General features: G+C 43.2%; 2 protein-coding genes across 4 annotated transcripts in view; one reads left to right on the plus strand and one right to left on the minus strand.

Moving 5' to 3' along the window:
- Nucleotides 1-25798: 25798 nt before the first annotated feature.
- plppr5b (phospholipid phosphatase related 5b) lies at nucleotides 25799-119895 on the minus strand. 3 transcript variants are annotated; one of them, XM_068709601.1, is made up of 8 exons: nucleotides 119796-119895; nucleotides 116635-116725; nucleotides 99586-99774; nucleotides 76842-76974; nucleotides 62312-62562; nucleotides 38418-38594; nucleotides 34668-34799; nucleotides 25799-26228 (listed from the first exon to the last, which is right to left on the minus strand). In XM_068709601.1, exons 2-8 carry the CDS (start codon nucleotides 116695-116697, stop codon nucleotides 26199-26201), a joined length of 975 nt encoding a protein of 324 aa, XP_068565702.1. In that variant the 5' UTR covers nucleotides 116698-116725; nucleotides 119796-119895; the 3' UTR covers nucleotides 25799-26198. The 3 variants fall into 3 exon arrangements, with proteins under 3 accessions (XP_068565702.1, XP_068565704.1, XP_068565703.1); XM_068709603.1 differs by lacking the exons at nucleotides 116635-116725; nucleotides 119796-119895 and adding an exon at nucleotides 99887-100240; XM_068709602.1 differs by lacking the exons at nucleotides 116635-116725; nucleotides 119796-119895 and having other exon boundaries at nucleotides 99586-100240.
- Nucleotides 119896-122025: 2130 nt separating this feature from the next.
- LOC137871702 (phospholipid phosphatase-related protein type 4) overlaps nucleotides 122026-136146 on the plus strand; it is a 31571-nt gene continuing 17450 nt past the window's right edge. Inside the window, exons 1-2 of the mRNA XM_068709604.1 lie at nucleotides 122026-122323; nucleotides 135102-135287. Coding sequence (XP_068565705.1) covers nucleotides 122252-122323; nucleotides 135102-135287 — 258 coding nt within the window. The 5' untranslated portion in view covers nucleotides 122026-122251. The remainder of the gene's footprint in view (nucleotides 122324-135101; nucleotides 135288-136146) is intronic.

Below are 136146 nucleotides of genomic sequence, written 5' to 3' on the forward strand. Positions count from 1 at the left end.
TCTAAGAGCATGAAGCAGAGCATAACCCAGAGCCCAGAACTCACATTGATTTTTGCGAGGACAACAATTGCAAATATGAAAGAGAAATCCAGTCTGTACTGGGGGGGGGGGGGGGGGGGTCCTCCACACCAGAGTTCTTTACCACTATCTCACTGGGTAGAAGACATGATCCAGTGGCTATACGGGATCATCTTGACCCTATCCTGGAGATGGTAAAGGGGCAAACATGATGTCCAACACCTTCATTTCTTCTCCGATGGACCTGCAACACAATTTAAGCAGAAAGGCCACTTCTATATGACTGACTCTGAACCTCACCAAAAGTGTTCCAAACAACAACAACCTGGAACATTTTTTAATTAAACAAGCCATGGCAAGGGTGCTCCGGATGGGGATGAGTCCGCCATGAAAGGGACATCCCTGATGCTAAGACGTGTTGAGCATCGCACCTTGAATCCTCAAACACAAAGGCATCAGTCGTTTCTGCCAGGCAGCAGAGGATGTGTGGGACTGCTCATACTACGATCTGTAAGATGTCGTTGTTGGAGCTGTTCCCTCCACAGAGGGAGACCTGACGTAGCCCCAATCACAGCGACACCGACCAGACGTGATCGAGATCCATCGTTGTGGGCAGTGGTGTATTGTTCCCTATGAGGACCGGCGTTACCCTGGCATTATCCTGGAAGTGGAGGAACATTATGTCAAAATCAAGCGCATGTATCGAACCAGCAGGTGTGACTTGAACACGTTTAGAAGTTAGTAAATGTTATTAAATAAGCTTTGGGTATGTCAGGAGGAATACCCAGATTCTACCCTTTCTGTAGAATGATCCTTTACTTTGTATTCGTTTGAAGAAGATTTTTGGAAAAGTGACAGCCTTATTACACACGGCACACCAGGGGCATTAACCTGTGGTATTCTAAATTGCTCTTCTCTTGTCTGGTTGATGGACCAGAAGTAGCTATACTGGACTTGGATGAAGTAGCAGATGCCGAATCCATTTATTTTTGTGTTGAAAATGGCTTTATTGGCTCAAAACCCACTGTACATTTTTATTACATCTTAGCACAGTTGCGAAAAGTCATGTATTATCATTATATCATTAGGCTGTTATTGTTCTTTACGCCTGATTGTATTTGGCGATCAACTCGTGCTCTACTGCTTATGTATTGGCTACCTCGGCCACATTGTAGATGTAATGTTTTCAATGATTTCATTACTTAATGCATGTGGTTTGTCTTTTATTTGTCCGTCTGTACTTGTATTTCTATTTTTTTATTGAATCTGTCACTGTTGTTTTATATCAATTGTGATGTACGTATGGTGGGACCCCCTCAAAAACGTGCATCGAAGTCAAGTCAATGGCCAGCAAACAGACTCAGTGGCACAAACCATGAAGCAAGCCCACATTTTGTGGGATTTTCTCTAATAAGGAATCACTTACAGTGATTTTGGAGAGGATACAAAACTACCCACTAACACATCCATTTGAGGAGAGTAATAGAGAGTTGGATCAGCTTCAGTCCCAGTGTAATCAAGCGTACCTGCCGAACAAATGCTCTATTCCAGTCAGTGTTGATGCTAAATGTAGCCCATTGAAGCGATAAATTCCTCAGTGCCTTCTTTATTTACAGTTCCCCTGCCTATTGGAGCTGTGCTGGCAGTGCCTACACATACCAGGATGCATAGCGTGCAAGCTACTGACCCCTAGCCAAAACATAGTGTGGTCTTGGTGTGTTTATTCTTATGAAGATAATACAATAAGAACACTGAGGCTCCGTAGTCTGAACCAGCGTGAACCAAGACGGCAACAAGTCTTTACAATGTCAACGGCATCGAGAGTTTTACAGCTTCACTCCTTTCGTTTAGACATCCATCCATCCATTTCCCTCCACTTATCCGGGGTCGGGTCGAGGTGGCAGCAGGCCAAGCAGGCTGACCCAGACTTCCCTCTCCCCGGCAACATTTTCCAACTCATTCTCGGGGATCCCGAGGCGTTTCCAGGCCAGCTGGGAGTGTGTCCTGGGTCTTCCCCGGGGTCTCCTACCAGTTGGGGGTGCCCAGAAAACCTCCAGTGGGGGGGAGCCCAGGATGCATCCTGATTAGATGCCCGAACCACCTCAGTTTATACCTTTCCCCATAAAAGCCCAACACTCTCAGCATTTCACTAAGAGGCAACTCAACAGTTAGGTGTCAGAAATACTCAACGGTCATTGGCAGATTTCTTTTCTAAGATTCATAAGGATCATCTAAACGAGAGGAGATCCTGACCTTCTCAACAGGAGCCGGTGTGGTCCCACCGATGGGCTCTTCTCCTCAGCCCCAATCGACTTCCTTCATGAGGACAGCTCCACCACTGCAGACATATCTGCCAACACGTTCATCAATTACCTCAAGATCGACTGCGCGGATCTTATCAAGCGTTCAAGGGAAAATTAATTTTCCTTTCGGCAACACATATAGTTTTGGGATGGAATAAACGCACCACTCGTTTTTACATCAGGATCCATTTCCACCATGTGCCCCAATCAAATAGATAAATTCCATTGATCACTTGGATAATAACAACCAAAGTATGTCATTTATTTCGGTGTTGAATTACTTGTGGCAGTTGCCTATCGTATTCCAACATTAAGGCCTCGGTACATCTCATGGTCTTAATGGACATGAAGAGAACTATCAAGAGTCCTGAAAGCAGCCGGAACCATCGCTAGAAGTGACAATAGGTGACAATCCTGGCTGCCTCAGAAAAAAACATAGAGGCCAGAAAGCTTTTAGCATTGAGCAATAACTGCACATGCTACCGCTAAGTAGGTTATCCTACACACTTAATCACATTAAATATTAAAGAGCGTTCTCTAAATAAAGCAGTGCCTTGAAAATTAGACCCTCCACAAGCGCTTGTTCCTAATGTAGCGGGGAATACAAGCAACAAAGAAAGAGATGGAGGGGGGGGGGCGACAACGACACGTGTTTCTACATGTACATACAGCATAGCTTTACACTGATGTTAAGTGTGTTGATGACTGCTGGGTTCTCTATTCACTGTGTTCTGCATTCTCTGTAGGGAGAGAGAGAATCATTGTCCTCGTATGAAGTTGAGTTGTTTTCATGCGTACTGGCTGTTGAGGCTTGTGCTTGTGATTAGTTGAAATGTAAAAGGCACAAGCGGTCTTGTGATTTCTATATGATTTGTAACATCATCAATGAACGTATGAAGACGCTTTGTGTCACTCAGCCTGGTGGGGCAAAAGCATCGACGGGGAAGAACACAGAGCTTTCAGCTCTATTCTCTGGTTTTATTGCAGTGTTCACGAGGAGGCCCCTGTAGCCAAAAACCTGTTGGATGATCTGTTGGATGCGGTGGTGTTTGCTAAATTCCAGGCTGTTCACACTGTTACATACTGGAACACACACTGTTTCCTTTGGCTCCACAGTCTTAGCTAAACATGTTAATAATTGAGAACCTCAACTAACTCACAGGATCAACTCAGCATCTACAGAAGTACTTCCTACATGTGGACACATGGATTCGAAACCCATTTGACGCTCCACACACGCTAATGTTGCAAGATAGTCGAATACATAGAAGACATTTGGATAAAGCACATCCAATAACAACAATAATGACAATAATAAATCTTAATTAAAAGAATAATGTAGTAACAATAATACTGATTTCTCTTAGGATGGTGGGCCCTAGGACCTAATAATAGCATTTAATGCTCCAGTGAAACATTGCAATGTTACTATTAATACAAAATGTTATTTTGTAATTTCCACTGGTCTGAAATTGTGCACATAAAACAACAGAAGTGAAGAAGATACACATTACCAGAACCATGAACATTTTGAACTGCACTCTAGGAAACTCCCTCACTGTACAATCAGCTGCATGATGCTCCTTCTCCATTAAAAAGCAGGTTGCTCCACAAACAACACGATGTCCCTCTCTTGCCTCATTTCTTGGAGCCTTCGGGCTTCACATATGGACTAATGGAGTGTGCCTCAGGTGGAGCCTCCATTTACTTTGTTAAAAAAACAAACTTCATGGCTACAGCGTGGACCTGGCAGAGAATAAATGTTCTATTAGCCTCGATGAAGACAGGCATGCTGGTACCGTACGACATGCTGAGCGCGATGGAGTCAATCCAAGTATGGCAGCACTGAGGGGCCTCCTGAGGCCCCGTCAGCGTGGTTCTCCGTCAACACGTCTGCATGTGTCCCTGACACCCACACACATTATTAATGCATTTAACCATGCATGCCCTACTTCTTCTCTGTACGCCGCCAATTCGAGCAAGGCATGTAGAGTGTGACAATATGGTTCTTATGTTTCAGTCCAATCTTGTCGCCTACAAATGATGGTAATGTACTTCTAACATGCAAGAGCAATGTGTTGTTGGGGAAGAAATGTATGCTGTCCACAGTACGTTTTTATCAACATGAGAACAAAAAAGATGTTTAGTGATGTTTTTGGTTCATAGACCGTCATCGGGTTGCTTAGTAAGGCAATAGGAGAGCATGTCTTCAATAGGTTGATAGACCCACATGGACCAATCAGGTCACGCTACAAAGTGACATCACTGAATCATCAGGAATCCTAATCGTCACATCATGATTTATTTATGCAGATTATTTAGTATTCCTCAATACTTACGTTTCCCTAATACATCTCAGAGTTGCTTTCATCCTCGAAATATTACAATAACCTTATAGAGATTTTTCAACTAATAATGCTAATTATCAGGTATTTCTATGCGAGCTGTCAGTGAGCAGTAATGTGACCGGACACCTGAACTCAGAGTGCCCACTTTCAGTTCCACTGACTCACCAGACTGTCACGATGTCTCCATCATGTAATGTCACGACTGATGACAAAACAGTTATTAAATGAAATGGAAAAGACCAACGCTGTGAGAAACTGTTCTTCATTTTCATATTTTCATCATATTGTCTTGTAAACCATTGTTTCAATACATATTTTATAATTCATTGAAATTCTATTTCTATAGTTCCATATCACAAATCAATTCATTTGCCTCAAAAGGTTTTACAATCTCTGTAACATACGACGTCCTCACATTGGATAAAGGAAAAACTCTATCTTTAGCTATTCAAAGTTGTTTTTTTAGTGATAAATCAAATTAGATATGATTATTATAATATGATATGATATTAGGCACTGAGACAGTGAGACAACACAGCTGCCCCCAGGCCATCTGAAATGAATGGAGGGAACATTGTGTAATCCGTGTGCAGCCATCTTGTCCTCCTCTGAACCACACGACGTGTTCTTAAAAATGAATCACCGCATATTTCTGCAATATCTCATCCTCCGGACGCTGACGGCCCAGCTTGCTTTTTCTATTTCTGCCATCATGCGAGCCCTGCGTCCCACGCAGTGAGCCCCGAGGCTGACGGGGATCCAGACCCACAGTCAGCGTGACATAATACGACTTAATGGCCGCCGCCCACTGCCGATGCTGCGCAGGCTTCGCTGTGTTGTCTTTCTGATTTTGTTTCGTCGGCCTGCCCTGACCCTAACCCTGACCCTGAGATGAATGCAGTTCATGTGTTAGTGTGATTGGCGTGCGGAGTCTGTCCCCTTCAGCAGCCGTCCTCGGCCGGGACTGTAAGGGACACTGAGAGGAAACCCTGCCTCCATTTTGTAGTTTTGTGTCTTTCTTTCGACAGTGTTCTGCAGACTGGACGTGGATGATTGCAATAGCTGCTCATTGAGATCGATATACAGCCGTCGTGTTAATGTGCAGCGACTCATCAACCACACAGCTCAGGGGGCCAAAGGGCCTCGTTAAGGATCTGGATGAGCGGACAGAAAAGAGATCAATCCGCCTCATAATTATATTGCACAACCTATGGCCCTGTAGCAGCGGTTATAGTCAAACAGAATTAGCTCTTATCCTTAATGGTTCAGAAGATGACTCAAATAAACAACGCTCTAGTAAAACCATAAAGAAAAGCTGGGTTATTTTAATAAAAAGTGTAAAATATATTGTGTTTTTAGGTTTCTTTCAACATAGATGCAAACTATGTTTGTGACATATATAGTTTGAGACATAGGCCTTTCTGTGACGGAGATGAGTTCGGTTCCATGTCCTGAACAGCACTGGGCTGTGAGACACGGGTCCCTCGCTCACAACGAACACAGTCTTTAACTAAGTGCTGTTTTAAAGCACAGAAAAGACCAGCGCACACCTCAGGCTGGTCTCAACGCTACGAGTATAAACCAAGATTCATCAGTGCAGGATCAAGTGACCGCCCCAGACCAGGACTGTGGCTCAGCGGTAGAGCAGGTCCTCCTTCAGTCAGAGGGTCGGCGGTTCCATCCCAGGCTCTGCTAGTGTCAGTCTAAACCCGCAATTGATCCCGTAAGGCTGTACCTCCATTTACTTTTCCCCATACACAATCATTGGAAAAAAAATGAGTCCCTGGAAAAGAGCGAAAACCACGATTCTTCAGTTGGTTTATGTGTTTTTGTGACAGCAGCATCTCATGGTGACGCCCTGCTACTGAATGAATGTGTTCACAGTGGATTCTAGACACGCCTGTCAGGCTACTAAGAGGGGAGGGGCGGAGGGACCAGTGGTTGGAAGTCAACTAGAAAAACTCATTTCAGCCACCTCCCTTTAGGCCAACCTAAAAAATCAATATCAGTTTAAGTGTATCCTACATTTAGCTTTGTTTCACAGCTTTATCTTGCCGTCAGAGGACCTGAACTTGAGTGAAACTCATCGACTGTACGCTCTCTTCAAAGCGCTGAAAACAACCCATTATAGATACATATAGTCATGTATCGCTACGCTCTCGTGTCCGTACTCCTGCCAGTGTCTCCAAACTGAAGGGGTTCCCAACAACCCGACTTCAAAACACCCAAACTAACCATCTTCTATCCAAGTAGTTCTCAAACTGTTGAAGTATTCCTTTATTTATTGGGTTAGGCGATGACTAAACCATAATCATAGAGAAAGGGGCTGGGTACATTCTTTTTGAAACAAAAAGGGCCGTGTACTGTCACTGTGTCGTTAGCCCACCTAAACCACGATCATCTGCAACCACGGCTGAATCCTTACAAAGAAAATCTTATTTTTAGAAAATTCCCCTTGCACGCAAATTGTGTTTCTTAGACTTGCATTCATTTAAGTCAACAAGTGAACAATGACAGACATAAAATGGATTTAGCCAGCTGTGTCAGTCTTCAGATAATGCCACTGTTGTCAACACTCGTCCTCTGAGAAGAGGGGCTTTTGATAAGAGTCCTTGATTCTCTATGTATCGCATCACAATTCTCGCCGTCATAATCTGACAGGAGAAACACATTTGCCTCATTAAAAGTGTTCCCTCAGGCCTGATTGTCAGTCATCTCCACCTGTTACATTCAGCCCAAACCCCTGCAGACGCTGCTTTCAGTGTAATTGACAGTGCAGGGGATTTAGCCTATGGTAATGTGGAACGCACACTTCTAAACCCCAATTCCCTACAAAAAAGGGATGAAAGTAGCGAACCTGGTGGGAGCCGGGAAGTCTCAGGAGGTAGATTACTGACACGGCAGTAAGTAATCAACATCTCATTCAGCCCGGCAGCCGACGCATTCGTATGCACTGTGACACGAATGTGAGACAAGCTGCCTCGGCTTTGTCGGAGGGGAAGAACACAGCGCTGCTGATGTCTGCTGGATGAAAGAATGGTGGAAAAAAACACTATAGAAAAGGAAAGAATGTAAATATGATTACACCCCGTACCTTGACATGGGATGCCTAAAAGTCAAATGCTAATTATTGTGAAGAAAATATTGTAATACACACTGAAAGTCTTGTTCCATTGCAAGTCTTTCCAATGCTCTTTAATGATGCAGCTTCATTATGCATGCTATACATTCACTTTAATATGGGTTCATATTTAAAACAACAGTTCATCATCTGGATTATTTAGTTTAACCAGTGACATCAATTGTAATAACAAGTACTTGCACACTGGAACCCAAAAGCATGAGACAGAGACAGATTTACAAGGATGTGCTTAGTCTTTGAGGCTAGTCAGGAAGTGGGGGCAAAATAAAGGCACTACAGGTATCAGCATCACCACATTTGACTCAAGTAAAAAGTAAATTACAAAACAATGGTGACTTTTAATTTAACACAACACAAACAGTGGTCTCCTGGGTTAAAGTCCTGTGTTTGTTGGACCCATGCACCTCCCCTAAGTGGACTATTGCACACTTTATGCTTTCGGCGTCTAATAATGACACAGGTGGGTTTACATTGCAGTCAGTTGAAAGCCCAGTGGGTCTCATATAGGCTGCCTGTGTATCAGACACTGAGGGGCTCTGACCATGCTGCTGTATTTGACGAGTTGGGAGTGAGACCGGGCTGACCACAACCACATCTGTAGGTTTGTAAGACGTTTTTAGCCATGAAGTCAATTTACGGGGTAAAACCCTATAAATTGTTACCAGTTCAGTGATCGGGGAGACGGACAGGACCTTGACAGTTGTATCTGTTGTATGCAAGAAGCAATCTGTGTGAAAGTCTTTTCAAACTAAGCACAGATTTTCATCCAAATAATTTGCACGGAAATTTATATAAAACCCCCTGTGGAACTGGTGCATGTTTGAGTAATGAATTCCTTTGTTCCAAAATATTGCCTTCATTTTGCATAATAATTAGCCATGGGCTCCTGTTTATTGCACCGTAGGAACAATGGCAGTTTGTTTTGATGGATTGTCGGAAAAATGGGCTTTGTTTTCGGTCCAGTGAGACATTTTTCAACAAATGTGCAGTCGCCTCTTCATCACCCACTGATGAACAACAAACACTGTGAAGACCACTACGACTACTGATTACTTTATGTATTGTGTTGGTAAAAGTGGCCCCTCAGACATTCTTTGTTTGGGTAGGTTTTTCTCGTGTGAAGTGGCACATATTAGGAGGAAACTTATTGGGCCTCATTGATTAAAATGGAGGTGGATTTTTGTATCACACTGGTGAGAAACGGCTTAAATCATGGTATCAAGTCATCGTGTGAAGCTGTCCCTACAAACAATTCATATCTTTAACAATTGTTTACTTTAAATAGCTTTTCAAATGCACAGTAATCCATATAATGTTTACTTATAGTGTGTGTGTGTGTGTGTGTGTGTGTGTGTGTGTGTGTGTGTGTGTGTGTGTGTGTCCACTAGTCTTGGTCCATATCCAGCCTGGGTAGGACAGGGAGTAATTGTACAGTGCGTGTGAGAGCTGCCACACGGTAAATGGTGGTAATGGATGCAGAGACCTTCCATTATGTGAGCTGGCAGGACAGGCGGGACGCTGAGCAGCATGTTGTTTGACAGAAACAGCTGCTGCTATCTCTATAGGCTTATATTGTTGACAATGGAAAAAGCCAAAGTATAAGAGCTACTCAATGTATTCCATCCTTATGGTCGTATCTCTAACAACTGCTGGCTAGATTGCAAAGAAATTCCTTGTTGTGATTTTAGAACTTCTGCCTTTTCCTCGAGTGCTCCTGATCCACGGAAAGACCTTCAACACAACGTAAAGATCGATACTTTTCCAATAAATATGAATTACCTGAATTAGTGAATTGACTGTTGTGAAGAAAAAACATGTATTGCCCTTTGAGGAAATCACACAAAGTGAAGCTGAACGTGCTGTGGGCAATTCATTTTGTTCATTCAAAGCAAATTAAAAACATATCATTTGTTTTAACTAATCAGGTCATTTGTGTTTGCCAGGATGTTTGCACATTAGAAGCACACAGATGGTTTGCGGTTGCAGTGGGTTTTCATCTGGTGCCAGCGTTCGTCTTTGTGTTTGGCACTCAAGCTGTTTCATAGAAACATGGCACTTAGAATCAGGCTGTATCTTCGGGGCATTTACAGCAGGTACAGTGACAGTCCGCCGGCTTCATTCATTGTTCCAACAGAGCGCTGCTGTTCTGACAAATGCTGCATTCCTACTGCTGCCTATTTAACAGACTTTTGACAGCTGGTTGTTTGTGTTTCATCATTCGATCAAACAATTCAAAATATATACTTTTTATTTAACATTAAATGCCAAACCTCATTAGTATTTTGATTTCAGTAATGTTGCTTCCTTTTCTACAACCAGGGCAGTAATGGCGCAAAAAATACCAAGTACATTAATATTATCATGACTTTGTTAGAGCTGTTTTCACTGTAACAGGGAAGACTAGAACATTTTACAAGAAATTTTGACAGTGTGGCTTCTACTGCCCGAAGACGTCGCAATATATATATATATATAGATATATATATATATATATATATATATATATATATATATATATATAGATATATATATATATACACTCTTCAATATTACCGGAAGTATCGTTGAGGTTCAATTGAGATATCGCTTCTCTTTTCTGCATTTTAGATTCATACTCTTAGATTGGATCTTGTATTCATGATGGACAGTCCACAAATCACTTCTGTCATTTCTCTGTTGGAAATATATAACTTTGTTTGAAGTACATACCTTTGAAAATTACATTTCTGTATTTGTGATGGAAAGACTTGAACTTAACATTTCTTAAGATACAGTTAGTCCATGGGGCATTTATTTTGAAAGGGTGAGACTGGGTGGGTGATAGAAGGGGAGAGGAGACAGAATCCTAATGTTTGACACACACACACACACACACACACACACACACACACACACACACACACACACACACACACACACACACATACACACAAAGGTTTTAAATGACAGGCTTCATCACAAGCGTTCCAGTTAGAATTCACTCTGTGGGGCTTTTATTTTGAAATGGGGGGAGTCCTCTAAAAATCTCTAAGACCTGAATGACTCTATGAGAGAGACACACAGACAGAGAGACAGCCTGTGTGTGTGTGTGTGTGTGTGTGTGTGTGTGTGTGTGTGTGTGTGTGTGTGTGTGTGTGTGTGTGTGTGTGTGTGTGTGTGTGTTTATCAACTTCACTAATTAGCTCAATCAAAAACACCTGTGTGCCTGCAGGCTTTACATGGAGATAAAACTGTGAAAAAGCTTTCAAATAAATCCTCAAAACCCTCATAACCGTAGCTCCGATTGCCATGATATTAGAACTGGAGAGGAAGGATGACTTGATGAACAGATAATGTGAGAATTGTGTCTGTAATGTAAAAAATGTGGCTTTCGTGGTGATCTAGAAATGGGGTACCGTGTTCTGTGGAAGATGTTAACGTTGGTCTCTATTGAGCAGATAGTCGGACTTCCTGTCAATTAGAGGCTGGTGGGCCAAATGTACAGATCTGTTGGATTCCACAGTCATATGTCTACGACTAGGACGCAATTAGCTACTTTTTTTTTTTTTTACCCCAAGATGATGAATTGTGGAAATAATGACAAAATACAAATATTTTTTTTCACAAGAATGTGAAACTCCTCTTCACTCTGGCGATGACATCACGCACTCTGAGCTGCGCAACACACACCCATTATAAAATCACAAAGATCCATTTAAGGACTACCAATTGACAAGCAGTCCACTAGACATTCAAACATATTCAAACTGCTACATTTTTCATTTTCATTTTTTGCTTTATTCAGAACAACTAGCTGGAAGGTAAACTGACTGACGTTCAGAACAGAACAGGGCTCTCAAGGTAGAGCCTAGTTATCCCAACATCTGCCCAGTAAGAGGCGGGACCTCAGACCTAATTATTTTAATTTTGTTGGTACATTGTGAGTGTATTTTTGAATTTTCCTTTGGTATGAAGCCAACAATTGGAGGTACAATTTTATTTTAATGACCTGTAAATGTATATATGGAAGCCTTATATGAGGTTTGTATATGGCTTGTTTGTATAATCTGTTTTGTGATTTGCTGTGTATTTATCTCTTGAATTCAATGAATGAATTGACTTTGAACACAGAGATCTAAGGAACTGTTAGATAGTGGAATTATGGTAATTCAAGTGAGTAGTATGAGTAATGGAGACAGAAAGGGTAAACAGATAATAATCCAACGTGTGTGTGTGTGTGTGTGTGTGTGTGTGTGTGTGTGTGTGTGCGTGTGTGTGTGTGTGTGTGTGTGTGTGCGTGCACTTACTTCCTGCATAACCTCCATTCAAAAGGTCTGGATGCGATACTAGTTGAGTATATCAGTCCACTTCAAGTCCGTTGTCTTACTTCTTACAGGGACACACCTCAGAGAGCTCGTCTGAAGCCCCCCTGTGTGGGACCAGAGGCTGAGCGCAGTCATCCATCAGGGTCTGGGTCAATAGACTGCGCTGATGCTCATACACCTGCCTCTGGTGGAGGGCCCTGGCTCTCAGGAGCCCCGGCTCATAGACCAGCTTATCTAACTGGAGGAACATGGTGAGACATCTCCCTGTGCTCTGAGAGGAGGAGGAGAGGAAGAGAGACGCAGAGCAGCTTCCAGGTGGAGCCCCCAGTGAGTCAATGTGTAGGCAGATGATGTAGGCGCTGGATTATAAATATATATAGAGATATATATGTATATGTATTTCACACTACAGTGACATGTGGAGTCATTTTTTTAAGGAAACTTTTGCGTCAAAAAAACACCAATCGCACATGATGTAGACAGGGTGAGAGTGTGAATCACGCTGCTAGTTTTGTAGATGTGGATGAAGATGTATATTCATATTTATATGTCGGTAAACACAACCTAAACATCACCCAGGATCAGCTCAACATTGTAAAGTTTGCTACCATAGAACTAGAACTAAACTGATCCATTACAAGAAAACTCTAAGTGCAAGTATCCAGATGTGCCAGATGTGGCTCCACAATACGTCTCTGCAGGGCTTCACCACAAGAGAAAACATTTAGATTGATAGGTGCTTGTGTGGGAAAAGCCAGAGCCATGGCCTCAGCTGTGGAGAGAGTGTGCTGCAGGGACGTGGAGGCCTTCTGGGCCCTGGTGCCCTGACTCTGTGCCCAGGCTGTGAGCCCTTTGTGCTGCAGACAGACGGAGTGGACTCCCAGCAGGAGGAGCGTGGCCCTTTTCCAGGCCAGCACACATGCGTATATTTAGGGCAGGAACAATCTATTTCTCTGTTGAGTTTGTTCAGTTATCCAGTTTTCGATTAAATTAAATAAATAAGACATTCCTAAAATGACCTTGCAAAGGTTTTGAAAAGCATCAGCTGCCGTCTCTAACTGGAGAGATGTCGAGCCACAATTATGCGCGGCAGAACTGCTGCTTTCATTTTGTGCAGCCAGCGTCAGACCCTTCGGTGCCAATGTGCAAATCAAACGTGTCGTTTGGATGAACTATTCCGCGCAGCTTATTCTGTGCATCGACGGCTGTGTTGGAGACGGACACCTTTAAAAGAGTTCACACAGCTCCCTTTGAAACTGTGAAAACTTCTCGCTCCACTTAGAACTCCCTCAGGTGACCCGTGTCTCCAGCCAAACACAGAGTAAGCTGGCCACATACAGCTGGACAGACCGTGGTGAGCAACAGGATGTGAGAGAGCTGCTTTGGGTTCAAAAATAAAGTTCAACAATAATTTCTGTAGCGAGTCCCAGACAGTCGGGGCCATGGCTTTATGTAGGTTTTATTCCTTTACATTTATTGTTCTGAAAAAGTATTATTGTAAAGTATGCCATACAAGTATCATAAAAATGTTATAGTGTAGTATTTCACATTAAATAATGTGTCAGAAAATATGTCATAATAAAGTATACCATCAATATATCATACAACATGTCATGGTATAGAATGCCATAAAAACATGAAATAGTAAATCAGAGAAAACATAAAAAATTATTATATCATGGCCATGATACTGAAAGTCTATAGTGTATTGTTAAAAAAGTCTACAAAATCTCATTGTCTAGTAAATCATGAATGTGTAATATGACATATAAATGTCATAAAGACGTCACAGTATGGCTTATAAAGTTGCGATAAAGTATATCATAAAAATATCATTAAATATCTTCGTAAAGCGTACCGTGAAAAAAAGCAATCAAAAAATGTCATAGTCGTAAAAAAGATGCACAATGCATGAAAGTCATTGAAAAGGTTGTGGTATAATATGGCATGGCATGTGACATGTGTTCATCAGGGACGCACTGGTGCAGCTCTCCCCGCTGTCAGCTCCCCCCACACGGATCACCGGTGATCCGAACTACAAGAATCTGAACTACAAACCCCAACCAGCAGAACACGTGGAGGAAGCTCACTCAGGAATCACACTGTGATCACTAATGAAGAACAGGGTGTCATGTGGAGAAGACATGGACCATGACTCTGAGTCAGACACAGTATCTGTTCGAAGAAATAAACTCATTTCTGGGTGAAACATCTAAAAAGTCTGTGATTATTCAGATATATGATTCAGAGACACCACTAGGTTCATCAGATCCGTTGACCTACTGAAACAAACCTGGTAGGTTTCGACCTTTTGGATGAGAGGAAGCGTTTCCGTCTTAAAAAGCACGTCGCTAGTCTGAGAAAAGCACAAAAAGGTCAAACTGTTAAAAAGATGAAAAAGTATCTCCGGGTGTTTTCTTCTCTGCTTGTTACATTTGGTCTGTTTCTCTTCTCTGAGCCCTCCATGATAAGGTCTCGGTGGGAGAGATCGTAACAAAGGGCTTTAATATCTGAAGTCTCCGCCCCAAAACAAGTTGGATGCGTCGTTTCTGCAGGAGACACACCGCTCCATCAACAGCGGTTGTGTTTGCCGAGGATGTGTCAACACGGTCCGTTTGTAAAGCCTGGAGGGCTGCCAGTGTCTCCTTCTAGCTGCTAGAACCACTTCAAAAGCAGACTGTAGTGTCACAGATGGGTTCAGGACAACCAGAGTAACCACAGTCACTATGCTTCATCTGACTGACTGACTCTCCCACTGCACCATACAGTGTGGTAGAAAACAGATGAATACCTAAACTCAAGTACTGCACTTCAGTACAATTGTACTTGTATTTTACTTGAGTATTGTTCAACTTCTGTTGACTATATTGCAGATGGAAATAACACGTTTTACTCCACAACATACATGTGACGGCTGTTACTAGTTGCTCTTCAGATAAAGCTCATGAAACTCATCACAGTGGACACAGAGCGAGGTCTAAGTGTGTCCAACGGATGTGGAGATGCCAAAGGGACGAAGATTTCAGAGCTCAACCCTGAAATGAATAGATATTTACACACTTCACATTGCCCCCCCGCCTCCTCCTCTCCTTCTTGTGAGTGTTACCAAACACTTTGTTCGACTCCTTGGCGCCGCTTTCTACCACACAGGTTGAACGGTCAAACAAAACCACTTGGTTAGGTTGAAGAAAGACAACCCTAACTTAAACAACGTCACATAAGTAGGGAAAACACGTCACAAACATCACTAACGCAACTTCTAAATAACTCAACAGCACCAGACACCGGTCTACATCCAAAGTTCATTTACAGCTAGTAAGTTGTTAGAGAACGAGCTCCGTAGGAACAGGGATGTAAGGATCCCATATGTGCGGCCTTTGAGGCGGCAGGTGTTCATGTTCTTAGACACGCCCACACAAACACTGGAGGTGTCCTTCAGAGTAAAGCGCGCCGATGTTTGCCAGCTCAGGACTGTTGAAATGTTCCGAGTGTGGAGGTGTGGGACACAAGCGCTTTGCACGTCCGCGTGCCGGCGGCGGCTCACTGTCTGTGAAGCCCCTTTCAAAGAGGACTCGGTTCACACTGCGTTCTCATCGTGGCTCACACTTCGGGCCGGAGTGTGGTGGCAGAATGCGGTGTTGTAGAAGCCTCCATCAGGAACTCAGATCTCTACTCTCTAGAGGATAGAAAACCAGTTTCTGGATGAAACATTCAAAAATTCTATCAAAGGGAGTGATTACTTCATCGACACTGGCAAGCTCATCAGATCTCTTGACGTACTGAAAAACATGGTACGTTTGGGTGAAAGGAAACGCCTCAAACAGCACATCGCAACTCTGGGAAAGCATCAAAGGGTGAAACTGCTGAACGACAAAGAGTCTTTAACCTCAGCTCTCTCTTCTGATTGTTTTTGAAACAGACACAGAGCCGTCATTGAGCCGTCATTGAGCCGCAAGTGACTGGATTATCTTGAGGAACAATTTGTGGATTAACCCGTGGACTTTTTGAGCGCGTCGAGATAAACGCCGATACCTTAAGGAAGAAAGGAAGTTGTTTTCACCAACTTGTTTGAGGGAAATTGGATCAATATAAAACTGTTTTGCTTTCACCTGTGAGCTATGTGCAAAAGACCAGAAACAGGTATCTACTTTTAAACTCGACTGACTGCCAAAGAACCCACGAAGAACGAATCCAATGATGCTATAGTTCTGGAAAAACCTCAGCGACCTGAGAACAACATGAACTAAGCCACTTCTACATGAGACAAACACATCTCCCATAAGCCAAGTTTCCAAATAACAAAATATCATAAATCATAACTCAATAACTCAAGAACTGACCAGAGAAAACAGCTGCTACTGATCGTTAGCTACGTGCTAGCTCCGGAAGAGCAGCATCAAAAAGCATGTCCGTGTGACACAGATTATAATATATATTATACAATATATTCCATTTCTCTCCCTGGTAAACCATCGCAGAGCTGTTCAGCATCAAACACAGAAAAGTCACACAGCTTTATGGAATATTGTACTCACTTTTGGTCGAATCTCAGCAAAAAAATGAAATATTTTCGTACTGATCTGACATCAGATGGGACGTTTTTCATTCCCATTGGCTAATAGTGCTGTCAATCATCTAACTTCTACGGTTCGAAGGAGGGCTCAATGGCGAAAATCGGAGAAAGGGGGGGCTGAGATACAGCCCTGAACAGAGACACAGAGCTGGATCTGAAATGAACTCAGAGACTAGAAAGGATCCTGGCCTTCAAATGAAGCCCAAACTGCTCTGTTTAGATGTGTTGAACACCATTAGTGATGTATACAAGTTAAATATATAGTTTGGTAAATGATAAAGTTAAAATAACACACATTGTGCAACATGTGTAACAGTGTAAACATTGGAATCCTCACCTGAAATCTCTGTACTGGATCCTCTCTAGCTTATGAATGCTTCACTTGATCTAAGTAAAAATATGTATAGAGACCCTCAACATATAGATCTATGATCTGGGAGAGTTTGAAAGCTTGGATCTACATGATTTCTAAAAGAAAATACCCTGAATTTTTTTTTTTTTCAGGCGAAAATTAGAATTTTCAATTTGTGCAGTGTGCCATCTTAATCTGCTCTTAACTAGTAACATATATACTGATATTTACACATATCAACACATCTCACAAGTGTTAGGCTTATTTTAATCCCAAAAGTATTAAAATAGCCCTTACAGTTGCAACGCTACACTCATTCTAGTATGGGTATGCTTTTTTCGAGCGGAGGCCTGAAAATAGGCTCAGGGTTTACACTCTGCTACAGGTTTTGGACGCTACAGGGGGTGTTTGGGGATGACTTCGACTAAAACCAGTCGAGAGAGATGTGTGAGTGGCTGAACACCAATAAAACCCAAACCACCACTTAGAACCCTCAATCTGATGGACTCAATGGTTCAGTTGCACCTTGCTCTCCATGATGATTCTGGTCACAACAGATGGTCAGACACACTGGGACGTACTCTTGCCATAATGTCACTTTGGGTTGCTGTAGCTGTGTTCAGGCAACGACAGGATTCAGTCCGTACAAGGAGCTTCAAAATCAGCATGTTGAACCCAAGCTTCATGCTCATAATGTGTTGTTAACATTCAATATTTCATTGTAGAATCTCTACTATTGCACTTCGCTCTCTGAGTGCATAAGCAGGCCTTGATGGAATGCAGAGCAGCATCCTGGGATATTGGGGCAGCGGCCTGGTCGTAATTGGTTAATTGGCTTAGATTCATCCCCAGTTTACACTCAACAAACCGTTGTGTCATCTCTTTGAGCCCTGCAGGCTAAGTGATTACTCAATAATAATGATTCTATGGCCAAACTGACATATGTGGGCCGGTGTGTGCGCATACACTGACAGAGCTTCCACTACAACTGCTGGCACACATAAACAGTGCTTACACTGTGGTTATGAGCGCCACGATGTACGCTCCAACTCATTAACTCCATAATGACAGCATTTTCTCTGCGTAAATGATCCACTTCTTCTTCTGTGCCTGTTGGATATGCAGTGAAGCGATTTCATCTGCAGCGATCCAACGCTCACAAGCCACAGATAAGTAGCAGGACCAGATTAAAGTCATTCATTTCACACTCTATATGAATGCATTATTTTCCTTTCTCCCCGGCTCTCTCTACCCCTCTCTGATCTCCTCACACATGACGATAATGAATTTCACACACGCCACATGCTGAGACGGGATCTTGAATCTAAAACGTGGATGTTTGGAATTAAGGATTATGGTAGTGTGGTTGCCACGCATCCGCTGCTATACGGGGAGAGATGTGGGGGCTGGGCTGCATCGCTGCCTGCCAGTCCTCTCCTGAAGACGCAGCCTCTGCCAGGCCTCCGTCAAACCCCTACTGGGGAGCGTCCCCTTAGCTGAGGCGAGGCACGTCCCCAAAGCACGCCCCGCCATTCCTCTGCTTCAGAGCTTCTGAGCTCAGGCCCCGCTGCCACTGCCAGCAAGCAGCATCCAGTCACTCACACTAAGAAGTCTCTCTTAGTATCAACCTGCATGCAAATGAGGATGATGACGAGCAGGCAGCACTCTACAACAGTGAAAGGCTCTTTTCCAGTTTGACAGATCACGCAATCAGGGAGCCTCAGGAAAAGGGCCTTGTCACCACTTGACCGCAATAGATCCAGAACTCTGTCATTCTACCAGCTGTGAATCAGATCTACCAGTTGTAAATCTATTCCAGCAATATTTACCTGGTTAAGAACATCAGCAGGCCGTGAGATTGGGTTAATTTCACTATCACAAAATATTTACAGCAACAATAAAGGTCAAGATTTACAAAACCACCATCAATAGCCAAGGACATATTTTCCAGTTTTCCAGTAGTAGGTGTAACTTGGATGTTTACACGGCCACTATGAACAAGTCAGAAACTGTTCATTATCATAGCTATAATATGGCATGACATGAAAATAGCACTTCTCTTGTTTCCCAGTAATTGTATCATCCGCAGAGTTGGACCTTAATAATCCTATTGATCTTGAACACCATCTGGAGCAGATATTTCTACACATTTAAAAGTCCTCCCGACACCTGGTGCTCTCCCCCCCGAGAGGTCTGAGGGTTTATCAGGGTCAGGGTCTGTCATCTGGAGACGATCTCGTTAGCCACGAAGGCCCTGCTTCATTTCACTTCCAATGACTCAGTAGAAAAGGTCACACACGAATGCGTCTTCAGCGGTGTTCTCGTTGAGTCGTCGCCCCCTCCTGGGGACATTTAGGACGTTTGAAGGCCCTACACTATTTTGTACTTATAATGATTGCACCTCTTTTCAGAGGATGAACATGAACGCACTGCAGTAGATTCAAATTTCTCTCACTGTCCATGAAATGAGAAACTTTCTGCCATATGGGTGGATCAAACACTTTCTGCCATGGGGGAAAAGGACATTTGTTTGAAATTTCGCCCCATTCAAAATGGCAGATTCCATTTTTAATGGTTTCCAGAATGGCGACTTCTCAGAGGATGGTGGGTCCTTGAACAAGTTTATAGTTCTTAGATATGCAGTTCTGGATGGTGTGTCACTCTGTGAATCTTTTATAGTTAGAAGATGTCTTTTTTTTTTTTACTTCCTCAGGATTTTACCCTTGGGTGTGCGTTTGCCTCAGATGGCAGGGAAATGGCCCAATGCAGACTACAATAAATGACCACCACATTGTCATACATCTCCATGTATTTTGACTGCCAGTCGGGAAAATTCCCCCAGCCTTAACAAAGAAGTAATTTTAGTCCAAACCACGATACCAACAGTTTTGGAAGGAACAGACAAATGATGTCATCAAACAATATGTGTCTTTAGGCAGACCACACATCGTGGCCACACGACGACTTGTTGTCCATAACCCCAAATGCTGGTGAAATCGTTCCATTATACACCCTCACAACATGCGCCTCTAAGGGGCTCATTTAGGCCACTGACTGCTTAGTGCCCAAAATTGTCCACTGGCAAAACGAAGCGCACCCCAAACTGAACAGTCAGACGATCACTCAAGAAAGAGTGCTAAGCTTGAAATGTGTTGAAATCCATTGTGGCAATGAGCCTTGAGGTATGTCTGCTGCAGACGAACGTGCCTGAAGCCCCGCCCCGGCTGCTGCACAGAGAGCCCTGCGATTGTTTATTCAGAGTTCATTAACATTGATGTTGCATCAAGCGTCCAAATTGCGCCACAGTCGACGCAGCGCTCCCTTGGGACCCCAACAACACACCCACCAAGAGCACTTCAGATGAACAGATTCACAGGCAGAGATTCCTCGCTTCATAAGATTCATAAGATATTGAGCAGATTTAATGCTTAAACACGTTTGCACTTGAAGGCAACCAGAGAGTTCCCATTGGACTGCTGGGAAAAACATTTTTCCACCGTCTTTCATGGACTCTTGATAAACAGCTTATGGAAGATCCACACTGATACTTATTATTCATATATATATATATATCAAACATGTTTTGTATTTTTTGCTCAAGCATTAGCATCATGGCCTCTCAGCAAAAAGGACCAGTCTGAACGGCCCTTCTGTGTGGAATTTGCATGTTCTTCCCTTTGTCAGCGTGGTTCTCTGCAGGTTATTCCCTCAGTCCAGAGACATGCAGCGTAGGTTAATGGATGACTTCTAAATCGCCTGTGGGTGTGATTGTGAGCGTGAATGGTTGTCCGTCTCTCTGTGCCAGCCTTGTGATAGTCTGAAGGCCTCCCTAGGGTGAACCTCGCCTTCGCCCATTGTCGGCTGATCGGCTCCAGCCACACGCGGCCCCGAGTAGGGTCAGGGTTCAGAGGTGATGGACGGATGTTGGAACAAAATAGAGCTTAAAAGGTTGAAAAACTGCAATTGAAACAAGGCGTTAATAAGAATGGCTGCGTTATTAATGTCATTGTTTCTTAAATGATAATGACAAAAAGAGTCTTATTGTGTCTGAATGCAGCATTGGATTGAATGATTGCTTTGGTTGTACCCACATGGTTGAATGCACTTAAAGGCTAAATGAATGTAATGTAGTGAAGTGCAGGTCCCACATCATACATATGGTACATTGCTTTTAATCAAAAGAATGAGACACTTTCTCCAGGACAATGTTAAATCCCTTTCATTGTATTTTATTATTCAAAGGCTGTAAATTGATTTTTTCTACAGTGTAAAAGGTCACAATTTGAACTCAAGTTGAAAAGAAGGGAATTTTCAAAAAAAGAAATGCGAATAATATAAAAAAAGAATTGTCATAGAAGAAGAGCAACGACATCCATACAGTATGTTCCACTAAGCAAAGAAATCACACGACTGTGTGGGGAGGAAAAGATCAAAAGTACAAGTTCAGAAAATGTGAAACGTCTGTCGCAAAACAAGCTCAGTTGAGGAAGGATGTGGAATACGAAGCAGGCTCAGGAACAGAAACATCAACATTCACCAAACAAAGTATCAAAACTGTAATTCTGAACAATAACATGAAATATACCTCATTTGAGTAAAATGACATTAAGAAGCAATAACGGCTATCGGAGGAATAAAGGGGACATTTATCGAGAACACTCACACAGTGCACAGTCATAAGAAAATAGACAGAAGTAAATTAGAATATAGAATATGACCAAAAGGATATATATAGTTCATTATTTATTTTTATATATATATATATATATATATATATATAGGTAATTATAACTGTTCTCTTTTTAATTGTAGTAGCTCTTGCGGTGCACATATGAGCAGATTTAATTCTTTTAGAGTCCTGAATATTCTGTTTGTTTTCAAGCAGCAGCGAGATGAGAGGCCATTTCATTAGCAATGAGATAGAGCTCGATTTAAAGAGCTGCTTTTTGCATGTTCCTGTCTGGAGTCCGTATTCATAAGTGCTTCAGTGATTCTTACAAAAATAGACATTTGAAGGGGCAACAGAATTAAACCTTCAATGCGTTCCTATCCTGCCTCCTGATGGGAAAGAAAGCCTGACATGTTATTGCTACAAAGAAGAATGACCGACGGGACTCTGATACAATGCAAATATACAATATACAGTACAGTCACTAGCATATATATATATATATATATATATATATATATATATAGTGTTAGTTACTGCTTAAAACTGCTTAAAACAGTCAGTCAGTTAATGGACAGTAAATCTATCAATTGATGAACAAGTTAAAGCTGCGTTCATCCATTTTTTGGCCACTAGGGGGCAGAAAAGAAAAACAATATTCAAACACTATCTCTCCTTTAAGCTCCACCAATATATAAATGATACATATATATAAAAATTATATATATATATATATATATATATATATATATATATATATATATATATATATATATATATATATATATATATATATATATATATATATATATATATATAAACTGTGTAAAGTTAACTGTGACATTGTGAACGTAGAACACCATTTTCACAAACTGGGATTTCTGGCCAAAAATAGGAATTCATGCAGGTTTAAGTCATTTGTCAAATGTTAAGTGTTTCAGCGAGTCCAATGTGAATAGTCATAGCTTCTCATTTTTCCTATTATTGCAATGTGTTCGTTGCATTACCCAGAACATGAGAATATTGATGGCATCGCTGTGTGTCCAGTCCAGAGACAGCTACATCATGAGAGGGGACAAGTACTGATATCCTTACATCTTGTACTGAACATATGTGGGCGATGAGACTATGGACACTATTTCAAAAAGAGAAATCATAATTCTGATCCCTCTGCTTTAAGCCGTTGTACTAAGCTAGGCTAATTTCATCCTGTGCTGTACACACAGAGATCAAACTGAAATAAAACGTCTCATGTGAAACTGAGGAAGACCATAAACACGAAGATTTACTCAAATATTAACACGCTCCATTAAATGTGACTGTTTCATGCCCAGGTGTTTTTGTGTGAAGTTGTAAAAGTCACTCCAGACAGTAATAGGTTCAGGCCTTCAAAAAGACAACTAATAGAATAACAATATGACTCAATAATACAAAACATGTATACATTAAAACAATAGCCATTATATCTGTATCAGGGATAGTAATTGATGATTAAATGTAACCAAAAGAGCGGAACAGATTGCTGTCAAATTCTCCGCTCATCTTTAATGAAGTACGCTACAAATTTTAGAGGAAAAAAATAGTGCAACAACAAGACTTGTAGCCAAGTCGATGATCAAAGACTTTCATGTCCTGATTGGCTGTGAGATGGAACCACAGAGACCGCCTCGCCGGCCCAGCGGGTCTCCGCATCTGTTTGATACCGAAGACACGGGGCCATGAAGAAATCTTTTCTCCGAGGCGAGACGAGTCGATTTTCTTACATCACTCCAACCATCAGAAGTGAGACCAGAGGAGAACTGTGGACGACTCATAAATGCACACCATAAAAAAAAATCTCAGTTTTGGCCTGTGAGTCAGGCTGACCTTTGTATATTTTAGCTTTCACATGAATCAAAGACAGCAAACTGCATTGGTTTGACAGTGGGCTTTGCAGAGACTGCATGCTCTTTTTCGCCAAGTCCATTCCTCATATGCACTGCTGGATTACTAGAGCTGCAACCAGTCACCCACGACCTGTTCTCACCGACGAGGAAGAGGAGATCAGAAGGAAAGAGAGAGGGAGGTGGTGATTGTCTGATGCGGCTTGACGTTTTCGTTAGAATAAAGAGTGTACAGGAGTTGACTGCATACACTGTATACTGCACACGCACACACACACACACACACACACACACATACACTCTCGTGCACACACCCATTCATGTGTCACAAATGACACATGAATACAAAGACATAACGTTTTGCAGTTTTCCTAATTTGCTACTTTGACCTGAGCCCATATTTATCAAAGTTCCAAGAATCATACTTTAAGTTGTATGCATTTGACCTTTCCTAAGTCCCGCCCCATTCGCTCAGTGCTCCAATAGCAATCGAGCAAGCTCGGAACCCGGTGGAACCATGGGTCGGCGCTCCCCTTTCCTGTCATGCTGACACGCTCCGCCTGTGTGAAGCCGCTATGTGGGTCACATTACATAGATGTCGCATGCATACATCGTGAACATAATGCATACTGTAGTCCTCGCCGTCAGCTTCTTGAAGCTATCTAGAAACTGTCTAATACACACGTTTCTTTTTGTCAAGCTCGTCCGACCTAGCAGCAGTAACAACAGGGGGCGGGACTTAGGATCTGGCACCTCCAGACTGGCAAGAGACACATTGCAAGAGATCCTCGTCGTCCAAGTCTTTCTTTACAACCCGACTTTGCAAAGCAAGTTCTTAAGAGTTGTTTTCTCACACTTGACAAAGCTCCTCTCCTGGACTGAGATTCTGTATCGGTGAAGTCATTTCATCGGTCGGCCTCCTGTGACATCATCCACCGCATGGGTCAGAGGTCATCACCCTTAAACCCTCGAGAATGTTGATGTAAAAGTTAAGCAGCCAAATTCACAATTGGAAAGCATTAATAGATGAAAAGCAACGTCAATGATGAATCAGTATGGCTGATCTATTTGCCAACCTCCAGGCATCATAGCCTAAATGATGCTTCTGAATTAGCCTGAGTGCACTTAAAAGATTGAAACAGGCCAAATATGAAAACAACCAATTTCTGTTTGATGAAATGGATTCCTGAGATGACACACGCTGTTAAGGCTGCACGCACAGAAAAGTGAATTAGTTTGGTCGTATGTGTAATTAAGTCAGCAATGACTTTATTCTATTCGTTGCTTGCAGTCTCTAACTGCAGTGAACGACACACTGCAGATACACTGCTTACATTTTGTGCAACCAGCATCAGACTCAAAATAACCACACAACCCCGACCGCGCTATCTGCAAATCAAACATGTGGTTTTGAACAATCATTCGACAGTTCCTCGACTGAAGAACGTCCACGCGGAGCGTTGTGAATCACTCAAACCGTCTCGCTCCGTGTGAAACTCCATCAGGACAGGCGGCGGCTCGTTACGGGTTCAAAGATCCTCGATGTCGGTTTTTTGATCCTGCTGTCATATCATTTCCAGTTTTTCCACGTTTTATATTTGTAAGCGTGAAATAACGCATGCAGGTTCAAGTTATCAGTAATACATTTGTTCTCTGCTTCAGAAATAGAATGTTTCGTGACACGTGACAGCGTGGGACAAAGTGTCAAATGCATCTCATGGTCAATGCGGGCAAAACTCACCTCATCAGCCTCGACATTTGCACTTCTTAGGAATGCAAAAGACGGGGCTTATAATACCATCAGAAACATTTCACATTTCACAATCACAGCTACTGCTTCAGTCTGGAGCGCTCTTAAATTGAAGGGTATTTGTGGTCAAACGACATTTAATAGATGGCTTTAATTGTTATGCGTGTAAGTAAGTAAAAGTTCCCATTAATCGGTTTGATAAATACGGGCCCAGATGTCATATTCTGATATTCACAGCGGTCCTCTGAATGCCATGACGGTGATGTGAAAACAGTAGAAACTCAACTTTAGCAACACTGAAACTCTTAAACTTAAAGACTTACAGCCATCTTAACGGAACATTGCTTTTTTTCCATAATCAAACCATGACAACATATTTGACCTGGGCAGAGTTGAGATGGTGCCATCCAGTTCTTGTTCTTCTAGTGACCCACAATGTTTGACCGGTCTGCTCCGGTTTTGCCTCACAACACGCTTCATTTGAGAGGCGCAAATCAAAATTCAGAAGAAGTGCATAGATGGAGAAAGCAGAAGCAACCTGTTCTCCTCCGGGTCACCGACTCTTCTTTCTTTTTTTCTTTTTGTTTTGCCTTGAATACGAGAAGCTGTAAATGACAACAGAGGCCTGATAAAGACAACATAGAACAACATACCAGCAGACCAGACACACACACACACACACACACACACACACACACACACACACACACACACACACACACACACACACACACACACACACACACACACACACACACACACACACTGAACGGGTTTAGCGCTGCGCTCTGGTTAATTGGATTGGACAGTGAAGAGCGTGGACGTCCAATGGGTCTGCCAGACGGCCGACTCCACGTCATGTGACCTCAGCGAAGGCGATGTGATTCTGCAGGGAGGAAGGAAAAAAAAATAAGAGTAAAGTCAGGACGAAGGAGACAAGGTTGGTCTATTCAGGACACGTTTATTTGGACGGATTCCTCAAAAGTAATTTCAGGCTGCTCTTGGTCAGAGTTTTTTATGGAAATTCCAGCCACAATAAGTTTAGCCATAAATCAATCTATGAGGTGAAAGCTCCAAATAACAGAATCATTTATGATTGTTTTCACAAAAAATCAGAAAACCAGAAAGAAAGTTTTGAATCTGAGATGGTTTAAAGGAAAAGTCTGGTATATTTCCACCTGACTGCTTATTTTGAAAGCTGTAGGAGACTCAAACAGCTTGCCCCAATATCTGTTGCTACACAATTCTTTGTTTCCCTAATCTCTACAACCGGGCTGAAAAGTGCAAAGTTGGCACAACCCAAAGAGTCACAAAGACCTGTAAGAACATGAGGGAACTGAGGATGCATTGGCACCACAAGGAGACGCAAGGAGGCAACCCACCAAGCAGGAGAGGAGACATCAAAAACTACGTGGAGGAGGCAGAGAAAGCATCTCCATGGCTCTGGCTGAAAGGGGTTTGCCCACTGGGGCCAGTAGAAAGCCACTTGGTCAGGTCGCCTGGATGAGGGTGTCAGTTCTCTCAACACCCAACAACTCCAGGATACAAACCTGGTCATGTGTCCAAGTATGTGCATTAGAAGGTATACTTAAGAATGGAAATACACCAGGTTGGAATATACCAAATTGCCCTTTAAACCAAGAACCTCAATATGTCCAAAACACAGCATCAGAGCAAGTTGTAAACATATCTCAGAGAAAGTTCAAACAGAAGTAGACTCAGCCCCGAGGAGCGACCGTCACAACATGCACAACTGGCAGAACAATGCCAGTGAGACGCAGCAGCGGCAGGGGATGGTTGTTCATGGAGACTAGAGGCTTTGATTTTCTAATCCAACCTCAGAGTGCGTTTGGCTGCAGAGCGAGAAGACGAGGAGGGAGGGGGGTGAAGATGCAAGCCTGGAGACGTGCTTTCCTCACTACCTCCTCAAGGAGCTATACTGCTGAGCTCACTGCTGAGAGAGGAGGTCCCATTGAGACTGTTCTTTTCATGAAACATGACAGCACTCATTGTTTATTCTAACAAACTCTGTTTATGGCTTCACTAGTGGTGGAGTACAGATCAGTCAATGTTTCTTTTTAGCTTGGGGATGTATTTGTACAGTAGCTTTTTTTAAAATTCTACAGTATAATGAGTATTCTGCCAAGCTGTACAAATATGCCAGCTGATAATAGGCCCTTTGGTACCACATGGTATAGGAGAACTCTAAAGGTGCAGTATTTGACAGATGATATGCCACTTTGATTGGTGGTACGTCACTATGTATCCATTGGTGTCTGCATGCCACATTAAAGGGTATCTCGCTGGTGCTCATGATATACTGTTGGGAATTGGTGTGTGCCTGTGGGGGCATGCTGGTTTCATGTGTAAAGTAACACCATCAGTGTTGTCTTCAACGACATTGTGCATTTTTTTTTTCTGGCCATCTGTGGAGTTGCAATCTGAAATGTTTGATTTTCAATTTTCACCAATGAATCAATAGATGAAAGCAGCAATAACATACCACTAGTCAAACTGGCGTACCACTTTGAGTCGGCGTATAAAACGATACTAAGCATGCTAACCAAAACGATTGGCCATAGATACGACAGTAGACCATGAGTGACAGAAGAAGTAGGACACAAGTAATCAACAGTGACGTACCGCTCAGACTCAGCTCCTGACGCGTCACCCTTCCCTACGTCTTTATCTGTACATCTGATCAACGCTGGAGATGTCCCACTGACCTCCCCTCCTTTTTAGAAAACACACACACCCTCTGATGGGGTTATCCTCACGGTTGCTGCATCCAGCAGTCTGTTGAGGCTGCAAGTTCTAGCCAATGATTTGTCTTGCTTCTTTTATCATTTTGTTTTCATTTGAATAAGGAGAGATATTAGCATTTATATTGGCGCAAACGTCTCTCACATGGCAGTTTTCTCCTGTTGTGTTTCTGGTAAAAAGCAATAACTCACCCTCCAAACCACAAAGTGCCCTGGGTGTTTTAATCTGCTTTCTACAAAGCAGATTTGGTGCAAAATCTGATCAAGTCATTAGCCCGTTTCATTTATCTTTCAGGGAAACTTTACTTATAAATGTACAGCTATGGCATCTTCCAGCTGGATTCTGCATTCCATTCTACAAAAGAAGAAAGAAATAGAATAAAAGCGTGGGATTAATTTTTTTTTTCCTGCCCTGACATTTTGTTCACTGTGGCTTGTTTAGCTTTCAGGCATCTTTACGCTGAGCTATTTTTAGAGCAGTCAATTTTCCACCGAGCCTGTCGTGGCCGAGGTGAGATTTTCTGTTCTTTACAAGCAACTGACAGGCTCTCTCAGCAGGAAGCTGTGAATTGAATCATCAGATAGGAGTCGTGTATTTTCTATGTTCAGATGCTAAATGTGTATCGCGTTAGAGGAAGCGAGAAGAACACACAGCAGAGTAAATAGAAGCACGCTTCTGTTACATCTGGCATCAGGAATTCTGAAGATGTAAAAAAAAAAGGGATTTCACTCAGACAAAGAGAAAGACAGAAAAGCACGTCAACCTCACATGCCAAATACTCTGGACAGTGCTGAGTGTGGCTGCATTTTGCCTCATTCTCTCTTTCATTTCATTGGATACAAACTGGTTTGATCACTATGGACCAAGATGGCCACCAGCCCAACAGATGGGTAGTCAGTAGGCCAAAGGACCATGTTTGGACCAATTTGAACAAACATTGATTTGTTCAAAGGAAATTCCACGCTGGCTCTTATTTTTGTAGTTTTGTCCATCACTTCTATCAGAGATAAAAAGCAAAGCAATAGCTGAGATCTGGGAACATGGTGACATCACTATAAGTAGGTCAGACAAGGCCAACAACAACCAGTTTAACCCAGATTACCAGATTACCTAAACCACTTTATTTGGAGCTCAAACTGAAAGTTTGAACACCTGTTTCAGACGATATCTTAACCTTCTGGACAGATTCAAAAACCATAAAGAAACAGTTAGCTCTGTCTATATTCTTGTCTGTACTGGACTGGGGTGATACTATTTTTGCATCAAAGAGTTGTGAGATTCATACTAGGTGACTGTAAACTGAGACCTGCACTATACTCTATATTTCTAACACCTATCGAGGGAAGCAGCCCATTTATCTTGTACCTCTTCTGCAGTAATCTCAGTGCCTTAGATCTCAGCATTGTCTTGTTTTGGAGGTTCCCAAATTCAAAGCTAACTATTCCTATACCTGCAATGGTTAGATCTGAGAGCAGATCTTTTACCAGATCTTTATCACATATATCTTTTGAAAAGTAGTCACTTACACGCTAAGTCTCCCCCAGTTTTGGACGTGTCAGGGATGGCGTGTCCTTTTCACTCGTCTTTTCAAAATAAACTTCTAGGTTCACAGGAAACGTTACAGTTTCTGCTTGCTATAAATGGCCATTTGTTCACAACCTGTCTGATCTTCTGACTGCTCGTGTTGAGCGTTCACCGTGTTGTCAGATCTCGCCAATTAACTTGATGAATATTATGGTATTGGAACTACTAGAAATGATGGGCAAAACTGCAAAATATTGCTATTAGAAAAGATTTTTTTTTTCTGGTACAGCGTCTATCTCAGCTGTTAAATGGATGAATACAATCTGAAACATAAGACCCAAGTTGTAATAAACCAGAGTTCCCCTTGGATGTGAAACCACTGGAGAATATTGTGTGCTGTTATAAGTCAGTCACTGAAAGCAAGACCGCAGCATTAATAACTACATGTTACAAACTTACCAAGTAAAAACAGGAAACTTGTCTGATAGCAGACAGAATCGTCAGTCTGACACTGCCTCCAGTGGGCTAACGTCGGGGCCTCAATCTAATGGCACTTTAAGTCGTTACTGATTTGCCAGAGTTTTAAGAGTGGAGCGGAGCGTACAAAACACACCGTCTTCAACACACAGGTTGAAAACGCCTCACAATAGCTTGATATTAGCGTCTGTCCCGCACATAATGCCGATTGGCTAATTGGTCAACCCGCCATTGGTCAATGAATTTTTAACCGAGAAGCTGCTGTTTCGTGTCCCCATGCCAGACGAATCAGTCTGGAAATCGTTGGAGTGGGCGGATTGATCAAAAGGTCTCAACCATAGACTGTATATAAGAAGTGGATTTAGTCATCGTGACATAACCCATTGGTTTGTGAACTGCCGTTATGAAGCGTTGAGTTTGGCAATTTGGCCTTCGCCATCTTGCCTTTTTGCAACCGGCGAACCGAAGTGACCACATTTGGACATTGGAGGAGTGGCGTAGACGCGTCGTATACTGCTTTAGTGGCGGCAGTAACCTGTCAATCACAGTAAACCCGCCCTAAAGCATACCCTGCTTCATTTTTGGTCAGACTTCTATACAATCAGACATCCATACAACTGGACGAGTCGCCCCCTGCTGGTCAGTAGATAGAATGCAAGTTTTAAGACACTTCTACATGAGCTTCACACGGCAGAACCGGAGGATGCCTACCGCCTGGTCTGGACCTGAAAAAGGAAATCACCTCTTTACAGACAGCCAATGGGCATGTGAGTATAGCATTAGGACAGTCTTTAAAACAAATGAACACTATCCTTTAAGCATGACCAGCCAATTTACATTTACAACTTTATCTTACACCCAAAACCAACACATTCTCACTCCCAACTAGTCAAATGCCGCTTGGTCAGTGGCCCTACACTTTAAACTTTGACACGCTAAGTCTCCCCCAGTTTTGGACGTGTCAAGGATGGCATGTCCTTTCCACTCGTCTTTTCAAAATAAACTTCTATGTTCTAAGAGTTTCTGCTTGTTAAATGCATACAGTATGTTTTTTAAAATAAACTTCCAATGTAGGTTTACTTGGTTTTCAGGTTTAGTTGGTTAAGTTTAGTAAAGAAAAGCACTGGGCCAGGCTTAAGAAAGGATTGCTGTAGAAATAAAAATGCTTGTAACATTACTTATGTATGTTAGCTATTGAAGTACATAAGTGAACCGAAGTTACATAACAAAAGTAATGAAAAATAAGTCAATGTTTCACACGAGACATGAGCAGCAGTCTCCTGGGTGAAAGTCCTGTGTCCCATCCAAAACTCGTTCTCACTCTTTATACAACATCAGTTGCTCTGAGTGTCTAATACTCACATGGTTTGGTTTATATTAGTGTTAAAGAGTCCAGTGCGTCTCATACAGACACTAAAGGGGGCCTCTATGCCTCGGTATTAGACGGCGAGGGGCGCTGATCAAGCGTCTTCATTTGACGAGTTCAGAGTGAACAAGTTGCCAAAACACACCCAGCACTCATGGGTTCAGTTTGGCATTAACCAGCGTGAGTTAACCAGCCAGATCAGAGTTCCAGTGCCTGCTCTGTTTCTTCATAATAAACCTCAAAGAAATACACAACAAACACATTTGGCTATTTCTGAATCCCATCACCTTAGAGACACATACATATTCAATACTACAACTACCAGTGTTCTCACTGTTGATGTTGTCGTTCACTAATTCATGTCCACTGTTGCTGTCATTTTTAAAATTGACACACTTTGGTAGGGATGATTATGAAAAGTTGGAAAAGGGTGTAATCCTGATATTATTTCTTGAAGAATAAAGCTTTTGAAGGCACTTAGAGTGAACACTTCTTCTATGTGTGTATTATCCTCAACCATGTGCTACCTAATCCTGCATGTCTGTGGCCTCATGCTGTTCTAGCACTCTAAGACAAATCACCATAAGTCCCTCTAATGACGGCATATGTAGGGAGCAGTCCAGGACGAAGAAAACATACATCTTCTCGTTCAATCCTGCTTTTTTACAATGTGAGCCCACAAACAAATCCAGCACAGCCCTAAGTCAGACACAACGCAGCTTGTTTGTTCTGAGTGAGCGGTGAGCATTTGGAGTGGAGCGGCACGAAGTCTGAGTTGAGCGCAGAGCGGGAGAGAGCGGAGGAAGTGAGCCGCTCCGTGAGCGTTGAGCGGAAATTACACTCCGCTCACCTGTCCTGGTCCAACTGCCCTAGGCACTGTGGGTGTTTGATGCTCTCTGTGACTTTTCTTTCCTCCCCCTCTCCAAATCACCCGCCAGGAACTCATGTGCCTCACAAACACACTCAATAAAATATAGGTATTCTAAGGCATTAAAAATGTAAGATTATGAATAAACCACTGAAAGTTCTTGGGGGTGCTATGGCTATCCCAGTGGAAACTACAGCAACTGCAAGCCCTTGATGCACTGAACATATCTCATCTATTCAAACTCTGATTAAACTGTAACCAACTAATATAGTGCAAAAGCAAAAAATGCCAAAATTGGTCATTTTGGAAGGCAATGTGGAATTAGATATTTTCTTATTGAAGGGGATTTGTTGGCCTAGCTAAGTGGTTCCAAAACTGGGGCTGCCCTGAGGGCCCCACCTGAGGGCCCCACCTGAGGGTTCCTCCTGTGCTTTCCCTATTATGACAGGTCAAAACGTCTGCTGTGAAAACGGTAAGTGAATCTGATTCAGATGGGAGCACGAAGATCGGTCTGATGCAAGAAATCAAGATTCAAAAGTCAGAGCAGTCGTTGCCTAATCAGAAGGTCGGTGGTTCGATCCCTGTTCACAGTGTCCTGGGGCAAAATACTGAAACTAAAGTTGCTGTGAGTGTGTGTGTGTGTGTGTGTGTGTGTGTGTGTGTGTGTGTGTGTGTGTGTGTGTGTGTGAATGCTGGCTCGGGTTGAAAAGCACGTTGAGTGGTCGCTAAGAATAGAGAAGTGCTACTTAAAGGCAGTCCATTAATTGACACAAACATCATGTAAAGTACAGGCGAACAGATTTCTTAAGAGGGAAAAAAAAAGATGATTCTCACCTCAACTCTAATTTGCAATTTGATTTCTGGAAATGAGGGGCACATTTGAGAGAAGCAGAACTGTTGAGATCATGTGTATTTGATTTAGATTCCCCGTCCTGGCAGGGCAGCACATATACTGAATACAAGGTTTGACAACGGATGATTGTGTCCCCTCGTTACCTCGGTGTAGTAGCTCTTAGACCAGACAGGACAGAGGCTGGACCTGGTCTACAGAACAATATCAGCCAGTCTAATTCATAAGTGAAATAAAAAGAGAGGTATCGATATGTCCAGAGATTTGAGAGAGCTGGAGTTTGAAACCACGTCACGGTTTGTTGCCTTTTGTTCCTGAGACACTGGAACCATTCGAGACCCTGCAGCCAGTGCAGGAAGTCCAGGAGGCGCTCCTTAATGTAGCAAGAGTCTTCATCTTCATCATCCGTCTCCTACAGCAGTGTGTGTGTAGGTGTGTCGTTAAAAGTCAGACACTGCTCCCTGAACCCTTTATTAGGGCTAATGGTTGGTATTAAGCCCCAAAAGAACAAGAACTGTATCGATGAACAAATGCTAACATCAGGAAACATTCTAACTAGCAGTTTATGCACACATAATAAACCAGGGTTAGGGTATATTATCAACATACTGTATATCTAAGCAATACAATAATTGTCCTATTAGTTAGTCATTGGCACTCGTTTATGAAAAGATGGGAACAAAGTTACAGCTTTCATTTTCCGAGAAGAGCAGCAAATTCCCACATTTGTGAAGCTAGAAGTAACATATGTTAACACTATTAATGAATTAAAAATGAATTCCAATCCAACAAGGAAGCTAATATTTTCACTAATTCATTGCACTTGCTGATACATATTTATTATTAAGACTGCCATGAGTAAATCAACCAATTCTTTGAAGACTAAAAGGAAGTATATAAAAACAGTGGTATGATCTTACTTGGCGGGTGAAACCAATACAATATATTGGGCTGAGAACACTGACACCAGCTCATGTGTAATATACTGCTGAGTGATTGTAGCTGACGCCTGTCACTTTACGTTTACCTTGATGGAACCTCTCCAGGTGTGCTGCCAAATCAACTGTCCGGACTTTTGGTGTCTGTGGATTATTTATTATGTAACTAAAAGGTTGCCAAATATAGTTTGTCCTTCATCCCACCCGCGAACGATTGACCGTCATCGAGTCATCGTGTCATCATGTGTGACATGATGACCAAGGAGTTATTTTGCCCTAACCAAACAATAGTCAACGTATACTCATACAACGGTTCGTATGATATCTAACAATGAAAAGTCATTTCATCCAGAGGTCTGGTATTCGGCTAAAAAATAAACACAATAGTGTTCAAAGAGCCATATTGGTCTAAAGCTGATGTTCACTATGCGTTTGCTTCATACAGACATGTATTACTCCAGCATGAAAACGTGATGGGACTGTAGTCAGGGCTAAAGAAGGTGTGTATTCTGCGTGCAGGTGTGTGGTGCTGTACTGACCTGTGAGGCGATGTACTTCTCCAGAGGACTCTCCATCCGGCCCATGTTCAGCATGGCTGTGTTGGACTGCTCCTCTGGTGAGTCCTCGCTCAGCAGTAACTTGCCTTTGAAGTTATGGACCACACACACCACCTATAACACACACACACACACACACACACACACACACACACACACACACACACACACACACACACACAGCAGAGGACAGAGATGGGTGTGTAACTGAATTCCAAGGACTGATAGAGACTCCTGATAACGAGAGTAACCCAAGAAAGTAGGTCACATATGTGTGGATGGACTTTTTCCTGGGGGCATTGCTGTAGCTGTATGATGGATGTGGGTGCTCCTCTAATAAGGAGCAAAATGTGGCTTTGAGGTTCAAAATGAAATAACCAATTTCAAGTTGGCTGAGCAGAGAAGAGATACAGAAACTCTTCAGGGCTGCAGTCCATTATATCCTAAAGAGCAGTGCGACCTGGGAACTTTGTACGGAGGGTCATGAAGCTCGCCAGCAAAACTTGAGAAACGTCTTTCACAACAAACAACCGATCAGGTGTCGTTTGTGGTGCTTATCAGGCTCTGCCCTCCTGGACCGGAGCTGATCAGATGAAACTCTTTGTGCCTTCTGCTTCACTCACAGTTACCGTGGCGGTATCCTATTGGCCAACCCTGTATCCAACAAAAGTTTGTTACCAGGCAACTAAACTCAATTACGTTTCGAAGGAAACAATTTTCTACCTGAAAACGGTCGCAGTTTTAAACGTGTGGTTAAGATTGTAGACTTAAACAAAACAAAACTCTCATCTCATCTCATCTTCAACCTCTTATCCGGGATCGGGTCGCGGGGCAACAGCTCCAGCAGGGGACCCCAAACTTCCCTTTCCCGGTGCCACATCAGCCAGCTCTGACTGGGGGATCCCGAGGCGCTCCCAGGCCAGTTCGGAGATATAGTCCCTCCACCTGGTCCTGGGCCTCCCTCGGGGTCTCCTCCCAGCCGGTCGTGCCTGGAACACCTCCCTAGGGAGGCGCCCAGGTGGCATCCTCACCAGATGCTGAACCACCTCGACTGGCTTCTTTCCACGCAAAGAAGCAGCGGCTCTACTCCGAGTCCCTCACGGATGACCCAACTTCTCACCCTATCTCTAAGGGAGACGCCAGCCACCCTCCTGAGGAAACCCATTTTGGCCGCTTGTACCCTCGATCTAATTCTTTGGGTCATGACCCGGTCCACATGACCATAGGTGAGGGTAGGAACCAAGATCGCCCGGTAGATGGAGAGCTTTGCCTCGCGGCTCGGCTCTCTTTTCGTCACAACGGTGCAGAAGAGCGACTGCAACACCGCTCCAGCTGCTCCGATTCTCCGGCCAATCTCACGTTCCATTGTTCCCTCACTCGCAAACAAGACCCCGAGGTACTTGAACTCCTTCACTTGGGGTAAGGACTCATTCCCTACCCGGAGTTTCCTGCTGAGAACCACGGCCTCAGATTTAGAGGTGCTGATCCTCATCCCAACCGCTTCACACTCGGCTGCGAACCGATCCAGTGAGTGCTGGAGGTCACAGCCCGATGAAGACATCAGGACCATATCATCTGCAAACTGTAAACACTCCTCCCCACGACTACACCTCGATATCCTGTCCATGAATACCACAAACAGGACAAAGTGAAAACATGCCGTGAACACAACGTTGACATATTAACACGTATTAAGTTTATATGGTCATTTGGTTATTGACACAAATTAAAGTCCAGTATTGTCTCTTTCAGCTGCTGTTTGGTCTGAGCAGCTAACGTACAAATTGTTCTAAGAGCTTTTTCTCTGTTACGAGCCGACTGCTGCTGCAATGAAAAGACACAAAAAGATAAAAGGTAGTAACATCTAATGGAGCTTTTCCAGACTTAATTGTAGAAGTAAATGAAGACCCAGGTAACACCAACTTGTATATTGACATATTTGGTATGCACCACAACCCATCTGGAGGCCCTATAAAAGCTTTATTGCTCCCAATATATCAGCAGTCTTGTGGAGATAATTTGCACATATAAAATAGCATCCCTGCCAAACCAGGAGTGGGCCAGCCTGCTCTTTGCGTTACTGTTCTCTGTGATAATGAGAGCTATTTGTTTGAGGCAGCCATGTTAGAATGAGAGCAGGAGGAGGAGGAGGAGAGGGGAGAGGTGGAGGAAAAGAGAGCAGAGGGTGGAAGAGATGAAGGATGAGGAGGAGTCTCTTTCTCTCTCTCTCTCTCTCTCTCTCTCTCTCTCTCTCTCTCTCTCTCTCTCTCTCTCTCTCTCTCTCTCTCTCTCTCTCTCTCTCTCCAAGCCCTTGAGCCACAGCAAAGAATGTGCCGGCCTCTCTCTGTCCCATGTGAGAGCAAGAAAGAGGATGAGAGGGGGGGGAGGATTATCTTCTGCTGCTGCTAGGAAACATGCTGTATCTAGGGCCCACTCATCATCACTGTGTGTGCGTTTCATGATAGTGTGCAGCACAGCTGTGAGGGGAGGACAAGCCGTGCTACAGTATTTCATAAAGAACCTTCTTTCACCCCGATAGATGTTGTACATGTGAACTCCTTCTTCATCTTTGGCTAATGGCTAACTTTTTTTTAATAGTTAGCCATTACAATGAATTGCTGTTCTGGTACTGAAACCGGTATCAGCCTAAAATGCTGGATCAGGTACCTGCGCGTACACAGGAACAACAAACGACACAAGTCACTCGCCACCCAATCCTGTACATCCTGCCCCTCCTCCCACCGATCGCTACTGCACATGTGCAAATCTCAACGGCGAGAGAGAGTCAAACAAACACAGGACTTTCAACCAGGAGACCGATGTTTGTGTCCCAATGTGTTGTTGAGTTATTGTGAAGTTAAGTTTGTGTTTATATATTTTACTTAGTTTGCATCATTATTTTAAGGCCAACCAACTAAACCTAATGTGGTTTTGTTTAATTACGCTAGTTATTTATCGAATAGTTGTTACGTCAAATTGTGACGTCATTATTTGAACACAAACCATGACCTTTATTCTAATCTTAAAGTTTTTGTGAAGAACTTTAAATGTCATGTAGTCCTGATCCTCTGTATGACCTTCATCAGTAAACGAGACCTTTAGAGAGAAGATCATCTATTTCTCTGTAGATGTTCTTAACGCTCGTCATCGGTGCCACCGGGTCAGATTCTGGTGAAATCAGAGAAAATCATGCAGGTTCACCAGAAACTCCTTCAGCTCAGACCAGAGACCAGTCCACCATGGACAGACCCAGATCCTCCAGCAGAGACCAGTCCACCGTGGACAGACCCAGATCCTCCAGCAGAGACCGGTCCACCGTGGACAGACCCAGATCCTCCAGCAGAGACCAGTCCACCGTGGACAGACCCAGATCCTCCAGCAGAGACCGGTCCACCGTGGACAGACCCAGATCCTCCAGCAGAGACCAGTCCACCGTGGACAGACCCAGATCCTCCAGCAGAGACCGGTCCACCGTGGACAGACCCAGATCCTCCAGCAGAGACCGGTCCACCGTGGACAGACCCAGATCCTCCAGCAGAGACCGGTCCACCGTGGACAGACCCAGATCTGGCTTTTATACCCGTGTCTGGATGTGTGCGTAGTACATGTTCTAGATGTTGGTGAGATAACATCATCCAACAGCTGGACAGATGTCACACACTCCACATCCCTCCATACCTCTGTCCTACGCAAACATAGAGCACATATGACCTCTGTTGGGTTGAGTCTCACCAGGAAAGCGGCGATGGCGGTGCCGATGATGAAGCCGGCGATGACGTCCGACCAGTGGTTGCGGTATTCAGCCACGCGGTTCAGACCGGTGAGGAAGGCCAGACACATGAGCCCGAGAGACAGCACCGGCTTGGCCAGACGGGTGCCTTTCGCCTGCACCGTGCACGTCACGTACATCTGCCAGGGAGGAGAGATGACAGGGTTACTGGAGATCATCTGAATGTTTAAACATCTTGTAAAATCACTGGTTCCATCACATGACTTATTCAGTTAGGAGACATTGTAAAACTCCTCCTTTGGTGCAAAACGACTCTGAGAAAGTCGTCCACGCTCAAATAATACGCCACTACTGTAACAGCTTACTCAGCTGCTTCAGACAGTCTGCACGCAACTAAAACTAGCTCAGAACCATATCGACTCTATTAACAGCAATTAATACAAAGCAAGGCATTAAGCCGTCATTTGACCTGTATTAATGTCACTATTAGAACTCATTTTAATCAACATGAATTCACACTCACAAAACCTGCAAACATTAATGAGGTACCTCATACTTTTTACAGGTACCTCTTAATGTCATGAAAGTCATTGTATAGTATTTCATAAAAAAGGAAATTTTATAGTAAAATATGTCATAAAAGTGTCATAAAAATACAGTATAGTATGTCATAAAAAAATTAAATAATCGAGTATGATATTTAAAAAGTCTTTAAAATGTATATGTAATTTTAAAAATGCTAAAAAGTTATAGAATTGTATGTCATAAAAAGTCATACAAAATCTTTAAAAGTTAATGTATAGTATGCCATAAAGAGTTATAGTGTATACCATTAAATAAACTTTTTCTGACCACTAACTGTGGCAAATGATACATGGTGTTCATCAAGCTGCAGCAGGGAAGCAGACCATAAGAGACAAATAGAAGAACCTGCTTTGATTCTGTGTCTGCTGGATACTGGCATTTTGAATTGTTTTATCACCGTGTCATTAAAGTAATGGGAAATATGTCAGGTGTTATGTGTGTGTTAGTGTGTGTGTGTGTGGTGGTGGTGGGGGGGGGGGGGGTGTAACGTAACCTTTCATGACGTAGATTAGTCCACAATGTCATTGACCTTGCAAGGTTCAGGGCTGATTAAAGACAGCAGATGGTGTTTTGAAATGCCCATTTTTATAGATTTGGTAAGAGACGTCCATATTAACAGCAGCATTGATGTATTTCATATACTTTAAATTTACAGCTTCAAAAACAGGATTTAGTGTGCAGGTACTACTCAAATGATTGCTGCAGAGGTAGCACTTTGTTACCTAGTTCAACTAGTTTGATTTCTGTTTGCTAAAATAAATGAACAGCAGATCCACAAAAGGTTCCCTGTGCTGTGTGGAGAGACTGGTCTGTCAGTTGTGTTATGCACATAACGGTTTAATTGTGTGTTTAAACGTGTGATGAAACAGGTGAAAAGTGTGTGTTGGTTTGACGGCTGATGTAAGAATCTGGGATGTTTGGCTCATGAGCAGTGATGTCAGAAGACAGCACACAACTCACACTGCATGTTTATGAGGATGACATCTGTTTTATCACTCAATATGCTGTCTCAATAGGAAAATGCTGAAAATCCACATTATTTTAGTTTGACTTTCAAAACTATTGTGAAAGTTGCTGTGCTCCTAATGTTTTATTAAAAGGTCTGTGGTGAAATGCCACCAGACAGCTGTGACTGTGTGTAAATAGGAGCCGATATGTTAAGTCTCTCCTCGGGGCATCTTTCTATTTTTCCACCGCTGTGTTTAGACAAGTGCTGGCAGTTGTGCCGCTGCAACTGCAGGATGAAAAAAAAAAATATATATATATATATATATATATATCAGGTTGGAGAAAAGAAGTGAAAGAAGCAGATGGAGAATAATGGAAAGAAGAGGAGAGGAATGACAGGACAGAAGGAAAGAAAGTGGAGGGGGAGGATGATACCCAGAGGGAGAGAGACGTAGGGAATACGTGAGGTGAAGAGAGAAGGAGAGGAGGTGAGGAGAAGGACAGCGGTGAGGAGATACAAACTGGTGAGTAAATGAGAGAGCGGGAGAGGAGAGGAGCAGAGTATAGGAGAGGAGGAAAGAGGAGATGAAGAGAGAGGAAAGAGGAGAGGAGAAGAGGAGCATAGGAGATGAGATGAGAGGAGATGAAGAGAGAGGAAAGAGGAGAGGAGAGGAGAGGAGAAGAGGAGCATAGAAGATGAGATGAAAGGAGGAAAGAGGAGATGAAGGGAGAGTAGAGGAGATGAGAGGAGATGAGAGGAGAGAATGGAGAGGAGAGAAAGGCAAGGAGAGGAGCTAAATGACATTACGCTGTACTCCATGACGATATGCTGTCTTTCAACAGGAAATGCATTTTGTGTAAAAAGCATGCTCGTAACTGAGCGAAGTGGAGCGATAGAGCCTCCAGCATCGTCCTCCTCTCCTCCTCTCCTCCTCTCCATCTGGGCCTCAGATGAGCTGCTGTAAATAATGCATCATTATCATAAGTTCTGTCACATTGTAGTCCAGTCGGCTCAACGCTTATTACAGACGAAGCATTTCTCAAATGAAATGAACTGAATCCAGTTTCTTAAGAAAAGTGAACAGATAATACTTAGATGTTGTCCTTCTTTGAGTAGTCGTTCATGTCTCTGATACGGTATGTTGGAGGATAAAAACGGACCTCAACACTTAGTCAGTACAAATGAAAATGCTGTTCTAGACATGGCTCCTGACATGACAGCAACCGTTGCAATGATTAGAGGGAACATGCAGCCTGTTCGGATAGCTCGGTCAGCGGCCGCCAAAACCACGACGCTCTACGTCGCTAAGGCGGGACTAAAAGAGGAAGTCAGGTGACGCAGTAAAAAGAGCGAGTAAGTCCACGTAGGGAGAAGATCAGGGTGGGTGAGTCAAAAAAAGTTGAGCCTCTTTAAGGTACATTTGTTAGTCACGGACTCACGGTATGAAGGTTGCATAATTTACTTAACTCAGCCTACTTTACTATGTAACAAAACTGCAATCCTTTCCTCAAATACTCACACCAAATGTGGATCAATCCACCGCTAGAAATAGTCCCTCAACAAACATACTTTTTCCTCCAATTTGAGAAATCTCTGACAAAAAAACTACAGTGACCAGAGTATATGTGTGAGCCATGTTTAAGACTTACGTCTCCGGTAGGACTCGGAGCCACAGACTGAGAAGGGAAGTCAGAGGGTATCGAGAGATAGAGACTTCTATACAAGCAGAGGAGTCAGCAACAACCAGAGGCTTCACTTTTCAGAAGCAGAGGTTAGCGCTTGCCTTTGACCAATCACGTGGCATTTGTGGCGAGAGGAGGAGCCTCTGTTACTGTACTTCCTGCTGAAATGCTACTAAACAGCCCTTTGCTCTGCAGGTGGAACAGATGCAGCACAACATATTTACATACACTAGAGTGAAGGTCATCTTTTAAGTATTTTTTTTTTTGTCAAACAGATGTAGACCTACGAATCAGCATGACTGCACTGATTTCTCAGCAGATACAAAGCACTCTCACACACGTTTCACACCTCTAGTAAGACGGCAAACACAAATAGAAAATGTGTTTTCATGTTAATATCCAATGTGGCCTTGATTTGGTGCCATGATATCAGTCTTGGACAAGTTGGAGGGAGGAGGGGCAGAGAGAGAGAGAGAGAGACAGAAACAGACGAATATAGACCCGAGGAAACATGTCTATGTTTGGCTCTAATCACTAATCTGTTGTGTCGAGGCAGCAGACAAAGAGATTAAGACTAATTGTATTTTTCATTAGAGTGCGCAATCTCTTCCAAGGCCAGATCAAGTGTTTCCACGTCTCTACATGGACATTACTCTGCATCTGTTAATAATTCAGGACTTAAATATATGTCGCTTTCAGGGAGCATCCGGTAATGTTCTACAGAGTTCTTCACCGTTAACAGGTTGATCCTCCATTTACATGTTCAAGTCTTCAGGGATCATCCACACATCCTGCTCAACGGACACAGTTGCTGTGGTAATGGTTCACATTTCCTAAAGCGGTCCCCTGACACACTTAGCTCTCTGTCCTTGGACTTCTGTTGTTCTGTAAACATGCTGTTCAACTGATAGACCGATAGACATTCTCATTGGAGACACAAAGAGCTCTACTTCCATGGATCAAGGGATGGAGTGTTTATCACACTTTAGTGCCTAGTGTTTCGTGGGCGTGCAAAATACACTTTTGTGCCGTGTTCACAGCAGACACAAAGCAAATTTTCTCATCAGTGGATTTCACAGAGCCATATTCACTAATTCTAGCAAGCCATTAAACTGCTGGTTTACCACAGCTGTATGAACCCAAAATAAACAGATTTTGTTGTAATTTAATCGCAACAAACGTGTAAAAAAAGGAAGCCAAAATAATGGCTTCATAAAGCAATCTTTTTATGTAATCGCACCATGCAAAAATATGTTTGCTTCTCGTTTGGTGTGAACACGCCATTAGTAAATTGGTGGCCAGAGTCGCCTGATGCGCCTGTGGGACACTTGGATCAGAAAGAATTCTTACTCATACAACATGTGTACAGGAAGCTGTGACAATCATAGCTGATCCACATTTGTTGCTTCATCCCCGTTGAACACAGTACTCTCCCCGTCATGATGCACTGACAATTTGCCATACATGCAATGAGAGTAGAATGTTCTTCTTTGGATTTGTATCTAATTATTGTGAACGTTCAGTTTCACATGAACAGTAGTGATGGTGACAGACTGGTGGCAGGTAAACAGAACGTTGATGAGCTGAAGTGCAGCGAGCATTTCTGTTATCCTGGAATCAGGAGTTTTAGTCGGTTGGCGTTAGAGCAGTCATTCCCAGAGACTTGGTTGGGACGCAGGAGATTTTGATCAGGGTCGCCAAATAAATTGGCCTTTTATTTAACATTTACATCTGCAGTTCACCTTTTGAGTGACATGAGGGAGCCTGGATGTTGGTATTCTTCCAATAATTGTATTCTACTTTTAACATTCAATCTAATGTGAAACGCTAATGTACAATTTGTTTGCTTTACTGGTGAGAGGAAATTAATAGAATCAAACAGTCCGTTGACACAGCCTAAATGCATTTACTAGGTCCCATTTATTAAGCATGTAAATTAATTCTATAACACGTGCATGAAACAAAGTCATAATTTATCAAACATACATCTTTTCTAAATGGCTGGTTTACCTGTTCAAGGCCGTAATAGGTGTTGAGGAAACAGCAGTAAAAATAGTTCATTTAAACATTTGGGGGATTTTATCTTACAGATAAGGCCTGTTGGAAATTGGTTCGCAGTGGTTGGTCATTTTTTTTTAAAAGTTTGTGGAACAGTGCGGTAGAGGATGTAAGTGAAACCCCAACTATGTATTGCACAGTTTGGGAGCAATGCGGACAAAACCGGTTTGTCTTAAAAAGGCACGTAAAGTTTCCAAAGAACGTCACTAGAGCTCCCTGACACGAGCGCGCTGACACGAGCGCCCTGACACGAGCGCGCTGTCACGAGCGCGCTGACACGAGCGCCCTGACACGAGCGCGCTGTCACGAGCGCCCTGACACGAGCGCCCTGACACGAGCGCGCTGACACGAGCGCCCTGTCACGAGCGCCCTGACACGAGCGCGCTGACACGAGCGCCCTGACACGAGCGCGCTTGCATGGCAGCTAAGAAGGCTGCCGACTCCCTGCGTTTGGACGAAACATGATCACTTGGGCAAGACAGGTCGCACAACTTAAGTCTTTATTGTTACTCTATAACCTCTAATAAATAAAACGATTTGAATAGGGAGAAGTCAAAATTGACTTTGGTCATTTAAAAAACACATTAACGGTATGTGGGTTGAAGAAGAGCTCTGTACTCTGTTGCACTATATTTTTCTGTCTTTGTGTGTGTGTGTGTGTGTGTGTGTGTGTGTGTGTGTGTGTGTGTGTGTGTGTGTTTGTGCTTGTGATGTGAGTTGACCTTAGTCACTCTGTAAGTGATTCTCTCAGCAGTTGTTGGGTAAACTGCTCACAACAAGCTTTGTTTTCTTTTATTCTCGATTGGGTTACTTCATCTGTTAATCGGAGCAGAGTGGACTACCGGAGGTGATGTTGCTGTTTGTTTGTGTGTGGCCTGCAGTCAGCGTCCCTAAACTAATTTGTGCAGTCATTATTCACGTTACACTGACAACTGTTATCAGGTTGGATCGGTCTTGTATATGATGTGTGTGTGTGTGTGTGTGTGTGTGTGTAATATTGTATCACAGAGAAATCTTTAAATATTGATAACATTTAAGTTAAATTATCAATTTATTCAAGAAACAAAGAACGTCTTTGTGGGAAACACATTTGGTGAAAGAATGGGAACATACATCTCCACTGCTGTGTATGGAGGTAGAAAACATTCGAAGATGAAGTCCCCTCTTGGCAATTAATTTATTTTTTTTTAATTAAAAAGCACATTTGTAGTAATATTCTGGGAGAAGACTTTTAAAGTAAATTTACTATTCCAGTTTTTTTTTTTTTTTTTTTTAAATGACCAGAAACAGAAGTCCACACTTGGTTAGAGTAGCATGACAGTCCACTGTTGGTAGTGTAGGAATATATGTGTGTGTGTGTGTGTGTGTGTGTGTGTGTGTGTGTGTGCGTGCGTGTGTCCGTCCTTCACCGGGTCAAGGATCTTTCTCCCTGTGAGCCTCGTGTGAGTTGTCACATGCTATCAGTTTTATACTATACAGGAAAAAAACAACTTCTAGTTGAGCTCCATAAAACATACATGTTGTATTTTAATGTGTCCCTGCTGGACCTCATTTGACTCTTCAGGTCAACTTGATTTGTCTTTACAGGCTTTTTCGAGCGTTTCATAGCCGTGCGAGCGCTCTATCCTATCTCCCATTTGACGTCGGGCATTACCAGCTGTCGACTCGCTCACTATATCACAGGCTTGTCGGCCGAACCAAGAGGGGAACATGACAAATTCAACCTCCGCTCGATGCTGCTTCAGACATCAATCTCTCCGTCTTGCCAAGTTCAAATGGTATCCTGCTGGTGTGGCTGAGGGGGACGCATAGATGTGTGATGGAGCCAGCCTGTGTTCATATATCAGGCCGATTTAAAGGGCGATATCACAGAGGTATGTCACCTCTTATTTCAAATGGTATCAGGTCCAGTCAGAGAGGTCCGATACTGATAAGATGGACACAATGTATTTTTCCTGAAAACACATTTATTGTTGTTGTGTAGCTGTTATTAGGGAATATTTAACTAGAAGCGTCATTGTATTTTGCAATAGTGACGGCAAAAGAAATATCGAAAGAGTGAACAAATCTTTTGCTTTGCTTCCATTTTTCACTCTGCAGTCTACTTTAAACAAATGTAAAGGGAATGTAACTATATTTCTACATTTGGAGCTAAATTTGAAATTATTTCTATGCAAAATTTGCAAATTAGGTGAGAATTTTTTTGTTTGACGGGGTTGCTATGTAGCTCGTGATGATGGAGCGTGCTTATTACATCATGTTAGCGCAAGACACTTAGCAAGGTTGCTCATAATGTTACTGAGGCACAGAAAGACTCTGTGAACGTGTTGCTTCTCTATATTTGCAGACGTTTGGTGCCAGGATATGTAAGCAACCTTCAATGGAATGAATGGGGAACCCTCTTGGTATCTAGTTCTCTTAATAAATCCATGCATTCAAACCCTCAGAAAGCACTCACACATGCTGTCACATGCATGTGTGATTGTCTGGTCTTCCCTTAAGAGAAATCCCACGGTGCATAGGAAGACATATTCCAAGCTTTGTTTTGAATAAACCGATAAATAGCTCAGCAGTGATACAATACCCAACATGGCTGAACAGACACATCAAACAACACTGCCTTTAGAAATTCAAACTTAAGAAGGAATTGTGGAGATGTCACAGTACAGTGCTGCACCGCCCACACTATCGGAGTTAAAATACCACGGCAACAAACAAACTGAAGCTGAGGACTAAAAAACAAGCTGGGGCTCACAGCTGGATAGAACTCCTCCAGACAAACACGGTCGACGCGGGCTCTGAGTGCCTCTGTAAGTCTATAAATGCCACATTGTATAATCAATACCTGACAATGGGCATGCATGGCGCAACCACCACTATCCACACTCAGGCCCACATGTTTCGGGGGAAGCCGACATTTGAAAGAGCGGACATGCTTAATGGAATTATGTGAAGTTAGAATTTTTTGCTTAGTAGCAGATAAACCGAAGCTTCACCTAGAAACTTTTAAACATGAATCAGCATCCGTCAACACTATTTAAGAGGTGACATATAATGCTGAATGCACTTCTTCATGGCTTTCCAGGATGGTGTGTCTGCAGACTCCCAAAACATGAGAAAAGAACATAATTTCTGTTTTTTTCCCTGCTCCATCAGATAATGTGTAGCAACGAGCTATTCAGATAGGATGTCAGATAGAACCTCACTGTCCTCCAGTGTAATGCCCTCGCTATAGCAAGCAAGCTACTTATTCTCGTGTTGGCTGTCTGTGACCCATCTTCAAACTTGGAGCATTAAGTTTTGTTATTTTTTTATCTTGTTTTAGTGTTTAGTTTGCAGGTTAGCATGTTGAAGTTAGCGTTAGCGTATCATTTTGTTCAGCATTGGAGGGTGCCGCTACGTAGAAACCCAAATTAAGAAGGCACATTATGTCTTCTTTAAAGGAGTATCAACATTAACATTTGGAGAAAAACATGTATTCATTGTATTTTTGAGAATAAGGCGGATGGATATTGTGATATCAGTCTCATGTACGGATTAAACACATCCGGTTGGTAGGTGTATTTTTGGACTTAAGACAGGACCAAGCTAGCCGTTTCTTTTTTTTTTTTAAGAAAACTTTATTTAATTTATAGCTAGCTGTTTACACAGTTTGTCATCAGGGCTTTCTGCCACAAGGAATTCATGCTTAACCAAACTCGGTTCTTTTGCTAAACTAAGAAAGTTTGTAGCCTGAACCTAAGGAGATTTCTGGCAGAGCGCCCTGAACACAAACGTCTCCCACAGCACTAATAAAGCAGCAAACAACTAGTTGCTACGTAAAGATGTAGTGCAGTAATGGGCTGAGAATGAGTCGCTCTCCCTCTGTGTGTGTCTTGTAATCCAAGCTTTTCTGTGATCTGTCGCTGGGACACCCGCTCTTACTTTTAGTGCATGTGAGTCTCTCTGTTGTCCCCTACTAGCTAGCTAATCACTGCCGCTCTCCACTGCTTTCATGAATTGGCTACAGCTGATAACGCCATCCCGACATCTGGAATGGTAAAATTCTACTCAGTATATATTTCTACTTATAGTATATTGTGTAAATGTCTAAGCACTTGTACTTTTGCTCTGAACTCAGTACACCGTCACCCTTTGTGTTAACATGTGCTCAAATGTATCTTGCTGTTGGAATTATTATATTCTTATCATATTTTATATTCTTAGAAGTAGAACTGTTTTGTAACTTGTTGTGAAACAGTCTATCATAAGCTTGCATCATGTAACTTGTGATCCATGCAGCAACTGACTGCCTGCACACACACACACACACACACACACACACACACACACACACACACACACACACACACACACACACACACACACACACACACACACACCCTCTTGTTCTTTGTGTTGGATAACAAGTACTTATTGTATATTCACATGTTCTATGCCTTAAGGATGAAACGTGCTGTTACACAGATAAAGCACTTCTTTTACTTCTTTAAATGCTTCTACAGACTCTTTGTGTGACTGTGCCTCTTCTTGCAAGAATAAATACTTTTAAAAGACAAGTTCTATTTGACGATATTCTATATTTCAGTTTAAAAAGACTCAACGGCGGGTGAAATCATTTTCCACCACAAATCATCGGCGTCGTGGACGCGCAACGCAAACCCTCCTACAATAGTAATTGTGATTTCTTCAATGAATGAACTTGTCTCTTCTGTGACTGCTGTGGCATTTTGAACGGCTCGAATGGGTTCCATCTGGAATCAAACCAGAAGCGTTGCAGGTCTACCTCTGATACTCCCTCTCTTTTTAATCTCTATGTTTGGGCTTGCTGGCTGAGTGGAAACCTGTGGGGGACATGAATACTTACAGTTTTTCTTGATTGCTTTGACCTGCTTAAAGAAACTGGGATCCACTCGGTTTTCATCGTCACTGTCTCAGCAGAGCACAAGACACCTCTTGCAAATGTGTTAACCCTTTCTCATTGGATTGACACATTTTCCCCACCCTTTTGCAGAACAGTTAACACGGATGTCATTCAAGCAGTCCAAACTCCATTGTTTTAGCTATGGTAACCAAAAAGAAACCATCTGTTCCTAACTATTAGAAACTACCTACATCAGTATGAAATCACTGAAGCACCTGTTTGACACTCCTTCACACAAATCTGCAATTAGCAATCAGTCTGCAGGCCTTAAAAGGTGCAGCGTCTGGGTTGTTCTTTGCCAACATGGATGGAAGAGGTCTAAGGCAGATGAGAGTGAGAGTAAGAGGTAGAGGGGTCCGAGGAAGAGGAGTCCGAGTGCGAGGTGGAGGTATAGTTGGAAGGGCTCAGGTTTCTGATGAAATTCGGGCAACTGTTATTGATCACGTTATCAATCATGGTCTTTCACTGAGAGAGGCTGGACAAAGAGTCCAACCTGTGCTAAACAGAAACACTGAAACAACAGCTCTATACAGTTCCATTTCAAAGGAACTCTGACGTTGTGAAGGAGGCCAGATGCCAATATGTGGAGGTAAGGAAACATTACTACAGTATACTGTAATGCCTTGTCATATCATGCAGTTAGAGTCAACTGGAGTCACTTTTCATTGTCATTTTGCCTTTTTTTACTTAGAGAATAATGGAGCTTGAAGCTGAGGGGCCACATCATGTCTTCATTTATGTTGATGAAGCCGGCTTCAATCTCTGTAAAGTAAGGAGACGTGGAAGGAACCTCATTGGGTACAGGGCCACTATCACAGTTCCAGGACAGAGGGGCGCCAACATAACCATGTGTGCTGCCATCTCCAATGATGGTGTCCTATGCCATATCCCCACTATTGGCCCATACAACACCGAGCGCCTCATAATATTCCTGAATGCACTTCATGACAGGCTGATCCCACCTGAGGAGAGAGGGCTGTTGAGGCCTGGCATGCCACTCTTCGTCATTATCTGGGACAATGTGGCGTTCCACCACTCTCGCCTTGTCAATGAGTGGTTTGCAGTACACCCTCGAATGATGATGCAGTTCCTTCCAGCATATTCCCCATTTTTGAATCCCATAGAGGAGTTCTTCAGTGCTTGGAGGTGGAAGGTTTATGATCACCGTCCCTATGAGCAGATGCCCTTGCTGAATGCAATGACTGCTGCTGCCCAAGAAATAGGTGCAGAGGAATGTCAAGGTTGGATAAGGCATGCAAGAAGATTTTTCCCTCGGTGCATTGCAAGAGAGGATATTGAATGTGATGTGGATGAGGCCATGTGGCCCCATCGTCAAGACAGAAGAGACTGAGTATCAATAGTGGCTATTTCTTATACTTTACTGTAATAGATTTTATTTTGGTTTACATGTATTTTGTGTAATATTTAAAGTATTTCAGTTTTCAGCCACAGTTTGAAAAAAAGAATCAATGGAATCAATAAAATTTGCATCAAAGCATTTCTGATTCTGGATCCAATTCTTTGCAAGAAGGCAAATTTGACAACAAATGGCACTGGCATGAAAGCTACGTACAGTAATTGGCTACAATGACAAGCAATGGTGCACTGATTCGCACTGAGTGCTGTATTTTGTATTTTGTTGTCCACTGTGTAATGGTTGATTGGAAGAGCTCATACACTTGTTTGCAAGTTGTGTTGTTTGAAGGCAAAATTTGCTTTTGTTGCATATTTTAAATGTTTTGGCACGGTTAGAGCCTTTTGCAAACAAAATGTGTCATTTCGACCATGAGTGCCACTGTTTCGGCCTGTGTGTTAACTGTTTTGAAAATGTGGAGTTTGAGTTGACTGCTGCATCAAAGCAATCAAGAAAAACTGTAAGAGGAAGCAGAGGCAGGTACTGTATCACAGACCAGCATCCCAGAGATTAATGTTCATATTGTATGATGAAGCACCTGATGTTTCAATTTGATGGTATTTCCTCAAATGTTTTTTTTTTTACACTAAAATATATATATTTTTTTTCATAAAAACAATTCAATGCACCTAGTGCGTCTTAAAGACAGGGTTTGTAATCTTTAAAAAAAACATTTGATGACATTTTTGTGCAAATTTTGATTACATCCCAGCGGGCTTATCACAGACCTGCGACTGTGATAAGCCCGCCCTATCCTGTCACAATGTGAGAATGTGAGAATGTAATGATTGGACGGGCTACCTGCCTGTCAACCTACCTACTACCTGTCTGTCTCATAGACTGTATATAAGAAGTCATTGTGACATCACCCACTGGTTTGTGGACCAACGGTATGAAGCCTCGATTTCGGCGAATTTGCTGTCGCCATGTTGTTTTATTTACCATATTTGGAATGCGAATTTGGGACTTCCTAGTGTGAGGAATTTAAGTTTAAAAGTATATTAGTATGATTTAAAGCACACCTAAAGAAAGTATAAAATATCACATGTTCACAAAATATTCACTTATGGAATGTAAAATAGGTTTACAGTATATTCACTTGTAGAGGATAGTATAAGTGTAACATATATTACTTACAAAAGTGTTAAACCACACAATCTTAATCAATTGAATGTATTAGACTAGAAGTATAGTAACTGAATGTTTAGAGTAGAGAGAGGGCAAGGAGAGGAAGGGCGAGGGTTTCAGAGTTTTTCATGACCATATATGGAGATGAGATGAGTCGGAGGTGAATCGGCGCCGAGGGAGACAGGACCGTGGTAAAGCGTGGGGGGTCGGATGGACGGAACTTTTACGAGGAGGAGGACCAGCGGACATTACCAGGATCATCACTTAGACCAATAGAGAGCATTGTCTGAGGCCAGGAGGAGACAATTGAATCTTAGCCAGTCACTGAAGCTGATACTAGATTTTGAAAGTAAACCACTGACTTTCGGGTATAAAAACATTGTTCGGAGTGAAACTATTTAGTTGTTGGCGATCTTCTTTACTGTAAACTGGCGTTAGTTGGCCGGTTGGGGGGGGAGAGTGTTTGAACTCGGTTTCGCGAATCCTTACTATCGGTAGTGTAATTCAGTTTGTTACTGTCTTTTAGCATCTGTGAATTATTAAATACTTTTTCATTGTAAGCCGGATCCAGCAGATGTTTTCCTGGCGTGACTTGGTTGCTCAAACAACAACGATAGAGCAAGAGGTCCGCGGCCTCCTGCGAGCAGAGGTCTCACTGCCCCACACTAGTTCAAATGAATCAGAAGGTAGTTCTGCAATGCAATTCATATTTACTGTCGACAATATATTTCACGATGCTGTGCTTTTCATTTCAGTGGCAAAATGGACTGGGCAGAACACACAGTTTTATAACCAATAGGAATGAGGGTTGTTGAAAAAAAATAAAAAAATGATTCATACATTGCAGCTAAAAATAACACAACGTTACAGTGTAGATTCAGGCCAAAATATTAGCATATGTAATAGGAAGTCTCTGCATGGCAGTTACATTGCCATTGAATGGGGTAATTACAGCCTCATTTCGATAAATCCTTGGGTGCAGCGGATGCTGGATGGCTGTGTTCGGCCCTGGCATTGCTGTAATGACCGAGACAATGAGAGTTTGAGGAGGAGTAAGCATCATCTCCTCAGAGCTGTGTGTGTGTGTGTGTGTGTGTGTGTGTGTGTGTGTGTGTGTGTGTGTGTGTGTGTGTGTGTGTGTGTTATTGTGCCACTTGTCCAAGTGTCTTTGTGCAAACTGCATGTAACGTCCTGAACACCGAGCTGTACACAGACAATGGCCTTCGCTAAATGACCTAGATAACTGAGGCAATCTGCTCTCCCCATCGCGCTCAGACTCACCGATGGTCCAAAGCCGTGCTTCAGTCGCTCATGGGCACTCAGGCAGGCGCAGGCTCTCTGACACGGAATAGTAAAAACGACCGTCAGCTAGAATCAAAACCTTTCACCTTTCTGGAAGCGATAAATCCACAGTGAGGGCAGGAATCTGCTGCTGCTCTGCTCTCTGTGGATTCTGCTGACCAAACTACACTTACTTTTGGGAAATTCTGAATAATTGATTTTTTTTGGCATTTATCTCCTTGTCAGTCTTATTTTTTTATGAACACATACAGTTGTGGTCAAAAGTTTACATACACTTATAAAGAACATAATGTCATGGCTCTCTTGAGTTTCCAGTTATTTCTACAACTCTGATTTTTCTCTGATAGAGTGATTGGAACAGATACTTCTTTGTCACAAAAAACATTCATGAAGTTTGGTTCTTTCATGACTTTATTATGGGTTAACAGAAAAAGTGATCAAATCTGCTGGGTCAAAAATATACATATAGCAGTGCTAATATTTGGTTACATGTCCCTTGGCCATTTTCACTTCAATTAGGCGCTTTTGGTAGCCATCCACAAGCTTCTGGCAAGCTTCTCGTTGAATCTTTGACCACTCCTCTTGACAGAATTGGTGCAGTTCAGTTAAATTTGATGGCTTTCTGACATGGACTTGTTTCTTCAGCATTGTCCACATGTTCTCAATGGGATTTTAAGTCAGGACTTTGGGAAGGCCATTCTAAAACCCTAATTCTAGCCTGATTTAGCCATTCCATTACCACTTTTGATGTGTGTTTGGGGTCATTGTCCTGTTGGAACACCCAACTGCGCCCAAGACCCAACCTTCGGGCTGATGATTTTAGGTTATCTTGAAGAATTTGAAGGTAATCCTCCTTCATTATCCCATTTACTCTCTGTAAAGCACCAGTTCCATTGGCAGCAAAACAGCCCCACAGCATAATACTACCACCACCGTGCTTGACGGTAGGCATGGTGTTCTTGGGGTTAAAGGCCTCACCTTTTCTCCTCCAAACATATTGCTGGGCATTGTGGCCAAACAGCTCGATTTTTGTTTCGTCTGACCACAGAACTTTCCTCCAGAAGGTCTTATCTTTGTCCATGTGATCAGCAGCAAACTTCAGTCGAGCCTTAGGGTGCCGCTTTGGGAGCCAGGGCTTCCTTCTTGCACGGCAGCCTCTCAGTCCATGGAGATGCAAAACACGCTTGACTGTGGACACTGACACCTGTGTTCCAGCAGCTTCTAATTCTTGGCAGATCTGCTTTTTGGTGGTTCTCGGTTGACTCTTCACCCTCCTGACCAATTTTCTCTCAGCAGCAGGTGATAGCTTGCGTTTTCTTCCTGATCGTGGCAGTGACAAAACAGTGCCATGCACTTTATACTTACAAACAATTGTTTGCACTGTTGCTCTTGGGACCTGCAGCTGCTTTGAAATGGCTCCAAGTGACTTTCCTGACTTGTTCAAGTCAATGATTCGCTTTTTCAGATCCATGCTGAGCTCCTTTGACTTTCCCATTGTAGCGTTTGTGGGCGTTTGTATCCAATGAGCCCTATTTAAATGGCCTCAGAGAAGTCACCAGCTGTAGTCACTCATAATCACTCACAAGAAGTTAAGAGGCCATGCTATGAAGCTCATTTCATTGACACAACTTTCTAAGTCACCAAAATTGCTAATTCATGTTGCTGTATGTATATTTTTGACCCAGCAGATTTTGGCACTTTTTCTGTTAACCCATAATAAAGTCATGAAAGAACCAAACTTCATGAATGTTTTTTGTGACAAAGAAGTATCTGTTCCAATCACTCTATCAGAGAAAAATCAGAGTTGTAGAAATAACTGGAAACTCAAGAGAGCCATGACATTATGTTCTTTACAAGTGTATGTAAACTTTTGACCACAACTGTACGTGTCAATATATACATGGAAGTACAAGCGAACACGGCGCATAACCAGGAAATAAGGAGAAACAATGTAGGGAAAAAAAGGTGCTGTGAGTATTTTTAACAACCTGGTCTATTCTTATATGATGTGGACCATCCATGAGGGCTCACAGGCCATCTAGCTTCTACCATTGAGGTCTGCTGGTCAAGTGAGTGGCAGCAGAGACGGTCTGCCTGTGGCATTAGGATCTTTTAAATTGTCTGAAGGTACCCTACTGTTAGAAAAGATATCACATCGCCGGTATGAATAGTTTAGCAGCCGAGTATTTCAAATCTTTGCATCTTTTATTTGTCACACCCTGGGTGTGTAAAGGCCTCAAAGGTCACCAGAAGTCAAACTGACTGTGCTTTAGTCTGTAAAATCACTGCGTTATACTTTTACCATGAGGCTTTTCGAGAGCATATAAGAGAGAATATAATTTCCTCTTTGTCTGTTTGGGTCTTTATTGGAATGTGCGCTTGTCTCACATCCTCAATAACAGCAGAGGCCACTGGTCCATATGTTTCTGAAGCTGAGGGCGATGCTGTGCCAGCTACCAGCAAGCTAACTCTTCTTTGTTAGAACAATCTGCATATCAATGTTTAACAAATGTTCTTCATGCATCCAGTGAAGTCAAAGTGATGTCATTGGTGGCAAAGAACAACTACATCTACATCATCTATATCTATAAGTATATATACAGTTGTGGTCAAAAGTTTACATACACTTATAAAGAACATAATGTCATGGCTCTCTTGAGTTTCCAGTTATTTCTACAACTCTGATTTTTCTCTGATAGAGTGATTGGAACAGATACTTCTTTGTTACAAAAAACATTCATGAAGTTTGGTTCTTTCATGACTTTATTATGGGTTAACAGAAAAAGTGACAAAATCTGCTGGGTCAAAAATATACATACAGCAGTGCTAATATTTGGTTACATGTCCCTTGGCCATTTTCACTTCAATTAGGCGCTTTTGGTAGCCATCCACAAGCTTCTGGCAAGCTTCTTGTTGAATCTTTGACCACTCCTCTTGACAGAATTGGTGCAGTTCAGTTAAATTTGATGGCTTTCTGACATGGACTTGTTTCTTCAGCATTGTCCACATGTTCTCAATGGGATTTAAGTCAGGACTTTGGGAAGGCCATTCTAAAACCCTAATTCTAGCCTGATTTAGCCATTCCATTACCACTTTTGATGTGTGTTTGGGGTCATTGTCCTGTTGGAACACCCAACTACGCCCAAGACCCAACCTTCGGGCTGATGATTTTAGGTTATCTTGAAGAATTTGAAGGTAATCCTCCTTCATTATCCCATTTACTCTCTGTAAAGCACCAGTTCCATTGGCAGCAAAACAGCCCCACAGCATAATACTACCACCACCGTGCTTGGCGGTAGGCATGGTGTTCTTGGGGTTAAAGGCCTCACCTTTTCTCCTCCAAACATATTGCTGGGCATTGTGGCCAAACAGCTCGATTTTTGTTTCATCTGACCACAGAACTTTCCTCCAGAAGGTCTTATCTTTGTCCATGTGATCAGCAGCAAACTTCAGTCGAGCCTTAGGGTGCCGCTTTTGGAGCAAGGGCTTCCTTCTTGCACGGCAGCCTCTCAGTCCATGGAGATGCAAAACACGCTTGACTGTGGACACTGACACCTGTGTTCCAGCAGCTTCTAATTCTTGGCAGATCTGCTTTTTGGTGGTTCTCGGTTGACTCTTCACCCTCCTGACCAATTTTCTCTCAGCAGCAGGTGATAGCTTGCGTTTTCTTCCTGATCGTGGCAGTGACAAAACAGTGCCATGCACTTTATACTTACAAACAATTGTTTGCACTGTTGCTCTTGGGACCTGCAGCTGCTTTGAAATGGCTCCAAGTGACTTTCCTGACTTGTTCAAGTCAATGATTCGCTTTTTCAGATCCATGCTGAGCTCCTTTGACTTTCCCATTGTAGCGTTTGTGGGCGTTTGTATCCAATGAGCCCTATTTAAATGGCCTCAGAGAAGTCACCAGTTGTAGTCACTCATAATCACTCACAAGAAGTTAAGAGGCCATGCTATGAAGCTCATTTCATTGACACAACTTTCTAAGTCACCAAAATTGCTAATTCATGTTGCTGTATGTATATTTTTGACCCAGCAGATTTTGTCACTTTTTCTGTTAACCCATAATAAAGTCATGAAAGAACCAAACTTCATGAATGTTTTTTGTGACAAAGAAGTATCTGTTCCAATCACTCTATCAGAGAAAAATCAGAGTTGTAGAAATAACTGGAAACTCAAGAGAGCCATGACATTATGTTCTTTACAAGTGTATGTAAACTTTTGACCACAACTGTACGTGTCAATATATACATGGAAGTACAAGCGAACACGGCGCATAACCAGGAAATAAGGAGAAACAATGTAGGGAAAAAAAGGTGCTGTGAGTATTTTTAACAACCTGGTCTATTCTTATATGATGTGGACCATCCATGAGGGCTCACAGGCCATCTAGCTTCTACCATTGAGGTCTGCTGGTCAAGTGAGTGGCAGCAGAGACGGTCTGCCTGTGGCATTAGGATCTTTTAAATTGTCTGAAGGTACCCTACTGTTAGAAAAGATATCACATCGCCGGTATGAATAGTTTAGCAGCCGAGTATTTCAAATCTTTGCATCTTTTATTTGTCACACCCTGGGTGTGTAAAGGCCTCAAAGGTCACCAGAAGTCAAACTGACTGTGCTTTAGTCTGTAAAATCACTGCGTTATACTTTTACCATGAGGCTTTTCGAGAGCATATAAGAGAGAATATAATTTCCTCTTTGTCTGTTTGGGTCTTTATTGGAATGTGCGCTTGTCTCACATCCTCAATAACAGCAGAGGCCACTGGTCCATATGTTTCTGAAGCTGAGGGCGATGCTGTGCCAGCTACCAGCAAGCTAACTCTTCTTTGTTAGAACAATCTGCATATCAATGTTTAACAAATGTTCTTCATGCATCCAGTGAAGTCAAAGTGATGTCATTGGTGGCAAAGAACAACTACATCTACATCATCTATATCTATAAGTATATATACAGTTGTGGTCAAAAGTTTACATACACTTATAAAGAACATAATGTCATGGCTCTCTTGAGTTTCCAGTTATTTCTACAACTCTGATTTTTCTCTGATAGAGTGATTGGAACAGATACTTCTTTGTTACAAAAAACATTCATGAAGTTTGGTTCTTTCATGACTTTATTATGGGTTAACAGAAAAAGTGACAAAATCTGCTGGGTCAAAAATATACATACAGCAGTGCTAATATTTGGTTACATGTCCCTTGGCCATTTTCACTTCAATTAGGCGCTTTTGGTAGCCATCCACAAGCTTCTGGCAAGCTTCTTGTTGAATCTTTGACCACTCCTCTTGACAGAATTGGTGCAGTTCAGTTAAATTTGATGGCTTTCTGACATGGACTTGTTTCTTCAGCATTGTCCACATGTTCTCAATGGGATTTAAGTCAGGACTTTGGGAAGGCCATTCTAAAACCCTAATTCTAGCCTGATTTAGCCATTCCATTACCACTTTTGATGTGTGTTTGGGGTCATTGTCCTGTTGGAACACCCAACTACGCCCAAGACCCAACCTTCGGGCTGATGATTTTAGGTTATCTTGAAGAATTTGAAGGTAATCCTCCTTCATTATCCCATTTACTCTCTGTAAAGCACCAGTTCCATTGGCAGCAAAACAGCCCCACAGCATAATACTACCACCACCGTGCTTGGCGGTAGGCATGGTGTTCTTGGGGTTAAAGGCCTCACCTTTTCTCCTCCAAACATATTGCTGGGCATTGTGGCCAAACAGCTCGATTTTTGTTTCATCTGACCACAGAACTTTCCTCCAGAAGGTCTTATCTTTGTCCATGTGATCAGCAGCAAACTTCAGTCGAGCCTTAGGGTGCCGCTTTTGGAGCAAGGGCTTCCTTCTTGCACGGCAGCCTCTCAGTCCATGGAGATGCAAAACACGCTTGACTGTGGACACTGACACCTGTGTTCCAGCAGCTTCTAATTCTTGGCAGATCTGCTTTTTGGTGGTTCTCGGTTGACTCTTCACCCTCCTGACCAATTTTCTCTCAGCAGCAGGTGATAGCTTGCGTTTTCTTCCTGATCGTGGCAGTGACAAAACAGTGCCATGCACTTTATACTTACAAACAATTGTTTGCACTGTTGCTCTTGGGACCTGCAGCTGCTTTGAAATGGCTCCAAGTGACTTTCCTGACTTGTTCAAGTCAATGATTCGCTTTTTCAGATCCATGCTGAGCTCCTTTGACTTTCCCATTGTAGCGTTTGTGGGCGTTTGTATCCAATGAGCCCTATTTAAATGGCCTCAGAGAAGTCACCAGTTGTAGTCACTCATAATCACTCACAAGAAGTTAAGAGGCCATGCTATGAAGCTCATTTCATTGACACAACTTTCTAAGTCACCAAAATTGCTAATTCATGTTGCTGTATGTATATTTTTGACCCAGCAGATTTTGTCACTTTTTCTGTTAACCCATAATAAAGTCATGAAAGAACCAAACTTCATGAATGTTTTTTGTGACAAAGAAGTATCTGTTCCAATCACTCTATCAGAGAAAAATCAGAGTTGTAGAAATAACTGGAAACTCAAGAGAGCCATGACATTATGTTCTTTACAAGTGTATGTAAACTTTTGACCACAACTGTATATATATATATATATATATATATATATACATACTTATATATATATATATATATATATATACTTATAGATATATATACTTGTATATATATATATATATATATATATATATATATAAGTATATATATATATACTTATATATATATATATATATATATATATATATATATATATATAAGTATATATATATATACTTATATATATATATATATATATATATATATATATATATAAGTATATATATATATACTTATATATATATATAAGTATATATATATATATATATATATAAGTATATATATATATATATATATATATATATAAGTATATATATATATATATATATATATATATATATATATATGATTGTGATACTTACCTATGTAGCTGTTATTTTACTCCTGCAACTGTAATACATGAATTTTACAGCAGTTCCTTTGATCCATCTTAAGCTAACATACACGTCATCAGATAGTGTCGATCACTGAAACATTTTGCATGACAATGGTTTACCTCGCCTCTACTCTAGTTGGCTAGTTCACGCCTGTCTACACTGCAACAACATGAGATTTGATCATAAAGAAGGGAAGACTACAAAATATGGCCATGTGTGTGTGTGTGTGTGTGTGTGTGTGTGTGTGTGTGTGTGTGTGTGTGTGTGTGTGTGTGTGTGTGTGTGTGTGTGTGTGTGTGTGTGTGTGTGTGTGTGTGTGTGTGTGTCTGCATTAGCGCGTCCAGTATGTGCGTGTGCTTGTTGGCATCGGCCTTCATGTGTGTGTTTCAAAGCCACGTCTTCAGTGAGCGGTTGGGTGAAGATGACCTATTTGGAGCTTCTTTCAAAGCTCCGCCTTCTGAGAGAGTTGTCACTGCAACTTGTTTTGATTTCACAGGAAGTGGGAGAATGTTATCTTAACTAACACAGGTTTTGTTTTTTTTTGTATTTCTGAATCATAATGGGTATCTTTCAAAAGTTATAAATCTAAAACCTATTTAATTGTTTATATTCAGTCTTTAGACGACGCTGCTTGCCTCTACTAACATATAAATACATGAGTATAGAACATCTGACATCTGATCCGTGCTCAAGTTTCAGTATTCTCAAATCTGATATCTGTTAGGGAGACCGTCACCCCCTCAAATGAATTCTGGGAAACGTCCAATCGAGTGAGAATTGAATCGGGGAGTTAACTGCGGTAATCTCATTAGACATCAGCGAGATTAGACACAACGTCACACACACTACGGTGGAGGAGAAGAGGGCAAACACTTGAACACTGACGTGGTTCAGAGGAGAGGAAGAACCTGGTGCACGAAACCTAACTCTGCAATAATAATCCTTCTAACAGGAGCTACTTGGCGTGCGGCTCAATCTCTATCCGCGTATAACGTGTGGACTATTTGGCCATGCCTCATAGAAGGAAACTCCAACGTCTAACTCCCAGAATGTTCTACTGTAGATCAAGGTTTGGTTTCTTCCTGTGAAAGACAAACAGTCACACATCCACTAACTTTTCAGCAGATTTTGACAGCAACACTGACTGAAAATGAAGTGAAAACTGAGTAGAAGCTGAGACTCCTGGGGTTCTGCCCCCTTTTTATGACTATATAACTGTATCTGAAGCTGGTGGGTCAACAGCTGAACCAGCTGCTTTAAAACTGATGGTGCAGCATTCTGTGTGCAAAATCAGTTTGGGCTGAATATTATTTGCATACATATAGCACTAACATTCTCAAACATACAAGAAAGAGTCATTTGGGAGAGAGAACTGGAATTGCAAAACACCCTCTTGATCTGATTTCCTGTATAATCTGCTTTGGCAGCCGTGCAATAACAAGAAAACTGAGTAACTTCAAGATAGGATTGTTTTACTCACCTCTCCAGACACTATCTGAATGACATTCAGCACCTATATGAACCTAAACACTCCTTCAATACTGAATACTTGCTCGTCTTCGCATAAATCCTTTAAAAAATCTTTTAAAAAATCTTTAAAAAAAAAATAAGTTTCAGTTTTTCTTTAGTTCTTCCTGAATGCCAGTGGCAATACAGAAGTGGGCATAGGCACCATTGCTTTGTGGACTGCAGATTTGTGGCCTGAGTTCTGTATTTTGGCCGTCGCCATCTTGTTTTTTTGCAACCAGAACTGACACAAATGGGTGGAGCTAAGTACAACCTGACGCTGAATAAGACTTTTTTTTTTATGCAACAAAAAGGTACAATGAACTTTCATGAAGTGAAAACACACTGCAAAAAGGTTCAAGTTTTTCTTTTTACGAAAACATGGACAGCATCCAAACTGGACAACGCTGTGGTAGAGACCTGTCAATCACAGTAAGCCCCGCCCTAAAGCATCCCCTGCTTTATGGTCTGTGTGACTCTAAATGGAGCATAATGTACTAAATGAACATCATGCTGTATTGAAGAAGACTTGAAACTAGAGATTGAGACCATAAACTCATGTTTACAATGTTTACTGAGGGAATAAATCAAGAGAGAAGTAGGAGTCGCCCCCTGATGGACATTAGAAAGAATGCACGTGCAAGTTACATGCAATTCCTTATTGGCTTCACTTTTCAGAGGTTGCCGCCTGAGCATGAGAAGGCATATCCATGTGGTTTACCACCACTGGCCGTCATCCAGGAATTCACAGAACCATAGCTACATTCGTGAATTATGTTAGCTTAGCTTCACACAAAATGCCCATCACCTTTCAGAGGCAATTGAAAGGAGCAGTTCCATATGTTTGCAAACAATTCTTAATTCTTTTTTCCAAAAGTTAAATGTTCAAATCAATATCACTCTCATATCTAAATATGAAGCTATACCCAGGAAGCAATCAACTTAGCTTCGCATAAAGACTGGAAGCAGGGGGAACAGTTAGCTTAGCTCTAGCTCTGTTTCGTTAGAGCCAGGACTTACATCATTCATAATGATGTTCAAAACATTTGACTACCTGCTTACAAGCTGTCAGATGATCAGAAATAGTCAAGACAAGTGTGTCCGTCCTAAACTGCTTATTTGGGGGTCAAACTGAAAGTGAGTGAAATATTTTATAATTCTCTCTTATTGTGCAGGGAAACTCTGTGGGCCCAACTACAGTGAGTACAGATGAAAGATGGGGCAGACAGTGGCTCTTCTAAACTGTTTACAATGGACAGCTGGAGTCATAATTTAACCGCCCCCCTTTGTTTGCTCTTCCACATCAGTTTGGCCAACCCGTCTGATCAGCTGACTCACATTCCCCAGATGTATGGAGAAGAATAACTCACAGCCAGGTAGAGTGCAGCGTAGACGCTGAGGGCGGCCTCCTTGGATGGGAAGGTCTTGCGGGCGCGCAGGATGTCGTCCTGGTTTCCGGTGCAGGCCTCCTGGTGGCTGATGTAGCGCAGGGCCTGCTGGCAGCCCAGCGCCGTGTAGTTGGGCTTACAGACCGTCAGGAAGTAGGGCGCCAGGTTTCCTGTCACTACCTGGCCCGCATTGACAAAGATGTCAACGGTGAAGAGGCCGAAGGTGTAGACCCCTGGGAAGAAAAGAAGATGTTAAGAGGGACGCATCCAGACGTTCACTAAAGCAATAATCACTACTGTACCCAACGTTTAGGCTTCTCTTCTCAAGCTAAACCGAGACAGTCAATTTCAGCGTCACTATCTCACTGTCTCCAACATCTTGATAGCTGTATCCAACAAAGACGGCCACAACCATAGCCTCAGAATGCTTAGTAGACACAACATACATGATAGAAATGAATTGAATCCCTTAAGCTTTTGTTTAAACCTACCCGAAATCAAATGACAAAACATTTACAAAAACCTTTATTTGTCAAAAGACTAAAGCTAAACCAATATTAAACTGATATTTTTATATGATGTCATATTAAGGTACTTTCAGACAGCAAGGGGGAACAGGTCACTTTAATGAAAGCAGAGGGAATGGTTAGATAAGCGACATCATAATTAACATCACTATTGGCTCCAGCCGGTTAATCAAACTTTGAAACTGATTTTGCTCCAAGGCCGTTTTTTGTTAATTGATCTGTTCTGTTTCCTGCAGATGTAAGCATGTTTAACTCAGATAGCAGTCAAATGAGCTCATAAAAAAACAGATGTGAAGCCTCTGTCCTCTCACCAGTCTCCTAAAAAATAAAAAGGCACATCGTGTTGAGACACTGGGAAAGTGCTTCATAAACCATATCAAGGACGGGACATAAATCACTCAAGCGGTTTGTCTTTGATTCCCTCCAACACCAGACGGAGCCTGTTCATCCCACAGCAGAGACCTGCTGGTCCTCACACCTGATGCCGCATAAGACAGGTACCAGGAACTCTATCCCTGCTCCTCACCCGTACCAAACACACACACACACACAGTCACTCAGGTGCCACCGTCCATTCTCCGTGCTCTGAACCAAATCAGCCAGGCTTTACGTCTCAGTGATTGAAGGGCTTTAACAGGAATAATTGCTTCCCTCCTACGAGAGCCCGGCCCTCTGTCACACTAAATTACCAAACGGGCGCTTAGTCAGACAACTCTATCGTACACACACACACACACACACACACACACACACACACACACACACACACACACACACACACACACACACACACACACACGGAGAGATGTGTTCACAACAAACACACACACACACATGCACATACACTTCCAGGCCGCATTATGTGCTGGGGCAACAATAGCAGCTTTTTCCAATCACTGTCAAGTGTTTGTGCTGCTGCAAACTAATTTAACCCGAGCTTTGATGCGCCTTTTAGCTGCGAGACACTAGTGAAAATGGGCGGTGAGGCGTCACGGCTGTGGAAGCAAGGCACGCCTTTTCATCTTCTCTCGCCCGAGTTCTTGTTTTTTTAATGCCTCCATCTTAAGTCGTCGCCTCCACTCGCTCGCCTCCCGTCAGCCACGGGGAGGAGCGGGGCTGAGGCTCCAGATGCTGACAGGTCCATTTTCCTAACAAGCATCAAAATGGTTTTGTCCAGGCGTTGTGTGACTCGCTCGCCGCATGGCGCGCAGTTCCTGCCGCTGTCCCACTTTCTGCAACACGAACGTGGGGCACTCCGCCCTCCCTCCATCCTGTCTGGCTTTGGGAGCGCAGAGAGGGACGACTGAATTTGCTTATTAGAGCATGAATCTAATGCAGTTTGTCTGCTTCAAACAACACCATGATCTGCTGCAGAGCCACGTTGTAGCCGTGTAGCCACGCACGCTTGTTGGATGTATTTCATCCTCCTGTCTTGGGGTGTGTGTGTGTGTGTGTGTGTGTGTGTGTGTGTGTGTGTGTTGGAGGGTGAGCAGGGTTGAAGCAATGCACCTCTTCTTTGATCTGGTGCCAACATCTCCACAGTGCTGCAGTGGGATGAACGGCCCAGTCAGTCAGGAAGTTATCACAGTATCTCAGACTCCTTGTGTGCTCTCTCACACACACACACACACACACACACACACACACACACACACACACACACACACACCTACCGACACACTCACACACACATGTTTCTTGGCAGAAAGCCGTGTTTCTTTGTTGTCTGTGTTTCTAATCCACAGTAATACCAGCTGCAGGTATTGAGGTACTGTCAGATTATACACATATTTCAATCGGTAGCTAACCTGTTCAAATCTATTCTGCTCAACTGCAATTGAAATCACACCAATCTAAGATCTCTCCAAGGATTTAGGCTCTTCTTTATTTACTGCTCTCTTTTAGAGGGCCACTATATATTTTTTTTTTTTTACAGCTGCACCATTGTCAGAGCAGCCATCTTACCCTTTACAATTCAGACTGCTGATGAGCCGCGCCACCGGGCCCCAGTGCAGCGATGGGCCTTCTGGTGTTGATGGGATTGAACACAGGAAGTTTACAAACTGCCAAGAGGAACGCCGCCCACTGGACGCACCAAGCATCGGTAGGATGCCTCAGTCACCGGGATCCTCCGACAATCGTCCACATACGAAGCGCACGAGCATTTCCTTTAACCCGCCTCCCGACCCATCGGTCCAGCCTCAGTCTCGGGTTCATTCACGAAAGAAAGCGTTGCTTTCACTCCTTGTTTGGTTCTGGTTGAATTGAACTCAGGTCCGTTTGGCCCCCGTTAGTATGGTTCCTTTTGGGCCGGCGGTTCAATCGGAAACCCTGGCGATCAACAGCCAAAGTGAGACCGACTGAAAACCTGGTTTTGTTTGTGGTGTGAAAGCAACCGAACCAACCACGTGATTTTATGATAAATCTGCGATCCTATCGATCTGCGTTGAAGACCATGTACTGTATGTGAGCACGTCAGCCCGGGTATTCTGATTAACGGCTCAAAAGCTGTTAAAACTGCTGCGCTTGTATCCGACTCTGTGTACTCTGTCAGTTCATTAAGTCCATTAAGAAGTGTGAGACAGCAATAAGCCTCATGCACATGTCGGCGCGCTGCCCGAGGGGCTTTCTCTACCATTATTAATCATAACGTGCATTTGATTTGCAGTCTAATAATACTAATAATGCGTATAATCAGTTATCAATTACAGAACATGAACATACACATCAGGTGGCAGCATGATTGATTGTAGATGTACACATTACACTCCTTACTTTTAGTGCTAGCAGTATCAGCTTTAAATAAATACAATCATATCGATTCATTACTTTTATCGAAACGCTCGGCTCTATCAAAATCCAAAGTCCACAAAACACATTTTAATGTGCAGCTCTAACACAGGAAGTGATGAATGTGTCTAGTTTGTTTGCAACAAAGTGAAGCAAGATCAGGACGAACACACGAGGAGGGAGAAACCGCCACGATCAAACTCGAGCTCGGAGTTTGAATGCAAAAGCACAGCAGTGAGCGTGCGGCGTGGAAGATTCCCGCTCTGACAGATAGTGATTAGAACATGTTCAAAGAGCGCTGACGGTGCGGAGCAACCTCGGGAGGCGGGTCAAACTCCACCAGAGGAACATTGGAGGGACGTTTCTGTGCCGAGTGGAATCACACGCTGCTCTTACCGAGTGTGACGGAGATGATGAAGCGTTAATGCTGAGAGGTGGAGGTGGAGGTCCCACTCTGTGGGACTGTCGGCCGTTGATTACGGAGGACAGCTCGGTGAACACGGGCTTCTGGTGATTCATATGTAAATCAAGAATTGAGATGGCGGTGGCAACAACATGGTCACCACAACTGCACTTTAAAATCCACCCACAAAATGAATGTGTGTTTTTTTCTTTTGGAGATACATGAATCTGATGTTTTCAGGTGGAGCAGTGGAGTTGGTCGCTACGTCATGCAAGCTCTGCTTGGTTGGGGTCCATGATGTAGTCAGTAACTCTCAGCAAAGGCTGTAAGAATTCACGGCTCTATGATTAATGATCAATCCATCTCAAATGACAAATGTCTGAGGGGCGAATTAACGGATCGCGGCGGCTGATAGCACCACGAACTGTGCATCCATTATCTGCCCCGTCTCAAGGTCCGGTTCTCCAAAGATATTACGCTGATGACGTTAGAGCTGAGTGCAATTTGCCCTTTTCTTGCATCTGATTGCATTGATCCATGTGGCAAAGTAGAAATACATCGGCTGTGAGTCGATTCTCCTCTCTTTTCTTTGTGCCCATGAACGCCTCTCTGCAGCAGAGCACACACACATGCGGGCGGGTGAAATAATGCATCATTAATGAGAAAATATGAATTACATTCTAAGAGACTTTTGAGGCATTTTATTGACTTCATTAGTGCGTCTTCCCATTGTGAGGGACTTACACATGAGGCACAGCAGCGTCACCTTATCGATTATTTAAATCTCGTAATATAAATGTGTTTTATCATGTATTTTCAAAGTTGACATGTCAGGAAGCTTTATTAAATTCATTTTCCATTCCAAAATAAATGAGTTTGACTACACAGTCCTTATGAATGTGCTTCATTTACCACCGACTCTCAGAGGACTAATGCTTTCACTGTGGCTGCGTGGGGCTATTAGCTCTGATTTGTGGACTGTTTTGAAAGGGTCATTTGCATTGAAGGGGGCCAATTTTGTACCAAATGTCAGCATATTACCTCATTTAAATAGTTGCAAATAACACAGGAGCATCGAGACGCTGATTGCTATGCAGAGCAGTAAGGGCTGCATTTCACCCTTTGCGGTTGCTTTGAGAATCGCATGGTTGCTTGTTGTCTCATTCGTGCAGGTTTAGTGGCAGCAAGAGCCACACAATCAGCCCCCGAGTGTTAATTTACACCATCGCTTTCCACACTGGTGTAGTTATCTAAATGCGTAGCTTCTGAAAGCTTGGGAATTACTTGTTTTGAAGATATATACAGAGGGGCCGATGTTCAAAATGAAAAGGCTTTATCAATACAATAGTACCGGTACCTTTTACAACTGTGTAAAATAACAGTGCTTTGTGTTCCCAAAGGAACAGCCTCACATCTGTTTAATATTTAGATTATGTTGACTCTTTTACATAACGCCACTGAAATAGGGGGCTGTGCATGAACTTCCTGAATCTAAAGTTCAACAAGCCTTGAAATGCATGAAGGTTAAAAAAAAAAACACAGAGTGTGAGGGAGCGCCACGACCCTCGGCTGTGTTCTAAATTTAATCTTCCCCAAACAGCGTGGCCCCTGTGAGTCATTATGCAAAGCAACGCCAGGCCCGGGCGAAAAGGGGAGTGAGCTGTGAGAGCTGAGAGATGGCCGGGCTCACACGACTGCCCTCCGACAGATGTAAACGCTGGCAACGAGCATGTGCAAGCATGCGGTACACGGTGCGCATGAATGCACACACACACACACACACACACACACACACACACACACACACACACACGGAAGCGAATACACGCAGCCCGGGCACGCACATGGAACGTGTCACATGTGAACACTGGCATACTCTGACATTAGCAAAGAGAGGCAAGATGAACACCAAAGAGAGGGTTCTGGGAGCAGCTGGGCTGAAAGAATTCTGCTCCTGCATGACAGCTGTAGGACACAGCAAAGCACTCTGGGTGGAAGAGTAACGGCTCTGTTACTAATGCTGATGCTGCTTTAGACTTCCACCTTAAATGACATCGCAGAAGGACATACTGTATATCTTCCTGCACTGCATGTATTTGACAGTTGCGGTTACTTTCCAGGTAAAGATCTTGAAATGAACTTTAAATCAGCTTATTAAATCAGTGGTTCCCAACCTACTTAGAGTCTAGTTCAGGGTCCTTATCACGTTTCGGATGTTTAGGAGTTGTTTGGAGTTCCACCAAATTTATATATAGTTTTATTTAAATTACAGATGCGTCGATACCGATATTGGATTGGTCTGATATTGACTCAAATAGCTAGATCTAGTATTGTGACAATGGGACGATCTGGTATGAGTTATTATTGTTAACATCATTGCACCTTTAAAATGAAATGCCAACCACACATTTCACTGGGTATGTGTGTAATAAATCATTGAATCTTAAATCTTGATTGCACATAGTAAGAAAGGCATCAAGTAATCACATCCATAGGTCAGGGTTAGGGTATGACTGAGTGAGTAAAATGAATGAAGTTCTCATGAAAGCAAACGAACAGAGGCCTCCTCTCAGCTTGAGATGGGCTGTGATGGGACACACTAAACACAGCTGGGGATTTCCCCCATCTGTCTCACCATCTGTGTGGACGGGATGTGTCATCTTCACTGTGAGTTTCTCACTAAACGCATCCGTGGCGAGTAGATATCTTCGTCCACTCTTCACCCTTGCGTTCCTTTGTTCCGGAAACACCCTTCAGCTATTTGTGCCAAATGTGTTGTTGAGGTCAGAAGGTTCCAAAGTAATAAAAAAAAAAAATGCATGAGGCTGTGTTCTGCTCTTTTTGTTGAATGTGAATGTTGGTAGCTTGGTAAAGTGTATTTGTAGGCTAACATTTGCTCATTCCCATTGCCTAGTTGTTGAGAGATTTCACTCCGTACACAGGATGTTCCACCTCATAGTAACATTGGCGGGCGACCAGGGCGACTGTGGCTCAGCGGAGACAAGGGTCGTCCTTCAATCAAAAAATCTGCAGTTTCATCTCCAGCTCCGCTAGTCCATATCGATGTGTCCTTGGGCAAGACACTTAATCCCAAATTGCTCCCAAAGGCTGTGCCATCAGTGTATGAAGACTAGCCGGAAGACTAGAAAGGCGCTGTACAAGTCCATTTACCATTGGTGTAGGTAACTCTCAGCAGCTGAGGAGGCCAAGCTTTCAAACACACATTTGGTAAACTGACATTCTTTTAGAAAGAGAGAGATTCACAGTTTTGTCCCAGGCGTGGAACAACATCCTTGACAAAGGCGGTGAAGTGTGCATTGTTGCACTTAAGTGCATGTCGACCAGGTCTGGCACAATGGCCGTAGGGTAAAACTCAAACGGCATAAATGGGAGACTACACATATGGCTTCAGACATACCTCCAAGTAAGAACCATCAGTTGTGCTCTCTAGTCAGTCTTCATCGCCATGCACCACCAATGCATCAATACCTCAGTTATCTATTCTTGGCCCATTAGTTTTCCCCATCTTCACAGATGATGTTGTAATAATGTGGGAACAAAATGTTTCTCTACGAGGATGATTCCACCATCTTCGCACCCATAACATCAAATGGGTCTGAGGCGGCAGCATGCCATTAAAAAAGAGCTGGAAAACATCCGAATTTGGGCTGAGGCCTGACAGATCATATTCTAGCAAATTTAAGTCAATGATCCTATCTAGAAAGAGCAATGCATCTTGCCCTGATCTCTTCTTTGGGATCACTAAGATCCAGCTCAGCGACCGGAGGGAAGTTCTAGGACTATGCATCGACAGAAAACTACGGTGGCCCAACCGTCCATCTAAAATCTGTGACAACACCTTGGAACCTTGCAGAAGTTGGCCTACAAGCTTGATCCTAGAGACAGAGCCAACATCTACAAAACCCAGGTCAGGAGTATTATGAAGTACTCCTGCCTTGCCTGGATGAATACCTCACAATCCACTCTCATGCAGATAGATACTATTTAGACAAAGGCACTAAAGATCATTGGTTTCATTGAGGACTATGCCCTAAAGGATTGTGCCAACACCAAGCTGAGTGATCGTGCAGCGCCTGTTCTTTTTAAAAATGCATACTCCCACCTATCCAGCAGACCCGAAAGCACTGCTACCCTCAAGGCTCCCAGGTGGAACCACCAGGTGGAACCACCAGGTGGTTACCACCGCAGGGCTAACGCTAAATGCCTTGACGGGAGCTATCTCCACTCTGCTGTAACACCATGGGACAGCCCTCCCCCTGCTGATGTCAGACACATCCCATCAAGTAGTGTTCATGCCTTCAAGAAGAGATTGAATAAACACCTCCTCAGCATGAGACTGCAAGCCTAAAGCAAAATGACTTCAAGCAGATACAAATCAGCTTCATATATTTCTGAGTAGCTGCAGATTTCTATGAATAGTATTCATGAAGCTTAAAGCAAAATAATGAAAAATGTGTAAAGTGTCGCACCATCAGCATCAGACACTGCCCCATTTACAGAGACTTTAAAAACAGGGGCGCCCCAAAGACTTCTTGTTGTCTCTTTCCTCATTCTCATGCTTCGTTTCCTGCTCGCCTGGAACTCAGCTGGATACCCGAGACCCGACAGAAGTGCTAGAGGCCGACCCCCAGCCAACCTTGAAACGAAGAAACAAATAAATCCAGTCGAAACAAAAGTGAGCGATAACCTCAGGCAAAGCCGTCGCTTTTGACAGATCGCAACTTGAGCAGTCCAAGGAGTGGTCCATGGAAGATTTTGATCAACCCCCTTCCCCCTCTCCTCCAACACAACTTTACCCCTGGCCATCTGAAACATCAGGCGAATCTGATGAATCTTGAAGCATAGAATAAGAGTAAGTAGGAATTTTAGGGTAGACCTAAGGTCTCCCATTGATATAGAAATATTTTGTTTTACTCACAACAACCTCTCAGCTGCTGAGTGGTGCATTAGTTCAATTTATGTTGAAGTCTTCATCTTCAAGGTGGCTAAACACTGTAATCATGGATTCATTCATCCTTGCATTCAGTCACTGGTATTTTCTTTTGTTAGTCGTATTGTGTGTAGATAATAGTTCATTAAACTATTCACTATTTGGCTATCATCTCCCTTCTCAAATGGTGGTGCGCGAGGTGAAGTTCCATTATGTTACACAGCATAAATACTGACTCTCCTTTATATTTTGTGCCGATTAACCTTTTGGACCTTTTGTGGTTATGCTACAATGTAGCGGTTTGATCAAATTGAAACCAAAAGGTTACACGAGTATCAAACCCCACAAAGGATAAAGGCAATCAGAAAACAGGCTTGTTCATAATACAGCCCAGTTCCTCTGCATCAGTCCAGTTTATAACGGGAACACAAAATTCCACTTTGGGATTACCAGGTTTCCGGTACAACTCAGTTCAGGTCATTAGCAAAAAATACTCTACTTTGGGATTTATTGGTTGTCAGCTCAATAGTTCAGAAACAAACCAAAAGAATCAACAAACCCTGAGCACTTTTGTTGAAAATAAAAAAAATAAGAGGAACCAGGCTTTCACCGACTCATGATACCGTGGCGAAGGCTGTGTCCGGTGGTGTTTTTAGTCGGTTCCTTGACAGATCGTCTACCTGAAAGGAATGACGAGGAGATGATCCGATCCAACAGGTTCAAAGGGCACACGCAAAGTCACACCCGAAGCCCAATGTGGACTTAATACTGCTAATTCCCCTGCATTCAGATGCCAAACTGAACTTTTTGGCTCATTTCAAAAGACGTAATGGGCCGGACATAGGGAGAGACTTTTCTGAAATCGGGTAAATCAGAGCCATATCACAGGCTTACAGACCTGGTGGGTGTGTGGAGGTGAGTGAGAACAAACAATAACAAAAGACGCACTACAATACTTTCATAATCATTTTTGCACTATGTGGTTGTAAAGTCTTTACGGCAAATTACAATTTTTACAACTTTGACAGATTAGCCCTAAAGAAACAAACAGCAGGTTCCCAATTAATTCCGGGAGTAGCTTGCACATCACAGCCTCAGCCAATCAATCCTCTGCTGTGAATGGGAGGCACTCAGCTCCAGTGTTGCTTCTTTACCAGCAGGTGCAGGTTGAGCCCTGCAGGGCAGGCAAGTTACTGTAACATCCTCCAGGTCTAACATCTAATGCCCCCTGATCTCCCTGACACAAATCCCTCCACATGTAAGTCCAATCAACTCAGGAGGCCTTTGCCTCCGGGGCTCAGAGAGACGCTGGCGAGCGACAGCGCTCCGCCTCTCACGGGAGCTCGGCGGTGAACGGAGGCCGAATGGCTCAACACAGTGCAGCCGAGTCGCTGCTGGATTCATTCATTTGTGCTCTCGCACGGTGCCAACAAGCCTGCCAAAAGTAGTTATCAATAACCACGGATCAAATGCACCATAAAACACGCAGGCAGACACACTGTATGTAATGAGATTTCCAGATTGTGTATGCTAAATTGTGCCTTGTAATTTGGGATAACTGCTGTTGCTAATGCTGCTGTAAAAAGGCACCGACAGCTCGCCACAGACCCATTAGCTCATGTTGGTATAGTGAAGCAAGTGCTGCACCTATTACGCAGTCTGCTTCAGTGAGCCGTAAGCATTAAGTTGAAGGACAGAGGAACACTTGCACCCCTCCCCATTACATTAAAAGACAATCGCTTCCATCTCTCGAACAGCGCATGCACAGCAGCTTCTATCAGTTGGAAAAAGGGCCACAGGTGGGGAAGGTGAAGTATGTCTTCAGCATCTTCCTCTAAAAATACTTTTGAAGGAAATTTCAAGTTTAAAGCTTGCATCCTATTTTTGTAGTTATGTCCATCTTACATTTTACTCCCTAAATGAATTGCTGTGATCATCACTAGAACAAAATTCAAGGGGTCAAGAACCACTAGCAGACAGGTTACAAACCTACTAATTGTTTATCTACGTTATCAACACCATTTTACTTTGAGACACAAACCTCTTAAAAACGTGAGAAATCAGCATGCCTTCTGGCTTAGAGTAGGGTAGTAGTTGCAACATCACCAAGCTTCTAGGCAACTTATCTGTGCCTGGTCTGACCGGGCATTTAGTAAGGTAGCCCAGATGTCTTACGCTACGTCACGTAAACGAACTACGCAATCAGGCTGGAGCCGTTAACAGAAAACACATGTTTTGTATTGTGATATTTACTGGAAATGACATACAATATGTACAGCCAACAGCAAGGAGGAACAATTCAGCTGGTTCCTTGATTCCTGTGTTTCATAAAAACGTCCTGTTCGTGTTCCAGGACTGATAATTTCCATATCAGTTGCCCAAACCAGCAACTAACTCTCCAGATGAAGTGCTTGTCCTAGCAGCTAAATACACCTGAAACCCCCTTCCTGCACATCTTCCTGATCGAATCGTGGCCAACCAACTAGCTCCACTATGAATTATTTCAAGGCGAGGCTGTTTGAAAGTGTGTGCCTCTTTCTGCGTTTGTATAATTGTCACTTTTTGCTCATCTTCATGACAAACTCAAGCTTACCTGAGGGGTGAGCCCAGACACCCTTCACAGGAAATTCATCTTGGTTTACTTTTTCAATGATGTCATTCTTTTGGACATATACTTTACATGGACAATGCACAACAAGTCATAAACATGGTCAGAAACACGGTCATACCATGCAATATTCTGATATTAAAATGCCATTCAGTCAGAGCAACTGATTAAACATAAAACACCTTCGAGAACGAACAATCGTTTCATTCATCACCGATCAAAGGCACTTGAGTAGAGCCATTTAATTCTCTGTTTCACACCCTTTCTTGATGGTGTGGTAGGGTAAAGTCAGGCTAGATTAGCATATATGTCTTTGATGAATGCTTCCTCCAGCAGGGACGGTGGGATTTTACTGTGGTGCTCCATCGCTGCCGACGGAACGCAGAGATAGAAAAAGGAACCTCGGCAGCTGAAGCTGAAGCGCTTTATCTTCCTCCCTCTGCTTTGCAGGGACAGTGCGCCGCACAGCGCTCTTTAAAACTGGCATCAATTAACACTAAGACATGAGCCTTATTCAGATACAACACTGTACCAGTGTATAATATATGATAACCAATTCCAATGAGTCTCTCTGGGATGAACGGCGCTTTAGCCTGGAAGACAAGGCCTGTTAACATGAAGGAGTAGCGTGAACGGTATGCTGGATGTGTAAATGCGAGGGCAAAGCCGGGCCACAAAGTGGATTCCCCCTCGGGGATCTAGGTAATAATCCTCTTCTGCAGCCTTATCTCCTGCTCTCACTTAAGCACGAGGGAGGGCAAGGAGAGGCCTCCGCTGTGCTGCAAAGTGTGCATGTGTGTGTGTGTGTGTGTGTGTGTGTGTGTGTGTGTGTGTGTGTTTCATCAGAAAGCAGTCAAGGCGATATCTTGCTGTTTTATCAATAACAGTGTGTGCATGTTTGCAAGTCTGTAAGCATGTTTGTGCATGTGAGAATATGTGTTTCATCTTTAAGTAGAACTTGCGTGGATCTGCACCGAGCTAGTTGCACGCTTGCAAAAGCAAACACGATGGTGTTAACACGTGCGCAAACGTGCGCGTTTGTCTGTTACATTATTTCCATGAATTAGCACAGAAAAGAAAAGCCAAAGTAAGATATGAAAAGACATTCAGATATGAAAGCTGCATAGCAGTTTGCCTCATGCAAGTACATTTTCTAATTCTTATCTGAAACCTCACTTGTTTTTCTTTCCATTAGGTTTGCTTGCACAACTTTTATTCAGTAGATCGTCCGAAATGCACATTGTGCTGCAATAATTCACTTGTCATAATAATAATTCACCACCTGTGCATGAGTGCATTGGTGAGATTGAATCCTAAGCATAACACATGGCACTAAACATCTTGGTAAAGGCTACCGGTTGTAACTGATCTGCGGCCGTGGTTTCCTTCTTTTAGAAATCCGTAGATGAAAACATCAAACATTCCACGGTGTCAGTAGTGCTATCAGGGAACCAGAGAAAAATATGACTTCAGCTGTCAACCCTGTGACAGAGACGGGGAGGAATGAGGCGCTCCGTGGCTGAAAGGGGAGGCAGTCAAGAGAATGTGGCCGTCGTTTTGCTTCAGTGTACGAGGACGTAGTACTAACTACGAGAACACGGATGAAGGCGACGCCTCTGACTCTTGTACGTGTCATTACAGCAATATGTAAAGAATACAGTAAATCACATGAGAAAGAGTACATGATGTAAATGTAACGAATAAAGTTGGATTTGAGGATCCTTGCAAAATGATCTAAAATGGACTAGAGGCCTTAAAGAGACATCCCATCACAAAATCATAACGACATATTTACCTGTAGTGATTTTATCAGTCTAGATTGCTTCGGTGGGAGTTGCTGAGTGTTGAAGGTATCGACCGTAGAGATGTCTGATTGTTGCTTTGTTTGTCTGAATCGACATCAATTAAAAGATATTTGTATTTAATGTGACATGAGGCATATTTACTTATGTATCCGCTTGTTAATAGGCCCATCTCATTGAACATGTGGACTGTGTGTCTGTTCAGACATCATATTGTTATGAACACACATATGACAGTAAGATGACCAGCTGATCCCGGTGCTGTGTGGGATCTAAACGGCGGATGTTTGCCAGGAGAACGTCTCTCATCGCCCTTCTGCTCCGTCAGTCCTTCATGTCGGATGACAAAACTGCTCGGATATCAGAGGTAGAATCTCTCCACTCTGCAGAGCTCCGCCCACAAACCAGGTATGAGACTGTTTATGCATGTTATTTACCTAATGTAAGTGTCACTGTCAGCTCAGTGGCTGTCACCTTTGGCGCAGGTGTTTCCTTGAGGACAACCGCACTCACCACGCCGCTGCAAGAGCAACAAGAGCCCCGCGGGCTGAGGATCTTCCTTATGTAATCCGTGCAAAAGATGAACGGTCGATGAAAGTAAATGCTCAGGATGTATTGCTGGGGCTCCGGCATGGCTGATATCGGGGGAGAACACTTCCTTTTCCTTGCGCTCTCATTGTTTTACGGTCCCATTAGCAACTTGAGATGTGAGACCGTGAGAGTTGAGCGACATCGTGTACGAAGGTAGCCAGTTTACGAGCTGATTCTAAACCATCTGTGAGCCGAATCGTCGCCAGGCGATAGCCGGTGGTTCACGGATTGCATTTCAGCCAATGCGCTCCACCTCTTTTGCTCTCCACACAGACTGTTTGCCTGCATTCAACTCAAATACCAACATTTGGTCCAGCTGCCTACATGTGAATGCAGAATCTGTTTATAGAGGTAACTCAGGCAAAGACTGGAGGACAACTGTAAAGGGAGACAGCGACAAGACAGAGAAGACTACACACAGGGTTTGGTGTCGTTCATTAAGCCTGGATGCTGGCAAATTGTTATCTTGACGCAATGCAGAGCTGGCAAATTGTCAAGAATACACATCGGATTGGTTTTACTAACTTTAATGGACTTGAAGTGTGCACTGTGCAGCTCCATCTAGGTAAAACAACTGCATCGGGACATCCCGAGTTGGAGCACTTCCTTCCTGCTGAAACACATGAGGTAAATACTTCTCTATTCCAGGGATGGCATACAGTACATACAGACTAACAACACCTGCAGCACATTTAGAGAGGCTCTCTGGACTGTAGGAGGAAAAGTACGGAAAAATAGTCCACCTCCCTTTCAGTTTGGGAGAGGTGGAGGAGTGTCTGTGATCACAGTTATCAGAGTGCGTCTAAAAGCACAGAGCAGCTTCATTAGCCGGAGACTCACCGAGGAAGCGGAAGGTCCTGCGCACCAGCGGGTTGAGGTAACAGCAGTCCCCCGTGGCCACTGTCTTCTCTGAGCGGTCGAACTCTTTGGACGTGTACTGGACCAGGAACAGCACCGTCTCCGTTACTGTGATCTGGTAGAGACAAAGGTCAGAGAGAGAGACACAGGAAAGAGAATTAAGAAGAGCCGTGTGACGGGTTGATCTGAGTAGCAGCCGCCGTCACTGGCAGAGGCGCTTTCTCACACTCTGTCACACGGCCCAGAGCTCGTGAGACGTATTTTCTCTCAGTGGGCTCCATCTGTACAGACACAGCTGTGGAAGACACAGGGACATATGGAAGAGAGGAGGTGAGCTCACAGTGCTGTGAGAGGAGGAGCAGAGGTGAGAGTGTGTGTGTACACAGGCTGACGGTTTTTTATTTAAATGGGATCTGTTCCGTGGTTCCATGTATTACAATATTATTTCTTATTTTTGTTATTATCCTAGTTTCAGATTTAGAACTTCCACATAAAGGATTTTGTTTTGTGCCGGGAAGATTTCATGAGGCAATAACTACAATAAAAAAAAAAAAAAAAGTTGCAGGTGCATTTTCTTTTTTACAGTGACAAGACACATCATCTAAAAGAGTCCAGATATGTGCAAGTAATGTAAATTAAATAACAAAATATATTTTAACTCGGCTGTGGTTAAAGGATAAGTCTGGTGTAACTTTCAACAAATCTCTCGTGCCGACCCAAGCCAACAATGTCTCAGTACCCCGTCTGTCCAGCCCACTGGCTCATACTACAGATCTTTAAACGACTTACAAATATATATCATTTTCCAAATCAGCATTCTATGGTGATGAAAACACAATGATGCTCTCGTGCAGGTGATTATACTTTCTAATACTATATTCCATTTCTGCTAACAGATCCCAAAATGCTAAACACAGAATTGACGTATTGCTTCCACACAGCTCTCAACATGCCAATGGCTCAGCCAGCGGCTAACACCTAATGGTGCTAACAGCACGACCGGTGCCGACAGAGCTCACGGTGTTTACAAAGGGTTAATGCTATGCGACATCGTGGGTCGGGACCGCTGTACGGGAGCAGTGCAGAGCTACAGCGGGCCTCAATAGACACACTCACACGCACTCAAATGCATGCATAGTCCTTTCAACAAATGGCTGATGTCCTTTTTCTTGGGAGGGCTGCAGAACTGAATCCCTTCTCTTTGAATGTTTCTCAAACTGCAAACACTGAGCTCATGAAAAGTAGTCTGGATTTGCAATGCTGGAGATGTTGCAACACGCTGAAAAAGTTCAAGTTTATGTTTACAAAAATTCTAAAAGATAAACATCAGCAACCGGACACTTCAGTGAGAATTATTATCTGTGTAAGCTTTTTAAACCATCATTTGTATGCACCTGTGATGCCAAAAATCGCTGCAATGTCAATATGTGAGAGCTGCTGCACTTTGCTGCCAACAGCTCCACAGCTCGCCAGCCTCATAGCGCCGGTAACAGTTCTCCATCACACTGCAGCCACCAGTGACCTCAGACATGACAACCACCGGGACATTTAAACTGCTCAGCATTACCACAGCCACAGTCCTGACAGAGGTCCAACCGGGGTTCAGCAGCTCTCTCCAGAGCAGCCACCAACCCCCACACATCTAACCCTCATCAAAGTGACTACCTGTAATATTTACACCATCACATATTTATTCATGTCGCTATTATTGTTATTTATCGAAATTGGTCCTAGTAATCCAAAACAATGTTTTACACAAGGAAACAACTGTCGTCTTTGAAATATATATATATATATATATATTTAAAATCTTAAAATCATGCCATTTTAGATTTGAACTGTTCAAATACATGAGAAGCCTCCTAAACAAATCTGTGCAGCTTGTCTAAAACCAGGTTAAAGAACAACAACCCCTGGTTCTGAAAAGTGAATCCAATGCGGAAGTGTCTTAATAAAGCTGCATTCTCTCTAGTGTCCATCAGGGGGCGACTCCTCTGGTTGTATAGAAGTCTAGTCTAAAATGACTCTACTTCTCTCTTGATTTATTCCCTCAGTAAACATTGTAAACATGAGTTTATGGTCTCAATCTCTGGTTTACAGTCTTCTTCAATACAGCATGATGTTCATTTAGTACATTATGCTCCATTTAGAGTCAAACAGACCATAAAGCAGGGGATGCTTTAGGGCGGGGCTACTGTGATTGACAGGTTGCTACCAGAGCTGTATAAGGCGTCTCTACGTCACTCCTCTGCTGTCCAAATATGGTCACTTCCGTTTACTAGTTGTTAAAAAACAACATGGCGACGCCCAAGACGCCAAACTCGATGCTTCTAAGCTGTTGTCCACAAACCTATGGGCGACGTCAGGACTACTACTTCCAATTCTCAGATACAGTCTTATTTCTCAAGCAAACTACTTGTTATACAATTCACCTCCCTCAAATGCAACTCCCTTTGAATTGAGAAATATAACATGATGGTGGTGTAAAAACTAGCTGCTCTGATGACAGGTTTCGGGGTGGATCAGCAGAACCACCTCGTGCTAGTTGACCATCCCGGTCGACAGAGCAGCTGCTGAATCCACCTCGCTCTCCGCCATGGTGATTTCCTCAGTATCGCTGACTTGGTAACATGGTACAAGCAAAGAACGCTACTTTTTCTGATGTTGGCAGCAAGAAGCGACAGAAAGGTCTTCATGTAGTCCGATCATGTGAGGATGTGAAGACCCAGTGGATTAACTCGTTGCTGCTCACGGAGGTCTGGATCATAGCTATATTTGTTCATGCAGCATTTCAATTCAGGAGGTGAAATCTAATACTATGCCATAAGCTGAATGCACGAAACAAGTGGCAATAAAAGTTCTACTGTATACCTGCAGAGTGAACCATTTTATAAAGTCACCTGATATTCAATGACTTTCTGAAAATCCCTGAACACAACTACCTCTATCCAGGAATCGTACAACCACGGGGAACCCTGATAAGGATTAGATCCAACTGAATAATGAGTGAAAACAAGACTTCCACACATGCTGAGAGAGCAGCACAATATTAAAGGAAGAAGATGAAAAACTCCTAGGAAAACCAACAGAAAGGGAACTTCACATACTGTTTGCACTTAACGCAGCAGGCCTGCAGACGGCCTCATTTCAAATTAAATGAAAATCTATAAACTGACGGGGAACAGCGAGAGTGAAGGCCCGTTGGCTTTTTTCCAAGACGGGGCAGGGTCGAACCAGCGGGGCAAAACGGCAGAGCAGCTCCGAATCAACAAATAATAATAAAAGAGGTTTGGGGTTGATTCTGAGGACAAACACTCTGCAGCCGGAGGAGGCTGCATCTACTGCACGTCTGCTGAGCTTCTGCCGCTCCAAAAGTGGTGAAATAACATAACTTAATAATAACATCCTCACTTATGTAACACGCTGGTGCGCCCAAGATAAATTGGAACATGGTTACATAAGAGGGAAAGAAAACAAAAGGCAAAATAGCATGCAAGCAGTAGGAAGAATGATGCTAAACTTTTGTAAGAGACTGACAATATGCAGTTGAAATACAGTTTTCACACGTTTGTTTAATCTCAACCTTTAGTCACGTACTTAGTCAAATTAGCAGCAACCAGGAAGCTGACGAAGTAGTTTTGTTGCCTAAACTTGACTTCCTGTGAAGACGAAAGATCATTTGAAAAGACGCTAACAAGGGTATATTGACAGGTAGGTAGAGCGACATGGTCTGAAGCTTTATGATACTGACCAAGCTGCATTATTTGACCCGTCATACTTTTTTTTTTTTTAGGTAATTCTTATCCTGCTGATGCATGTTGAAGTGTTTTGATTATTGTTTTTTTGGTGCTATAAGGGGGGGGGGGGGTGACGTCCTGATTCACAGCTGCTCTGAGTGGAGTGGTGAAGCCGGAGGGTCAGTAAATGTACCTTTTATAAGAACATCAAGAGAAGATGTAACTGTCAGTTTCAAAACATAGACTGTTGATACAATAAACGATATTCGCTCTCATAGCAGACGCACACATATTTGAACACATATTTGAAACACGAATCACGAGTCTGTGTAACACAACGTGTGTCAAATTGATCATGAATGTATTTCTGGAGATATTATGGTTAGTTGTTGTGTCTTTGTAGCCAAACCGCTACCGTGGTGCTAAGGCAGCAGCTAGGTGGCTCTCCCGCTAACAAGCAATCCCCTCTCCGATCACTATACTGTGCAGACTCTGGCTCCAAATGTGCAAGATGGCAGCACCTGTATGCATCTTATTTTGGTTTCACTTTGTTCAGTGGGAGGAAGTGGATACGCGTCGTCCATCTTTATACAGTCTATGGTTTGATGTATCAGTTGAAGTGAGCATTGATTCATCAGAGTTTCAAATTGCAGTGGAAGTCAAAGTGCTGAAGTCAGTTGAACTGTTGGTTGGTGTTTACTGATAACAGATAAACTTGTATCAAGTACTACAGAATGCAAGAAGTTGAAGTGTCATAGGGTAAGATATGAAAGCAAGTGAACTGCCTGGTGACGTGTGATGTCTGAAAGCATTTGAAGTGTCAGTTGAGAAAGAGACATAAGCTATTCACGTGTCAGAAGAATAAGTGAAGTTGAAGTGGAAGCACCATTCATTTCTTAAATTGAAGTGTCAGTTGACGTGTAATAGGTGAAAGCAGGTGAAGTGTAAAGAAAAGCAATTATTATAATAATGGCTATTTTGTTGCTTCGAAAGCCAAAGTTCAAAAAGATTTGGTCCAAACATTTAGGATCTGACATTGTGTAAGGGAGGACAGCCTTGTCAAGGTTTTTGTGTATAAAGCGGGATGAATGTGGAAGTCAAAGGAGCGTAAGTAGAGAGCTGAAGCGTAGTAAAACCTGCTTCTCTAAATTGTAGTCTTCTGCACACAAATGCTGTGTGATAGATGTCACACTAAAGCCACATTTGTTTCCATCTTCTCTTGTAATACATTTTGATATGTTCAAAGTTTAGCCCACGGATTCAAGCACAAGTTGTTTTGTCAAGCTGATCTCTCCTGGCATGGCCTTTTCGTAGCTAAGGAGCATGTTCCCTCTCGGTTTGGTGGGTTTCAGGATTCACTGCAGGTTAAGAAGACCTTTAAAGATCTGAACTATGGCGACCAGTTACATTTAACTGAGCCTTAAAACGATACAAAACACAACTTCACATACAGGCGCCTTCAAAAAAAAAAAAGTTTATTTTGCACTAACTAAAATTAGTTAGTGCAAAATAAACTGAATTTCCATACCCAGAACCCTTTTAATGTGATACTGTAAACTGCACTTAGGTCTAGCTGACTCTTCTGGCGTGCTTTATGGGATGAAGAAAGGAAAAAGGCGATAGATATGTAACCTTTGCAAGGTGAGCTTTGTTCATGTTCTGAATTATTTCACATTACATTATTATTCTCTGTGCGTGTCCTCTTCACAGATATTCCTGTAAATAACAAGCAATATAATACAATATGTTTCTGTAAAGTCACAGAAAGAAAAATAATGATCCAGCCGTCTGTTAGAGTCCACATCACCTCATCCACATCACAAGCAACGTCATCTCTGGTCCCCTTCTTTGTTCTTGCCCTGCTCTCTTCCTCTTCTCACAAAGGAGGTGATTTTACGTGTGTGGGTGTGTGTTGCCAATTTCAAGTATGCTTTGCATTTTGAATAGAAGTGTTTTCCCGATGATTGCAAGAGATTTCATTCTCGAACGTGTGCCTCTAATGGAAGATGCAGTGTGTGGTGTTTTGTAAGATGTGCGTTGCAGAATTGCTTAGAAAGTGCAAAGCAGACAATGTGTTTGTTAATGTAAGCATTCCAAAAAAAGTACGGAAAATATGGAACAAATGAGTCACCGTTGACTTTTGGTTTCACACGGGACATGAACAGCAGTCTCCTGGGTGAAAGTCCTGCATCTTTAGACCCACCACCACTGACCTCCTCCCTACGAGGACTTTGTCACTCTTTGGCTCACGATTATGTGGATAACATATGAATTGGTAAGGCGGGTTATATACAAATTATAGTGTATGAGAACAACCTGGCATCATACCAGCTTTGGCGTGTAAAAGAACAAATCATCATTCTGAAGATGAAAACATTGTTTCATTCATCTAGATTGATTTCTGAAGGGAGCAGAGAATATGCAATTTGACTTTAAGTTCAAATAGAAACGTATCGACATTATAGAGCCACTATGCCACCATAGTAAGTGGTTGTATCTAGAAATGTGGTGCGGTTTTTTTTCTAGTCTAAAAGGCAGGTGTGGTGCATTTACCAAGCCTTGAAAATAGAGGGCGGGGCAGTACATCATCAGCTCATGGAGGGAGTAGATAATCCCAGAGTAGTTGTGTCAGCAGGCCGTTTCTAACGGCTCTCTGCAGAGGCAGAGCCACACAAGCATCTCCCCAGCAGTGAGGCAGCGATGGCCACACTGCTGGCTGAAAGTGGTGATCTCAGTAAGCCGCCATGACCAGAGGCCCACAATAGGACACGATAAACACTATTGTGGCTGCTTGTCTCCAGGATGTGCCCCCCCCCCCCGCCCCCCGTGTCTCCTGAGCCCACAGTTGTGCTTCCAGCGCTTTGGCCAATTTCACACTCACGTGACGGATTAATCTTTAATTTACAGGTTCCCCTCACCGGGATTTGGACCGACAACCCCCTGACCTTGCCCGGTGTGAATGTTTCCACCTGGCTGAACACCCAGACGCATGAAGTCCGGTCACCGAGCACAGGACGCTGCGTCCGAGCGTGCACGTGTGTGTGTGTGTGTGTGTGTGTGTGTGTGTGTGTGTGTGTGTGTGTGTGTGTGTGTGTGCGCTGATGATGGGTACTGAGGCCCCGAGCTGAAACCCACAGAGCTGCCACGCACTCAGGCGCTGCCACGGTGATTTATTCGGGTCGACGGGTGAGAGGGGGCAGACGAGGTAGAGGAGGAGAGGAAAACTGAAACTACAAAAAAATGACTGAACGTGCAAATACACATCTTCTTTTTGCAAATATATTTATAGTTAGACAATTTCGTGTTGCATCAATTTAGGGGGATCCTATTTGTATTTTCAGGAAAGTCTGAGCAACAGCATTTATACCATCACATGACACATTGGGACATATGAAGGTTGTTTTGTTTGTTAAGTAGTTTTGACATGCATTAACCCTTTGGGTTTTTATCATGCAAATAACCATATCGACAGCAGTTGAAATATCATACATTATTACTGTATAAGGTATTTCTTTTCTTATTTCATTGTTGTTGTAGGAACACAGCCTCTGATTGGTCAAGAAGTCAGGAACACAGCCTCTGATTGGTTCAGAAGTCAGGAACACAGCCTCTGATTGGTTAAGAAGTCAGGAACACAGCCTCTGATTGGTTCAGAAGTCAGGAACACAGCCTCTGATTGGTTAAGAAGTCAGGAACACAGCCTCTGATTGGTCAAGAAGTCAGGAACACAGCCTCTGATTGGTTCAGAAGTCAGGAACACAGCCTCTGATTGGTTCAGAAGTCAGGAACACAGCCTCTGATTGGTTCAGAAGTCAGGAACACAGCCTCTGATTGGTCAAGAAGTCAAGAACACAGCCTCTGATTGGTGGACAGACTCCGCCCAGAATGCTAACAGTGCTAGTGTTAACTGGCTAACCACAGAGCAGACACCCACACCTTCATCCTGTGCAAATAGAGCGACTGGAGACCATCATCAGGTCTGGTGTTACCACGGTGCCATGCGGGTCAGATCTTGTTGGAAAACACAGGCTGAACATGAGTTCTCTGTGTGATACACACCCAAGTGATCAAGTGTCTGTTGGCAGTTCAGCCTGACAGACCCGTCAGCACTGACAGCAGCCGTTTAGAACTAGCTGCTCCTCAGCTGCAGACTACATCCGCTCGTGTTTTTTGAAAAGTTAAAGTGCAAAATGAATCACGATTTCCCCAACACTCGGCATCCTTCTGACAGTAGCTCATATTTGGAGTGAATGTGATGTGCATTACGGGAACAGAGCGAGAAGAATTACCCTTGAATGCAAACACCAGAGAGCGTGTTGCTGGCGGCCGGAAGTGTCATTCGTTTGAGCCGTTAGCAGACCAGAACAGGACATGAGACGCATGTGGACTGTATCTGGATGTCAGGTCGTAACAGCGCTGAACAGACCTCCGGTTCTAAACGACAATGGTCTCTCTGAGTCTCCTCCGTATGATGAAGCGATGCCATGACAAGGTGCTGGCAGTCCATCACGTCTCTGCACCGTGTGATTATGTACAGACATGGAATCTGGTTTCTATCTGTTAAAGTGAAGGTTCTTAAAACATGACAGGACATTACCAAAGAGCTTCAATGCTCATGAAATATATGGCAGAACTTTGACTTTGACTATGACTTGGGTTGGATTAGGAATATTGATATCAAATATCAGGCCAAGGTCAACGAGCTGGATCAGGTATTGGTGACAACGTGGATCTATTAAACTCAATTATGTTTATCTACTATATATACATACATATCATATCATTTCAATTCCTGTTTAAGGTTTGACCCATTTGTTGTTGCATTAAATTAAAGTTTACAGTTCAATTTTAATTCCTGTTTATTTTGAAGATATTTTATAGCATGTTCCTGATGTCAAATTTATTTTCTTTATAACTAATTAAAAACATATATATATTTATTTATTATATATTTATATATAAATAAAGACATATATATATTTATTTGTTACATTTTGTGTTGCATTGTGAAAAGTAATACTTTCGTAAAAACTGAAAACAAAAATTCTGGCAACGTTTTTCACTTTTTTTGTTATTTGACCGAACATGTCTTTTTAAATTAAAATGCATGTTTACATGTATTCAATAAAGGTAAGTGCAGGTTAAGTAAAGTAGTAATGCAATTGAATCACTTAATGATGTTGATTAAACCCACTACACTTCTACAGGTCATGTGACATCATCAGGTCGCCTGACTTATTCATTGCTCCTCTCTGCTAACACACAAACAGCTCGGGAAGACAATGAAGTGATTATCATCACTGTTTGTCAAGGCTGCAGTGGAGCCTGTATACAGAGAGTGGCAAGTGGTGGAAAAGGAACAAAAGAGGAGTCTTCTGCTTTTACATTAGGGGAAACTTACTGTGTGGTTGCTATGGTTACACTGACTTTTTGTTTTAATGAGGAATCGATAAACACACGGAGGAGGACACGAGCTCAACACATCTCTGTTTTTACTGCTTTCCACTCTCAAAATGTATCAGGAGGCTATGTGCACATGTGTTGTCATAGCAACCCACATGATCTTGCATGAATGTATATCATCTAAGACGTATTTGTTTGTTTTTTTAACAGTTCATTATCATCGGATGGATTTGTTAGTGCTAAAATGACACATCTATGATGGCACGGTTACATGCGTACATCTTTTTTCTGGTTTACTTACACAACGAAAGTACTTGGATAGCTTCAGGAAATGGGCAGTTTTGTGAACCCCATTGGACCAATTTCATCCAATGCACCAGGTAGGGTGGACCCCTGTTTGCCTGTTTGGTCAAAATAACTAATAACCGTTAGTAATGTAAGGAAGTTATAACAAAAGTAAGGTACAAAAAAGGCAACTTCATACGTCGTCTGTCTCCTGGGTTTCTTTGACCCATCGTTGAGGAGAACAGGTTGACTCAGGTTAGGTCTGACGGCACCTTTTACTTCTTTAGCATCCGGTGTTGATGCAGTAGTGTTAGACATTTCAAGAGTTTTATCACAAAAGTAACAACTAAATAAAGCAATCTTTAAAGCAAGTATCTCAGGGAAATGAAGGGGAAATTCCATGTGCCATGATCCTTTAAATGCCACTCGGGGTCACAGCAGTTCCTGTAAAGTTCCCATTATCCGATATTTACGAGGCGCTGTCTTTATTGGCCTCACATCCTAGTGTCGGCCATTCACTTTAAAAGCCACACCGCATTGCCTGTGATAACACTGATGATGGCAAGAAATTGGCTGAAGGGCCATCTGACTTTCAAAAGGCCTGAGCGCCACGGTGACAATGTGCTGCTTGTTTCGTCCGTTAACTAGCTCTCTCTCTCTCTCTCTCTCTCTCTCTCTCTCTCTCTCTCTCTCTCTCTCTCTCTCTCTCTCTCTCTCTCTCTCTCTCTCTCTCTCTCTCTCTCTCTCTCTCTCTCTCTCTCTCTCTCTCTCTCTCTCTCTCTCTCTCTCTCTCTCTCTCTCTCTCTCTCTCTCTCTCTCTCTCTCTCATTGTGGAGCGATTCCCCGGTGGCTGAGTCAAAGCGACAGAGCCAGGGTGACCCGTGTTGCTTATTTGCTCGACTGTTCCTCTGGTCAGGGGCCAACTTGCTCACCCCTCTCATCCTTTTCCTCCATCCCTCTTCCTGAGACTCTTACTAATTTCATTTCACACCAGTCTATGTAAGGACATTAATCTATCTCCATCAGCATTGCAAGGCAGAGTGCAGCCAACAGGAAAAGACGCTGACATTGAACCAATATTTGAGCAAGGCTTTGCTGGTCAGATTGCCCGCCTCCAGGTACGGCTTTCACAATAACGCTCATTGTGTCGATATGTCTCCATTTACACGTTAATTGGACCTGCAGTGGCAACGAGATTCAACAGGAAAGTGAAACGGGGGCTTACATCTGAACAACAGTTGAGCACGCCAGTACAAAGAGACTCCGGGGACGGAGGGGAGCAGACTATTTCATTTTCAGCCACTGAAGCATGAATGAAACCTCCAGCCTCGACAGTCCACAGTGATACATGGCAGTGATTTTGGGGAAAAAGCTATGAACAGCACGGCAAACCAAGCAGCAGCCACCACCCCAGCAGAAGGTTTAGCCAATATATATACGAAGTGCCTTAAAATGCAGTTTCTCAAAAGGCTAACAGATGCAAACTCCAAAAAACCCACGTCAGACCAAACGGAAGGAGTAGAAACCTACTTCTCTATCGAAATACAACGTCAAGAGTTAGGGTGTCAGCAGTGAACATTTGGGAATTGGAATCCTTTCCAAGTCATAATTCAACTCAAATCCTCAACTCTGAACACACAGACGTAACGCTGGATCAAGAGCATTTTAGGTCGAGCGCAGATAAGAGATTTTTGCCACAATATCTTCTTCGATACAGCATGATGTTCATTTAGTAAATTATGGTCCACTTAGAGTCAAACAGACCATAAAGCAGGGGATGTGTTTTCAGATCAGGAAAGTTAATTGTAACCTTTTTGGTCATCTAAAAATGTCTTATTCGGTGGAAGATGGAGAAGACCAAAATATGGACTTCAAAACAACAGTCCCCAAAAGAAAGGGTGACGTCATGGTATTTCTTTTGATCTGTATAAAACCCTCAAGTCAGCACAGAACCCACGCTGGTGCCGCCAGGGTGAGTCCTCTATAGAGGGGCTTTGGCATTTTGGAGCTCCTGCCAGGAATGCTTTCTCAAAAGCCTTAAATCTTTTAGGTTTTTAAAAATACTTTCAACTTTGTCTCTAGCCTCTCTGACAGGACCGGCAAATGATGTGAAATATCTTTCTAAAAAGAATCTTTGTACTGTGTAAAATCCAGAAGAGAGGAGTTACTTTGTCCACGTTTGCCGCTTATTACCACGTGTTCCCTCGTTACGCTTTACAGGGAACAGCGAGTGATTCTCTAACTTTAGTTGCCATGGGCTTTGCCTCTTAGCCTCTGACTGGTGAAGGTTGTACCTGTAGCCTGAGAGGAAGACCTGCAGACACTAGCCAGAGCTATAACAACACTTCAAAATCTGATAGTAAAATCTAAAAAATCAACGTCGTTATTATTTATGATCAGTATGGTCCAAAAAAAGATAGTGTTAAACATCAGTTAAAGATCAGGGGGAATACAATACTCATCTATCATAATGTATCGGATGAGGAAAACTTTGACGTGGTCTTAAATAAGAATAGTACTGCGAATGACATGCATTTTTATTAGAATATTTGGAAAGCCTGATGACTAATTCCATAATATGTTTTTGCTAGATTGAAAAGGACATTTTCAACCTCGCTGCTGCTTCTAAACCTACTGCAGCTGCCTCAAAACCTTCCCAGAAACAAAAGCAACTCCATCTGTCATGTGGGGAAAGTGAATTTGTTTGTTCCATTATCTCCTCTGCCATATTGAGATCCATGGATGGATTCTTAAGAGAGGGTCACTGGGCTATTACAAATGAGGATGATAATGTGCCGAGTGTGTGATTATAATGCTGAGGTTAGAGTGGCTTGTCTCTCTTGGCTTTCAGCTAAGCATTTAACTCTCCCCCCTGCCTCCCACTCTTCCTCCCATTGCTCTTATGAGCACAGGACCATGCAGCAATATTATAGAACCCCCTACAGCTGATGTGTGGACTGGACTGCTAACTACAGCGGTGAACAGAAATGGGGGCATTTGAATATGTGAGGTCTTAGATTAACAAAGGTGGTTGGAATGGAAGGCTCGGGGGACTTGACCACAGCCCCATCTCTGGGCTGATGGGAGATCTTAGCAGGAATGCCTAATGCAATTGATGTTATTGTGATCCTTTTTCAAATGTGCCATGTCAGATCAGCCTGGTGTTAAGTTTAGTGGCCTGGATGTTCTAAGCCATGTTTGAAATAGTCTTCAAATGGCCTGTGTATACATTTTAAATCAGGAACTTTGACTGTAGAATGAAAGGACTCAACTCAATAGTTCCCTTAATTAATTGTTTAGAATTTTGTTATCCTATTTATTTGCTGCATTTTCTAACTCAAACGTTTTGAGGACCGACCAAAATGTGTCCATACCACCGGGAGTTTTTCCTCTGGGGATACGTCCAAGGTTTGTCTCAGATCAAATACAGGCTGCTTGACCCCCTTGACCCGCTTGATTGGTGCAGATTGTTGGGGCTGTGAGCTGACAGGTAGAACTACCAATGTTGTAGTTAAGACCACCTAAACCGAGACCACGTTATTATCAAGACCGTATCCAGATCTATCTAGACCGAGACAAGATCAAAACATTGTGTGGTTGAGACTAGGTCAAAACAGAGACCAGGGCAGGGCGAGACCAGACCAAGATCAAAGCAGTCCCACACTGCATAACACACCTTTGATATAATGTGTGATGCAAACCATTTGCACTACTTAAATTGATCTGATCTGTCCACATTCCACATTCCCATTAAACAAATGAAGATTAATCTTCATTCACCTCTTTGATTGCCACATACTGTACATGCATACTGTTTATGTGTGTGTGTGTGTGTGTGTGTGTGTGTGTATATATATATATATATATATATATATATATATATATATATATATATATATAAGAGTACCATGAGAAACGTCTTGTTAAAATAATCCAAAGGCGGAGGTGAATTGTATGTGTGGGCAGGTTCCTTTGTTTTCAGTGCAGTCACAGTAATGATGTTAAATAAATCAGACGATGCACCGGCAGTTTAGCGATATCCCCACAGTTGCGGTCTTGACCGGTCTTGACATAAAATCCAGTGTCCTCCTTGTCTGAGACCGAGACAAAGCCGAGTAAAAAATGAGACCATCAAAAAGTGGTCTCGAGACCGGTCTCGAGACCAAGACCGATTTCAAGCACTCTGAGAGCTACAGAGACTAGTCAGGGCTGGACAAGTCTGGCATGGTTTCCAGCTTTAAATAAATAAATAATAATAATCTATATTTACAAGAATCTCAAACGACTGCTGTTTCAATCTCACAGTCAGTGGAGTTGTTGGGGGGGAAATATAAAATGAATAGTAAGTGTGGTGTATCAGTACAGAAACTAAGGCCTGTGGTTGTAAAAGACTTCAATTGAAACTCTGCTTCTGTACTCTGTAGAGCTATCGGGCAACCAGTATTTAAAAGTCGACAACAGAGTAAAACTCAGTTTGAACACAATCAATGACCATTAAAGAACGAATGAATTCCCTCAGCAATAACATTATTGATTTGATTTCACCAGTTGGCCGAGTTCTTTCTGGTACGTTCTCCTCGTGTCTGTGTGGGTTCCCTCCACAGACCAAAGATATTGAAAGGGTAGGTCAACTGAAACCAAAGTAAGACACTTCCCCCTGACCCCCAGAACAAAACACCACACTTTAACAAAGGAGATCACCGTTTGTTTCCCTGCGCCCAGGGTGACCGTGGCTAAGTGGAGAGCAGGGCCGCCTTTCTATCAGAGGGTCGGTGGTTCGATCCCCGGCTCCTGCTCCGCTAGTCTCATGTCAATGTGTCCTTGAGCAAGACACTTAACCCCAGAATTGCTCTTGTAGCTCTGTCTACGGTAGATAGATACTGAATTGTAAGTCGCTTTGGATAAACGCTAAAGTTCCCCTGACTTTAACAATAGGTGCTTTTTAAACCCAAACCTGAACTTTCCCTAAATCCAACAAAGCCTTTTTTTATGCCTTAACTTGTAAGTAACAGTAAAGTGCAGTAATGTCTAGCTGAGCAGAGAATGAGGTCGCTCTCCCTCTGTGTGTGTCGTGATCAGAGCTTCTATTTGTTTTGTAGCTCTATCTTCTTATCAGCTCCCCGCTGGCCAGCTCAGGGTCGTCGCTCTGCACTGCGCCCTCACAGCAGTTACAGCTGATAAACGGACCGGGACAGCGACGCCCCCCTGGCTCCCGCTCAGGTCTCACACCGTTCAGCTCCGTCTGCGCCGTCGCCCGTTGTTTGCACCGTTAGCGATTCCAGCACCATTAGCTTCTAGCTAACCGGTTCTAGAGAACCGCCCATTCTCGTTCGGTGGAGTTACAAACTACGTTTTGTCATTTAGTTCGGGAAACTTTATTGAATAATCCCAGGTGCAATGTCTGCCACTTCTCAAACTAATTGAAGTCACTGCAGTACAGAGACATGAATGCCACTCTGACAAATCATCAGTGAAATAACAAAATTGTAAAGCAGATAGACGTGATCAACTCATGATCTCATTTCTTTTATTGTCCGTTTGATCCTTCACAAAGCAAACTGTGTGTTCCTAAATCCACAGGCAGCAGATGAATCAACAAGATACTTCAGACCGTAATCAAGTGACTGATGGCACAATCAGGCCTCAGTGTTTTTTTCAGGATGGGATATTATCTGCTGGGAGAATTGTCTGTTTATTATGGGAATACTCTTCTGTAAACACTTTCCAATCAATTCAGCCGACTCATTACGGAGAGCACTGTCCCAGTTCAGTTAAGGCTTTTTCAGTACGTTTCTTCATTAGCGTTGTATAGTCAATCTAATAGCAAACAGCCATTTCATCTCCAGTTTAGAACAAATCCACTCAGAGATTTTACTCAACGCTCGGTGCATTCCAATGCAGTGTGAGTCGGACTTGATGTGACTCTGCTTTATAGTTTCTCTCACCCTGCCTGTCTATTTTTACAGCAGCAGGTGGTTTCCTTGACCTTAAACACTTAGTCACAACATGACCTGTCTCATAGCTGCCTTCAATTCTTGGCAATTCCAGTATATGTGGGTGGAGAGGCGAGTATCTCCGCCTCTTCTACTAAACATTACTCCTGTCTAGTCGGCCTGTCTTCTGAAGGACTAGCACTGAAAGCTCAGGTGTACCACAGAGGGTTTCGAGTGCTGAGACTTTTTCTGTTCGTACAGATTGCTTGTCTTTTGTCAGGTTCTCTCTTTTGTCATGTAATCAACCGGAATTATCCTTTGAGGCAGAAAATAGTGAAAATAGCCGTCGGTGTGCTTCTGATGCGCAGTGGACGATGTGTCCGTCAGGCTCTAGAATGTCAACAGAGAAAACAAATGAACTACTGAAGAGAGATTCATACCAGGCTGCTGATGGCAGTGGTGTGCCTTTACTGTAGGTTCTGTATTGTTTGAATTTTGTTTTGTGTGGAAAGAGAAGAGAAACAAACTGGTACTTAAAGTGATGGTCGTGTTACGTCCTTTAAGAATAACCCCAATAACAGATTTCATACAGATTGTAGCGTAAGAATAAGAACAGAAACAAAAAGTTATTGGGCCTCATGTAAGAACATGTTCATGTTCTCTGCTTCTGTGTGGAAAAGTTTTCCCAGAAACAAATAGAGAACATGAATCGTGTAGATTAATTTTTTTTTATTATTTAAATTTGTTGTATTGTTATAATTAGAAGGCACAAGACAAAACTATTTTCATAAGGTAAAAACAGCAGTGACAGTTTCCACCAAGCATGGCAACTATTGAAAATAAAGTCTTTACAGATTTTTCGATCTTTTGAAGTGGGCATTTGTTTTTTGTCATACAGGTGTTCACACTGTAAAAACAGCGAATATATCAAACTGCTTTGTTATGCTGCGTAAACGAGTGATATAAGAGCTGACAGAAAGCAACAGAAAACAAAATGGCTGTTCAGCACGTCTTCTGGAGACAGAATACACGATTTGTCACCAGTTCAAGTCATTCGCCTGTCGCTTAAACACAAGGTAAGATGGCCACGGTAGCTGTAGGGAAAGAGGTGAAGGCCGCTGATGAAGGCGTGAAGATTAAGTGGAAGTGGAGTCGGGTGGAGGAGACGGGTGAAGGTCGAGGGACACGCCGTCCTCTTCAATTGCTTCAGCGGGTTCACCGAGGCAGGGAAGGCTCACCGCACTGTCTGTTAACACCCGATGCATTGTGGGACGAGTGGCAAGACTGCACTGAAAAAAAAAATGCATTGAACGTCGCGGGCATGCGAGACACTGAACTGAAAACCACTCCAGCTGACCACACCTCAGCCGTAGCTGCTGATACACCCAGCACTATCAATTAAAAGCACAGATTCAAACTGATTCATCCATTTAGAATGTGGGGGGGGGGGGGGGGGGCAGATACAGGGCTATAGATTGAACTTCATGGCAATAGACCAAGCGCTCTTTTGGGCCGGAAAATATGAAACAATTTCTCCATTTGTTAACTAAAAGAGTACATTTAGCTAAATTGTTCAAGTTCTGGTGAGTGGCCATTTAATATTGGGTGAACTTACCAACATGTTATGGACTTCTGGTGCCACAGTCGTTTGCTCACAACAGCTCCTTTGGTCTCATGGTTGAGCACAGAAAATGCACTTTAAGGAGACATGAGACACAGACAGCAACAGCAAAACAACTTCTTGGCACACAAATAATCGTGTTACTTCCCATAATAGATTTGTTTTCATATAGTGGTTCTCGTATGAGGCGTATTGTCTTTGTCTCCAAGAAAATAACCGAGAGGGCCAAGCACTGTTTGTAAAGCATGTCGTGAGTTTCAGAGGGACTCTCAGTGGCTCTCAGTGGCTCTCAGTGGCTGGGTGCAGCAGGCTGAGGCTGAGGCCAGACTCTCTGCTGTGCAGATGAACATCCATCTTCATGGCACTTTTATTCTTGCTAAGAAAATAGTTTACTGAGAACAGTGGGAGCCAATGTTCGGAGCTGAGGAACCACACGGACACCCTGCTGTCCTCTCCACCACTCACATATTGGATGATGTGGGTAATTAGGAATTTATGGATCCGTTTGTTTTGACTGTTATTACTTAGTTTGTCCTAAAAGCTGCTGACTCAGTTATTAAGAGCACCAGGGGAATAATGCATGTAACAATCTGCTAAAATGGAGTACACCGGAGGTGAGCACTATTTATTTACACGTATAACTGGGAGCAGTCCTGCAGGTTTTAATCAGAAATGTGCTTGTTCCTAACATGGCCAAAACATTTGCATCTGTACCTAATTTATTTTTAAATAGAGCCCATAAATTTATGAATTAAAAAATAGTGGATGGAAGCCACTCCTGGCAACTAAAGCATGATTCACATTTACATCAAAATGCAAAAAGAAAAAGATAACCTTCTCATGCAGACTAGGAGGAAGGGAGAAGAGTGTATCTGGAGCACAAAACCCACCCTGCAGTATCCCTGCACATGATTTATGTGTGGCTAAGTCTGGTTGAGTCCATCAGTCATCAGAACTAAATCTTTCTAAAAGCAGGAGCGTGTTACATCACACACAGCAGTGTTCCCCAAAATGTTCTATTGTCTCTTGGAGAAACATCCGGTGAGACACTTCCATGTGAAGCGGCTGGCCTGACTTCAAGCAGCAGAGCTTTAAATGAATCAACCGGTCTGGACCGGGTGACTTCTAACAAGTCGACTAACCCAACCTGAACAATGGGTCTTTTTATGTCTGCCTCTGAAGCAGCTCCATCTCAGCTGGGAATGCTTCCGGTTACATAGAATATTCAAAGAGTTTCAAGCTGCCAATCACGAGTATCACTCATTTACATGTGGATTCTGAACGCATACGGAGTCTGTCTTTGCTTCACCGGGAGGCTGTTTTCAGGTTTTGTACTTGGCTGAGATTATTTTTGCATCAAAACTTTTCCTACTGGCAGTGATAGCAAGACTTTTTCAATAAAAAGGTTCCAATAGATTCGCTCCGGCAGAGGACCAACTAGCAGGACTCAAACTGAACCGGAGCAGCGTCTGGTACCGTCTTGGTTTCGGACCACGGAGCTTCCCTGCTGTCATACACTTACAATATGTCCCTTCCACACAACTCGATTGGCTGATGCCGTTGTTCGCGGTGCCAAAGCTCCAGAAAATTGATGTTCAGAAAGAATTGAGGATGGTTTTTTTGCTACGTAATATTCACATTCTTTGTAAAAGTACTCATGATAAAAACAACAGTTCCAAAAAAAACATATTGGCATGCCAATTAATCGCATGAATAAAACACACCCGTCAAATAAAACCCCAATAAACACAACCCAGTGTTGCCAACTCTTTTCCAATGAAAGTAGCTAGCAGCATGAGCTCCACAAGACGCTAAATATAGCAAGAAAGTCACCGAGACGGCAACACGAACAGCCAGACCTGTTTGAATGACAGTCAAGTGGTGAGCCATGCTGTGACAACTCCTGTCTCCTGCACCAAAGTCACAGTCACAACATCAAAGGAACACTACCTCCTACACTGGTAGTGAACATGGACCCAAATCACCAGCTGGAGGATTTTCCAGAACGGATGGAATTCCTTCTGTTCGCAGCTGAGAAGTGTCGATGCTGAGGAACTGGGACATTGTTGTTATCTATTGTTGAGAACAAAACACGGTTTCAAAGAACTGATTCAAACTGCAAATTGTCAAAGCTGTTTTCTCAACACTGTACCACCCAGCCATGAGCTTTTTAAAGCTTGGTGAGTGGATAGTTACCTTCTAGTCAACCGTCTGAAACCCCAAAAACCAGCTGCAGGATCTAAACACGGTGTTTGTTTAAATACTTACATCCTCCATTTTTTTCCAGCATTGGTAAAACTTGTGGCATCTTGGAAAAAAAATGTATTTATAGATTCCATTGTTTGCTTCTTTGTAAAATACATTTTCAAAGAATGTATTTTTCTATGATTTATGGCATAGAGTGAGTTCTCATCATGGTTGTGTTGTTTCCATAGAAGTGCAGGACTTTTATACTGTAGTGAAAATCAAGGCCACAGAGAGAAACAAAAAGACAATGAAGCTGCTTGAGGTTCAGAGGGTTAACTGTGCTCCTATAGTGTGAACACAGGCTTTATTGTTCATCCTCTGCACCGGTGATTGAATCGGGAGAGTTCTATGCCGATCCAACTGATCATACTGTGAGTCACAGGAATATGAATAGGGTGATGGGGCGGGGTGTATGACATTCAAGGTTCCAAGGCCAGAAAGGAACGGGGGAATTTTCAGTTTCTCGACAACTCTATTTTAAACAAAAGTGACATTTCGTGTTTTATTCTTGAAACGTTGTGTCGCATTTTACTGGACGATGTGGCCGTTCAACTGGCATGCCTTTGAATCAATGTAATATGCTGTAAAGTGCTTCATCAACATTTCTCATCATTGTACAAATGAAACAAACAAACCATCTGCCTCTGGCCACAGATTTGTGTCTCTGTGTGTTCATGCCAGGCCGCTCTGCACCATTCAAACAGTAATGTGATTTCCTGAAGAAGCGTCTATCTGTCTGTTAAGCTGTTGTTGTCATGCTTCCCCGTTCTCAGCTGTTTTCAGAGCAATTATTAATTAGCGCGTCCTCTGATTTATACTCCACTTCACGCGGCAATTTAGCTTTGCATGAGCCAGAACAGCAGAGAGACGTCCACACAGTCTGATCAGAACATTTGAACAAGAAGCTTGGGCTCTGAAGCTTGGTCCACATCCTGCACACGTCTACAAGACACGTCCAAGACCCTGTCCGTCTGAGTCCCAACATCCGGACTTCATTACATCAAAAAGTGGTACGCAGTGTAAACGCAGAGCAAAGAGAAACTCCCAGGACCGCAGAGGAGACAGAAGCAAACGTATGCTGTTAAATCTGCTTAAATAGAATATTGCATGCTTTGAGAGCTTTGTGTGTGTGTGTGTGTGTGTGTGTGTGTGTGTGTGTGTGTGTGTGTGTGTGTGTTGTCGACAGGCAGGCAGGCGAGCAGCTGAAACAGACACAGAGGCGTACAGACAGTCCTGCATGCACCCAGCGGCAGGGTCACTGTGTGTGAAAGCTCAGCCTGCGCTGTCGGGCTTCAGACCAGCCACTGCAGAAGTAATCCCATTCATTTGTTCTTAGATCATCCCACAAATTGTCATTTAGCGTCATTGATTCAGTACTTATGGCGAGGTAAGGAGCTCTCTGCAGGCCGTGTTGAATCTGATCCTTCGTGATTAGAATGCAAAAGCAAAAGGTCAGGGTAAAAAAAGAATCCCATCAGGGAGTATTCAAAGCAAGTCACGTTGGACAGCTCCGCTTTGAAGACATCACATCGATACTGATACACAGGTAGGTTTCACATGGGATCTTTCTAACTGAGCTATCGCACTGTAAGTCAGTGTCTATGCCGTTCAAATGTGATCTGAGAATCGCATCACATAACACGATGCAAAGGTGAGCTTTGATCTACCGGGAAGCTCCGTCCTAACGCTGCACCGGTCTACATTTCTATATCCAAAGGAAGGCTCAAATGACAAAGTGTGAAAGACGTGGCTCTCCTTTCACCTTCAAACTCGGCTCTCATCGAAATTATTTCTAGCAATAGCGGGCGGCTCCGATAAAGCCACTGCACACTGTACTCAGCTAGAGACTAGCTGGAGAACACTGTGGAGCCTTTAGTAGCTAAAAGAGGTGGTGGAGACCAAAAACAGAGCTAAAAGAGAGCGAATACTGGACTTACGTTCATCAGGTGACACAAACGCGACTGTAAATGAATAGTATTGTAGCTCCACGTCTGCGGTAGAGTGTGTTTAACACATTTACATTAGCGGCGGGTGCTAATAAAGAAACCTTGAACCAGGGCTCCAGACTGCCACCGAAAACGGTTTGCATATGTGATAAATTATTGTGAGCGTGATTGAATTTCAAGTGGTGCACGATGTTCATTATCACCGGGCTCATATTATGTGCAAGCTCCGGGTTCTCATGTGCACAGGTTTTGAGATGAATTAAATGTCATGCTCGCGTACGTAGTGGCATAGAACATTACGAAACAATCCATTTAGCTGCTACTGCGCTCTGAAAACGAAGCGGAAATGAAGCGGCCTCTAAAGAAACTAAATGAGGAGGAGAGAGAGGAGGGGGCTGGTGGGTAGGAAGAGACGACAAAACGTTTCCGACCCAGAAGCCACTGATGATGACTGATTAATACCATGCTGTACTTTCAAAAAAAAAGAAGGTTGCAAACAAAGCTGAGAAATGGGAAGTTAAGTGTGGAAGCGCTGTGAACCTTTACAGCTTATTTCGCTGCCCCCAAGTGGCCAGAAAAGAAATCCATGAATGCAACGTAAAGGAAAGAAACATCACGACAGGAATCACTCAGGGTCAATATTCCTTCAGAGACAGCAGGTCTCGTCTACTGACCGATGGCACAATTAGCGCAGCCTGTTTGACAGTATACCATGTGGCACTGATGAGACCGAAGTCACAAGTCATCTCCATGGAGGCTGAATCATGGACCACATTCCCCCCTAAGACAACCGCTAATAAGTCCTCAGACTGAGCGTTCGTCAGCCCTGTTAAATCAATGCAGATACACAGCAGCGTTCACATTTGATCTCGTGCACTTATCTACTGGAAGGCTGCCCGTTTATGACATTTGAAATTTCATCTTGTCCAAAAGAAGAAGAAGATGCTATCTTAATGAGAAAAAAATTATATCAGAAGAGCTCAGGGTAATATTTAGTCGGATGACAGCTAATAACTCGTGGGGGTGTGATGTGGGTGACATTTTAAATTAGGTTTTTGACAGTCGCATGACATTGAGGAGCAAACGTCAAGTTAAAGTCAGCAGTAATCTATGTGCGGCTGTGCCCTGAGGAAAAACATATGGATTTATTCTAAATTCTCGTTTGAGTTTCTTATAATTATGCAATAATCTTGAGTAGTACATGAGAAATGTTTTATATTTTTTGATAATTGATCTATAGAAAAGTCAGAGCATTGTGAAATGTGTCATCACAGAAGATCCTAGAAGCCAACATGAGATCTATAAATATCTTATGAATCCAAAACCAAAAGGTCATGACAAATGACCTCCTGAAATGGACCAATCATTCAAATTGCTTGTGACACATTGATTGTATGTCAGCACTACGATCATTGTGTGGTAAAAGAGAAAGCAGAATGAGTGTGTCTTCTATGAATGAAATGAGATGCATGTTACGTGTCTGATGAGCGTCCATCAGTGAAACCAGCACGGGTCTGATTGGGTGAAGTTCTCTGATGAGGGGTGTGCACTCACCAGCAGCGTGGGCAGCCCGGCCACCAGGGCGTACAGCAGGACGGGCGGTACGGCGCTGCTGTCCTCCGGTCCCAGGTAGGGCTTGGTGTACGCCGTGTCGTAGCAGAAAAAGCCCTGCACGTGCACGCTGAAGGTGTCGGTGTACTCGAAGTAGTAGGCCAGCATGACGGTCCCGGCCATGATCACCAGCTGGAAGTACAGCATGATGCAGACAGAGAGCGAGAGACATTTAATTAGAACAAAAGCCTTTCTCTCTCTCTCTTTCTCTCTCTCTCTCTTCCCCTCTCTCTCTCCCTCCTACCCAGCCTCCTCCTCCTCCCCGGTGCTGCCGACTCCCGGTGACCGGCTCATGACGGCTCGGCTGCACGCGATGAGCCGCTCTCTGTGATCGTGGCGGAGGCTCGCTCGCCCTGGCTTCCTCTGCTTGCTGCTGCTGCAACTACAGACTGTGTGAGTGTGTGTGTGTGTGTGTGTGTGTGTGTGTGTGTGTAAGAGAGAGGGAGAGAGAGGTGGAGAGAGAGAGAGAGAGAGGGGAGGGAGGGAGGTAGAGCCAGCGGGTGTTTGAGGGTGTGCAAGCATGAAAGAGATGAAGAGGCTTGGCTAACACCCCCTCTTCTCTTCTGTGTGTGTTAATGTGTGTTAGAGAGAGAGAGAGAGAGAGAGAGAGAGAGAGAGAGAGAGAGAGAGAGAGAGAGAGAGAGAGAGAGAGAGAGAGAGAGGTGAGCAAATGGGAGGATTGACAGCTTCCTCTATTTTTGTGTGCAAACTGGACAGAGAACCAAGACGTGCGCTGCCATGTTTAACCAATTTCAGGAGCAGAGCGGAGAAAAGCAGAAGGAGAGAGGGGGAGGAGGAGGAGGAGGAGGAGGAGGAGGAGGAGGAGGAGGAGGAGGAGGGAGAGCTACAGACGTCATATGCGTCTCTGACACCGGCAGAGGCTGAAGCTCTCTGCTCTAAATTTAGCCCATATTTCATCAGAGAAATAAATCGATACATAAAAGTGAATGGGCAGAAGCTGCATGATGTCACAGACATCGATTTGGATTTAAGTTAAAATACTCCGTGAGGTGAAGTCATGGCTCTGTATGGTGTGCATGAGTAACAGGTTGCAAGGCATTGCTTGTAGGCAGTGAGGTGAAGTGCTCGGATAGCTGAAATGGCTTTTACCACAATGACAGAATACTTAACGTGAGGCTATAGTCCTACTAAAACAGAAAGCTGGGAGGTAAGACCCTCCTCAAGAAAGGGGGGGCACGCAAGTTGCAATGCTTTATTGCCCATATTTGTCTGGATATTTTCCTGCGTTTCCTTAATTTTGTCTTCCAACCAAGTGCCCCAGAAAAAAATATTGGCATTGTCCATTACTGCAAAGCATGGAATATGTTGAACGTCAACGTTTCTGAACCAAATGCCTTTGATAGGCGCGTTCTATATCGGCCTTGTGTCACGTCTGGAGAAACGCACAGTGCCACATGGTTAACATTGTGAAACGGCTAGGTTCATGCAACAACACTACTACTTAAGGTTAGAAAAAAAGTGAATTGCTTGTGTTAATAAAGAAACAATGTAGCGTAATGCCGCGGCATAAGGAAGCGGCGTAAGGAAGCGGCGTGAGGAAGCGGCGTAACGACGCAGCCTAACGACGCAGCCTAACGACGCAGCCTAACGACGCAGCGCAACAATGTAAATAACTAACCACCCTGGACTTTTTTTACGTAGTGTTTTTAGTTTCACATGGGACACAAACAGCGGTCTCCTGGGTGAAAGTCTTGTGTTTGTTTTACGAATCCACCACTCCTCCCACCCTTCTGTAGCGGACTTTCTGACATGGTATGCTAGTTACTAAACCACGTAACTCTCAACCACGCTCGCTCGATACACTACGTCACTTGCTCCTTGGTCCCTCGTCGTACTTCACCGCATCCTTGGTTTGCAGAAGTGCACAATACCACCATTACCTCCTGGCGGCTGGGCTTGTCTTCCCCACTATTTGAAGTGGTGTGTCTAACATTCCTTGCCAGGGAGTTTCAGAGAAGACTTAGCTATGCACCCTGAACCATGACTCATTTGTAATTCTTCCCTCATTCAATATCATACACACTTTTTTTGTCTCACTGTGTTCTCCTACTGTTTGCACTTCTTCAGAACTATTTCATAACTTCTCATACATTTCTACTTCCTGACAAGCTGACATGTTTGTTATGTTCAATACCAACTGCTGGCTCTGTAGTCCGTGATATTCTACTTTTCTTTATCTATTCACCTTCTGTTGCTGCAGCGACCCCATTTCCCCACATGGATCATTGGAGCCTCATCTTATTTCATACTCCGCACTCCGTCTGTCTGTTCCTCCAACACCGGAGATGCATTGATGTGCTTCTCTGACAAGCTGAAATCCATAAGTGAGGGACGGATGGAGACGGAGAGAAAGACAGAGATGGAGACGGAAATGTGGAGAGTGAATGGAGACAGGTAGGTACGCGCTGACAGCTCTGAGTAATGGCTGCCATTACGGTGTCAGCCCGTCATCGCTCCCCATTTTAATACTAAATAGGCCAAATCTACATGCTGCTGGCTTCGTGCTCAAAAACACACCAGAAAGACCTTTAATGATGCATTTTCCTCCAATTAAAACGTGGCTCACTATAGCATGCATACATCATGAATTCAGTCTTACCAGACTGACAGCTGCATAATAAACTATAAACTCTGGTGTTCAGGACAAAATCATATTAACGTGTAATACCTCACGAGGAAACATTTCCGGGATTTAAAATGTAGAGGAAGATGTGTTCATGTGTCATTATCAGCATTCAATGAGTATTCACCAGGGGAGTGAGGGCATAACCAATGGTATGAATATCAACATAAGTACAGTTTTTAGTTGCAGTTTTGTTATTTAAGCTAAAAATATGCTTACATGCTCACAGTTGCAAGGTTTCCATTCAAATGTAGCACAAATTTGAACAGAATAGACAGAAAATCGGCAAAAGAAAATGTTAATAGATGTGTGTTTCCATCCAATACCACTATAAAACGCTGACATCAGTGCTGCAGGAATTTAGTTCTCGACCAAAGTATTGGAAAAATTCAAATTGTGACCTGATGATGGTGCTGGATGAAAAGTCAGAGGATCACCACAGTTAGAACAATCCCTCCTGATGGGAACACTAATGCCAGAAGCATATCTTAAAGACAAACCATCCAATGGTTGAGAGATTTCAGTGTGGTAAGTTATAGCGAGTGACGTTGTTGTTGTAATACTCATTTTGGCCACAAGAGGCTGAAGTGTTCCACTACCGCATGTTCCAAATAGGACTCAAGCATTCGGGCTTTCCTCAACAGCAGATTAGCGCCGATTAAAATACATTTAAGAAAGGCATGACAGTAACGTTACCTTGTGTTTAGAGTATATGGAGGAATTCAGACTCACCTGGAGGAATACATGAATGCTTTTGGTCCTCATAAGAACATAGGCTAGCTGTGCAAATCAGCCTCTTGTGGTCAAAATGAGTTATAATAATTCACCCATTTTCACAGAAAACGTTTCAAAAAAAGTTTATAGAAAATGATCCTTTCCACCGAACAAAGTTATGGAACTTAAGGTTTTTTCCACCTATTCTTAAGTCATGAACACAGGAGAGAAAACACTTTAGATCAGAGTTAGAGAATGTATCACCAGAATGTTTTATCTCATGTGCCTCTTAGAGCTTAACTTTGTGTTTGGAAACACACACTTATCATGGAGATGTGTGGTGTGGAGAATGTCATGTCTGTCATACGTTACATTAAATGTGAAAGAAAACGTGTAATATATTCACTCCTTTGTAAGAGTGTAACTAAAGACGATAACAAGGTAATGATTTCTATAAATTACTATGTTCTGACTTGAATCATGATATTAATAGACTCACTTAGAAGGTGAATAGCAGCAAGCCCACACATATTTTGCACACACACACGCGCACACACACACACACACACACACACACACACACACGGGACCAATCATGCAGAAAAGAGGCTCCAGATCCAGCCAATCAGAGGCCAGTTCATAAGAGCAGTGATGAGTGTGTGAACACAGTGCAGTCCTCTGTAGACCTATGGGTCCATCTGTCACTTTACCGCTCGGCCTATGAGGAGAACCACACTGCTCGACTGCTGAGGACACACACACGCACACGCACACACACACACACACACACGCACACACACACGGAAATCTGTTGCACAGGGACATATCGTCTGTGACAGCCTGACGTGTTGATTGTATTGGACTCCCATATTGTATGAATGAATGTTTGTTATTATTGATGATTGACAACGAAGGAGACAAGAAGCATATTATACTAACTATACTAGATCCATACTAGGTAGAATGTTTGATTGAATGAATACAAACCACAACCCCCGTCTTTTAATCTATGGCGCTGTCTGCACCGGCTTTGAGCAGCTAAACTGCAGTACACTATGTAGCGCTTCATGTTGCCTGTTTAATGCGTCAGTCCTGCTGTGTGTTCAGTTCCATTAGCTGTTAGCTCTGTTAGCCAATCACATGGCATTGACTCAGCTAACCAGCTCTCCTCCCATACTGGCAAGAAGACGCGTTCCGTTGTGGTCTGCGTTAGTCATTTGCTAAGCGACAGTTATAGATAGCTTGCAGTACATATGTAAAAAAAATAAAATCATACATACAAGAGATGCACTGATTGTAGTTTTATTGGGGGACTCCAATTTCCTCTTTTCTTTTCAAAGTTCTGACCTGCCAATTCCAATTTTATTTCTAGGAACCATCATTGACAGTAAGGCTTTTTTCACCACCGTCCCGAAAATAATATCAACCAACCCAGCCAGTGTGGACTATAAAAAATGTCTCTCCCTATAGCACAAAATCTCTCCTTAGCACAGAATCTCTCCTTAGAACAGAATCTCTCCTTAGAACAGAATCTCTCTCTATAGCACAGAATCTCTCCTCAGAACAGAGTCTCTCCCTATAGCACAGAATCTCTCCCTATAGCACAGAATCTCTCATCAGAACGGAATCTCTCTACAGCACAGAATCTCTCCTAAGAACAGAATCTCTCCTTAGAACGGAATCTCTCCTTAGAACAGAATCTCTCCTTAGAGTAGAATCTCTCCTTAGAACAGAGTCTCTCCCTATAGCACAGAATCTCTCCCTATAGCACAGTGTCTCTCATCAGAACGGAATCTCTCTACAGCACAGAATCTCTCCTAAGAACAGAATCTCTCCTTAGAACGGAATCTCTCCTTAGAACAGAATCTCTCCTTAGAGTAGAATCTCTCCTTAGAACAGAGTCTCTCCCTATAGCACAGAATCTCTCCCTATAGCACAGTGTCTCTCATCAGAACGGAATCTCTCTACAGCACAGAATCTCTCCTTAGCACAGTCTCCCCCTATAGCACGGAATCTCTCCTTAGAACAGAATCTCTCCCTATAGCACGGAATCTCTCCCTATAGCACAGAGTCTCTCCCTATAGCACAGAATCTCTCCCTATAGCACAGTCTCTCCCTATAGCACAGAATCTCTCCTTAGAACAGAATCTCTCCTTAGCACAGAATCTCTCCTTAGAACAGAGTCTCTCCTTAGAACAGAATCTCTCCTTAGAACAGAATCTCTCTATAGCAGAGTATCTCTCTATAGCACAGAATCTCTCCCTATGGCACAGAGTCTCTCCTTATAGCACAGAATCTCTCCCTATAGCACAGAGTATCTCCCTAAAGCACATAGTCTCTCCCTATAGCACAGAATCTCTCCCTATAGCACAGAGTCTCTCCTTATAGCACAGAATCTCTCCCTATAGCACAGAGTCTCTCCCTATAGCACAGAGTCTCTCCCTATAGCACAGAGTCTCTCCCTATAGCACAGTGTCTCACTATAGCACAGAGTCTCTCCCTATAGCACAGAGTATCTCCTTAGCACAATGTATCTCCCTATAGCACAGAGTGTCTCCTTATAGCACAGAGTCTCTCCTTATAGCACAGAGTCTCTCCTTATAGCACAGTGTCTCTCATTAGCACAAAGTCACTCCCTATAGCACAGAGTCTCTCCTTATAGCACAGAGTCTCTCCTTATAGCACAGTGTCTCTCATTAGCACAGAGTCTCTCCCTATAGCACAGAATCTCTCCTTATAGCACAGAGTCTCTCCCTATAGCACAGAGTCTCTCCTTAGCACAGAGTCTCTCCCTATAGCACAGAGTCTCTCCTTAGCACAGAGTCTCTCCCTATAGCACAGAGTCTCTCCTTAGCACAGAGTCTCTCCCTATAGCACAGAGTTTATCCCTATAGCACAGTCTCTCCCTATAGCACAGAGTCTCTCCTTATAGCAGAGAGTCTCTCCCTATAGCACAGTGTCTCTTATTAGCACAGAATCTCTCCTTAGAACAGAATCTCTCCCTATAGCACAGAATCTCTCCTCAGGACATAGTATCTCTCTATAGCACAGAATCTCTCCTTATAGCACAGAGTCTCTCCCTATAGCACAGAGTCTCTCATTAGAACAGAATCTCTCCTTAGAACAGAATCTCTCCTTAGAACAGTCTCTCCCTATAGCACAGAGTCTCTCCCTATAGCACAGAGTCTCTCCCTATAGCACAGAATCTCTCCCTATAGCACATAGTCTCTCCCTATAGCACAGAGTCTCTCCTTATAGCACAGAGTCTCTCCTTATAGCACAGAGTCTCTCCTTAGCACAGAGTCTCTCATTAGCACAGAGTCTCTCCCTATAGCACAGAGTCTCTCCTTATAGCACAGAGTCTCTCCTTATAGCACAGAGTCTCTCATTAGCACAGAGTCTCTCCCTATAGCACAGAGTCTCTCCTTATAGCACAGAGTCTCTCTATAGCACAGAGTCTCTCCTTATAGCACAGAGTCTCTCCTTATAGCACAGAGTCTCTCATTAGCACAGAGTCTCTCATTAGCACAGAGTCTCTCCCTATAACACAGAGTCTCTCTCTAGGACAGTCTCTCCCTATAGCACAGTGTCTCTCCCTATAGCACAGAGTCTCTCCCTATAGCACAGAGTGTCTCCTTATAGCACAGAGTCTCTCCTTAGCACAGTGTCTCTCATTAGCACAGAGTCTCTCTCTAGGACAGTCTCTCCCTATAGCAGAGTCTGATTTAATTAGTAGCTGATCGATCAGTGCATCTCTAATACATTGGGCATGCAAATCAAGAGAGGAACAATTTGTAATCTGTAGCAGAAAAAAACAGCCCTTACAAACCGGTTAAGAGTAGTGAGGAGTCAGCAGTCAATGGCAGTATAAAACACTAAATAAAATATGTTGTTTCCTAACAGGTCATGAATGAGCACAATAAATATTAGGCTGATGGGTCCAGTAGTAGGCGAGATTAGCCATGGAAAGACAGACACAGAGATGCACAGACTCACACAAACATTCACATTAACAAATTGAATACATAATCACCTGCAGATGATAATAATAATAACAGTATACTATAGATACTGTCCTCACACAGTAAAACTGCATGAGACGATACAAAAAGCTGCCACCGTAAATATGACATCAGAGCCAAATATGACAGGCCTTTTTTTTTTCTCTTTCTTCTTCTCTCCTCCCTGAGGAGTGACTAATGAGTATTGTTGTCTGGGGAATACAGGCGTCGCACTGCACAGCAGCAGCAATAAAGCATGAAAGGACTCAGTGCCTCACACACACACACACACACACACACACACACACACACACACACACACACACACACACACACACACACACACACACACACACACACACACACACCTGTTGAGAACATTAAAGTACAATCAAACACCAACTAGTTGGAGCCAGACCAAAGCTAAATTGTGACTGTCTCTGTCTAGTAGATCTAGTAGTCAAGTAGATTTTAAAAAACACCTCCTTACTGCTGAAACTGACAAGGTCAGAGGGAGGAAATGAGGTAAGATCAGAGGTTTCGTTACAGCTCATACAATTCCAGTCTTGTTTTTGCAGTTTCTCTATCAGTTATGATAATGTTGAAATCACGTATTTAATAGCTAAGCAATGGGAACATTGCACCAAAGAAAAGTGTGACGGGGAAAGAAAAAGAAGCAGTCAGAAGATCGTAAACGTTAAACAAAGGGGTTCTGTAAACCGCAGGGGGATTGTCTAGCGGCACGTTTTTGCCGATGTCACTATGTGTCCGGATATGAGCAATTATCTTGGTAGAGTACACTGTTATTATTACTGAGAGGACTGATGAGCAAAACCAAAGCTGTAACACACATAAATGATCTTTTAACACTCTCTAGTGCTTGGTGCACTGAGCTTGGACTCCAACTACAGACCGTACATTTACTCAACAATTGCATCAGAAACTAACTCAATCCAACAGCTCAGCCTTGCTGCCTAATCTAACTTACTCTTTTCTCACCAAGCAGAAATAAAATGATTTATTTAATGCATTTAAATTAAACATAACACAACATAAATTCCAAATATATATATATGTTAATTCTTGCACTGGTATCTGATCGGTATTTGATACCCTCAGTCGGGGTATGAGGCTGCCATCAGGTTAGCCTTAGCGCTAACATGTTAATTGGCTCCTTCACAAGGCAATTAAACGGACGTACAGCAGAGACATTCCTTTGTTTACTGCTGAGTGAAATCTGCCTTCAATCACTCAGTTTCCCCCTGTGACATATTCAAAAGGCAACCGCTCAAAATGAACAGATATGCTGCCAAGACGACATCACTCCGACTGACTGAGAATCTATTAATAGGCTTGTTGTGGTTGAGATATGAGAAATGCTTACATTGTGTTTTATTACACCATTAAGCCAAAGGCAGCAGTGCGACCCACATACAGCCGATACATCACAGAACGAGGCATGCACACATGTCTTAGTTAACAGGCGCACACATCACTTTGAAATGCATATCAATCTCTCTCTCCGTCCACACAAATTCACACCGAATTTTTACACACGACCAAGCAGCAGATACGCGAGGAACGTGACATGAAATGAAAAAGTGTTGATTATCACGGGTTTGGGCCAAAACGTATGGCTTTCTGATTTCTACATGCGAGTCAAATGTAGCACACAAGATTTGATTTCATCGCGTGTGAATAAACAGCTCTTAATAAAAAGGCAAAGCGGCAGAGGAGAAAACTTCAAAGTAGCATGCTTCAAGCAGCCAAGGCTTATCTGGCATGTCACACTTCATAAGATATTCATGCGGTGTCTTTCGCGCGACCCGTCGATGCGAAGGCGGATCCTGCAGGCCCGTGTTCTTGAATAAAAATGAAATGTGGCAGGCATGGGAGGAGGTGGAGATTGAGGGCTGGGGAGGCAGCCAGTGCAGCTCTGTGGTCTCCAGATCACATCAAGGAACCGAGATAATGTACTGCATTTAGTTTTCACCTAGTCTTTCATTCTTACTAATCTTCCGTGAAGCTCAAAAACTGAATTTCACAAGAAATTCATAATTCCAAACGTTTTGCATCAATTCTAGTAGCACTAAATTAAAACTTTTAGAGATCAGTAAAAGTAAAAAAAAAAAGTAAGAATATATTTAAGAATGGCCTATATCATTGGATTATAATTGTTCATGCATAAATGTGTTCACCACTTTAATGTTGCTGCTGGTGATGACGGAGACTTAAATACATACCTAAAATATATATAATACGTTACCGATTTATATTTTGTATTAATTCATTATGAATCTGAATCTACAAAATAGCCGAACCAGTAACTTATATCGTCAAAGTAATGTGGTGAAGGTAAAGGTACGATATTTTCCTCCGTTATGTAGTAAACTAGAAGTATAAAGTTTACATAAAATGGAAATATTCAATTCAAAGTACATTTTTTTACAATAACACAAAGTTCTTCTTAGATTTAGCCTCTTCATTTTGCTCCAAAGTGCTCCAGATTGACGCATTTCATTTTAAAATGTACAAAATTGGGAAATGTGGGAACCAACTTCAATGGTACATGGACTGTACTTGTGTAGACCTTTACTAGTCTTCCCACCACTCAAAGCTCTTAAACATTACATGTCATCATTCACCCATTCACACACTGATGCCAGGGGCTACCATGCAAGGTGCCAGCTGCCCATCAGGACTATCTAACCATTCTTACCCACACATACACCAAATACACCGTTCAGGAGCAATTCTGGGGTTAAGCGTCTTGCCCAAGGACACGTCGACCTGGACTAGCGGAGCCGGGGATTGAACCACCGATCCTCTGACTGAAGGACGACCTGCTCCATCACTGAGCCACAGTTGTTCTAAATATGGACTCTATAGGAGACACCCATAGGTTTCTGAAGAGCTGTTTGTGGGTGCACAAAGTGGGTGGCCCCATCCAACACCCACCTGTCACTCACAGCAGCATCCCCCCAAATATGAAGAACTTCTCCTCCTCAATACATTTTAAACGGGTGAGTTATACAATCGCAGTTGGTACATAACTATATATCACTGTCAAAAGTTGAGCGACTGCTGGTACAGTGGTGAGTGTGACTTGTAGTCATGATGGCATGACCTAAACACAATAGATACTATCCTGGATGTATCAAGACAGCAGGTAACCATGGGGGGAAGTGTTGAGTTAGCTTCATGATCACGAGATCACGCGAAAACCAGCCCATCAGACTTCAATCCGTTTGTGTCTGAAGCACGGGGGTTACATAAGTGACCTGTGAGGAGCTACTGTTAGCCATGGGCAGATTATGGCAGAAAGGCAAAAGGCCCCATCACCTGTCCTCCATAGGAACAGGACTCAAAGACGTTACAGTTGTTAGGCCCTTTTTGTGCTCTTAATTGTGTCTCTTTGTGCTTGTTTTGCCTCTTCTAATAGTCTTTGTGAGTCTCTTTGTCGTCTCTTTAGAACTGGTTTGCATCTCTTTGTAGTTGTTTTGGTCTCTTTTAGTCTTTTTGTGTCTCTTTGTAGCCGTTTTATGTTTTTTCTCTCAGGAGTCTCTAGAACCTCATATAGTACTCTCTCTCTCTCTCTCTCTCTCTCTCTCTCTCTCTCTCCTCTCTCTCTCTCTCTCTCTCTCTCTCTCTCTCTCTCTCTCTCTCTCTCTCTCTCTCTCTCTCTCTCTCTCTCTCTCTCTCTCTCTCTCTCTCTCTCTCTCTCTCTCTCTCTCTCTCTCTCTCTCTCTCTCTCTCTCTCTCTCTCTGAGTAGATAACTACAAAGTAGACAAAGACTCTCTCTCTCTCGGGTCGTTAGTGTTTCAATCAATGATACGTACCAATAAAGCCTTCATGCCTCCTGGTCTTGCTAAGCTGTTCACACTAGCTCAGAAGCACTGCTTTCTCTGTCTGCACTATATACAAGGAACCATACGGTCTGATCCAGTGCAGTGAATTGGACATTTTTATGGACCACACTTGAGGAGATGACTCTATCTTACACGTTCTACACATTTCCAGAAACTAAGCTTGTTTCATGTTTGTCATGTTTTCAACACATATGTCTCCCATTATCATACAATTGCACTGAAAGACAATAAACAATATCAATGCTCAGTGGGACTTGGTGTGCCATTTTTAAAACGAAGCCCAATCTATAAATATTCAACTTGTACCCTTAGGAGTTATATATAAAAGGCTCAGATAAATAACTTCTAAAGGAAACATGAGGTAGAATATAGCTTGTCCCACAGCACTTTGTGAGACGAACAAACAGCCCAGACTCAGGTCCACGTTTTGATTGTGACTGAAGCTCAGAGCGTAGAGATTGGGATCACAGTTCTTTGGATGTCTGGCAGATTAGTCAATCAATATCAATATCTAAACCGACAGATGATCTGCTCATATCTATGCCTGGTCAGTGGCCTTAAGCTTGAAACTATGACGCTCTATGTTCGTAGTGTCAGTTTTAGATGTGTCAGGGACGGCGTGACCATTTCCACTCCCTACATGCATAGAGTGTCTTTTCAAAATAAACTTCCAATGTAGGCTTACTTAGTTTAAGGTTTAGGTTAGACAACAAAAATACTTGGTCATGTTAAGGAAAAGATCATGGTTTGGGTTAAAATAAGTAAAGTACGGTAAATAAAGTCAGTGTTGACATGAACAGTGTTCTCCTAGATGCAAAGTCTGTGTTTATTTGACCCACATATCTACCCCCACCACCTCCCTAAGTGGACATTGTTGTTCTTTATATGTCGAATACTGACGCAGATGGGTTCACATTGGAGTTAGTTGAAACTGTGCATCTCATGCAGACACTAAAGAGGGCCTTGGTGCATCGCTATCAGACGTCGAGAGGCACTGAGGACAAAGACCATGAAGCAGAGTATGAGTTAGGGCGGGGCTGTCTTCTGATTGACAGGTCGCTACCACAGCATTGTCCGGTTTGGGCGTTTTCGTCTTACGTTAACCCTTTCACGGTGCGTTTTCAGTTCATCAAAGTCAATTGTAACATTTTTGTTGCCCGAAAAAGTCTTATTCGCTGTTTGCATTGAGCTCCACCCTCACGTGTCTTTTCCGATTGCGAAAAAACCAAGATGGCGACGGCTAAAAGCCAAGATGGCAACAGCCAATATGGCGAACTCGAGGTTGGCGAACAGCTGTCCACAAACCAATGGGGGACGTCACAGTGGCTTTGTTGACTTTTTATACACAGTCCATGGCTCTGACCAAGCATCGCAGCAGAGTTTGCACAATGTGAAGTTCCAAATAGAATCAGATGAAATGCAATTGATCTCTGGGAAATTTGTGGAAGCAAGAAAAAACTGAAAGTATGTAGAAGTGGGATTTTGTTTTTTTATGTCATTCGAAAATTGGTCTACTATTTGTCAGGGCACTTCAGAAGCCAAGAGCAATCGCAACCCATCATACAATCTTTAAAATCCCACCATCGTCATCCATTCATTCGAGTATTTTCTGTACTGCTTTGTCTCTTCTACCCAACAACCATAAACATGAATGCTCTGACGCTCTGTATACCTCTCCGATCTCTCTTTTAAAGGTTCTTTATGCATACTTCAGAGAATATCTATGGCCTGACCACATGACGGATATTGTAGCTTTGAAAATAGTGATGTGGCATTGAATTTACTGTTCATCAGACCACAATTAAGACGAGAATTAGCTAGCTAGATGGCGTTTTAAGCCATTTTCAAACATGAAATAAATTAATTTGGTAATAAATTAACACCAGCAATGATGTGTACAGTCATATAATTTAGTTCACAGCTTCAAAACATGTTTTAAGTGTGTGCAATTACTCTTTTAAGTGTAACTGTAGAAAGAGACAAACACATGAACAGAAAGACAGAGACACAAAGAAGGCATGATGGATTTGTCCTGTGGTATCAGAGCAGCAGATCATAAAATGAGGTATTACAAATGAATGTGGTTGTGCATAACATACAAAGCCTGAATAAAGGGCACAGTATTGGAACAGAGTTGATTCACTTCACGTAACGGTCAAATAAACAACAGTAGCACTTCAATAGATCACGGATTTGAGGCCCTTCTTTAGAGATTTCAGCATAACAGAAAATGTACATCAATCGGCTCAGTTCATCACTCTCAATTACAAAGAGTTCATTATTAATGCTGACTGATAAGAAGTAAATGTCACGAACAGATCCTCTTGGTTGATCTCTTTGAAGCCAAACAGACGCAGACTTTAACATGTTGCAGCTAAAAACGCAACATCTGCTTTTATGGCGGTTGGAGCTGAGTTGACAGTAGAGAAGAGAGGGAGGTGGGGATGACATGCAGAAAACGTCCCCGGCTGACTTCTTCTCTTCTGTAACAATTCAGTTTACTAGAGCTATCACATCACTGTTAGGGTTATGGATCAGTCTGTATGTGAATAACCCTCATACCCAGCCCTCTACTGTGTGTACAGGCTGGGCCCTCCAGTGGTGAATCCCTGAACAACAAGTGCTCCGTCCCATTGTAACCCAATCACTCACCTCACACAATAAACATGAAAAAATACATATGAAATATGAAATCAAATCTGTATTCTAAATGGCCTTTTGCCAGATGATATTATCCATTATAATAAATGACACACAATGGACGACACAATTAGTCACCCTTGGACGACAGCTGGTCGTATATAATCCCGACAGAAGCTTGGAATCACTTTACAAAGCCCGAGCCGAGTGATGACGGCTGACCAATGCTCGGCGCTCGCTAATCTCTCCCGCCGATGCCGCAATTACCCCCGAGCGTCTCCCTTTCTATCAGATGAAACAGAAGTTTCTCTCTGGATAGCAGAGGAAGTGTAAAATGAGACAGGGAACAATGTCAGGGACCAAATGGTGGAGGCCCCCCACCCATGATGCAACTGACTGCAATTAATTACACAGAATAATAAACCTGCTGCACCATCAGGATGGAGCAACATTTGCCTTCATGGCACAAGTACATGCTTGGTGTGGTACTATCTAATCACATCCCATGATGCAGCAGTAGGTTTCTAACATCCAGCTGTAACTGCCCTCAGTTTTTTTTTTTTTACCTTCATCATCTAGAGTGACTCCAACAATTCAATAAACCCATCAATGCTGCTGCTGGAAGTGCACTTGTTATCTACAGCCTGTTCTCTACAGCTGTTATCTGAACGCTAAATTGTGTCCGCGGTGGCGACACAGAATTGTTCACATCCCCCGCCGCCACCGCGTGATGCGTCGTTCAGAGCTCGTGGTCACTTCAAGTCGTTCTGCGAGATCACGTTGGACTACTTTACGAGCATCGAAGTGTATATACAATGAACAGAATCGATATCCAGTCCGTACCAACGTGGTGGACTGACGGACATCCATAGAGCCGTGCCTCGAGCGCGGTTAAAGAATGAAAAGTCCTCAGAGGAACCAATGGGCCTGGGGAAGTAATACAAATAGAGACGAGCCATAGGTTGTTGGTTTGGGTCGGCACACGCGACAAATTCTCCCTCCCAACTCATAGAGCAACAACGCCTGGTCGGTTCAAACCGCGGCGCTCTAGGTGCCCCTCTAGTTTCAGCTTTTGACGCTTCAGGGACAACGTGTCAGTTTGCGTTCCAGGAAAAGATCGTGGTTTGAGTTCAAAGAAGTACGTTTGTTGGGGTAAATGAAGTCAACGACGACTTAGTTTCACACGGGACATGAACAGCTTTCTCCTGGGTGAAGGTTCTGTGTTTGTTTGAGCCGGCCATCCACCCTGACCCCCTCGCTGAGTTGACCGTTTCACTCTTCATGCTACGTCAGTTGCTCACAATGTCTAACACGGACGTGGATTGGTTGACATTGGAGTTAGTTTAAAGCCCGGTGCGTCTCATTCAGACACGTCACAGGTTGGCCTACGAGATGCGTCGACAGTGATAGAACAACACTCGATGTGACTGAAGTTCAGACACTTTCTGCAGACCGCTGACTTTTTGTTTTCCACTGTTGTGTGAATTATTAGGGGAGATGAGAGTGACGATGTCCTTTGTGGAGATAGTGGAGCCCGATGGAAGCAGATGAGAAACAGTTCTTAATTACTGGCTCTATACTTTCCATTAGATGCCGTTTGTCTCACTGTGAGTACTTGTATGTGACTCTCTGCTGTCTAAATGTCGTCGTTTTTTCAAACACTGCACAGTTCACGTCTTGGGCGCTATACATTAATAATGAGCTGTGTTGAAAAGTAGAAAGCAACGAAGATTCATTTTCATTATATTCTAGAGCAATGCTTACTCTAAAAAGAGCAGGCAGGCATGAAGAGCTACAGTAAAGGCTTGTTCAGAGTAACCGTCCTCAATACGCCAGCTTTAGTTCATTTTCTCAATGTCAGCGCTTGAAAGAATTTAAGCATATACTTTTATGGTATCACCTAAATGTGTATTTTAAATTCAGCATCTACAACATCTCCATGTTGAATGATGTTCGTTTGATTTGGTCGATCATTTTGAGGCTACAGTTTTGAGAGAAAGTGTTGCTCTCCGTTCTTTATTCCTGCTCCTTTAATAGCTCTAACAAAGCAGGAGCGGACATGCAGCCGCGGCCCAACGTCCTCTTTCAAGTGTCAGTTACAGTTTTGCTGCAGCATCTCTCTCATCTTGCTTCCAGACGGCACCGCCCTCAAGATGCAATTACACCTGGAATGAGCCAACTCATACACATCCCGCAGGTCATTCGTCAATGCCTTCCAAAACATGAGCGTTCTTTGATCCGAGCTTTGTTCGTCTGGGTCGTCTGCTACAAAAATGATTCACACAACGGTCGCCACGGTTTCAGCGTTACTTCAGCTCACAACCCAACCGGGGAGGGCAGACGATGGCTGCCTGAGGTCTTGCTGTCGTCTACGTCATAGAGTAGCATCTCCACCTGCTCTGGGTGAAGAGTTCTCGGGGACGACTTCTCTTACAATTCGACGCCGCAAAAATAGCTTGAGTAGAATGTAATAATATCTCAGATATAGGTTGACTGTAGGTAAATAATGGTGACGGCCAACATGAGGCCGTGTGACAGTATTCACTGTGAGGCGATGATGCAGGCCCTGAGTTGTAACAGTATTTGAATTAAATACATCCACATTTAAACATGTATATAAAGCATACAAATGCTCAAGTGAGTCATTTCCAGCGTAGACCCGTTTTAAGGAAGCTCCTCCAATTCACTTGAAAACACTTCTCAAAAATAGAGTGAAGTGACTGCGTCTCAGAGATGTGCGATTGGGTTCTCTTTCCACTAGATGGCGACGTGACACTACTTTTGTTTCAAGCACTCTGTTGTGAGCTGGAGGTGTCCGGCCCCAGACCCAGAGGGCCCGGTATTTCTCAGGCTGTGGGAGTCCCTGGAGATCCAGGACTTTTGGAAGCTGGTACACAGACGCATTACAGAAATTTCTGGAGCACAATTGTGACTTTACGTTCAACGGTTCATTAACTGTGAAAATACAGAAACCATGCTGATATCGTTTTTATTTCGCTGTGTGCAGCGTTCCCTTTTTATCCTGTAAAACCGCGGAGAGCTTTTCTGAGCAGCGAGTTAAGCGTCAGAATAAAGCATGAGAGAATCCATCTTTTCTATCTGCCTTCATGAATCATATCTTACCTCGCCTGCCAGTGAGGTGTACGATTTCCTCCGCTCTTTTCTGCTGAGTGGTTTTGGAGGCATGTCGGCTTCCTCTTCTCACGAGCATGAACTGCAGAAGAAGAAAATAAGACAAGTTAGAAGAGACAGAACGTGTGACAGACGGGAATGATTGAACACTCGTTAAACCAGCTGCTCTCTGTCACAGACAGACGGGGGACGAGGACGGGGGACGAGGACGGAGTCCACCCAAGGCTGTACTTAAAACCTAAAACAAGAACACACTTTCAGAAGGACATTTCAGCTTCTGTTGTTTTTACGGTTTAGTTATTTATTGTAACTTTACTGTTTGATTATTTAACGGCTAACATATATGAAGGTCGCATTGAGTTCTATTACGATGCGTTCAAGCTCTTTTCAGTTAAAAGTGAGTATTGGGGCGAAGGTGAACTATAAGGTCATCGTGATGTGTTCAAATGTCATTTTGTAAAAAGGGGTTTTGGTGAGAAACGTGACTAAATCCAGTTGTTTGAAGGAGACGTTTTCAAAGCAAATATGAAACGGATATTAGAGATGGAATTACGAGTTGTTTAACATTTGATGTTTTTAACACACCGGTATCGGATCAGTACTTGGTATCAGCTGATACGCAAGTCCAGGTATTGGAATCTGTTTTGGGAAGGGGAAAAAAAAATGGTAATAAATAGCATGATGTCCCCCATCAGCCACACACACACACACACACACACACACACACACACACACACACACACACACACACACACACACACACACACACACACACACACAGCATTTACAGACCAGCAGAGCACACACACCCAGCTTGAACTCTGGTGACATTTCTCCAGCTGAGCAGCAGTCTGCCAGCCTTCATTAACACAGCACCAACCACAGCACATCACTGAGAGCGAGCCCCGCTGAGCGCCTCTGCTATTCCGGTCCGACACGTCGCATGTTCTTAACATCCAGCGTGCCAACAAGCTGGAGGCAGACCAAGCCTTTTGTAAAAGTACCCAACACTGTGTGGCTTTGTGAGGCCATCTCCAGGGCCGGAATCTGCATTCAGCAGCTGCAACCGCCGCACACCACGACAGTTTGCAACTTCCTGAAACGGGCAATGCGACAAACGCGTCCACGTCCCTCCGTGGTTGGTCAGGTGTGGGGAGTGAAAGTGGGCGAGGTTTGAACTTTCCGTCATTCGTCGCACAGCTGCAGCTGTCACTTTACATGTGAACAAGCCAAGAGAGTTGAGATCAGTGGAGACCCCCCCCCCCCCAAGCCTTTGTTAGGAAAGTGGCGGCTCGGTGAATTCATAGCACAATAGACAGACAGGGCAACGCTCAGCACAGCAGTGAAAAATGAAACCATCATATGCTTAAAAACATATTCAAAAGAAGCAAATATATAAAAGCTATAAGCTAACTAGCTCAAACAATATAGCTCAAAGTGTGTGAGAGGTTTGCAATTTGAGAAAACCTAAAGATATGCAGTCTCAATTGAATGTAAAGCATTAGTCACAGCAGCCTCTGAACGCAGCTCCACAGCCGGTGTCCACAACCGGACCGGAGCTTTCCTCTCTGACGAGCCAACCCGACGGTGTTTCAGACGTGTGAATTCTTTCAGCGTGTAAGCGTGTGCCGTCTGAACGAGTCTCTGCGGCGAGACCACAAAAGACACACAAGAGACCCAGAGTGGTTGGAGAGAGGCAGCAGGAGGCCTTTTTGAGTGTAGACAACAGGTAGAAACACTTTGACTTTAGACGAGGTCTGAAGACGTATGGACTCGGTTCCAAGCGTCGGATGCAACATGAGCGGCACTCTGAGCTCTGCTACGCTTTCACTGTTCTCCGGAGACCAACAAACCCTCATTTCCTTTGTCTCTTCTGTTTCCCAGGTGCGGCGACAGGTCATGTCAGCCGTGGATACTCCACACAGTTTGTTGGTGGTGGTGGTGAAAAGGTGCTGTCCACCAACGATCTAATGTGCCCGTTCAGTCAGAATAACTACACTCTTGTATGCTTAGGCTTGTAGTTTATCTCTCATTCATCCTGACAGTCACTCCTCACATTATGCTCACTCATTATTTGCATTGTTCGGGCTGTCAATCATGATTATCAGCTGTCGTCATCAGCTGGTCTCCCCTATCCAATAGCACAGCGACACGCCTACACTGTCAGCCTATCATCTTGCTGCCGTCTCTTTTTAAATAGGTTTTGAATGTGTGTCTCTGACTTCAGTCCGTTCACGCTGCCGTAACGATCCACCTCCCCATCTCCACCCAGTCTTCACAGATTCATCACTCCATCAGATTCAGCAGAATCATCAGCCACCACCACCACCACCACCACCAGTGTCTGGTCTCCATGGGGTGGGGGGCTCTAAAGTGCCTAAGACGTTCTGCCAAGACGTCACATAGCTTAGGCCTACTATCTGTTATAATAAACATTTATCTGTACTGACTGACACAACTCAGTACTAACAACCTCATTAAACAACCGACTCAGTCCCACTGAGACGCACCAGGAAGAGTCAAAGCAGGCCTCCAGTTCGAAGGCTCACGTCTGTGGAACTAGACATCTGTCCATCACAACGCAATCTGATGCTGAGCTGGTGAAGGTAGCAATGTGCTGCAGGGCTTCCAGTCTACCAGATAATCAGAAGAAGAAGAAGAAGAAGAAGACAGTCAAGAAGGAAGGGTGTCCGTGGAGCTGTGTGGATGTGATCAAAGGGGGATCCTCCACTTATGGTGCAACTTGATAGCATCTCTTCATGACGATGGCGAGTTAACTGACCCTGGTGTCAAATAAAAGCACTATTCTGCTCTCTCCTGTGACTGGCATCAAGTTATCACACTGACCACGGGGATAAGGAGCTTCCGGAAGGAGCTAGGTTGGATCCTACAGCTGTGGTGTACGTGAACGCCACATGCACCGTCAGTTCACCGTAGTTGTAGAAAGTGAGTTCATTACCCTCAGCGATAACCACGTCGTGTTTGTGTGTCTTTGTTGCTAGTTACTCTGACGACTATCGCCAACCTGGAGCAGACAGCGGCTCACTAAAACTCCCCGACTCTGTTTCACACTGCTGCTCGCGCGAGCCGGGTCCGCGGTGGAGACGAGCGGCTGCACCGCTGAAGGACACCGGGGTGGGGGGGGTTCCTACCTTGGACAGCGCCAGGAGTTTGCGCAGGCTCTCTGGAGTCCCAGCCGGCTAAACAACAGCAACAAAAAGGCACCGGTTTAACGTCCTAGCAGCAACAGCATCATCCGGGTACTACCGGGCTCCGGTAGCTTCCTGCTTATCTCTTCACACTTTTTTTCCGCATCTTCGCAGTTTTAATTACCGGATGCTTGGTGGGGTGCGCGCACGGGGTTTTTCGCATGCTGAGACGCATGCGCGGCTCAAGTCAGCCTGTTGTGGGGATGAGGTGAATGCTGCCTTCAAGTAATGAGTAAAATACGGTAAAACAGAGGGATCACCAAAAGAAATAAATACACGGAATACAATTAAACAATTTAAATCAGCGTTACATAAATATGGAATTTGAAAAAATATATAATGTAATGAAGAAAAAAATAAATGAAGAAAAAAGTGAGATGATTAGACTAGAAAAATAAATAATAACATGTTTGTGTGTGTGTGTGTGTGTGTGTGTGTGTGTGTGTGTGTGTGTGTGTGTGTGTGTGTGTGTGTGTGTGTGTGCTTTGATTAACCTGTTTCTTGTTTATTCACTTCAACCCTCTCTATAAAATCACCAAGTGCAAAAGAGCCTTAACCTAAAATACCTAGTAATTCGCATAATAATAATAATAATAATAATGATGTAATGTATTTGTATCACACTTTAAAATATACATAAAGGCACTTCACATGGTAATGAAGGGCTCAGTAGGTGTATGAAGACACGGCCTGATAATCACTGCATGGCCTGTTGATAGATCATCATTTAACATGAATACTGAGCTTTCATAGGAATGCTCTCCCAACTTATGGCATATTTTGTTATGTATTGATAACTGGTCCTTTCTGACACACAAATAGTATGTCTCTAGAAGGGGAAGGAAATCCTTGTTCTTGAATTATCTCCTATTGTAACTGACGTGTCACGTCATTTGTTCATACAGACGTTTGTATTTACAGCTTTAGCTCCCAGACTCATGTGTCTGACCTTCATAAACTTTTGGACTTCCAGTTTTTAGATGTCCGGGCTTCGAGTGTACCATGAAGGCAGCATCTGCACCTATCTGTGTCTGTTCCAGCAGCAGTAACAAGAGTCCTATTCTCACACACACACACACACACACACACACACACACACACACACACACACACACACACACACACTGACTTACTGTGTATGTGGTGTCCATTTACCAGGACAGCAGTCATGGAGCAGTGGGAAGAAACCTTGGCAGGCAGCTCGTGTGTGAAAGCTGAGCTGTTAAACCTCATGCTGTACCACAGGCTCTGTGATGACAGCTTCTCTCATCACAACAACACACTGACATGTTGACTGTTAAAAATGATCATTAGCATATGATCGTATGGTCTTTTGAAAGCAGATGCTGCTAGTTTTATATTGACATGGCATGCTATGTGTGTGGGATCTGATCAGCATTAGAACCAATTCATGTTGTAGATGTCCTCTGATCAGTCAGTGCTGTAGAACGTTCTCTACTGTGAAATGGTTTGCAAAAAGCACATCAAATCGATCCTATCATCATTAGTTGGAAACCTTTTGCCATGTAGGTATGAATGTGTCAATCCATACCTTATTAAAAGTCTTCTTTGCACAGCTTGAGCACTAAGTGATTATTTTGTGATGCTAACTCATTTTTATATTATTATCATTTTTACATAATTTTGAAATGCTAACTCATTATTTGTATATTATTACTTTTAGTGATTATTTTGAAATGCTAAGTCATTATTTGTATATTATTATTTTCGGTAGTTATTATGAAACGCTAACTCGCTGCATGGTGGCGCTGCTGAATGTGAGGTACCGTGGTTTCAAATATGATCCTGCAATCACAGCAATAACCGGTACAGTGACCACCAACCAGGACACTTCGTGACACACACACACACACACACACACACACACACACACACACACACACACACACACACACACACGTGAATATTAGAAGCTTATAAAAAAGATGCGCTGACAGGATGTAGTGAGACAATCGTATTTTTTTCTTAAATGTGGGAAAAGGCTTTTTTTTCTTTTCTGGCAGTCTGATCCATCCATTGTCAGAGCCAGCAGCAGTCACATGCTGTCAACCACCTTCCTCCCCAGTGCGCCTGCGCTCCCTCCCTCTCCTCTCCTCTCTCTCTCGCTCCCTCCCTCCCTCCGTCGGTGTGGCTCCGTTCTCTACCTGACAGCTCGTCGGAGGACGTGCACACAGCCGAGCCCCGGGCTCCTCGCTAGCAGTGACCGCGCGGGTCTGTGGTATCGGCAAGGGGGAGTCTGGACCGGATACTGGCCAGCTGTCGTCCCCGAGCATCCGGCTCCGCACAGCGACATGGAGCGCTCCTGATCCCGGCAGGACGCCCGGAGAGCTCAGCCATCCTTCCCCCGCGTCTCATCTTGGATATTTCGAGGCCCGGCCATGTCTGCGAGAGAGAAGGGGACCCTGACCAAAGACAGTGTCAGCCTGCTGCCCTGTTTCTATTTCGTAGAGGTGGGTTCACGCTGCATGCCTCTCATCCGGAACCGCTTGGTACCCCCCCCCCCCCCCCCCCCAAAAAAAAAAAAAAAAACATACTAGACTCCTAAGATGTAGTCGTGTATAATTATCGCCAAAGATCCAGTAGATGGGCTTCCTATGACGATCAGCTTATGACTCGGCTGATTCTATTTGAATATGTAGGTCACAGAGACATGCATTGTGCATATGTGTTTTGCGTTCAGGTGAGTTTCCTCCCCTGCAAAAGCCTACAGGATAGTATCCCAGTATTCATCCATCACCTGCACACAGCCACCTGTTCTCACGCTGTAGACCGGATACATCAATCGTGCAAAGACATGCATTGTTGCTTTTGTATTCCGTGGCGGTACGGAGACACACTGTGGACCCACGCGCTGTATGCGTTCACACAGAAGACACGACGCCCGGTGAAGGACGAGCACACGGACACACACTTCTTTGTGCCATTATTTGTTTCTCTTAACTTTTCCAGCAGATCCAACAGGAGATCATTATTATTAGTCCTTGCAATCATTTGGATTCAACCATATATTGTTGATCATTCACATCATAGTTTTAACTTGACATGGCTGCAGCCTCCACACGGGACAATAAACAGCATTATGTGCAGACAGAGGTGTGACGCAAACATTGTTTAAATGTGAGTCTGTGGTGACAGGACGGGTCAGCTGCATGCGTGTGGATGATGACCCTGTCTTTAGATGATTGCATTATTTTTTCTGCATTTTGTCCATCGGACAATAATGAAAAATGAGCCGATGATGTCAAAGATCTGTGTGCAGATTGCAGTTGAGCTTCAGGTGACTGTCGCCCCCCCCCGCTGTGCTTTTTACGCACGCTCTAATTCACCGCTGGCCTGTGGCTCTGCGATCAAACCGGCCTCTCGTGCATTACCAGCGTTGCCTCTAATGCTGTGTGATGGACGCTGTTGGGACGACCACATCATCCCCGTGGATTCCTGTCACAGCGGCGACTTGGTGAGGGGGTTCCCTCCATTTACTTGTGTTGTGTTTGGAGCCTTTCATTTACATTTCAATGCGCCCTCACTACGATTACCGGGCCTGAGTCTGAGCTTATCGAAGCGCTACGGCTCCCGTTCACTGGAGGATTCTGCTGCCCTCTATTTCCTTTTTTTTCCCCACAAACATGCAGTAAGCATTTAAACTAGGCCAATGCTAGAAGTTAATTCTACTCAGTGAACTGCAGCACTTGTGCATATAATTAGGGCCCAGTCGGGCTCATTCCCTGAGTGTGTGTGTGTGTGTGTGTGTGTGTGTGTGTGTGTGTGTGTGTGTGTGTGTGTGTGTCAGTGGCTGGTAGGCAGAGAGCCGAGGTGGTGGCCCCGCTCGGCTCCATCCCGTCCTCCTGTCAGCCGCGACTGCAATGTCCCACAATAGATGTGGAGAGGAGATCAGAGCGTGCCAGTCATGATGGATCCCACCTCCCCCGGGGAGCTTTACCCTCTGCAATCAGGACTCACGGATACCTGCCTTCTGAATTTTTAATGCCCACAGCTTAGAGCCAGAGAGAAGGAGATGATGTAATACTACACCTCAATGTAATAAGGGGTTCAAAACAATACTGTGCATCGATGTGAGGTTGTTGTTGTTTTATTCGATTGTACAGACCTTGGTTGACATCAGGCTTTCAGGGACTTCTACATTATTAAGAACGTATAAGGATGCATCAGGTGATTTATGGCAGTCGACCAATTACATTAGATAAAGAATGGAGATGTCATCGCTCCACTACAGCTACACCCATGCACACAAACTGGCCGGTGTGGTTGTTGTGAATGCACAGAGACGGAACAACTCTTAAAGCTAGGGTCGGTAATCTTGAGAAACTAGCAAGATTATGCTCCATTAAAAAAATAAAAAATAAAATCCAGCCCAGTGTTTCCAACTGTTCTCCAGTGAAAGTAGCTTGCAGCACAAACGATCACTATGAATGTCAAAAACGAACACGGCTGTCGTTAGTATTCACAGCTGTCCAGCTAGGAACGTCTGGAAGACTCCGGTGATGAGCAACGTGTGCACCTGCAGAATAGGCGCAGGTTCGTTCATGACGTGTTTATATTCTAGCAGGGTGAGGGGGCTTACTAAGCATGTTATACATGGCATGTTATATGGTTCATTTCAAAAATACGTGGCGGTGTGCGTCGGCGCGCTGCAGGAAGTGGCTGCACCCAGTCAAAGCATGCCCCCCCCCCCCCCCCTCTAAAGCGGGGACGTATTTTAGACAGAGACTTAACAAGGTGGTGCTCTGTAAACTCTGCTAACTGTGTGGCTCATCACAGACCGTCAAACACGAACACTTCCAAGAGCGAAAGCTTCCCGGAGCGCTTTAACAAGACGCCGATGTTAGGACAACCAACACGAGGAGACAGGAGTCAGCAGTCATTAGAATGGATTCTCTAAATATGTTAATATGTATGTCACAGCAATCCTTTTGAATTCAAGGTCCAGTATGTTTCTGATCAGCCGTCTGACAAATAGGATCTATTATCGTGTTACTCTGGTCAAGAGAAGATGATTGAATTCATTATTTCAATATTAATGAGACATGTTTTTGATCATTTGTGGAGTAAATTACATGTTGTATTGATCAGGAATTGAAAGAATATTTATTTTTTTTACAATAGTCACTGATGGTGTTGTTAGAGCAGCTGTCCCTGACCTGCAGAGTTGAAAAAAAGCAACGAATGGTACTTTTTGTTTTTGTTTTGAACAGCCAAGTCTGATTAGAATCCAAAATGTCTCATTGGGGTTCAGCCCTAATGTTCCTCATATCAACTTCATATAGTGAGAACATCTGGATCCGATGTGATATTTATCAGCTGGATTGACTGGACGGTGGATGTAATCAAAATAAACCAAAGTAAAGATCATGAGCTGGTTGCAATGGATTGAAATTCCGTACGAGGCGTTCAGGAGCAGCTGCAGATGTGATCCCTGTGCTGGACCGTAGCGGACCGGCTGCTCTACTTTAGTTTGGACCGAGTGCTGAAGAGCAGCGAGGCTCCACTGTGAAGCCTCGGGCGTGCTTTTCCTGCAAAGTGGAACAAACGGAAGCATGAGGAGGAGCCGGACAACTGTTATCTCCGACAGGGAAGAAACAAAAGATGAAGTCACACGTTTAAATGTAGGGAGGGAGCCCAGAGGAAGGACAAAGCCTCTGGTGCATCTGCTGTAAAGGTTAACGCTGGCTTCTGGTACCGCAGGACTGTTTACTCACTGAGCTAGGGTTGATTCTAATAGGACTCACTGGACTAACCTTGTGTTTCACCATGACCTGCACCATGTGCAAAGGTGATGGGAGCAGATGTGGCCAAAGACAGGCTTCCTTACAGCAGTAATGTCAACAGCTGTGGAGTCCATCACGTCGTAGACGTTGACACACCACGTCAGAAAAGGCAAACAAATATGAATTATATCATTTTTCTCACCTCACTCCTTTTGTTTTTAGCAATGAAAAGAAAATACAGCAGCTTCCTGTGTTTTTGGCTGACTGTAGCCAACGCTGGTTACAATGATATTAACATTTAATACAGTGAAAAGTTTGACTCTTCTCTAGAGCTCTTCACTTTGACAATCTCACAGTTTAACTTTCATTCATATCGGATTAACATTTACGTCTGGTTTGCTTCATAGTTGTGATTTAGGAGCTTCAGAACTTGGAGTCAGTAGCTGGTGGAGTACAACATGCTACACCATGAGTCAGATACATTTATTAAGGTATCTGCTGGATCTGTTGGTGACCCATCAGTCTAACTGACTGTTTTCTTCAACTTTGGGCTCTCGTAGTTTAATCAGAAACACGTTGGTTGTATAGATATGACTGGTGATGACACGGCTGACAAAGTCACACCCTCACAGCACGGGAAGCGAGACAGGAGCCCTGTTTCAATACAGTCCGCCCCGGGTGACAGTTGCTCCAAGAACAGGGGACCCCATTCGGGGGGCGGGTACAGTGAGCTCTAAGGGCTGCTGGGGCTTCTACCAAGCCTTTCCAAGCCAACCTTGAGCGGGTCGTGGTGAGAGTGCAGCGCGGCGAGTGCCAGTGTTCCCTCGAGAGGCTCCTCCCACACTGAGCGACCGCCCCCAGACCCCCCGAGTTGAATCCTCTGAACAGACTGCCCCGATGCGCCCAATTTGAGAAGATTACAAATATTGTTGGCATGTAAGAAAAGAGCTGCAGCTGCCGTGGAAGTTCTGGAGAAGTGTAATGTTAATGCTTGGTGCTTGTTGCCGTGCTGTCAGAGCTCTTTTTCTTGTATTGTTGCTCATTTTTCTTTATAATTTTTTCAGACAAATTCTGGTTAATTCTAGTGATGGACCTTTGTTTCATCGATATTTATCATATCACTGTCATTATGTTGTGGCTATATATTAAAGATATATTTCCAGACACATACATTTTTCTCCCACAAACCCAAACAAATCACCGACAGGGAAACGATGGCTTAATGACAAAATCTATCACTCATAACCAAAATTTAGTTCATAAATGCGCCTTTTGTTGAAATTCTATCCATTTGTGTGGACTGCAAAAAGTATAAGACAATCAGGACAAAAGCCTTAACATGGAATGTTTAACTCTCACTTTATATTTAATCTCGTCCTGGAGAACTGTGTGTACGCTGGTTTGAAGCATGCGTGAGGTGCTCATTCTCAGCGCACAGTTTATGTGTGGGAAACGGTATAAGCCTGTTTTTTTGTGTTTAGGCATCGTTTATACATGTGGCCCCAGGAGGCCACGCCCACACCTTTTCTTGAGCGGGAACATTCAAAGTCTTTTCAGATAACCAGATTACACTGCTCCACGTCTCTAAAAGGATTATTTCTTGGGTAACAAGTGATTTTAGTCCGAAATTTAGTGGTGTCTTTTTAAAGTTGTCTTTTTACCAGATTTATATATATATATATATATATATATATATATATATATATATATATATATATATTTTAACATTAGCTAAAGTTTGTGTTAAATGTCATGCTGACCTTTAAACGTTTATCCTAAACTCTTTAATCATCAAAATGTTTCCACCACAACTATTTAGTTATGTGTTGTGCTAAAATTCTTGTCAATTAACAAAAGTTGCTGAAAGCCAGATATTTATACCCATTCATTGTGATTATGGCGTTAAAATGAAAGTAAAGGACTTTTCCACTGTACATGACTTGTACGACATGCTTCAACCTCTCATACATTTTGTTAGTACCTAAGAAAAAAAAACAAAAAAAAATTGGTAAATGTAACAAATTTTCTAAAGCAGGGCTCAACAATAGCTTTTAAAAATGGCAACCAGGAATCAGCTTCAATTGAACATATTGTTGCGAGTTGTTGTCACCTTATATGTTGAGTAATTAAGACACTTGGCAGTTATACGTCATGAAAATGTGACATTTATACATCTGTATGTTGGACATGCTTTGCAGTACAGTTTTTCTTCCAGCTCAAAGATGCTGGGATACTTCTACCAAGACTTCACCAATGTCCTTTTTGTTTCTCGGTCCGGTTCATCTGGTCTTGAATTCATTTGCGTATGGAACTCTTCCCTCCACAGTGAAACAGCTTCATTTGCTTCACCCTTGTCTCTAAAACAGATGTGTGCATGCAAGTAAATGCATCAACACACATGCAGCGTTGTCCGTTCCAATTCTGACAGTAACAGTAATATTTCACTAATATCACTAATGCAACGAGTATTTATAATGTGTTTATTTTGGGGTGGACTTTTTGCTGGTTTCGCATGTTAAAAAGTGGTTGCCACTGTTGAATTGGTTGCTAATTATCCCAAATAGTTTACTGCATCACTTACCCCTTCACAACAAACGCGTTCATACGAGTGGCTGTCGGAGGAGGAGCAGTGGGGCTTCCAATCTGCCGTTACAATATGGTAATGCTTTCACCTCTTGTGCGTTGCTACGGTGATCCGAGTTTGGTTGTATCCCACTATTTCTGTAAACATTTGACATTTGAAGTGGTGTGGTTTGAGTGCGGTCAGTGAGGGTTTCATTTGTTGGTTGTGATGCTGTTGTTTGCTGTCAGTTTCGCCACAAACCTCACTGATTAGTTAGAATACCTAATAATTTGCACTTTGGCAAAAAACGGTTGTGATTATTTGCATCAAATGTTTCTACATTGGATCAATCAACAGCCCTGGTTTTCTTGAAAAAAGCAAAACTTTTACATGAAGCCAGTTGACGCTATTAGAGGCAGATGAACGGAGAACAAAAGCACAAGTTTTAGCATTTGACTGCACACTTGGGGGAGTCTGAGGAGCCGGTGAGTGACGCCTTCATATAAACTCCATTCACAGTGTAGTGATCGGTCCTGTATGTGTCTGACCTGGTTCAATTCTTTTTAAAAAGGTCTCCCAGAATCAAAACCGAGCCGGCATTATGCGGCCATTTTGAGATGTGTTTATCAGTTCCTCTGTTTTCAAAAAATATCGATATCTATCAATAGGCTTTTGAAACGCCATATCAGATGACCCCCCCCCCCCCCCCCCCAGAACCAGACGCCGTCAGAGATCCAGTCAGCACGACGGAAAAGAAGCCGATAGTGAGATGGAACGATATGTGACACAGATAAGAGACTCTGCGCGTGCGACAGGAAACGGATTGGACCGAAGGCGAGACAAAGAGGGCGAGCCGCAGAGAGCAGGCTGGCGGTGAGTGTTAGCAGATGTGGGGCAATGGAGCATCTCTGCTGAGCTGAACTGTCCCGGAGGAGCCCAGGCTTTTCCAGAGAAAGATCGCTCTGCTCTGTGATTTATCGCTCCGAGTGCGAAGTTCGCCCAGTATAGATTCACTCGTCGCTGTCAGTGGCATCAGCCATTTAGTGGGTGAGGCAGTCAAACAGTCATCCGGTGAGTCAAATCAGTCGCTCACCTTCAGGAGCACCTTATTTGCAACAATTGAAGGCAGACATGTGGCATCTGTGCCTGAGGCAGAAACATGTTCCCGTCTCTGGGTGCTCTACAGCTACCTATGTTCATCTTTTGCTCTGCAGGGTTGTGTTGGTTTGTGTGCATCAGAAGCTCCAATAACATATTTTTGCAAGCGAGGTGCTGCCGGCTGTTTTTCTCTTTGGATTTCATTGGAAACCCCTAAAATACACTAAAATACATAGAGTCAAATAACTTGAACAAAATTGAATGAGCAGCTCTCGAAACAGTTAACGTTCCTCACATGCACGAACACAGACTAAAGTAAATGTAGTTAAGCACAAATTTGAGCTTTGACTTTACTTAATTTCATTTTATGCTCTTTATACTTTTTACTCCACTACATTTCAGAGGGAATTTGTTTTACTTTTTGCTCACCTCCATTTATCTGACAGCTGTGGTCATTAGTTACTATTTAGCTTAACATTTTACAGGACTTTATGAAAAAGGATGTATTTTTATAAATTCAACTACACAAAAGTATTCCAAACAGTTAGAATCAGCCCCCCCCCCCCCCCCCCCCCCTCCACCAGCTCCACCTCTACAGTACTGTTTACATGTAAATGCATCAATAGTAACGGTCCGATAATATCCAGGGTTTGAAAGAGTGCTAGAAATATACTGTTACTATGAATGCATTTTACTCAAGTAAAAGTATTTTGGTGAAAATGTACATAGATGAAAGTAAGAAGTAGGTCAGTTCAAACGTACTTTGAATAAACTTTACTGTGTTACATTATTAAAACAGTCAGCGTTTCAAGTTGCCTCGAGCCGTTTTTAAAAAGTGCAAGTTTACAATTTTGAAATCGCTTTTTGAACAACAGTAGAGACAGCTTTCTGTCTCCGTGCGTTGTCAGTGTTCACTTCATAACACATGCATTTATTTGATTTGGATTTTGCCTTTATTTAACAGGACATTCCTATTGAGATTTAAGAGCAGCGTAAGAGGTTTTTCATAAAAGCACAACCAACAGACAAACAGCAAAAAGTTCAAAACATGTAAGAGATTTCACATAAATGAAACAAGCACCCGACTTGAATCAAACGACAGATTACATCAGACAGTGCATTAGCAGTAGCATTCAGTGGTCAAATAGTCATCAGTTCAACGTGACTTTGTAGCTCACACCAAGATGAAGGTGCAAAAACCTTAAACGCTACTTCAAAAGTGAAATTCGTCGAACATGACCAAAAATTGCAGCTGCTGATAGTTTTAGGATTCAGTGGACAACATCAATAAGGAGGCAGTTTGTGCAATATGGCCGCATAAAGTCAAATGTACCGGTGTCCCATTCTCACACGAACTGCAATGACGTGTGCGGAAACCCAGACAGTTCACAGACAAACCCTAACGCAGCATGGTACACCGAATCAAACGTTCTCAAAGAAACTGAGAGAAGCGATACCAGTCAGACGCCTCAAATGACTGAGAAAACTCCATCGCTGTCGGTGCCGTTGGCCCGGCACAAATAACTGCCAGCCAAAGCCCACTGGAGCCTGCTTTCCATTTTTACACATCTATTATTCAAACTGCACTGTCTCTTCCGTAGTCACTGAGGGCCAGGAACTCGTGAGAGCCAGTGGAGGGATTGTTGTCAGGAAAACTGTTAGAGGAGTGTCGTATGGCAGAAGGCCGAACACTTATCCAAATGTGAACACCCAAAGAAGTAAGTGCACAGCGCAGAAAATTAAATTCATATTCCAACTGGACTTTGAAATAACCAATGCCAAAAAAAACAACTAGAGAAGTACGCTCAGTACAGTGCAAATCCTAGCCAGGTGTGTCGGCAACGACCACACCTGTATCATGTGATTGAATGTATGCAACCCACAATTGGCTAAACCCCCATCTAGACCCCGATGGGCTTAAGGCGTCGTAAAATAAACTTCATTCAAACACAAAAACCAGCGGCGATGTATGCAGGCGATCAGCTTAACGTCGCCGTATAAGCCATTTCATACAATCTGTCCAAAAACAAAACAAAACTCTCCAAGCTGTCTGCCCGCGTAGCAGCAGCTGAGTGGTGTAGGGATTCATCAGTGTGTGTAGTGGTACATCTGTCTGTGGTTAGCCAAACGCAGCGTACAAAACAATAAAAGTGAGCCAACTAACAAATGGTGATGTACGCAACTGATGGGCTGTGAAATGTAAAACACAGTGACAAACAAGCAGCGGTGTATGCTGGTAATTAGCTCAAAGTCGTCTTACGATACACGTCATACAATCTTTATGAATATGGGCAGAATAACCCTGAGAGACCCCTATTTGCCGCGGGCACGCCGGTCTGTGGCAAGGCAAGTTTATCTGTAGAGCACATTTCAACAACAAGGCAATTCAAAGTGCTTCACATAAAACCATTAAAAGTGGTCAAAACATAATGCAAAAGAAAAGGAGATTTAAAAACAATTAAGAACATTCATTGTTCTTAATTGTGACCTTCTGACCTATGTCGTCACGTCACTAACCTAGTTAACAAAGAAAGCACAATTAAATATATTTTTCTTTATTTTTATATCAACTCTGGAAACACAGACAAGACAATAAGACCATAGTGTGCATGCCATGTAATTCAAATTGAAAAAAAAAATTCAACGCCCCCCCCCCCCGCTGCGGGGGTAATCTCTACAGGTCTGCCATAAGGGCCAAATTGCTTTCCACCACTGTGTCCCTGGGCGCAGAGCAGCGGCTGGTGGTGCCGGGGGCCGCTTGAGAGTCGTGATGGAGGAGTTAGCAGGCAGCAAAGGAATAAATAATAAATAGTAAAAAGTGTTTCAGAGCAAGTGTGTGTCACTTCAAACACAAGAGGTCTATGAGCATGCAGCCACAACTGGACACCCAGAATAGTGTGCAGCATGAGAGGTTAGCCGTGGACAGACACAGAGGTGCACACTTATAAACGCACGGACATGCATGTACGCGAGTGATTGCCTGACTCTCCTGGCAGAGATCACAATGAAGACCCCTAGAGCAGCAGTGATCATTAAATCATAACAAAAAGTGTTGGGTGCAGCAAGCGTACTAATTATTTAGCTTTTCTTAAAGCCTGAGCGAGTGCTTAGAGAGGTCAAAATTGAAGGGAGAGGAAGAGTCATGGGGTCATTAAAAGAGTTGGCTTTCTCCACCAGGGAGCATGAATGTGCTCAGTTAATTTCCTCCAATGTGTCCATTAGGATTGGATATACGTTATGTACACCTAGTAGTATTAGCTGTGGAGACACATATCCACATTTAATTAAAAAAGAGCTCCACATATGAATTTTACATTAATTAAGTCTGGAAGTCTGCCAGAAAAATTCTACAAAGAAGCCAAAAAGTCAGATCAATGATTCCGGTATCAGTTCATTGTTGGCTACAAAGCTACACAACACAATAGAGTATATGACCATTTATCATCTCCATGAACAGATTCTGCATTTATCTGTAGGCAACAGGACACGATTTTGGTAATGCAAGCTTTTAGGTTTCCGGTTGTAGTCTGAGTAGAATTGATCAACCATGTTGCAGCAGACTTTGGTTGAATTCAGGTAAACAGTCCGTGTGGAGAGCATAAGAGAAGAGCGCATTGGCAGAAATGTAATCTGGGAACCCACCAGCTATCGGCTGACGATGATTTAGCTTTTGAATCATTTTAAATTGTAAACTGGCTACTTGTGAAACAACCCTGTCGCAGACGTCGTCTCTCAACTCCAGTCTCATGTCTCAAGACGGACGGTAAACAGTGAGCAGGAAGTCCTCGACCCGGATAATCCGCTACACCGGAACCCCAGAAATACAGCCCCTCTCCCCTAGAGGCTCATCTGTCATCAGACCGTTCTGAGGTTGTACCACTTATATTTATTATCTTTGGTTGTAAAAACAGGATTGTTGCATCAATGGGATGAAATATCATCATCTGTCAAGATTTTAATTGTCAAGATTAAGCCATAAAACCCCCAAAATATGTATTACACACGGACATGCGATTTATTTGGAAAAAACAGGAATCATTCTTTGGCAAACAGATACCTTTAGTGAGTCACTGAGCTAAGCGTTCAAGAGGTCTAAATCAGGATGAATGTGGCTTTAGGGAGCACGAATATCCATCTTATACTTGATATCCTATTTTCGGTAGTGATGGTTTAATGTTGCCTACTGTGAGATGGCTTGCTCTCTGCACACTGGTCAGTTTCACCATTCAATGTCTTCCTTAAGTCACATACAAAAGGAAAGGCGTCATACGCAGTATGTGTAGAGACACTGAAGCGTATCAAATACAATTTGCCGCTATTGGCCTCGGCAAATCACGCCGCACTTTAAGAATAACGGCATGTGACATAAATTATCCTGCAGAAATGTATGGAGAGTACAGTATTCCTCCGAGAACAGCTTCATCTGCAGAGTGGGCTGTGCGGATGCTGACACCACTGACCTATATTTCTCATATAGCTGGGATTGCTGGACGAGAGGTGAGGGAGGCTGACGGTTAGCCAAGGGAAACGGACCTGAGAGAGGGGGAGGGGGGGGTGAGGCAGGAAGACAGCGCGGAGCTCGGTGGTGGGCTGCATGAGCTGGAACATGGAGCTCTACTCCTCCATGGCTTAACCACACCCTTTGATGTGCTCTTTTAGGACGAAGAATGTTTTTACCCTCATCTCCTTTACTTCATTTTTTCCATAATTCCTGGCTCTCAACTGTCTTTGCAGATCTCCCCAAATGTCCCAGTTTCACCACTGCTGTTGAGTAAACTGATGAAACCTTAGTCATGGTAAGGAAAGGAGTAGGGACGGAAGCCCGGAGGGAAAGACAGCAGAACTAGTGTGTTAGTGAGTAACCCCTGGCAGAACTGTGAGACAGACAAAAGGAAGGAAGCCTGCAAACAGAGGCCCTCTGTGTGGTTGTGTGTATGTGTGGTACAAGTGGCTCAGATCCCAGCAGGAGTGTGTTGCCTTGAAGGGATCCCCCTGTGTCGGGCTCCTAGCGGGGCCCTCCTCCGTCCCGTTGTTCTACTTAGCATTAGCAGAGCGAGCTACGCGCCTACCACTGTGTACCAGCGAATCAGGGTGTTAAGCTGCATGATGGAGCCCATGATGCTCTAGGCCTCTCACTGCAGTCCTCTGTGGACACTCTACCGCCTTCACTTACACATCAGCTTCCTGCCGACACATGCACCTCGCCTCTCTGTGCCTGGTGGGAAGTATTTGGGAAAGAATTTTGACACAATAGAACTGCAGTGTTAACTTGTGAAATGGAGTCGTTGATATTGGAGTTATTGTTAAAGGTTTTCTATACAAAATGAAGAACATTAATATATATATATATATCCATACACCACGGAAGCACTTTTGCCCAACTGAGAGATCAACACCAGCTTTATTAGTGTACCTTTACGTCACGGCTGGGGAATGAACTGCTGCGCTATGATTGGTCTTTTACCATTTTATGACCTCGAACTTGTAATATATATGCAAACTAGCTGTTTGTCATTCCGTTTGTTGAGATGAGGAGGATTCATTCTGAAGATTTGAGTTGAGCACTTGACGTTCGTGAGAGCTTTACATTCCACACGCCATCTGCCATCAACCCCCCCCCCCCCCCCCCCTCAGGTCATGAAAACCATTTTCCATGCCTTCGTCCTCGTTATCAAATCAAATTAGCGTGTTCACTGAACCATAGGGTTATGGGGGCATTTGCAGCGTTCACTGCCTGTTCCTTCCATTCATTCATTTCTCCATTGGCAGTCTGTTAAAGCTCCTCCGGCCTCAGCTGTTCGATCTCCCTTACATCTTTTCCTTCCCGCCGTGTCCGCCCCACAGCTGCCGATCCTGGTGTCGTCCGTGGTCAGCCTGTACTTCCTGGAGTGGACGGATGTGTTCAAGCCGGCGAAGTCCGGCTTCAACTGCCACGACCGCAGCCTGAGCCTTCCCTACATCGACCCCAACCGCGAGGTCATCCCCCTCCTGATGCTCCTCAGCCTGGCCTTCGCCGGACCTGCCATCACGGTAAAGCTGCCTTCACATGAACGGTTGTTTCTAGGCAACAGCGACTGTTGCCGCTGTCATCTCATTGGTCGAGCTTCGATTGGTCAGCGGTAAATGAGGTCAAAGTTGAAATGATTTGAACTTTCAGGGCAGCCCTCATTCATCTTTTACAACTGATCATGTGTTAATTAAAGCATCATCTTAATCTGTTGCAGATTTTCATTCTTTTTTTTTTTTACATTGAATTGCTTTAAAATGATTTCCACTTTCCAATTTTCCAATTTAAGCTAAAGTTGCTTTATTTTGAAGGAGGGTTTTGGTCTTTTTTACATTTAGTATTAAGTGTCCTCTAGTGTTATAGAAATATATCATGTTCTTTCACAATGACTTCATATGATAACACTGTTTCAACAGATGAATTAAAATACGGATTGGATTTCATGGTAGAAAGGTCAAAATAACTGGTCCATTTAATATCCTGACTATGAAAATATTATCCTTTAGGTGGTAAATAGTTACTGAGCGCAACACAGTTTCACAGTCTTTATTAATAACTTCATTTGTGTTGACAGATGACAATATGAATCATGCAATATTCTCCACAGGATTTTGAAAGTGTTTTAAACGGATAATATGAAGCTTTGACAAACATTTCACAGCATGAACATGATACTAATGTCTGAGAAGTGAAACGCTTTAAAGTGAAGGCGGTCTGATTTCCTCAGTGAGACATGGACACAGCACAGTCTTTAGTTAGTGAGCACTTGTGATGATTCCACCCTCACGTATGTTGACATGGATCAGGAAGCCTCGTTATGGTGTCACTGGTCTGTCACTAATGAGTTTTTACAGTCATCACTGTACTATTACTTCGATGACT

Source organism: Cebidichthys violaceus, unplaced genomic scaffold, assembly GCF_023349555.1.
Source record: "Cebidichthys violaceus isolate CVI_PGR_0920_01 unplaced genomic scaffold, fCebVio1.0.p SCAF_15, whole genome shotgun sequence".
Lineage (NCBI taxonomy): Eukaryota > Metazoa > Chordata > Actinopteri > Perciformes > Stichaeidae > Cebidichthys > Cebidichthys violaceus.

Excerpts from the sequence above, each read along its gene's own strand:
- plppr5b (XM_068709601.1), bottom strand. The coding sequence starts at position 116,697 with ATGCCTCCAAAACCACTCAGCAGAAAAGAGCGGAGGAAATCGTACACC. Across the intron at positions 38,595-62,311 it reads ACGCTGCACTCTACCTGGCT|ATGTACGTGACGTGCACGGT; the intron begins GTGAGTTATTCT and ends CCTCCCTGGCAG. Across the intron at positions 34,800-38,417 it reads CCGCCATCGCCGCTTTCCTG|GTGGTGTGTGTGGTCCATAA; the intron begins GTGAGACTCAAC and ends TGTGTGTTATAG.